This window comes from Lontra canadensis, unplaced genomic scaffold (assembly GCF_010015895.1).
Source record: "Lontra canadensis isolate GAN:19392208 unplaced genomic scaffold, GSC_riverotter_1.0 scaffold200, whole genome shotgun sequence".
Lineage (NCBI taxonomy): Eukaryota > Metazoa > Chordata > Mammalia > Carnivora > Mustelidae > Lontra > Lontra canadensis.
The window spans coordinates 630,500-774,678 of record NW_022631194.1 but is presented as its reverse complement, the minus strand read 5'-3'; the positions used below and the strand labels follow the sequence as shown (position 1 = coordinate 774,678).

The following is a 144,179-nucleotide window of genomic DNA, read 5'->3' as shown; positions in this document are numbered from 1 at the left end:
ATTTGTCTTTCATGGTGTGGGCAGTAATAAAGATACTAAGATGCTAAAGATTGAAAACACAGAATCTGGTCTCCAGGTACACACTGATGCTCTTTACCACTAAGAATGCTGGGCGGTGGGGCACCTGGTGGCTCAGTTGAGCATCTGCCTTTAGCTCAAGTCATGATCCTAGGGTCCTGGGATGGAGCCCCATATTAAGCTCCCTGCTCAGTGGGGAGCCTGCTTCTCTCTCCCTTTGCCCCTTCCCCTGCTTGTGCTCTCTCTCTCTCAAGTAAATAAATAAAATCTTAAAAAAGAAAAAAAAAAAAAAAAGGAATGGTGGGCTGTGCTGAACATCTAAGTGAAAATATGTCTTGAGGATTTTCTCTGGCTAGTAATCTCACTCATTCAACTGGAATTTCTGGTCTAAAGAGCTCTAAATGGCCAATATTCCACTAGAGTCAGGCATGGCAGGATTCTTGCCTTTTCTTGAAGAGGAGAAAAAAGCGGAAGAAGAAGGTGACCATAAACTGGGGTCAAGAGCGTGCACCTCATCATTTCACACAAGGCATGCTCCTAAATTCTTTCTGTACAATGTTCATTGTTTTCCCTTCTCATTTTTATTTTTTTTATTTTTTTTAAGATTTTATTTACTTACTTTACAGAGATCACAAGTAGGCAGACAGGCAGGCAGAGAGAGAGGAGAAAGCAGGCTTCCCACTGAGCAGAGAGCCCAATACGGGGCTTGATCCCAGGACCCTGGGATCATGACCTGAGCCAAAGGCAGAGGCTTTAATCCACTGAGCCACCCAGGTGCCCCTCATTTTTATTTTTTAAACTTTTTTTCCTCATGCTATCAACAAATATTTATTAAGCCCCTTTGATGTTCAAAGGTGAAAAGTCTCATCCTTCTCCTTGAGGGACTTTCAGTCTAGAAGAGGAAACAAACAAACAAAAAAACTGAACAGCAAGGCAGCAAATAATTACGATATGTGGCCATTCCTTTATTTGCTCCAGGCTTGTGCAGCCATCCACATCCCCGTTATCTCCACAAAGCAAAACCCCTCCTCTTCTCCTTCTGCCAAGATTCTACAGTCTTTGCCTAGTATCTTGCAGAGAAGGACACTTAGTGTATACATTTGTGATAATGAAGATATAGACCTTTATGTAAGGACAACAGATCCATCTATGGGTTGCAAGCTCTCTGCACAGGGGTGGTATCTAACTGTCCACTTCGCACAACACGAGGTTACTGGAAAGGAAGGGCAGTAACATTCCCCTGCTGCCACCTGGTGCTTTATTTACACTAAGTTAGGATCCCAGCAGTGGATAAGGCAACTGAAAATCATCTACCATGCTCAACCCTAATATGAAATCCCTGTCCTCCCCCCTAACACATGTGCAGGCACACGTGAATACACACTCACCATGCCCACATACACACGTCCCCTCATTGTTTCCAACTCTGCCAGCCCAGAGCAGGCTTTCTGGAAAAGTGTGTTCAGTTAAGACTGGCATGGGGAAAGGTGCCATGACTGGAAAATGTTTTTCCTCTGGATGACAAAAGCGCATGCTGGGATGAAGAACCCAACTCTGTAGAGTTGGGAGTTAGTGAAGTAAGCGGTGTCCACCAGCTTGTCGGTTAGTTCCTCACCAAATATTTTTGAACACCAATTTTGTGACAGGCACAAGGAAAGGCTCTGGGGAATCACTGGTGAGCAAGATGAGTACATTTTCTGACCTAAAGGGGCTTACAGTAGAGTGTGGAGAGTCCTGTAAACTCTTTTTTTTTTTTTTAAGATTTTGTTTATTTATTTGAGAGAGAGCGAGAGAGCACAAGCAGGGGAAGGGACAAAGGGAGAGGGAGAAGCAGGCTCCCCACCGAGCAGGGAGCCCCATGTGGGGCTCAATCCCAGGGATCATGACCTGAGCTGAAGGCAGACACTTAACCGACTGAGCCACCCAGATGCTATGAGTCCTGTTAACACTTAACAAATAAATAAAATCATACCAGGCATGTGTAAGGGCTAGAAAGAACACTAAATACGGAGATGTGACTGAGGGGCTGCCTCAGTGAAGTGGCCAGGGATGTCTGCTCAGAGGAGGTCACATTTGAGATGAAGAGGTGACGCTGATGATGGGGGGAGGGGCATACCAAGATCTGGGGGAAGAGACTCTGAGGCAGAGAGGCCCACACAGGCCCTGAGAAGAGAAAGACTGTGATATCTTAAGGACAGAGGAAGGCCTGGGTGGCCAAAGCAACATGAGATGAGTGATGGACATGTGGAGGAAGGGGAGGCTGGCGAGAGTGGCAGGGTTGGATGGGCAGACGCTTGGGAAACAGCAAAATAAGGCCTCTAGATTGGATTCTATGTGCAAAGGCAAAACTGCTAGATGGATTTAAGCAAGGGGTGCTCTGCTCTGCTTTTAGGAATGATTGTGGTGGAGGATGGATTCCAGGAAAAGTGTGGAAGTCTGAGACTTCCAGGAAAAGTGTGGAACTCTAAATGGTTGTGGCTGTAACCTAGGTAGAGAGAGGATGATGTGCTCTAGCAGCCAGTGGAGATAGGAGAAGTGTCAGCTTTGAGATATATTTTAGAGGTAGAGCCAAAGAGTTTATTGAAAGTCTAGATGATGGGGTGTCAGTGAAAGAAAGGGCTTTCAGAGTGCACGGGTAGAGGGTGGTACCATTGACTAAGGTGAAGAAGGCTGAGATGTGAGAATATATTTGAGAGTGGGGAATCAATAGTTCTGTTGGACCATGCTACATTTGAAACATCTGTTAGACTTCCAAATGGGATAGATAGGTGGGGTTAAGTCTGGATCTCAGGGAAAAGGTGCAATGAAGAAGTGGGCATCTTCCCCATGCAGATGGTACATGTGGCCATGTTTGCTACCCGTACTCTGCTTATAGCTTCAAATAATATCTTTACCCAACATCCGCTATCGCAGCTCTCAGAAGAGCATGTTTCCCTTGGCAAGAATAGCAAAGGGAAAGATCGGATGGGATGGTAAAAATCAGCCATTCTAAAGAAGCAGCCACTCCAGGAATATGCATAAGATGTCAGACTTTGCAAAGGTTCTACCTCCGAACCTCTGATTTTCTTGGTGAGGAGTTCTGTGTGCAGAGAGGTGAAATGACCAGTGATGTCACATAGTTGGTGCACACACAGCAGAGCCAAACTTTGAACCTACGTGTGCTGGCAACCAGCACTCCCTCTGACGCCAAGAGGGCCTGATGGTACAGAGCTGGTGGGATACAAACAAGGGCGGGTATATGTACATCCCACAAATGGATTTAAAATGAAATTTTTAATCTGTATGTGGGATTTTCATTCTTTATCATTCAAGATTGAGTGAGAGTTCCAGATCTAGCATAGAACAAACAGGACCAAAAGTTTTAAAAATAGCAAGCTCTAGAAACCAGTCTCTTCATCTCTGTCTCTAGGGCCTTTCTGAGCCCCATCATCTGTCTTGGTCATCAGCAAAGGCCTTGGGACACAGAGCTCCCAGACGCCTTGGAAGTCCACATCTGCCCTTTGTGAATATGGCAACGGGAAGGCAAGGCGCCACTCGGTGTCCCACAAAGCACCACTAGAGGGCTGCAGAGACTAGCTGTGACAGGTACAGCAGGCCGGCCACCAAGACCAAGACGGGAGAACCAGCACTCCCTCCTTTGAGGCGAGGGAGGAAATTGGAGCCTCAGAAAGGTGAAGGTCATGGGCTGGAGAGTGACAATCACAAGTCTATCACAGGTCCTCTGGTTCAAAATTTGGTGTGAAGGTTTTAGAGCCAAGAATCCCAGGTTTTGCTGTGTCCCATTTTGTGTCGTTGGTCCAATGGCCCAGCTTGTCTGAACATCAGTGTCCTGGTCTGTACAATGGGCACTAGTGTTTCTGCCATGCCGTGTATCATGTTACGTCGGTAAGCTGGCAGGCGGACAGGCCTGCCACTTAGGAAACATTTGCCAAATGCCCAGGCCTTCCTCTCTTCCTGACGAGGCACTGGGTCCTCTCTGAGCTAGCTCATCCTCACAAAGCAGCTTTAAGTCATCACCCCCAAAGGATCCCATCTGGTTGTTTTCCCATCTGGAAACAGTACTATAGAGCACTTAAAGAAACATAACAAAGAAAACCGTAGAATGTATATGTGTTATGTATCTTTTTAATTTAACAAGGTGGCTGGGAAAGAGTGTGTCTTCCTTTTCGGTGTCTTAGGATTTGGATCCCAGGATCTTTTCACCCACCCCCAATCAGTGGGTATGTGTGGAGCTCCTTCAACAGACAAAGGAGTGTGGGGGATTTAGAACACCAGGGAGCCCTGTCCCCAATGGCAACCACCATTCTGCTCCAGACATTGCTTGTATCACATTGCTTATTTACCTTAGCTCGTTTCTTCTCCCAGCCATCCTCCAGATCAGGTTTTCTTGGCTTGATTTTAGAGATGAGGACCAGAAAGGTTAATTCACTTGCCCAAGTCCAACCAGCAAATAAGTGGCAACGCTGGAGTGTAAGCTCAGCTCTGCCTATGCTTTCACTGTACCCCTTTTCTTGAAAGTGCTTGCAAAAAATGGGAATGTGGGAAGGGCCATGAAAAAAAGGCTCCCCAGATTTCTGAAGGGAGTGGCTGTTCCTGACTGAGGAGTCTGGAAGGAATTCTGGAGGAAAGCTCAAAGTGGACAGGCCTAGAGGTGGGGAAAAGGAAGAAGGACTTCCCACACACCTATTTGTAGTAAATTGATGTCTTGCAACATAGTGTAGGGGCACCTGGGTGGCTCAGTCAGTTAAGCATTTGCCTTCGGCTCAGGTCTTGATCCTGGGGTCCTAGGATCGAGCCCTGTGTCGGGTTCCTTGCTCAGCGGGGAGCCTGCTCCTCACTCTGTTCCCTGTGCTTGTGCTCTCTCTCTCTCTCTCTCTCTCTCTGACAAATAAATTAAAAAAAAGAAACATGGTGTAGTTGGTGTATGAGAGAAAGACTCATGCGCACACACATACAGGCACACATGCATGCACTCACTCTTGGGCAGATGGAATACTCTAAAAGAATCTTCCTGGAAGAAAGTAGGGGTCAAAAGCTGAAATGAAGAAATCTCTTTAAGTTGGAGTCGTAACACTCATGCGCTTTCAGGACCAGCTCACCCAGGAAATTAATTTCACGTTGAGTTGTTCTATTAAAAACCCTGACTGAACTGTCTCCACAAGGTAAACAGCGGGAAAGCCTCCGGGAACTTCCTAAAGCATGTAACATAGCCAGAGGCTGACCTGACCTAATTGGCAGAAGGAGATCAGAGGCCAGGGAAACCCAGTTCTCTTCCACCTACCACAAGCCTGGCCAGCTGCCACTTAGGGATGCCAGCCCAGTGGCCAAACAGCAGCTGCAAGGCTCCCCCTCATCCCCTGCCCCTACTCCAGCCTTCAGAGGCTCTGCCCACCAGCATGTCAGTCACTGTGAGCACCTTCCTAACATGAAAGTCCAGACGCTCTTGCAAAGCAATTCTAGAAATAAGCAGGCACCTGAGTGTAAGCCAACACAGGAAACATCCTTCCTTCCGGTACAAAGCATACTCCTCCAAAGGGCAGGGAGAGGAAGTCATAATTAGAATCATTCATTCATCCAGCAGAAGTGAGCCCCTGGCTAGGAGCCAAACATAGTTCTTAGTCCCAGCTGCACAGGAGAATCACCTGGGATCTTTTAAAAATACCAACATCAGGGCTCCACCCAAAACCAATTAAATGAGCCTATCTGGGAGCGGAGCCCAAGCCCCGGTATTCTTTAAAAGCTCTCTGGATGATTCTTATGTGGTTGAGAACCACTGCATTACATATCATGTACAACAAAAACCAAAATCACTGGTCAGGCTGCGAGGAGCTTGCAGGTCCACCGAGGCCTAAAGTTTGCAATGGGTTTTTTTCCTGCAGGTGACCTTGACTGATCTTCGCAACCAGCCTGAGTTAAAAAGAAAACCACAGGCCCAAAATGGCATCGCTTGGGCCAGGCCAAGTCACCAAACCCCAGGTTTAATACTTAACCTAATTCCAGTTCCAACCTTCCCCCAGAAATGTAAGTGTTAGCCTGTCAGTCAGGAATTTTCTGATAAACACCAATGAGATAATTTGTCACAGAGGTCCTCTCCATCTCCTGAAGGAACATGAGGTAATCCGCCTAATAAGACCCCCTACTTTTCCCCCTAAGGGAATGTGATCTTTCCTGGAACAATTGTTTCTTTTCTTTTGCTTATAACTTTCTTTCCCCACTGTCCTTCCTATAAAAGTCTTCCCCATGTCCTACATCTCCTTGAAGCACCCCTGTACTGGGTTAAACAGGACGCTGCCCCATTAATGAATTGGTTAATGAAGCCAATTAGATCTTCAGATTTACTCAGTTAGGTTTTGTTTTTTCATGCCTAGGAGAGTGCTGGTATCACGCATTTTGTAGATGATGTAGCTGAGGCTAAGAGGGAGCCTCTGTGCCCAAGGTCACGCAGCAGGTAAGCAGCAGAATGGGCACAGGAACTGGCTTTTCTGATTTCAGGACTCTTGCTCGATGTCACTGAGCCATGCACAGAGGAACTGGACTTGAGAAGAGGCTCAGTGCACATTGTAACTACACCATGGCAGGGGTCAAGGGCCAAGGAAACACATGGGTGCGAGTATTATTAGAGGGACCTACTCGTCATAGAAAAAAAAGTCCAGTACCAGTTGCTGTCCATCAGTGTTCCTATAACTGAGTCTATGTTGATCAACTGCTTGTTTTTGTTTTAAAGATTTTATTTATTTATTTGACAGAGATCACAAGTAGCCGGAGAGGCAGGCAGAGAGAGAGGGGGAAGCAGGTGCCCCAGTGAGCAGAGAGCCTGATACGGGGCTCGATTCCAGGACCCTGGGATCATGACCTGAGCCGAAGGCAAAGGCTTAACCCATTGAGCCACCCAGGCGCCCCAAATCAACTGCTTATTTATTTCACCATTTTCATTAAGGACTTTTCTAGGTAATAGAGCCTGTGGCCAGAATAGTAAGTAGACACTTAAAAGATCGCCTTGCCAGGCCCAACAATTGGCCTTGGGATAGGTTGACAACCCCTAAGAAGAATAAAATTTATTGCACAAATTCTTAGGTTATGAACAGTAATACTAGCAAGTTTGCTGACTTGCTGGCCATGAACTAATGGTCAATAGATGTTTGAGGGGCAGCCTGCATTAATAGAAAGAAGAGGGAGACAGGTGCACCCCGTGGCTAGACTTTGAAATCGAATTCCCTCTCTGGGTGGCAGTTTCAGCCTTATAAGAACTTTGCTTCTTTGGGTGACACGCACATAGTTTTGCCTACTCAGGAGTGGGCTCTAACATTTCCATCGTGGCCTCAGAAATATTGAGTCATTTGGGAAGCAGAAATTGCTACTCTTCATAACCAGATTTACTAGCCCTGTGCAATTTGGCCTGGACTTATCTCTCATCTGCTCTTCCCACTACTTCTTCACTCCTGGGGTCTGTCACCATTAAAAGGCAATCCTCTCATTTTGCAAATGAGGAGACTGGGATCACAAGAGACACCTGGCCAGAGCCAAATGAAGAGTGGTAAAGCTAGGACCAGCCTTAGCTTCAGCCCTTGCTTCCGTCCTGCTTTAGGACGGAAGCAACAGGACTGACCAGCATTTGCGTGTGTAGATCTCAAAAGCCTAACTAGAGAAACTCAGTTACCAGTCTCATTTGTGTAAAATACAGTACTCTACCAGGCTCATTTTATTTATTTATTTATTTATTTTAAATGCCTTTTTTTTTTTTTAAAGTAATCTCTATACCCAGTATGGAGCACAAACTCACAACCCTGAGATCAAGAGTTGTGTGCTCTCCCAACTGAGCCAGCCAGGCACCCGCTCCACTGGGCTCATGTTAGTGGCCTTTATGCATGGGTTCAACTTTAGGCAACATCACGGTGTAAGCAGAGCTCATCTTATAACCCCTCACCTCTTTCAGGTCAAGAATAAAAAAGCAAGACATGCTAATATGCATTGCTAACACCTCAGTATAGACAAAACCCATATCTGTTTTTTAAAAAAGGATTCACCTTGTATGTAAACCATACTTTAGTGATAGATGAAAGAAAGAAAGAAAGAGGAAAGAAGGGAAGTAGGAAGGAAAGAAGGAACGAAGGAAGGGAGGAAGGTAGGGACGGAGGGAGGAAGGGAAGGAGAAGACAGACCCATTTAGGAGAAGAATAAGAAAAAAAAGCCTTTAACAGCAGCACTCTTGGTCTTTGATATCTGTACTCAGACCTTCTTGGCTCCTTCAGTAACAATAAAAGTATCAATAATCAACATACCATTTACTGAGCACCCACTTTGTTCCAGGTGGTGTAAAATATGTTTTTATATATATTTAATGCTTTATCCTCATGTAAAGCAGGTCTTATTTTTTCTATAAGCAGATGAGGAAATTCAGACTCAGAGTGGACAATAGCTTGCACAAGTTCACACAGTGAATAAGTACCTGAGCCGGGATCAAGTGTGCCTGCTCAAAAGACAGGAACTTTGTACCACATACATAAATGACAGGCACTTCTCCTCCTCTTGCTCTTACATGAACAAGTTTCCAGAAACTGTGGACGTGGCAGGGGCTGCACACAGATTCCAGGATGCACAAGGGAGAAAAGCACCAGCCCCTAAGGGCTGAGCATCTTGTAGTTGCCTTCTAATTCCCCCCTACCCCCAACACTCCTATCCCTACCATTCATCTCCTCGTTAGTCATAGACCCTGAAGGGTGTGAGGGAAACACACAGTTTGAGCACAGCCTGGCCCAACCCTGGAATGGAGCCTGATGCCTGTGACATTCATCAACTGGTTAATTTCAGAAAGGCATCCATTTGCACCAGCTGCTTAAAAACCTCTCTGCCCTCAGGAGACACTCAGCCAATCACAAAGCAAAAGCAGGGAGTTTTTCTGGTAACCATGTTCAACCTGGTGTCTGTCTGCTGCTTGTTTGGTTGTATAATTTCACTGAAGCTCAGGAGAGTGGAGAGTACAGTTAAAATGAATGATCTTATTTCCTGTAAATTATTATTCTTATGCTTATGGCTCACATTTTCCTTAATGCACATGGGCCCTATTAACCTATGAGGATGATGATGATGATGGTCATGATAAAAATGATGGCTATTGCTCTTTATTTGCTGAGAGATGCCTGGCTGTTCCCGACAGATTCTCTCCAGGTGGCTGCATCTCATGTTGTATGTTTGGAGAGAGAGGAGAGGGAAAGTCCCCACGGGGCTGGGGTCTGTGCCTAAACTCAGTTCAGGTTCAAGCCTCAAGTGAGAAATTCCTTTTAGAAGAGATTGATCAATCATTCACCTAGAGAAGGACATATTCCCCACCAATTCCCAGAATTCATTCTCAGGTCCAACCAAGAGACCAGATGGTTGTGGTCACAGATTTGGAATAAGGGCATGGGATGTCCTCAAGGGTGAGGGTGGGGATTGTTGAAGGCCAGCCCTTTCTCTACAGCAAATACTTATCAAGGTCCTTCATTGTACCAGGCACTGGACCTGAATGACCTCAGACTCTGCAAAAGCCCTAAGAGAAGGGTACCAGTTATCAACCCCATTGTGCTGGTGGTAAGGTAGAAGCTTGAGAGGTCAGGTTACTCATTCAAGTCCAAGTGCATCTATCAACAAAGCTGACACTCAGCCACCTGCTCTGTCCTCTGTCTTAGGTTAGGGCTGCTTAAAGACCTGGCAGCATCTGTTCACTATGGGACCACCTTCTCCCCTGTATCGTCCCAGAGACTTCTGATTGACTTTCGCTTACACATTCCTTTTTATGGTTTCTATGTAAGCCAGCTATATGGCTGCATTTGACAGTTTATATTTTTGTTCCAAACTCAATGATAGAGGGGCACCTGGTGGCTCAGTTGGCTAAGTGACCTACTCTTGATTTCAGCTCAGGTCTTGATCTCAGAACTGTGGGACTGAGAACCCCAATGGGGTCCGTGCTCAACAGGAATTCTGCTTGAGACTCTCTCCCTCTCCTTCCACCTCTGTCTGGCCCTCCCCCTGCTGGTGCACACACTCTCTCTCTCAAATAAATAAATCTTCAAAATGCATAAATAAACTCAATGATAGATAAGAAAAAGAATTTTTAAGTCAGGCCAGAAAAAAATACGTATAATACACACATATTAGAAAGAAGTTGACGGTCATAGTAGGGAAGGAATAACATAAATGTGCAGATGCTGCATTCATTCACTTATTCAACAATAAATCTGTGCAGAGTACCTACTGTGTGCCAGCTACTGAGTGCTTAGATGAACAGGACTAGTCTATGCCCTCAAGCTTCCCACAGTATAGCAGGGGTGGGAATGGGAAACACTAATGATCCAACGTTCAGGATATTTGGAAGCAAAGGAAAATGCGTGACCTGACCTTTCCAAAGCCTCTGGTTTGGGAAGGGGGCCTGAGAAGGCTTCACAGTGTTTTTTAAGTTATATGCAACATCTTCATTTAACATATTAATAACAACATAAGATCAGTTGAAGAAGTTCATATTTTAAGTCCATGTTTGGACAAAAATGTCTTAATACGGAAAATATAGATGATCCTCAAACAGTGCAGGGATTGGGGGCACCAATGCACTGTGCAGTCAAAAATCCACACATAACTTTGGATCTCCCAAAACTCTCCTACTAATAGCCAACTACTAATACTACTAATGGCCAACAGTAGTTGGCCAGAAGTCTTATGGATGACAGTTAACACATATTTTGTATATTACATGTATTATATACTGTATTCTTACAATGAAGTAAGTTAGAAAAAAAGAAAATGTTAATGAGAAATCAAGGAAGACAAAATACATTTACAGTGCTGTACTGAAAAAGTCCACATACTGGAGTGTCTCAGTGACCTGAGTGACTTAGGCGGTTAAGAATCCAACTCCTGATTTTGGCTCAAGTCATGATCTCAGGGTCTTGAGACTGAGCCCTGCATCAGGCTCAAATGGAAATGGGGCCTGCTTAAGATTCTCCCTCTCCCTCTCCCTCGGCCCCTCCCTCCCCTTCTTGAAAAAAATAAATAATAATTAAAAAAATAAAATTAGAAGAAAAAAACCGGCATTTAAGTGGACCTGCACAGTTCAAACCCATACTGTTCCAGGATCAACTGTATTTGGAAATGTTAGCTTAGAATTGACTAATAAAATATGCTGAAGTAGAATTTTAAAAAAATAATAAACTAACATGTATGAATTCAGGCACTAAACTAAGCTCTTTATATGTATTTACTCATTTAGTCCTCACTAGAACCCTAAGTGGTAAACATGAATACTATTCCCATTCTACAGACTTAAAAACTGAATCACAGATTGATACAGAAGGCCAAGTGATAATGATTATCTATGATGTACCTGGGTACTAAGGTTAGAGCAAGAATTCAAGAGGAGAAACCAAGGGGTACCCAGGTCGCTCAGCCGGTTAAGCATCTGCCTTTGGCTAGATCATGATCCTAGGGTCCTGGGATCAAGTCCTGCATCGGCTTCCCTGCTCAGAGGGGAGCCCGCTTCTCTTTCTTCCTCTGCCTGCTGCTCCCTCCACTTGTGCTTGCTCTGTCTGTCAAATAAATAAAAATCTTAAAAAAAGAAAGAGGAGACATCAGGTTTGAATTAGGACAAGACTGTGCCACATATTAGTTCTGTAGATGTAAGTGTTCACGGATAAAGTGAATGGGTTGGCAGATCATTTCTGAGATGCTTTCAGTGTCAAACCCTGAAAATCCTTCTTAACTGTGTTTCCAGTGGCATAAAATAAAGAAGGGCAAGAGATGAGAAGAGGAAAGGGGAGTTAGGCTATCAGGGCTTTGGAAGATGCCTCCAGATCGTCACAGAACCTGCACCCAGGAGGTAATCTAGAACAAAATGGATATATGAAGGAAAGAACTTGTAGAGGAAAAACCAAAAGCTGAGTTGGAGATGGAGAAAGATTCGTGTATGCAGAATAACAGAAAAGACAGTAAGAGCCTAGTTCATGGTGAATCGCCAGCCAGAGAGCTTAGGAGGAGCACGACAAGCAGACAGGGGTAGCAACACTTCACCAGAGGGTTGCAGGGGTGTGGTTCTGGCATCAGACTACCTCAAGTTCAAATCCAGGCTCTGCTACTCTATAGTGGGACCTTGGGCCTGTCCCCCAGCCTCTTCTGTGCCTCTGTTTTCCTCATCCACAATTTGAGGATAACAATAATACCCTCCTCATAGAGATGCTGACTGATAAGCTGAGATGACTCTTGTGAGGCCCTGGGACGTGGCTAAGGGTTCTAGGAGTTTAGCTGTTGTTGTTAATCCAAAATCAGCGGTCTTCTCATCATATCCAGCCTGATTATTCCTTGACAGAAGCTGTGGCGGTGGCAAGAGGCCGATGTGAACCATCATTAAGAAGAACCCTGACCAACACTAAAGAACTGAGGCTAGTTTTATGGAGAAGTGAAGGTCAAGTCAAGAGTCATTCCATATACCCGTAAGTGCAAATAGGGGCTCCCTCAAAAATGCTAACAAATTTTACTTCTTCATCTCATTTCAGGACAGATCCAGAGCGAATGACCTTGCTTCCCATAGGAGGGAAGGAGAATTCTAAACAAGGAGGGATATCCGTTTCCTAATTTTTGGAGCTTTATTTAAATTAAAAAAAAAAATTCATTTGAGAGAGAGAGAGAGAGCATGAGCAGAGGGGGAAAATAGAAGGAGGGGAGAAACAGGTTCCCCTGCTGAGTACAGAGCCCGTCTCGGGGCTCCAACTAAGGAGTGTGAGACCACGACCTGAGCCGAAGGCAGATGCTTAACAAATTGAGCCACCCAGGTATTCCTACTTTTTGGAGCTTTAAAATATAAATACATAAATTCTTATCCTGCTGAAGTGGGGGCTAAGCCATGGCCCAGGGGTGACTGGTAGATAATCCCTTCCAAGTCTCAGGCCTAAGAACTGAGCATTGAACCCATTCTTGCAGCTGCTTTGGTTCTATTCTCCCCATTCAATCGTCACTTGAACTGAACACCTACTGTGTGCCAAGCACCCTTCGAAGTCCTACATCTCATTCGTATTCCAGGCCTCTTCTCCCTGCTAGGCCTTTCTGAAGCACAATTCCTATCCACTTCCCATTCTTGTCCACTCTCCAGGAGCTCATTTCTGACACACAAACACTCAAATCAGCCATAAAGATGCTGCGCTTCCACCGTGCCTGTGCCTGAGGACGGGCGGGTGGAGGCGGCAAGAGCCGGGTCCAGACCCTGAGCTCCCCCTCGGGGTCTGGGTCTCCATATTCACCCCCAACAGCGAGGACCCCAGAAATCTTAAGTGCAACGCACTAACTTCTCTCAATTTCTCGGGTGCTGAGTAATGGGCGTAAATTAAAGAGAAGAATCGTACAAATAGACCACTTTAACAAATGATCATATTCACACATAGGAAACACAACAGCAAATCAGAACAAGGGGGAAATGCAGTGAGCTAATGAGACCAGAAGGCTGTTTCAGTTTTCTGGGCTCTGCTCACTGGTGTTTTGAAAGGGCGAAGCAACTCAGTTGCAGGAATGTCCTGGGGGAGAAAATTCCACCAGGACCGGCTATTATCAAGCTGTCACCAAGGAGGTGGGAAAAGGCTGCCAAAGAGAGTCTGATTCGTAGATTGCTCTCCGAAGGAGCCAATGCTGGGTCTGATCAGAGATCATCCTCTTAATGCTGCCTGATTTTTTGAGAAAGAAATGCCCAGGGTTACACGGCATCTTTGCAAACTCCCCTGCCAGCCAGACCCAGTCTGGGCTTGTGGTTGGGCAGGGAAGAGAAGTGTAATCTGACACCACCACCTGCTGGCTGGCTGGAGGGCTGGCTGGAGGGCAGAAAGGAAGGAAGGCGGGTGTTCTAGAATCTTTGTGGAGGCTTTGCTTCCTCCCCCTCCCTTCCCCATCCTCACACAGAATTGCTTATTCCTCTGGCGAAACCCTGATTCTCAATGCCATATCTCTCCATGGGTAAAAGAGGGATTATGACATCTGTTACCCACTTTTCCAGTGTCTTGCAAGGTTTCATATTCTAATATTTATAAAGCATCTTGAAGTTCAGCAAAATGTGACCATTTGTAAGCACCTTGAACTGTCATTGACAAATGATATTTAGTGAGCATAGACTCTGGACCAGAATGTGTGCTGGATATTATGTGTCATCTCACTCAGGCCTCACAATGGCTTGATAAGGAAGGTATTGCTATCCCTGCTTTTCTGGCAAAGGCAAAAAAAAGCCCCCCAAAATTATGTAGCTTGTCTATGTTTATACAGGTGAAAAGAGTGAGGATTGAGTTTGACCCTGAAGTTTTCCCAAAATGTGGCTCAGTCTTTCCCATGTACTTTGGATTGTGTCTCCTTGGACTTTCTGTTCATTTATCCAATGAATGCCACCATGTGCCAGACCTTCTTCATTTTATGTTTTTGTCTCCTCTGTATCTCTGTATCTATATGTCTGTTTTTCTGTGTCTTCTTCTGTCCCTTCCTCTGGTCACACACACACACACACACACACACACACACAATCACGTACCCTAAGCCAAGTAGAGGGTAGCCGGATTATGCGGTGCCCAGTAGATCTGGGCCCTGCCCCGCAGAGACAGTTTCCTTGTCTTCCTTCCCCCAACCCCATTCTCATCCCACAATTCCCAGATGTCAGTACTGTCCCCTGCTAAGAAGGCCAGTTCGGTGACATGAAGCCAGCAGGTTGGAATTCTACCTCCCCAGGTGAGCCTTCCTTGGCGAGGTCTGAAGAAGTTGGTCCATTCATTGTATGCTACAACTCATTTGATGATAAACCATATATTGCTTTGTGGCAACCCTCCTATTGCTGCTTTAACCACTGTTTGGGCCTTGAAGCTTCCACATGGTTGTGTCTTGATCCTAAAAGCAGGACTCACATCTCATGTCTATTTCTTCAACATCCCCACGTGCTTGACATATGACAGGCATTCAGTAAATATTTGTTCACTTTATATCCCATTTCCTCCCCTTGCTGGGAACAAGTCTGCCCAATTACTTCTCTTCCCACCCTCTGCGCCTTGCAGGATGCACCCCCCCACCCCCATCCTTTCCAGGATTTTCATTCCTTCCCCTCCTCAGTTAACATGGCATGGAGTCCCATTTACTTGCTAAAGCACTTGTTTGGATCCCACAGGTGGAAAACAAACCAAATTCGGAGTCTGGAGATCTAAGTTTCGGTTATCATAGGAAAACAGAGTTGTCATGCTCGCCGCATGACCTTGACTAAGCCACCAGTCTCTTCTGAGCACCCATATCTCCCCAGTCATTTTCTCCAGGCCTCTCCCCTGCTTGGACCATGGAGTGGGACATCCCTTGCCAAAGTCATCAATGTCCTACCAGCAGCTTAAGCCAACAGACCCTCATTGGCCTTTTATTTTGACCTCTCAGCACATTTGGTCTGACTGACCAGTTTTTCGTAAACACTTCCTTCAACTTTCATGACGTCACCTTTGTCTGTTACCCTCTGGCTTCTCTGGCTCCTGCTTCCTCTCATTATTATCATTCCTACTCTTATTAAACATAATTAACATAATAGCTTGCAGTAATTGAGGCTTACTCTGTGCCAGAATTTTGCTAAATTTTCTCCATACTATTCTGCAAGGTGAATACTATTATTGTCCCATTACAGAGGAAGAGACAAAAGCTCACAGGGGTGATAACAACTTACCCAGAGACAGACGGCCTGAGGTGTCTGATTCCAAAGATGATTCTTGCAACAGAGACAATGCTGTTCCATCTCGTTTGTAGGTTCTCTTCTCTTTCCTTTTAGACCTCCTTGGAGCTCTGGCATGGGCCTGTTTCTCCTCTCTCCATCTACTTGCCCCAGACAATCTCACCCACTTGACCTTAGTAACCGTCCACATAGAAATACTACTCCACAGCTAACTTCAGCCTGTGCTCCTCTCCTGAGCTTCAGACACTTTTCTCCAACTTCCCACCTTTGGGACAGTGACACATGTTTCAAACGTGACGTGTTACCTTTCCCTCAAAGCCTGCTCTTACTCCCAGACTCCCTCGCCTGGTAAAATCACATGATTAGCCACCAACTGGCCAAGTCAGAAAACTTAGTATCTTCTGTTCTCCATCTTGTTCAACTTCCTTATTCACCTTCCTTACTTTCCAAGGCCCTTTAAGACTTGGTTCCTGCCTCTCTTTCCAGCTGTGTTTCTTCTTTAAAAATATATATATATTATTTTTAAGTCATCTCTACACCCAGCAGGTGGCTCAAACTCACAACCCCGAGATCAAGAGTCACACACCCCACCAACTGGGCCAGCCAGGCGCCCCCCGGCCATATTTCTTCTGATTCATCCCCAGACATTCTTCACCTACCTGTGATGACCCCACTGCAGTCCTGACAATGAGCCAATTACTTCATCGCGATTACTTTCCAACTGTTGATGTAGTCCCGTCTGTTGCAGTATCTCAAGGATCCGGCATAGTGCCTTGTACATCAAAGGCTCTCAAAATAATACTGAATGAATGAAGGAACTGTAAAATAGAGTTAATTATAACTACTTCTCTGTTAGACTGGGTAATTGTGAAAATTACATGGAATAGTATTTGCAATTGTACTTTATAAGCTGTAAAATTGTAGAATCCTTGCAACAGTAAAAAATTATGCACAGTTGATCGCCCCTACTTTTCCAGATTTGGAAAAGTAGGGGCGATGGACCCACCATCTCCGCAATAGTCAAGAGATCCTGAAGTATCCAAGTCCCTTTGGGGACTCCGGCGGAGATTTGCTTCACGCCCTCTCACGTGGAGGTTCCTCTGCGATCCAGGACCTGCTGGGGGTTGCATTGCGCATCATCTCTGCCAGATCCATCCCTAACTTGGCTCCACTGACAGAGGCTGCCAAAGCCTTATACTCACCCCTCCACACCACAGCTTGACTCCAGCCCAATCCAGTTTGGTTCTTTAGGCCGATTCTCTGTACCCTAAGGAGACTTGGTGACCACCTGGGTGCTGAGGGTGAGCATCTCCTTTCCCAAACACCCTGGCTGTCCCCTCTTGCTTTTGCTCTTTCCAGAAACTTTGGGGGAGGGGATAACCTGACCAAAGGTTCTCCTGGCCACAGAGAAGATGATCTGGAGAGGAATAAAATGCTAATAGCGTTTCAAAGCACACTCTTGATTGCTGGATTCAGGGGAGAGAAGTGTCAGAAATTGGAGGAAAGGAGAGAGGAGGAATAGATGTGAGGGTGAGGAGTTCCTGGGTGGGCAGGAGAGGGACTCAGTCCTCCCTGTCGTCCTCTGTACCCTGACAACAGCCCATTTCAGCAAAGTATGTGTCCTCTCTGGCTGGCTGCAAACAGAGGTGGGAGTCCCATTCTCATTTAGTGTTACTCTGCTCCAGACAGACCTCTGATCTCTTATGACTTCATTTACAGATAGAGTTACTCAGTATCATTCCTAAACTTAAAGAGGCCAAAATCAAGGGTAATCTCAAGTGACTTTGTTTTATGTGTTTTTAAGATTTTGTTTATTTATGTGTCAGAGAGAGAGAGAGAGCATGGGCAGGGGAGTGGCAGGCAGAGCAGGCAGAGGGAAAAGCAGACTCCCCACTAAGAAAGGAACCCAATGTCGACTCAATCCAAGGACCCTGTGATCATGACCTGAGCTGAAGGCAGAAACTTAACTGTCTAAGCCATCCAGGTGTCCCTCAGATGATTTTGTTTTACTCCTCACCAGGAATTTTGGAAAGGTCAATCACTATATCGTCTGGTGGTTTCAAATTACAGAAACAACCATGATAGGCGCCTTCGTATCGGGTGGGGGTATAGACTTGCCCTCTCTTCCATCCCAGCACCTGCTCCTTAGACTAACCTCCTTTGCAATTGCTTGGAAACTGCCCTGGACGTTCCCTCACCTGAGGTTACCCATATAAATATGCGTTCATGTGATCTGCCCTGGACCATCCATACCAGGAATGGACAAGCTCTTAATTCCATAGAAGACACTTCATTTGGAAATCTGGAACCCTCTAAACACTGTGTGTATGCTAAATTTTTTTCTTTTCTTTTTTCTTTTTTTTTTTTCCTTCTGGAACTGACCTCTGTAAAAGCCAAACAGGGTGCTGACTGGATGTTCCAGGTGAATGTTCCTTCCCTGTATTCACCTGCACTCAGGGTACCTTCCCTCCCAGCCCCTCTGTCTCGCTGTGCAGAGCTTCTTGCCACCACACAGTACCGGCCTGGGCCCAGAAGCACCACAGTTTGTATAACACTTAGGGTGCTAAGCCTACCTGCACATTTCCCTGTTTTCACTGTGCAATTTGGGGAAGTGACAGAACTGTCATAATGTGTATATGTAAGTCTCTGAGTTTTAAATTCAACAGAGAAGAAAAGGAGGGGGCCCATGAGGATGAAAAGGGTAGCAGACATATTTTATCACTTTTCAAGATATTAGTTCTGGAGCCTCATTTTTTTCACCCTCCAAAAAAAAACCTCCCTGCATAACAACTAGATAGAATGATGAGCAGTGACACCTTGGAAGGCAGCCAGTCTAACACTAACAGTATTAGAGAGATAATATAATTTTAGAACTGGAGGGGCCTCGGACCCGATTTAGTCCAATGCCCTCAGGTTGAGATAAGGACAGCGAGGCCCAGGGAGGTTTGTGACTTGCTCAAGGTCACATAGGGAGTTTGGTCTAGAAACAGCTCTCTGGACAGGCAAGGCCAGTCCATCCAGACTCAGGCAAGGTGAGTAGCAACAGCAGGGTCTATGCAGAGGGCTAGAGGGAGGCAGTGGGAAAGGAAGTGGGGGAGCAGGGTGCTGGAAGAAGAGAAGCCAGGAAGGGTCTCAGGGAAAGATGTTTTAGAAGCACCATTTCAATTGAATGGTCAAGCCCAAGACATCTGGGCATGAGAGGAACCAGATGGGCATGGAATAGGCAGCAATCAGGCACAGGGAAATTCAGTGGGAGTCAAAGCCACCGGAAGAAGCCTTCCGAGTCAAAGAGGCTGATTTGCAAACAGCACAGGACTCTGCATACCGCAGCTGCAGCTGCAAACCCAAGGACAGAATTTAGATTTATTGAGTGTGGCTAGGACTTTTGGTCAGCATCAGTCACCTCAGCCCTGTGAATCACAGCCAAATCTAGATGAGTTGTATTATTGACCACGATAATAGTAGGATGAATGGCGGCTGTGATTGCCTGTGCCGCAATCAACCTTTAAGATGGCTAGAAATTTTGATCCGGCCGGCACTTGGCCCAGATAACATGTCCGGAGACCCAGCAATCGCCGTGAGCTGAAGCGGCTTCAGAGGCAAAGGCCACTGTGCACCGCCCTGTGATGGAGGGGCCTGCTTGGTCATGGGTCAGAGCCCAGGTTAACACAGACCTTGGTTAGGGAGGTGTATGTCGGGGGTTGGGGGGAGAGGGGAAAGAACAGCAAACACTGGAGAATGGGAAGAAGTAGATGGTCTGTTTTCATCTCATGGATTCAGAAGCCATCAGGAGGCAGTTTCCAAATACTGGTGCTACCGGTGCTCAAATGGCAGATGTCTACACAACTTCATTACCACTATATTCAGAGGATTTTTGTCACAAGTCTCAGCTAAGTCACTTAACTTTGCTATGTGTCAGGCTAAATCAACACAATGCCGGAAAACATCTGGATTAAAATGAAATGCCTCTGTCAGTTGTCTGGGTGTTTTGTCTACCTGACATCAAACAGCTGGATTCCTGTAAACATTTGGATGACGCACTGAATTCTTCATTCTTCATTCAGATCACAAAATCATAAACTCTCCAGCTTGGCAGGAACGTAAAGGTCGCCTAATCCCTGATATTTGGCATTCCCTCCAATGACCTGTTTTGTATTATTGTGCAAATCAAACACTAAGATAGGGGTATGTGTTTTGTCTAATTATACATATTGTATCTTATTTAAACACATGTTTATTTTAACATTTTGTTCTCCTTAGCTGTTTAATTGAATTGTAAATGAATCATTTACAGAGTAAACTAGATTATTATATGTATGAAAATACAATGAAATCCTGTAATTAGCCCAGACTTGATTTAAAAAAAAAAAAAAAAGCTGCAGGTGCATAAATGTGCACGAACCTTGATGCCACACTCAGCACGGAGCCAAGAGGTTGTGTGCATTACCTTCCCTCCTGAAGCTACCTGCTTAGCTGGGTAGAGAGAGGGGTTTGCAAAGAAGTTCACTTCACCTCTTTTTCACTCCCTTACTTATGGCTGCCATTTAATGAGCTCGAACCAGGTGTCTGTTCCTAGACCAAGACTGAAGCAGAGTTAGGGCAAAGGACTGTGAATTTCATTAACTCCACAGATCTGTTTTAGCATCTGAATTTTCTTCATCCAGCTGGTCAAGACTGCAAGCCACCCCATCCCCCCTCTGCATTCAGAGAATTCCTTTAAAAACATTCACCCAAGTTCACCTGAGTAGCTCAGCCAGTTAAGCAATGACTCTTGGTTTCAGCTCAGGTCGTGGTCTCGGGTTCTGGGATCCTGGGATAGAGCCTGTCATTGGGCTCTGTGCTCGGCGGCAGGGGGTGGGGGAGTCTGCTTGAGAGTCTCTCCCTCTGCTTCTGCCCTTCTCCCATCCCCCCATAAGCACATGCTTTCACTCTCTCAATAAATAAACAAATAAATCTTAAAAAAATAAAAAACCAAAACAGTCATCCATCCATCAACAGAGGTGAGCTAAGGAAGATTTCTCACCCATAGGTTCAGCTTCTGGTCTCAAGTATGTATTTTATTTCCCTGACAGTCTGCATGGAGCTTTTCATTTCTCACAAGTGTTCTTTGAGACATTGACTCATTTATCCTGGTAGGCTCCATAAAAATGGGTACAATCTAATTAAAATATAGCAGTAAATGGGAAACACATTCCAAAACTAAATAATGTGTGCCCTGAGTTGAAATGATGGTCTGGGAAGAAAAACAAAGTCAGAAGGTCTAGGAAATGGGAGAAAGGGTAAAATGAGATGGTGAGTCAATGAGGCAGGGAGGCAGAGGAAGACTGTTCCGGATGGCAGGAGATGTAGATAAGGAGGTTCTTATATTTGCAGTGATGGAAGCTTATTATGGGATGGAGGGAAGGTGGGAGTATATCAATCAGTCAGCCAGCCAGCAGCGTGTGTGGGTACCCACTGTGCACAGAGCATTCTTGGTGCAAATAACGGTGGGGAGTTAGCCAGGCTGTAAAAGACCTTCCCTGATGAGCTTAAAAACTAGTGGTGGAAACCACCCCAGCAAACAACACTTCTGTGAACTTAAGAGAAAGCAGAACCATATTGAATAATGAAGATAGCTACGATCTAAGCAGGCAGCAATACAACCACACGCCCAAAAAATAACTCAAGTAATCTAGATATGATAGGTTTAATACATATGTATGTCAGAGTTAACATTTATTGAGTACTTACTATGCAGCCAATATTGTATTAAGCACTTTATACACATCTTCTATACGGGAAATGTGGACTAGCCTGGGAAATCTAAACGTCAAGTAATATGCCTGTTCATTTTGGTATGAAATGAAATAAATGAAAGGATATAGGGAAGAGGTGTAGGAGCACACTTCGGCATTCCAGAATTTGACATAACTCGCAGTGACCATCAGTGAACTGCCCTTAAAGTACCTGACATGGATTAATGTGTAATGGGCTCGGATAAGAATAACTTACGCTGGGCAACGGTTCTCTCTAAGCTGTGGGGAGAAAACTTCACTGCCCACCATTTGTGTCTCATACAACATCATTATTCTATATATTTCATTGAGTTTATAGTTATTCTTCTACTGCATTTTATGGGGGAGAGTCTAAACTATTGTTTCAACTGTGAGTGTGAAGACTTGCAAAGCTCCGTGACGTACACTTCACAAAGGCAAAGACAGATGTGGAAGGCCCCTGTTGAGCATGGGTAAATTCTCCAGTGTCTCTCTGTGGTCTAGCTCTAGTGGAGTCACAAGTTCTATGAGAGCTACTGCTGTGACAGCTTTGCCCTTCTTAAGTCTCCTGGAGAGTAACGTCTCAGGATAACTCCCGGTTTGAAAATGGAGAACTGTAAAATCTATTTTGGATTGGCCAATCTTTTCTTCAAAGGATACCTGGCCTTGACCTCCTGTTCCCTACTGTGCTGAGGGACAAAGCCCCAGGCTGCTCCTTGAATGAGGGTGGCCATATTCTCTACCACATGAGCCTGCTCTCTGCTCTCCGACTGAATGCATAGTCGACTCCTGATAGAAAGGCAGTAGATCCAGACTTTGTCAAGCAAGCTCAACGGAAGTGACATTTAAATAGGGCAATAAGGTTCTTGTAGGAATCTGAACTAAACTCCAAAAAAGAATCAGTCAGTACTATGAGAAGCATCGAGAAGACGAATGTGGAAGAGCAGCTGGAGAGGACAGCCAGGTCATGTTTGTGGTGAACAATATAAGGATGAAGGACCAACTCTGGGATCAGATCCCCCCAGTGCCCATAGAACTTTTCACTCACTGAGAGGCCGCTGTTGCCAGATGGCCCTGGGACATGTCTCTCTCCTATTGCCATAGGTATGCCCCAGTAAGACCCCTGATGGAAGTAGGCCTAGGGGGTGTCTGTTTCTGGAAAAAAAATATCCCAGGACTGCCTACTAATTGACGATCATCTCACTGGTGCTACTCAAAGTACAGTTCAAGGGCTGGTGGACTCCACGACTGTTCCAGTGTGTGGGAACCAAGCTCAGAAAGTGAGAGTAAGTGTTTGAAACTTTAATAGGAATTTGACTTTGCCCCAACATCCAATTTTATGGCTGTTGAATCTAATAAAATTTGGGCTTGCATTTTCTAAATCTGGGGGGTGACTTTCACTGAAATTTCCTAGTAATTTATTTTTATTGTGTTTTACAAAATTATCAGCAAATGAAGGGCTGTAAATTGTAAAAAATCAAAAACAAAAACAAACCTGCAAAACTCAAAAACAAGTCCTCTGCAATACTTTGAGGAGCACCGATCTAGTCCCTTGTTTTCAAGTTGTAAATCCTTGATCTGTGAGTAGATACCAACAGTAACAAATAGTAGAATAGAAAAAGTCAGGACAGGAGGAGTCAAGATGGCGGAGAAGTAGCAGGCTGAGACTACTTCAGGTTGCGGGAGATCAGCTAGATAGCTTATCTAAAGATTGCAAACACCTACAAATCCAACGGGAGATCGAAGAGAAGAAGAACAGCAATTCTAGAAACAGAAAATCAACCACTTTCTGAAAGGTAGGACTGGCGGAGAAGTGAATCCAAAGTGACGGGAAGATAGACCGCAGGGGGAGGGGCCGGCTCCCGGCAAGCGGCGGAGCAGCGGAGCACAAAATCAGGACTTTTAAAAGTCTGTTCCACTGAGGGACATCGCTCCAGAGGCTTAACCGGGGTGAAGCCCACGCGGGGTCAGTGTGGCCTCAGGTCCCGCAGGGTCACAGAAGGATCGGGGGTGTCTGAGTGTCGCAGAGCTTACAGGTATTAGAACGGGGAAGCCGGCTACAGAGACAGAGCCAAGGAGTGAGCTCTAAGTTCGGGGTTACCTTGAACCAGTCGCAGGCTCGGTCAGCTCGGAGGGCGGCCGGAGGCCAGGGTGACGGGAGCAATTGGGCGCTGTTCTCTGAGGATGCACTGAGGAGTGGGGCCCCGGGCTCTCGGCTCCTCCGGGCCAGAGACTGGGAGGCCGCCATCTTCATTCCCGTCCTCCAGAACTCTAGGGAAAGCGCTCAGGGAACAAAAGCTCCCGAAAGCGAACCCAAGCGGATTACTCAGCCCGGCCCCTGGTAAGGGCGGTGCAACTCTGCCTGGGGCAAAGACACTTGAGAATCACTACAACAGTCCCCTCCCCCAGAAGATCAACCAGAAACCCAACCAGGACCAAGTTCACCTATCAAGGAGTGCAGTTTCAATACCAAGGAGAGCAGCGGAATTCCAGAGGAGGAGAAAGCAAAGCGCGGAACTCCTGGCTTTCTCCCCACGATTCTTTAGCCTTGCAGTTAATTTAATTTTTTTTTCTTTCTCAATTTTTTTTCTCTTCTTCTGCTAAATTTTTTTAACTTTTACCCTTTTCTTTTTAAACGTTTTTTAACTAGTTTATCTAATATATATATATATTTTTTCCTTTTTATATTTTTTCATTATTGGTTTTCTTTTTTTATTTGTTTCTTTTTTCTTTTTTCTTTTTTTTTTTCTTTCTGAACCTCTTTTTATCCTCTCCCCCCCCCCTTACGATTTGGGATCTCTTCTGATTTGCTAAAGCATATTTTCCTGGGGTTGTTGCCACCTTTTTAGTATTTTACTTGTTCCTTCATATACTCTTATCTGGACAAAATGACAAGGCGGAAAAATTCACCACAAAAAAAAGAACAAGAGGCAGTACCAAAGGCTAGGGACCTAATCAATACAGACATTGGTAATATGTCAGATCTAGAGTTCAGAATGACGATTCTCAAGGTTCTAGCCAGGCTCAAAAAAGGCACGGAAGATATTAGAGAAACCCTCTCGGGAGATATAAAAGCCCTTTCTGGAGAAATAAAAGAACTAAAATCTTATCAAGTTGAAATCAAAAAAACTATTAATGAGGTGCAATCAAAAATGGAGGCTCTCACTGCTAGGATAAATGAGGCAGAAGAAAGAATTAGCGATATAGAAGACCAAATGACAGAGAATAAAGAAGCTGAGCAAAAGAGGGACAAACAGCTACTGGACCACGAGGGTAGAATTCGAGAGATAAGTGACACCATAAGACGAAACAACATTAGAATAATTGGGATTCCAGAAGAAGAAGAAAGAGAGAGGGGAGCAGAAGGTATATTGGAGAGAATTATTGGAGAGAATTTCCCCAATATGGCAAAGGGAACAAGCATCAAAATCCAGGAGGTTCAGAGAACCCCCCTCAAAATCAATAAGAATAGGTCCATACCCCGTCACCTAATAGTCAAATTTACAAGCCTTGGTGACAAAGAGAAAATCCTGAAAGCAGCCTGGGAAAAGAAGTCTGTAACATACAATGGTAAAAATATTAGATTGGCAGCAGACTTATCCACAGAGACCTGGCAGGCCAGAAAGAGCTGGCATGATATATTCAGAGTACTAAACGAGAAAAACATGCAGCCAAGAATACTATATCCAGCTAGGTTATCATTGAAAATAGAAGAAGAGATTAAAAGCTTCCAGGAAAAACAAAAACTGAAAGAATTTGCAAACACCAAGCCAGCTCTATAGGAAATATTGAAAGGGGTCCTCTAAGCAAAGAGAGAGCCTAAAAGTAGTAGATCAGAAAGGAACAGAAACAATATACAATAACAGTCACCTTACAGGCAATACAATGGCACTAAATTCATATCTCTCAATAGTTACCCTGAATGTTAATGGGCTAAATGCCCCAATCAAAAGACACAGGGTATCAGAATGGCTAAAAAAACAAAACCCATCTATATGTTGCCTACAAGAAACTCATTTTAAACCCGAAGACACCTTCAGATTTAAAGTGAGGGGGTGGAAAACAATTTACCATGCTAATGGACATCAGAAGAAAGCAGGAGTGGCAATCCTTATATCAGATCAATTAGATTTTAAGCCAAAGACTATAATAAGAGATGAGGAAGGACACTATATCATACTCAAAGGATCTGTCCAACAAGAAGATCTAACAATTGTAAATATCTATGCCCCTAACGTGGGAGCAGCCAACTATATAAACCAATTAATAACAAAATCAAAGAAACACGTTGACAAAAATACAATAATAGTAGGGGACTTTAACACTCCCCTCACTGAAATGGACAGATCATCCAAGCAAAAGATCAACAAGGAAATAAAGGCCTTAAATGACACACTGGACCAGATGGATATCACAGATATATTCAGAACATTTCATCCCAAAGCAACAGAATACACATTCTTCTCTAGTGCACATGGAACATTCTCCAGAATAGATCACATCCTCGGTCCTAAATCAGGTCTCAACCGGTATCAAAAGATTGGGATCATTCCCTGCATATTTTCAGACCACAATGCTCTGAAGCTAGAACTCAATCACAAGAGGAAATTTGGAAAGAACCCAAATACATGGAGACTAAACAGCATCCTTCTAAAGAATGAATGGGTCAACCAGGAAATTAAAGAAGAATTGAAAAAATTCATGGAAACAAATGATAATGAAAATACAACGGTTCAAAATCTGTGGGACACAACAAAGGCAGTCCTGAGAGGAAAATATATAGCAGTACAAGCCTTTCTCAAGAAACAAGAAAGGTCTCAGGTACACAACCTAACCCTATACATAAAGGAGCTGGAGAAAGAACAAGAAAGAAACCCTAAACCCAGCAGGAGAAGAGAAATTATAAAGATTAGAGCAGAAATCAATGAAATAGAAACCAAAAAAACAATAGAACAAATCAACGAAACTAGGAGTGGGTTCTTTGAAAGAATTAATAAGATTGATAAACCCCTGGCCAGACTTATTAAAAAGAAAAGAGAAAGGACCCAAATAAATAAAATCATGAATGAAAGAGGAGAGATCACAACTAACACCAAAGAAATACAGACAATTATAAGAACATATTATGAGCAACTCTATGCCAACAAATTTGACAATCTGGAAGAAATGGATGCATTCCTAGAGACATATAAACTACCACAACTGAACCAGGAAGAAATAGAAAGCCTGAACAGACCCATAACCAGTAAGGAGATTGAAACAGTCATCAAAAATCTCCAAATAAAAAAAAGCCCAAGGCCAGACGGCTTCCCGGGGGAATTCTACCAAATATTTAAAGAAGAACTAATTCCTATTCTCCTGAAACTGTTCCAAAAAATAGAAATGGAAGGAAAACTTCCAAACTCATTTTATGAGGCCAGCATCACCTTGATCCCAAAACCAGACAAGGATCCCATCAAAAAAGAGAACTACAGACCAATATCCTTGATGAACACAGATGCAAAAATTCTCACCAAAATACTAGCCAATAGGATTCAACAGTACATTAAAAGGATTATTCACCACGACCAAGTGGGATTTATTCCAGGGCTGCAAGGTTGGTTCAACATCCACAAATCAATCAATGTGATACAACACATTAATAAAAGAAAGAACAAGAACCATATGATACTCTCCATAGATGCTGAAAAAGCATTTGACAAAGTACAGCATCCCTTCCTGATCAAAACTCTTCAAAGTGTAGGGATAGAGGGCACATACCTCAGTATGATCAAAGCCATCTATGAAAAACCCATCGCAAATATCATTCTCAATGGAGAAAAACTGAAAGCTTTTCCTCTAAGGTCAGGAACATGGCAGGGATGTCCGTTATCACCACTGCTATTTAACATAGTACTAGAAGTCCTAGCCTCAGCAATCAGACAACAAAAAGAAATTAAAGGCATCCAATTCGGCAAAGAAGAAGTCAAACTATCACTCTTCGCAGATGATATGATACTATATGTGGAAAACCTGAAAGACTCCACTCCAAAACTGCTAGAACTTGTACAGGAATTCAGTAAAGTGTCAGGATATAAAATCAATGCACAGAAATCAGTCGCATTTCTCTACACCAACAACAAGACAGAAGAAAGAGAAATTAAGGAGTCAATCCCATTTACAATTGCACCCAAAACTATAAGATACCTAAGAATAAACCTAACCAAAGAGACTAAGAATCTATACCCAGAAAACTATAAAGTACTCATGAAAGAAATTGAGGAAGACACAAAGAAATGGAAAAATGTTCCATGCTCCTGGATTGGAAGAATAAATATTGTGAAAATGTCTATGCTACCTAAAGCAATCTACACATTTAATGCAATTCCTATCAAAGTACCATCCATTTTTTTCAAAGAAATGGAACAAATAATCCTAAAATTTATATGGAACCAGAAAAGACCGTGAATAGCCAAAGGAATATTGAAAAAGAAAGCCAAAGTTGGTGGCATCACAATTCCAGACTTAAGCTCTATTACAAAGCTGTCATCATCAAGACAGCATGGTACTGGCACAAAAACAGACACATAGATCAATGGAACAGAATAGAGAGCCCAGAAATAGACCCTCAACTCTATGGTCAACTAATCTTCGACAAAGCAGGAAAGAATGTCCAATGGAAAAAAAGCCTCTTCAATAAATGGTGTTGGGAAAATTGGATAGCCACATGCAGAAAAATGAAATTGGATCATTTCCTTACACCACACACGAAAATAGACTCAAAATGGATGAAGGACCTCAATGTGAGAAAGGAATCCATCAAAATCCTTGAGGAGAACACAGGCAGCAAACTTTTCGACCTCAGCCGCAGCAACATCTTCCTAGGAACATCGCCAAAGGCAAGGGAAGCAAGGGCAAAAATGAACTATTGGGATTTTATCAAGATCAAAAGCTTTTGCACAGCAAAGGAAACAGTTCACAAAACCAAAAGACAACTGACAGAATGGGAGAAGATATTTGCAAACGACATATCAGATAAAGGGCTAGTGTCCAGAATCTATAAAGAACTTACCAAACTCAACACCCAAAGAACAAATAATCCCATCAAGAAATGGGCAGAAGACATGAACAGACATTTCTGCAAAGAAGACATCCAGATGGCCAACAGACACATGAAAAAGTGCTCCATATCACTCGGCATCAGGGAAATACAAATCAAAACCACAATGAGATACCGCCTCACACCAGTCAGAATGGCTAAAATTAACAAGTCCGGAAATGACAGATGCTGGCGAGGATGCGGAGAAAGGGGAACCCTCCTACACTGTTGGTGGGAATGCAAGCTGGTGCAACCACTCTGGAAAACAGCATGGAGGTTCCTCAAGATGTTGAAAATAGAACTACCCTATGACCCAGCAATTGCACTGCTGGGTATTTACCCTAAAGATACAAACGTAGTGATCCGAAGGGGCACATGCACCCGAATGTTTATAGCAGCAATGTCTACAATAGCCAAACTATGGAAAGAACCTAGATGTCCATCAACAGACGAATGGATAAAGAAGATGTGGTATATATACACAATGGAATACTATGCAGCCATCAAAAGAAATGAAATCTTGCCATTTGCGACGACGTGGATGGAACTAGAGGGTATCATGCTTAGTGAAATAAGTCAATCGGAGAAAGACAACTATCATATGATCTCCCTGATATGAGGGAGAGGAGATGCAACATGGGGGGTTAAGGGGGTAGGAGAAGAGTAAATGAAGCTAGATGGGATTGGGAGGGAGATAAACCATAAGTGACTCTTAATCTCACAAAACAAACTGAGGGTTGCTGGGGGGAGTGGGGTTGGGAATGGGGGGTGGGGTTATGGACATTGGGGAGGGTATGTGCTATGGTGAGTGCTGTGAAGTGTGTAAACCTGGCGATTCACAGACCTGTACCCCTGGGGGGAAAAATATATGTTTATAAAAAATAAAATTTAAAAATTAATTAATTAATTAATTAATTTAAAAAAAGAAAATAAAAAGTCAGGACACATTGATGCCATAAGGATAAGTATGGTTTTGTGAAGCTTTTTTTTTTTTTTAATTTTTTTTTTTTACAGAGAGAGATCACAAGTAGACAGAGAAGCAGGCAGAGAGAGAGAGGGAAGCAAGCTCCCTGCTGAGCAGAGAGCCCGATGTGGGACTCGATTCCAGGACCCTGAGATCATGACCTGAGCTGAAGGCAGCGGCTTAACCCACTGAGCCACCCAGGCACCCGAAGCTTTTGTTTTTTTGAGTGTAAGTGTGCAAACACTCATATGTATTTGTGTTGTGTGTATATATATACACACAGCAGGGCAAGGAACATGGGATCCCCATGTTTGTTTGTAAAATGTGCCTCTGCAAGGTGCCTGGGGAGCTCAGTTAGTTGAGTGTCTGCCTCCAGCTCAGGTCATGATCTCAGGGTCCATGGATCCAACCCTGCCTCACGCCTGAGAGCCGGGTGTTGGGCTTCCCGCTCACGGAGGAAGTCTGCTTCTTCATCTCCCTCTGCCCCTCCCCCTCCCTATGCTCTCTACCTCATTCTTTCGTTCCCTCTCTTTTTCTTAAATAAATAAAATATTTTTTTAAATGTGCTTCTGCTCTTATCATAGGTATAGGAAAAACATGCACATTACTGGAAAACTAGGTTATTATCTGTGGAATACACTTTGCATTATCTGATTTTGATTCTGTGGGATCTACTTTACACCTCTATAAATTGTATATAACAGATAACATTGCGAACTAATTCCTGTCTATGGATATGCAAATTCTTCAGGTAGAGGGTCAGATGACTCCCACACCCCCACGGAAGAAGCCAGTTTTGCCCCTTTTTGCACATTCATTTCAGTATTCTTGAACTAGAAACAGGTCTGTTCTCTTTAGATTCTCTTTGAACCAGTTGTAGCATGTGTCTAGTTCCCTCACTGATTGAATTAAATAAACTCTCTAAGGGGGCACCTGGCTATCTCAGGGGGTAGAGCGTGTGACTCTTGATCTCAGGGTCATGATTTTGAGCCACATGTTGGATGTAGAGATAACTTTAAAAGAAGAAGCCGTAAGGGGCACCCGAGTGGTGCAGTTGGTTGGCGTCGGATTCATGGTTTCCGCTCAGGTAGTGATCTCAGGGTCCTGAGATGGAGCCCCTTGTTGGGCTCCACACTCAGTACAGAGCCTGCTTGAGACCTCTCTCCCTCCCTCTCTGCCCCTCTGCCCTGCGTGCTCTCTGTCTCTCTCTCCCTCAAATAAATAAATAAATCTAAAAAGAAAATTGAAATAAAAATCAGTAAAAGAAAATGTCTGAGGAAGGCATGCACATTCTAAATCTGCATGAGAGTCACAAGACTACCTTTTCTTGAGAATGATCATCTACCAGAGATCATGGTAAAGCTTTTGTGCCCCTATCGGGCTGTGCCTGGGTCCCCAGCAAGGCTGAGGGGCTTCTGCCTGGGTTCACTTGCTTCAGCTGCCATTACAGGAACCAAAAGAGTTTTTTGTTTTTTGTTTTCCTTAAGATTTTATTTATTTATTTTAGAGAGAGAGCATGAGGAGGGGAGGAGACAGAGGGACAGAGAAGCAGACTCCCCACTGAGCTGGGAGCCTGATGCAGGGCTGGATCCCATCTGGGATCCAGCCCTGAGCCAAAGACAGACGCTTAACCAACTGAGCCGCACAAGCGCCCTCGAAAGTGGTTTTCATCATGAAAGATCTTTGTGAAAGACCAGGAACTGTCAATGATTTTGATGGCTGCCCCCATAATGTCCCTCCCATGCCTTATTCCTGTGATATTTTAAAATACACATCCCTTTTACCATAGTTCAGAAAATGTCAAGATACAATTGAATGTAGACTAGGGAAATTAAAAGTATAAGGCCCCAGAGAGAGCAAGAAGGAACACCAGCCTGAGAATCAAACATCTAGATGCCAGCCCAGCTTGATCCCTAATTAGCTACATGAAATTAAGCAAGTTACTTAACCTCTCTGGACCTCAGATTCTTTATCTGTGCTTTGATGTAACTGAATAACTTGGGGTTTTGGGGGGGGTGGGAGGAGTGGAGTAACCACAGTTTTTTCAAAAGAAAGCTTGCACACAGTCCCAATTTGCAAAACAATGACAGACACTCTCTCCAGTTGGGTGTCTGCTTGGTTTCAGCTTTCCACATTATGGCCAGCGCCAATTGCAGGGGCCCGTCAGGACCCCAAGGATTCCATAATAGCATGGCCTCAGAGACATGGAACTCAACTGCACTAAAGTTCTTCCTAATGCTGTGATGTTACAGTTGGCTATTTTGTCTCTGAGTTCAACATATTTAAAAAACCCTTTCCAAGTCGTTCCACCCTTTCCTTCCTACCCCCACCCATTTGGCAATCTCCAGTTTTATTCTGACCTTTGGAGTGGTGCTCCCCTCCTCAGTTCCTGCAACCCCTGGGATCCACCCCAGAGCTCTAGTTCAAAACATAGCCATTGTATTCTAAAAATCTGTTTAATTATCTGCTTCCCGCACCAGCCCCTGAGTTCTCTGAGAGGACAAGCCAGGTCTCCACACCTCCATTCTGGGCTGCCTCTGTTCTCAGGATATACCCCTGGGTTCTCTCCTGCACCCCACCAGTGACCTCTCACCCAGAGCTCACTTTGAAACCTCAGGTTCATGAGTGTGGCTACTTGCCAGCCAATTCCACTCTGGGTTCCTCATAGGCTATGTTCAAAAGCAACACCTCCAGAACTGGACAGAGCTTCCGTTCAGCATCCTCACCCCGTCCTAAAGTCCCATCATGATGAAGAGTGCTGCAATTGACCTGCCCCCTAACACAGAAATCCTAGACACCGCTCTTTATTCATTGCCACATCCAACCAGTTACGTGTCCTTCCAATTCCATTTCCTCCAACTCCTGGCCCCATCTGCCTCTCTCCATTCCCACTGATGTTGCTCTAGTATCCACGACCACAGGATAATAACAGATAATTCTGATAGAGATTTTGGGGTGCCAAGTGTTGTATGTATGTATGTATGCATGTATATAAATAAGTGAATTAATTAAGTAAGTAAATCCTCTTCATACCTTAGCTCCTTCAATGTTCTTGCCTACTTGGTAGGTAAGTGCTGTTAGCAGACTCATTGCAACTGGTTAAGGAAATTGAAGCCCAGAGAGAATAAATAACTTGCCAGAGTTGGGAAGTGCTGGAGCTGGAACTTGAACCTGTTTTTCTTTAATGCTATTGACAGTTCCATGAAAACTGAAATATGGACTGGTGTTGTGTCCCTACCACCAGCCTTGCCCTTTTAAGTCCTTTCTTCCATTCTTATAGCCCAGGACATTTTTGAAAATAGAAGTCTTATCATGTATTCTCCACTTAAAACCCTTCATTGTTTTCACTCTGCCCTGGATGCATACAAACTTGTTACCAGGTCACTGGGCCCTTCACAACCTGGACCACTTTAACCTCTCTGATCTCTTTTCTTGTTGCTGTCACCCTTGGTTTCAGTCACATTTAGTCACTTGTAATTTTGAGCACAAACCTCATGGTGTCTCCCATCTGTACCTCTCTACCTCCTTATTCTTGTGTCTGGCAAATCCTTGGCCCCACCTTTTTCCCCAGCCCGCCCCTAGACACACTCTAGTGCTCATCTCAGAAGTGTTCACTGCCAAGAAGCTCTCTGTGACCCACTCTTGTTCCCAGAGCCCCATGGACTTCCTGATGCTATTGCTGTTACTTCTACATTGGAAGTACCTGTTTCTTTGTCAGTATCTGCCACCAAAACAAGCTCCCAGAAGGCGGAGACTGCTTCTGATTTATACAGTGTCATACTTTGCTATAAGTTGGGTTCCTTTGAAGGAGGTGAAGATTCTTGGCAGGTGATTTATTGAGGGAGTACTTTCTAGTGAAACCCTTAGGAACCAGGGAAACTGAATAGGGCAAAGAGAAATCAGCCATGGGTTCCACTGATGTCCAGCCTCAGGTTGGTCCTAGAGGGAGCTCTGGGTCTTGATGACAGTATGGACTGTCCCACCTCCAGTGAGCAAGGGGGCTAAGCTTTTATTCCCACCTCCAACAATTGGCCGTTGGTTTCAGGCAGCCCCCCTCCCAGAGTGAGGGTGGAGGGAGAGAGAGAGAGAGAGAGAGAGAGAGAGTGTGTGTGTGTGTGTGTGTGTGTGTGTGTGTGTGTGTTGGGGACATAACTTGGGGACCGTGCTTCCCCACTACAGGTGGGGAAAAGGGTGCATCTCTGAGTTTTTAGCAGCTAGCAGGTGGGTACACCCTCCAGATAAGAGGATTTATTACATACCTCAGCAGGTGGAATGTAGCCTGCCACCTTACACTCAATAAATATCAGAGGAATAAATACAGAACTTTGTATTCATCTATTTCTCATTTATTTCTGGCCTAATGATTTTTCTAGTGAATTAAATCCCCTAATCTTTCCAACCTTGGTTTTATTTAAAGCTCTCCAGTTTTTTTCAACCTTGCCTGAACTCTAAGAATTTAAAGGGTTCCCAAACTCGAGTAGCTCTAGTTTCTCCATGTGTTTTCTTTCTTTTTTTTCCTCCATGTGTTTTCTTAAGTACTAGCAAAATATGTGCATGACTACTAATATTTCTACAACTTAATTAGTTGTTAAAGGTCTGACTGGTTGTCATGGGGGCAATTGTGGGGAAATTTGATTCTTGGACTTTTTTTTTTTTTTTTTTTAAGATTTACTTATTTCTTTGAGAGAGAAAGTGAGCCGGGGGGTTGGAGGAGAAGGAGCAAAGGGAAAGCAAGAGCAAAACTCAAGTGGACTCCACACTGAGCGCAGAGTCCAATGCAGGGCTTGGTCCACAGCCCATGAGATTATGACCTGAGCTGAAATAAAGAGTTGGCCACTTAACCAATTGTGCCACCCAGGAGCCCTGACAAATTTGATTTTTAGACCATTTGTCTAGAATGATTTGCTCCGGAACATCTACATATGTCCTGCTTGGGGGTCTACCCAAATATATCTCTCAATTCTCCACAGTGTGTTTATGTGTTATTGGGGGTAGGGGCCCCTCCTAGCAGTTAGCTGCTGCCTGTTCAGATGGCCTAAGATCAACAGCCACCTCCCTGGCTGGGAACGCAAAGAGGCCCCTGTGGAGGGAAGGAGAGTTATTCCAACAAGAAGTTTCCTTTCAGTTCAAGAGGGCCAGGGCCCTGATTTTGTTCCTCAAAGACATTTGTCTATGGGGGAATTCAGCCCTGTCAGGCTCAGCCAAAAGTTAAGAACCTTCAAGGTAGAGACTGGGTCTTGTTCATCTTTACATAACACCAGTAATATTTCACACTTAACTATTTAAATGTTCTTTCACATGTAGCATCTCATTTGATCCTCACAAACATCACAGAAAATGAAGAATTATTGGTACCATTTTACCCGTGAGGAAACTAGGACATCTGACCTAATGACTGACCTAAGATCACAAAGCTATTAAGTGGCAAAGCCATGATTCAAACCCAGGGTTTCTGATATGAAATGTAATGGTCTTTTTAGGGCACCCCCCAAGTAATGTGAGGCCAGCATGCCACATGCCCTCATTAGCTGTTTCTTGGGTTGAATTACCTATGGCTTCTATTATTCATGTCCAGTGCTCCCTTTTAGTCTAGGTAGCAAGGTATACATGATGGGCTAGTCTGTGTTAATTAAAGCATTGCACCAGTGAGGTTAATGTCAATGGTTCAATTCTCAAAAGATCAGTTACTTCTGTCCCAAGACAGTAGCAATCTTAGGGGTGCCTGGGTGGCTCAGTTAGTTAAGCATCTGCTTTTGGCTCAGGCTGTGATCCCAGGGCCCTGAAATCAAGCCTCACATCAGGCTCCCTGCCCAGTGGGGAATCTACTTCTCCCTCTCCCTCTGCCCTCTCCACCTGCACATGTTCTCTCTCACTCTCACTCTCTACCTCAAATAAATAAAACCTTTAAAATAAATAAATAAACATATGAACAAATAAATCAATAAATAAAACCTTTAAAAAATAAATAAAACCTTTAAATAAATAAATAAAATGATAAATAAAAAAATAAGGAAAGAGAATCACTGGAGTTCCCCATAGAAGCCTCTGGGTCAATATTCAATGACTCGAGTGGATCTGGCCCCAAAATGTTTATGAAGGAAGGGGTGAGCCAGGCTAAAGTGGGAGCAATGGCACAGGAAGAAATGACCAGCTGGGACATCCAGTCCAGCACACATCAGGCCTTCAAAGAGGGGGTCACAAGTACATTTTCTGCTCAAGATAACTTGAAGACTTTGGGAGGTAAGAAAGTAACATGCTTCCACTGGCTAAATTTTAAATCCAGAACCCTAAATAAAATCTTCACCCAAGTTCATATCTTCCATTCCTACAACTTAGCCTATGGTGGCAAGAAAGAGCAAATGCTTTCCAACAAATATTTGAAAACTGCAGAACCTTATTGCTAATAACATTTATAACCATTTGATTTAATGAACACAATTGACAGGCCTGTTTTACGTCCCCCACTCTACCAGGCCCTATGAGTGGGGATGCATGAAGTCTCTGCCCTTACAGTATCATCCAAGGAGTAAAACCATTGTAGTGTGTAGTGTGTAGTGTGTAGCACAAATCAAGCAAAAAATAAGTGGTGATTGGATAATGTGCTCTAGGAGATTAAAGGGGAAAGTTGGCTGTGACAAGACTCCTTTGGGAAATCTTCATGGCAGAGGACTGAACTTTGAAGGATAATTATGATCTGATTCTGAAGGCAGAGGGGAGTGGAAAGAGAATTCCTTCTGAATCCAATGCCCCACCTACATTCTCAGCCTGCTTTGTTATTTCAGCCATCACTGCATCCACCAGCTGCCAGGCAAGCAAAATCTGACAGCACCACACCTTCTGGTGCATTGAGCAGACCTCAGTTTCCCTTCCTGGCTTCCCTGCCCTTCCTGCCTGCAGGAATGTGCTCCACTGATCTGATACACGTGCAAACCTGGAAGTGTGTGTGGAAGTTGACACCCCAGGAACAGCACTTGATCAACAGAGAGTGGAAACTGCTGGACTGATACTTCCCTCTTCTACCCTGCAGGCTGCTGAGTCTGAGATGCTTTAGACAAGCATTCCTCAGAGGGTCCTAACTAAGACTGAACTCTGGTTGCCCACAGTGATGATCAGATCCATAAAGTATGCACGGATTGGTATTTCTTTCTTTCCTGTTTCAATCTTCACAAGATCCCTAAGCCACCAGTCCTATTCCTTAGAATCACTTCCCCAAATTTACCACCTGTTCATGTGCTTGAAAAGAATCTGGACTAAGCTTAAAAATGAGCTTGTTGCTTTTTCTCCACATCCCTGAAAAGTAGCTGTTCCAGACCCAGGAGAAAGTCATGTGACATGACACAGGGAGAGAGGTGCCGAATCCCTTTACCAAACCTCCTAGGCCCCTGACCTACCTCCTCTTTTGGATTTGTCTTATGGGATTTCAAGAGCCACGGGGTCTTCAGAGAGCTCCCCAATGCCTGAGCAATGGAGAACCCCACATCTGTGTGGTACAGGAGTACTTCACTGAGGGTGAAGCAGCCAAGCCCTGTGCCCTCCCTTCCCCTGGGTTGTCTCTGAAAGCTGAAAGGTGTTCTTGTATTCCCAGGCCCAGAATTGTGGAGGGAGAGAGCTGAACCTCAGCCTGGCTTTAGCACCCTTTGTGGGACTCCTGTATATACCTTTGTCCCTAGGTCCCCAGGTCTCTGCACTTCCCAGGACCACCAGTCCATCCCCAGATTGGCACTTGCTCAGGCTACAGACAGTGAGGCTCCCTAGACCACTCAGCTCCACAGTGTCCTCACCGGAAAGTGTGCTAGGAAGGGCCATCAGACTGGCTTACTCTGATCTTGGAAACAGGACTGACCCTCTCTGAATGTAGACCATGTTGAGTTTTGTGCCTCACAAGTGAAGCATGATAATAAGAACTCGGACAGGACTTCACAGGGATATGAGTTTTAGAAAAAGATCTAGACCGAATGCTGAGAGGAGCAGGGTGATTTAACTCAGTGAGAAGGAAGGATATATAAGGTGCCAATGGTCCCAATGACTCAAGGAGACTGACCCAGACCAGAGTAGTGGGACATCGCTGGAGAGATTGAGGTTGAACAGAACTTCTCCCTTGTAAGGACCCCAAAGGTCTTGAATTAGGTGGGGAAAGTGGGGGTGGGAAGACTGTCAGGGAGAATAAAGAGGGAAGGATTACCAACTAGGGTTTCTGGTAAGATTACCAAGAGTTAAGCTCATTTAAGGGTGAATAAAGCAATGCCCAGTTGGTGGTGGTCAGGAGCTTGTTCTCCTCAGCAATCTCTCTGGCCCTGTTTGATGCCATCAGCCTAAATTTTACCCATGTGCACTTGAAGGAGCAGGAGAGTAACATGGAAAGGAAAGGAGAGAGGACAGTGGGAAATGCCTGCTTCTGTGTCACCAGTCATCCTTATGAGGTTTTCCAAGGCCTTTGACATGGAACCTCTTCGGGAAAGCAGTATGGCCTCCGGTTAAGGATACTGGCCTTGGAGTCAAACCTGACAGTCCCAGTGCTGCTTCATACAGGCCAGTCAGCCCTCACTCCATATGTACTTCCTATCCACAGTGTCCTCATCCAGAATGGAAACCCCATGAGGACCGGGACAGGGTCTTATTCATGGTGACATCCTGGAACTGTGTAGGGCACCTGCTAATACATATTTGCTATTGGCTGAATGAATAAAGAAGCCTATGGAATGGGAATAATGTGAACACTGCTCCATAGGCAATAAAACATCACAATAAAGAATATGGATGCTAGAGCCAGGCTCCTTTCATCTGAATCCAGATTCAGCCACTTCCCCCACTGTAACACGTCAGTGAAGGTTACTGAATCTCTCTATGCTTCTCTATGCCTCAGTTTCCTTGTCTGTAAAATGGAGATAATAACTGAATCTACCTCAACTGATTGTGCTGCTGCTTAAAATAAGTTAATATATGTGAAATGTGTAAAATAGTGTCTGATTATGTATTTGTTAGTTATTGTCATTGTTACGAGGGTTAATTGATAATATGCAAAAAATTGCTCTGACATTTTGTGTTTTTTAACTCTATGTACTCTTGAATGTTTCAACTCTCTGACAATGAAATGTAACCAGATATTGCTATTAAAAATTTTTTATTATAAAAAATTTTAAGGCAGAGAGTTTGTCATCCACCACATTGCAAGCTCTCCCTACATGTTAGCTCTTAAGATTGTTGCTATTTGCTCTTGTTATAAGAAAATAATTCTGGGAAGAGGAGCAAGGTGGTGGAGGAGTAGGAGACCTAAATATCATCAGGTCCCAGGAGTTCACCTAGATAGCTATCAAACCATTCTGAACACCTACAAACTCAACAAGAGATCAAAGAGAAGAAGAGCAGCAATTCTAGGAACAGAAAAGTGACTACTTTCTGGAAGGTAGGACATGTGGAGAAGTGAATTCAAGTTGATATATGGAAAGAGAGACCATGGTGGGGAGGGACCAGCTCACAGCAAGCAGTAGAGCAGCAGAGTACAAAATCAGAACTTTTAAAAGTCTGCTCCACTGAGGGATGTTGCTCCAGAGGCTAAGTGGAGAGTGGAGCCCTCATGGGGACAGTGTGGTCTCAGGACATGTAGGGTCACAGAAAGACAAGGGGTGTCTGAGTGTGGCAGAGCTCCCAGGTGTCAGAGTGGGGAAGCCAGCTACAGAGCCAGAGCTGAGGAGTGAGCTCTCAGCTCGAGGTTACCTTAAACCATTATCCAAGGCACAGTCAGGTCACTACTCTTTGAGCAGGGACCCCACAGGTGGAAGATCCATGAAAGATCCATGGAGACTCACCTTCCTTCTCTGGGAAGAGCAGAGCGAGAGCCTGCTGCAAGAATCAGCTGGGTTTGGACACTCCAAATGGGGTTGTGCATCAGACATAGAAATGCTCAGGCCCAGGCTGGATGAGCACAGAGTGCAGTCAGAGACCAGGGAAACAGGAAGGGTTGACTGCTTTTCTCTGAGGGCACACTGAGGAGTGGGACCTTGAGTTCTTGGCTCCTATGGGGCCAGAGATTAGGAGGCCGCCATTTTCATTCCCATCCTCCAAAGCTGTATAGAAAGCGTTCAGGGAACAAAAGCTCCAGAGTACGAACCTGAGCAGATTACTTAGCCTGGTGCCTGGCAAGGGCCATGCAATTCCTCCTTGGGCAAAACCATTTGAGAATCATGGCAACAAGCCCCTCCTCCAGAAGATCAGCAAGAACATTCAGCCAAGACCAACTTCATTGATCAATGAGAACTGTGGAACTCCAGAGCTAGGGAAAAGCAACACAGATTTCATCTCTTTTTTCCCATGATCCTTTAGTCTTTTAAAGTAAATTTTTTTTCTTATTTTATTTTTTAAAATTTTTCCTCTTTCCTATTTTAACATTTTTTAACTATTTTATCTTATAATACCTTTTTAAAAATTGGTATTAATTTTCATTGTTATTGTCATATTTTATTCCTTCATTGTACTTAACCTTATTTTCTGTATACATATAGGTTTGTTTTTTTTTTTTATTTAAAATATTGGGATACAATTTCTTGTAATAGATCAAAATATACCTTAAATCTAGTGCATGGCTTTATTCTAGTCTATAGCCTGATCCCATTCTTTCCTTTTTTTTTTTCTGTTTTTTCAACCAACTTCTTATCTTATCAATTCCTTTTTAGAATCTTTTAAAATTTTCATCTTTACAGTCATATTCCATCCCTTCATCATGTTTACCCTTATTTTTGTATAGATATAGGTTTTCTTTCTTTAAGATTTTGGGAGATAGTTTCTTCTAACAGACCAAAATACACCCAAAATCAAGTGTGTGGCTCTGTTCTATTCGCCATTCAAATATATATGTATTTTTTTTTCTTTTCTTCCTCCATTCTTCCCACAGTTTCATGTCTCTTCTGATTTGGCTAGTGTATATTTTTCTGGGGTCATTGCTACCCTTTTAGTATTTTGTTCTCTCATTCAACTAGTCTTATCGGGATAAAATGACAAGGCAGAAAAACTTGCCACAACAAAAAGAACAAGAGGTAGTACCGACGGCTAGGGACTTAATCAATATGGACGTTAGTAAGATGTCAGAACTAGAGTTCAGAATGATGATTATCAAGGTGCTAGCTGGGCTCAAAAAAAGCATGGAAGATACTAGAGAATCCTTTTCTGGAGAAATAAAATCCCTTTCTGGAGAAATAAAAGAACTAAAATCTGACTAAGTTGAAAAACAAAAAGCTATTAATTAGGTATAATAAAAAAATGGAGACTCTTACTGCTAGGATAAAGGAGGTAGAAGAGAGAATTTGTGATAAAGAAGACCAGATGATGGAGAATAAAGAAGCTGAGCAAAAGAGAGACAAACAACTACTGGACCACGAGCGGAGAATTCAAGAGATATGTGATACCATAAGACAAAACAATATTAGGATAATTGGGATCCCAGAAGAAGAAGAAAGAGAGATGGGGGCAGAAGGTATATTGAAGCAAATTATAGCAAGAGTTTCCCTAATTTGGTGAAGGGAACAAGCATCAAGATCCAGGAGGCACAGAGAAAAATCCCTCAAAATCATAAAAATAGGTCAACACTCTGGCATCTAATAGTAAAATTTACAAGTCTCAGTGACAAAGAGAAAATCCTGAAAGCAGCTTGGGACAAGAGGTCTGTAATATACAACTGTAGAAGTATTAGATTGGTAGCAGACCTATCCACCGAGACCTGCCAGACCAAAAAGGACTGGGATGATATATTCAGAGCACTAAATGAGAAAAACATGCAGCCAAGAATACTATATCCAGCTAGACTGTCACTGACAATAGAAGGAGAGATAAGCTTCCAGGACAAACAAAAACTGAAAGAATTTGCAAACACCAAACCAGCCCTACAGGAAATATTGAAAGGGGTCCTCTAAGGAAAGAGAGACCCTAAAAGTAGTAGATCAGAAAGGAACAGAGACAATATACAGTAACAGTCACCTTACAGGCAATGCAATGGCACTAAATTCATATCTTTCAGTAGTTACCCTGAATGTAAATGGGCTAAATGCCCCAATCAAAAGACACAAGGTATCAGAATGGATTAAAAAAAAAAAAAAAAAAACCAAGACACATCAATATGCTGTCTGCCAGAAACTGAATTTACAATTGCACCCAAAACCATAAGATACCTAGGAATAGACCTAACCAAAGAGACAAAGAATCTGTACCCAGAAAACTCTAAAGTACTCATGAAAGAAATTGAGGAAGACACAAAGAAATGGAAAAACATTCCATGCTCATGGATTGGAAGAACAAATATTGTGAAAATATCTATGCCACCTAAAGCAATCTACACATTTAATGCTATCCCCATCAAAAATACCATCAATTTTTTTCAAAGAAAAGGAACAAATAATCCTAAAATTTATATGGAACCAGAAAAGACCCCAAATAGCCAGAACAATGCTGAAAAAGAAAACCAAAGTTGGTGGCATCACAGCGCCAGACTTTAGGCTCTATTACAAAGCTGTAATCACCAAGACAGTATGGTACTGACACAAAAACAGACACATAGACCAATGGAACAGAATAGAGAGTCCAGAAATGGACCCTCAACTCTATGGTCAACTAATCTTCAACAAAGCAGGAAAGAATGTCCAATGGAGAAAAGACAATCTCTTCAACAAATGGTGTTGGGAAAATTGGACAGCCACATGTAGAAGAATGAAACTGGACCATTTCCTTACACCACACATAAAAAAAGACTCAAAATGGAAGGAAGACCTCATGTGAGACAGAAATCCACCAAAATCCTTGAGAAGAACACAGGTAGCAGCCTCTTTGACCTCAGCTGCAGCAATTTCTTCTTAGAAACATCACCAAAGGCAAGGGAAGCAAGGGTAAAAACGGACTATTGGGACTTCATCAAGATCAAAAGCTTTTGCACAGCAAAAGTAAACAGTCAACAAAACCAAAAGACAACTGACAGAATGGGAGAAGATATTTGCAAATGACATATCAGATAAAGGGCTAGTATCCAAAATCTATAAAGAACTTATCAAACTCAACACCCAAAGAACAAATAATCCAATCAAGCAATGGACAGAAGACATAAACAGACATTTCTGCAAAGAAGACATCCAAATGGCCAACAGACACATGAAAAAGTGCTCATCATTACTCGGCATGAGGGAAATACAAATCCAAACCACAGTGAGATACCACATCACATCAGTCAGAATGGCTAAAATTAACCAGTCAGGAAATGACAGGTGTTGGTGAGGATCCAGAGAAAGGGGAGCCCTCCTACACTGTTGGTGGGAATGCAAGCTATTACAGCCACTCTGGAAAACAATATGGAGGTTCCTCAAAAAGTTGAAAATAGAGCTACTCTATGACCCAGAAATTGCACTACTGGGAATTTATCCTAAGGATACAAATGTAGGGATCCAAAGGGACACATGTACCTGAATGTTTATAGCAGCAATGGCCCCAATAGCTAAACTATGGAAAGAGCCTAGCTGTCCATCAACAGATGAATGGATAAAGAAGATGTGAGATATATATATATATATATATATATATATATATATATTCCAGCCATCAGAAAATGAAATCTTGCCATTTGCAACAAGGTGGATGGAACTAGAGGGTATTATGCCAAGTGAAATAAGTCAATCAGAGAAAGACAATTATCATATGATCTCTCTGATATGAGGAATTTGATAGGCAGGGTTGGGCAGTCATAGAGGGTAGGGAGGGAAAAAAATGAAACAAGATGGGATCGGGAGGGAGACAAACCATGAAAGACTCTTAATCTCACAAAACAAACAGAGTTGCTGAGGGGGTGACAGGGGAGGGATCAGGTGGCTGGGTTATGGACATTGGGGAGGGTATGTGCTATGGTGAGTGCTGTGAAATGTGTAAACCTGATGATTCATAGACCTGTACCCATGGGGCTAATAATACATTATATGTTAATTTAAAAAAAAGAGAGAAAATCATTCTGTTCTTACTGAATCTACAGGCCAGTGATAAGGCCACAGTTTCATCCTCGGGACCAGTTTGGAATAGGAGCAGGCAATGGTAGTCATTAATGGAGGAAAGATCCCCAGGAAAACTGCTGTTGGCATTGAATAAGATGGAGTAGTGGGAACTGAGCTGGTTGTAATGTTTAGCCGCAGGCTAGAGAAACAGACTTGAACAAGAGCAGAACAGGAGAAAAACAGTGATGCAAAGAAGCACAGACACCGAGTAGAACTTGTTGTAATTCACCAGACCAATTTCTCCTTCTGTACAGTTTGTGATTCCGTTACTAGTCAAAGAGGCTGGTTCCATTCCTCAAGAAGTATTTACGAAATTCGTACTATTTTTTTTTCCAGCAATGTGATCAGGGTTGAGAGAAATAGAAAAGCAGTATAAGGCAGACTTTGCTCTTGGGCTCACAATCTCTTACAGAAAGAATACAGTAGACAAAAATCTAAGATCACATATGAATACATCCCTAGGTGGACAAAACAGGTACCTGCTACAATATGTTAAGACCCAAGAGACACTGATTCATTTGTTCATTCTTGCAAATACTTATTTGTTGACTCATTGTTTGATAGACATTTACTAAGCAGCCACTGTGCTGAAGAAGATCATAAAGGATAGGGAGCTCAGGAAACTACATGCCTGCCTTCAAGGAGCCTCTACTTTAAAACTGGTGTCAGTCTGTATGAGAACCACTCTGAGACAGGGCAGAACAGGATCATGCTTTACAGGCGTCCTCAGTGTTAACATTAGCAGATGGATCTGAGTAGTTCTGAGTGGCTTTCTGAGGGTGGTGGAATCTGATTTGATTTGAAGCCTCGGTATAGTATAAATGTATGGGGGTAGGGGACGGGAGGCCAAGGAGGAAACTCGCAGAAGTGGAAATGAACATGGTTTGCATTTTGTTTATTCATTGATTCATTGAACAGACTTTGTTTTTTAGAAATATCCGTTGTGTGACTTAAAGAGGAATAAGAAATCATCCCTTCTCTCAATGGGTAGTCTAATGGGGGAGGCAGACGCTATTTTTTTTTTTTTTTTTAAAGAAGATTACAGTGTAGTAAGTGTAACAACCGAGGTATAAGTGAAGTAGTAGGCAGAAGGCTGTAATGAGGTGGGGGCTCGGTGGGTGACAAGGGAGTCAGTGTACCACAGGCACAAAGGATAGCAAGTGCAAAGCCTCCTTAGGAAGCACACTGCCTAAGCCAGTATATAAGGGCAGATGAAGAATGATGGGAAATCGGTTAGTTAGGCAGGTAGAGATCATATCATGAGGGCACTTACCTCATGCTACGGAATTTGGGCTTTGTACAGAGGAAAGGGAATCAGTAAATTTTTCAGGGGAAATGACCTACCCAACTGCATTTTGGAAAGATAATGATAACAGTGTCTTATATTATTTGGGTAGGGCTAGCTGTGTTTTACAAGCCTCAACCTCCCAATAACCTTTATCACCTCCAGAGAAATATACAGACTTGTCCACGTTCACTCCAGGAGTAAGGAGTAGAAGAAGCTTTTCTGTCCACTCCTATACACTGCTACTTCTCTGACTGCAGTGTGGGAGGGATGGGAAGGGAAGAGGCAGAGCTATAGTCAGAACTCAAGATAATAAGACCAGAACTAAAGCAGTGGGGTGGGAGTATAGAGAAAAAGACAGAGTCAAAATTATTTAAGAAGTAGGCTCTCCTGGGCATCGTGAGTGGCGAGAAAAGGGGAAAAGGGCTAGAAGGACCCCCAGGTCTCTGCTTCCACAAATGTGTTTCTTGTGGCACCAGCTCTGGAGGGGAACTATAGCAAGTAAGGGAGGCAGGTATGGTGGTAACGGGTGAGGCAGCTGTGGGACACCCAGTGAAGACCCCAGTGGGTGAGGTATAGACCCAGCAGCAATCAGGAGCCAGGCAAGGCTGGAGCAAGAGACAAGCAGTTTGTGAGTCTGGCCAAATGGGCAGGGATGAGTAGACTGTAGAGAGCCCCGATGACAGGATAACATATGGATTTGAGTTTGAAGGCAGTAAGGAGTCACTGAGGCCCTTTGGTTAGGGAAACAACATGGTCAGTAACAGCTTTTTAAATGTCAAGCCTTGAACGAAAATACCCAAGAACCAAAAGATAACTTATTTCTAGCCTCCATTCCACTCCTTGGTGGGGAGCTCCATGCTCAGAGTGGACACCTAGAGCCCTGGGCCTCAGCAAGCACTGGGGAAGGAGCTGGCGCTCGGGCAGAGTCACCCTCCACGTGGCGCTCCTGAGACGTCATGGTTCCCAGGTCTGCAGGCAGGCTCCCTGAAGCTCCTGGCCTTGTGCAGCTCATAAGGCCTGCAAGGGCCTCCCGGTCTCTCCTGGTAAAAGGCCAGAAGAGTCCCAGCTCCTCTCTCCGTTTGTCTTGTTCCTGGGATGACCTGGTGACTGGAAGGTCTGATGTATAAGTAGAGAAGATGAAAGGAAATGTTGAGTAATGAGATGGAGTGGCCAATACTAATATCTTGCGATAATAACCTGCCACATAATAAAAATCCTATTTTAGGAAAACCAGTTCACAACACTGGGCAGGGTCTAGTGGAGTGAGGAGAGGCCAGAGGAAACAGGGAGAGCACCTGAGAGACCCCTGTGGTCATGAGCTATTGCGTGGGCCATATGTCGTTACTCTTGAACAAGACAGGTGTGAGCCGCATGGGTCCGCTTATATGTGATGTGGACAGTACAGAACTAAAATGTATTTTCTTTTCAGTATGATGTTCTAAATAACGTTGTCTTTCCTTTAGCTTCCTTTATCGTAAGAACACAGCGCATAATACATGTAACAAATGAAATATGTATTAATCAACCGTCTGTGGTATCAGGGCTTTCCGGCCAACTGTAGGCTTTTGGAGAAGTCAAAAGTTTTACTTGGATTTTTAACTACGGAGACGCTCGGTGACCCTAACTCCCATGTTGTTCAAGGCTCAACTGTGATTTAGACTGGGCTTGCCCCTCTCATTGGATCCTCACAGGGACTCTGTCGGTTGATCTTAGGATCCACATTTTATAGATAAGGCCAAGAAGAGACGTTAAACAGTTTGGACAAAACCACCTTGCTAGCTTAAAACCTTGGTCTTGCGTTGAAAACCTTTAAGAGAAGGAGCATCCCTTGTGCATTCACACACACACCACCCCCCACCAACGCACATCCCACGGCACCAACTTCCCTCTCTGGGAGTATGATGCCTAAACATCAGAGCCTAAAGGTGCCCGTGGAGGTTCTGTCTTGAGAGAACATCCCACTGGGAAACAAGGCAGCAAGCCTGAAAGCATTCCTCTGGGCTTTGGAAGGGACTTCCCACAGAGAGCTGCTTCCAGCCGCTTTCGCACTGCCTTCCGCATCGCAGGGCCTCCGTGTAACTTCCCTGTTGGGGCCCCTCGTACAGCCGGCGCCGACACCCGGCTTCTGATCCACGCTGAACGAGTCCCGAGTACACGCTCTCAGAATCGAAGAGGCAGGTGTGGCCCCCCTGACGCTTTGAATAGGAACTTGTTCAAATCATGTAGCCTCTCTAGGCACAGTTTTTCAAAGGAGTGGTTTATAATGTCTCATAGGCAGCAGGAGTGAGGGGGTGGATTGGGAGAGGAAGGAGGAAGTACTGATGGGGCAGGCAGGGAAAGAGACACCTTCCTGGATCAGAGCAGCAAAGATCAAAGGAGAAGGGGTGATCCTCACTTCTGGAGATGAGAGGCTGGGAGAGAATGCCTGAGTAGGTAAAGGAGAGAAAGAAATGAGATGTGGCAGGTGGAGCCCTCTCTAGAGAGAACCAGAAGAGGTTTCTATTTCCCCAAAGGAGTCTGGTATTCAGGGCTCGCTTGCCCCGCCCTCCGCAGCCACCTCCACTCCCTCCCAGCAACTGCTTCTGGTCCCCAGCCTCTTTGGCCTTCATCCCTCCCGCAGCACCCTCTCCTCCTTTCCATCTATGGTTTATGCATTCTTACCCCTATACATCTACTCACCACGGCTGCCCTTCCTGGATGACTCTCTGTCATCGATCAGAATCAAATGTAAATGCTGAGTGGTAAGTTTGACTTGGACCTCTAGCCAGGATTCCACATTACCTACCCCATGCTTCTCTGACTCTAGCTCACATCAGAATTGCCTGGCAGGGGTGTGGGGGTGGGGGGAGACTTTTTTAAAACAGAGTGCTGGGATCCCCAGTTCCAAATTCAGCAGGGCTAGGATGGGACCTGAGAATTTATGTTGCTAGTCACAAATTCCTAAGTGATGCTGATGCTGTGGTCTGAGGACCACTAATCTAGATCATTCATGTAGCCTTAATCATGCACTGCCCTGAACGGATACCTTAATCGAGTGTGTATATCCCGCCTCCCAGACGAAACTGAATGGTTCAAAGGCAGTGGTAAGTACTTGACTGTAACATACCTCCCACCCCACCTCCACCCCCGTAGTACCTAGCTGGCATATTCTGAGCAGGTACCCAGACCCACTATAATTTATTAATTGGTGGGAGAGGTTAGTATTGATTTTAGATAACATTATGAAATAGGTTGTCCACAGGAGCCTCCCATGTTCCTCTCCTCCTTTCCTTGACCAATTTCTGTGCCACTCACTCTTCCTCCTCGGCGCTGAACCAGACCTCCCAAACCATATGACTGTTTTACAAATCTGGAGTTCTACCATGTGTCCCTCAGAGTCTATCAGCAATTCTTAGAAGCAGTCGGGCTGAGGAGAAAAATGAGGCAAGGCATTAGCCAGGAAGAGTATTGAAGCCCAGGAGGCCTTTTTAAATTTTATTTTATTTTATTTTAATTTATTTTACTTTGATCTTATCTTAAGATGAGGGGAACTTGAACTAACATAAATACTGATGGAAGAAACAGTGGAGGTGCAGGATGATGGTATAGAAAGAATATGATGGACAGAGAGGGGAAGGGAACCCAAAGTAGGAGAAGGATTGGCACAGACAAGGACTCCTCTCTCATTAGAGATGGAAAAAGGAAGGAAGGGGTTTAGATGCGGGAATAATGAGGCTTTGGACTCTAGGTGACTCTTCACTCTCCCATCTTAGGATTCTATGAAATTAAATCATCGCAAAGTCAGTGGCTTTCTGTGACACCTTTCCTTGACCAAACTTTATTTACTTTTTTAAGATCTTTTTTTTTTAAGATTTTATTTATTTATTTGACAGACAGAGATCACAAGTAGGCAGAGAGGCCGTCAGAGAGAGGGGGAAGCAGGCTCCCCGCCGAGCAGAGAGCCCCATGCTGGGCTCGATCCCAGGACCCTGGGATCATGACCTGAGTCGAAGGCAGAGGCTTTAACCCACTGAGCCACCCAGGTGCCCCTAAGATCTTATTTTTAAGTAATCTCTATACTGAATGGAGGGCTTGACCTCACAACCTCAAGTTCAAGAGATACACACTCCACTGACTGAGTCAGCCAGGCCTTCCCACTTCTCCTTGGCCAAACTTTAACTCAGAGAAATGAATCTTTCATGAGAGACTCTCAGGCCATGGGAGGACTGCCAGTGGGGCAGTGGGCCCTTCCAGTGGTCTGGAACACCTATTGTCCTGTCCATAAGATGGAACTGGAAAAGCAGGACAAATATGTCCAATGTGACAACATAAGGTCAGATTAAGGTTGCAGCACCAAGTGCATGTTGGAACCAGATTTAGATCTCTCTTCCACCTGACCCCAGGAGCCATCTGCTCCACCCATCTACACTCATTCATTCTCTGACCACCTACAATGGCAAGGAAGTGGGAGAAATATTAAGACAACTTTTCATAGCCCTAAGCATGGAGACTTGGGATGCCATCTCCATTCCAGATCCACTCAGCCCCAGCACACCTCTGGGAAAAAACTGTTGGTGAAAAGAGTAATATCAGCAATAATAACAAGTTAGCAAATGCCTCCTCAACTTAATTAGCATGCCGATTGCCGATTGCCTGGTACATTGTAGGAAGAGGCCAATAAATGTAAATTGCCACCATCTTCTTCCTCCTTCCTCCTCCTCACCACCACCACTATCATCGTCCTCACTGTATGTCCAGGAACCATGTTATGTACTTATGTATTTATTTATTTTTAAAGTATATGTTTTTCCTAATTACAAAAGTAATAGATGGACAGTGTTAAAAAGTTCTAACAAGAAATGCATAACATAAGAAGTGCACATGTGCTGTGCTGGGAAGAGGGAAAGCACTGGGCTCATACCACCTTTGTTTACATTAGGGTTCTACTGATGCTAGCTGTGTGGTCCTGGACAGGTTGTTTGGGTCTTCTGTGCCTCAGTTTCCTGGTTTGTTAAGTGAGGGCAATCATAGTTCTTATGTCATAGAGTTCTTAGGAAGTTTTTTTTTTTTTTAATTTTTTTTAGAGAGAGAGAGTGTATGTGTGAGTGGAGGTGGGAGAGGCAAAGGGAGAGACAGAGAATCCGCAAGCAGATTTCCTGCTGAGCTGGAGCCCAACTTGGGCCTTGATCCCACAACCCTGAGATTATGACCTGAGCCAAAATCAAGGGTTGTGTGCTTAGCCGAGTGAGCCACCCAAGCATCCCAGGAAATTTAAATAAGATGATATATACATAAAGCACTGGGCACTATGTTTGGCACATAGTAAGCAGTCAATATAAGGTGGTTGTTATTGATGTTACTATTGTTGCTGTTCTGTAAAACTTTACAGAGTAAAATAACCAATATCGTAACTAATACTGATAGCTCTTTACATATTTTTAAGGTTTCCTTTCTCTCTCTCTCTCTCTATGATACGGGGTCCAAAATATGTATACTATTTCACATCTTTGTTCACATGACAGATATTCTAGATGATTCTCAAAACACTCCTACAAAGTACATATTGATAATACCATTATAAATGGATATTTGATATACACTCTCTGAAAGTGGCATCGTCACATCCCAAATGTTCAAAGGAAACCTCTGGAGCCTGGAATATAAGGTAGAGGTCAGCAATCTTTTCTTGCAAAGAAAGCCAAATAGAAATAGTCTGGACTTTGCAGACCATACGGTTCTGTTGCAACTACTTAACTTCATGGTTACAGTACGAAAGCAACTGTAGACCATATATGAAGGAATAAGGGTGACGGTGTCCCTATAAAACTTTATTAGTGGAGACCAAAATTTGAACTTCATATAATTTTCGCATGCCATGAAATATTCTTAAAGACTTTTTATTTTTTATTTGACAGAGATCACAAGCAGGCAGAGTGGCAGGCAGAGAGAGAGGAGGAAGCAGGCTCCCCGCTGAGCAGAGAGCCCAATGCGGACTCCATCCCAGAACCCTGGGATCATGACCTGAGCCGAAGGCAGAGGCTTTAACCCACTGAGCCACCCAGGCACCCCAAATATTCTTTTTCTTCTGATTTTTTCCAACCATTATTTTATTTTGTTTTATCTTAAAGATTTTATTTATGTAATTGTTTTAGAGAGAGAGAGAACAGGAGTCAGTGGGTGGGGGTGGACACAGGGAGAGGGAGAGAGAATCTCAAGCAGACTCTGCGCTGAGTGTGGAGCCCAACACAGGGCTTGATCTCACAATCCTGAGGTCATGACCTGAGCCGAAACCAAGAAGAGTTGGATGCTTCATAGACTGTGCTATCCAAGCGTCCCCAAACATTATTTTAAAATGTAAAAACCTTTGTTGGATTGCAGGTTGTACCATACAAAAATGCAACAGGTCGAATATGGCCTGTGGGTCATAGGGGGCACACTCTCTTGCCTTTCTGGAGCGCATTTGAAAATCGGAGAGCCAATGAAGTGTAGAAGTCATACCTTAACGTGCCCTTCCTGCCTTCTCAGTAGGAAGCACCTTTTCCTCTGATCAAAACGCCTTATCCCACCAAATCTGTTAAAATCCTTCTCGAGGTTTAGATCACACACTGCATCCTCTGTGAAACCTTCCCAAAATTCTTCTGAAGACATAAATGCTTGTTTCCTCCCCAGATTCTCTTCACACTTCTTTTATAGTACTGCATATGTACTTTTCACCTACCAGCACCCCTACTAGGCCTCAAACTCCTTGTGAGTTCAATTTATCTGATGTGCATCCGGAACGAGTTCCCTGCTTGGCATTTATGAGGGTTGGACTGAGTTAGAGCTTCATCCTCTCTATTGGGGGCAAGAAAGAGAAACACGTTAGAGCTAGTCTAGTGGGGAGGGAGTGAAGTTGGGGGGTAACTTAGAATCAGGAACACCTTAAGGAACTGAAGTCAGGAAGCCTCCACCAGAGCTGCAGCTGTGGTTTGGAAAGCAGACAACCAAGGACTCTCGCTCTCTCTCTCTCTTCCTCTCTTTCACTCCTTCAGGCCATGTGGACTCTCATCTGCTACTTCTCCAAGTAGGTTGATTTCATTACTTTTTTTTTTTTAACCTCAGGAGTTCTCTCAATGCTAGGGCTAAGAGAGATCAACTCGCTTCTGTTAAGTCCTAATTAAATTTCTGGGAGAGAGAATGTTACCGGCCAGGGGAGTTGGTTGCACGGTATAAACACAAGTGTCAGAGCTTCTCTGAGCAGGTGGCTCGGCAGTTATTCTCCGTGAATGGAAGGAATGTGTTGGGCAGGTACCTCAAATGCATGCACTACCTGGGTGCCTGGTTGGCCCTTTCAACTGAGTGTGTGACTCTTGATCTCAGGGTCATGAGTTCAAGCCCCACGTTGGGCCTACTTAAAAAAAAATGCCTGTGATCCCTGCTGACTTCCTTTATCTCAGGATGGCTGGTGCTGTGGTTACTTTTAAGCATCTCTCTCTTTTCCTCTATCTAGATGGCGCACTGCTTTAGAACAGAGACAGTCATACTGGTTTTGGTGGCACAAGTCCAAGCATAGTGTTTTGCACACAACAGGTAATAAGAAATGCTTATTGAATGGAATTGAAAATACCACCTTCTATTCAGTCTTCACCACATCTTTCATCTTTATGAAAGGTACACATTCCATTGCTAGGCAAAAGACATGTGGCATAAAAGATAAATTTCCTTTTCCTGGCTTCAGTGTTTTTTTATTATTATTATTAAATTGTCTTTAGCTCAGATAATTGCATTATTTCCATTCCAGGTTTCCAGAGGTCAAACAACCTCAGGTCCAGACGTACTACGAATGCAACTGTAATAGTTTCAGAGCAATTATCTCTTTCCAGCTTTGCAGGGCGGAACAACTCAAACTCTGGAGCCAGGCTAGTAAGAAATCCTTTTATATGTCCCCCTCTCAGAGTCAGCCCAAAGGGAACTCACGGCCACTTGGAGCGGAGCATTATGTAGCTGTAGCTGGTGGCCCAGGGAGCTGCTGCCTGGGCTGCCTTCTAAGCAGGCCTGGAGCAGCTGAGTGACCCAGATCATACCTGAATCCCTCTGCCCTGAACCAAGGCGAGGGAAGCCCAGCACCCGAGGGCAGTCAGGGGAGGCAGTCCTTTCCTGGCTGTCTGTGTAACTGCTAGAGAGTTTCCCTCCAGTGTGATTACAGCTCCTCTGATCTGCTCCCTTGGGGAAGAAGTTGGCTCATTGTTTACCAAAACCGTTGCTCCCACTGGTAGTTCTGCTGCCTCTTTCTGTTCTGATGAGCTGCAAGCTTCGTAGAGAAGCAGACCTCAGGGATGGGGCATTACAGATAAAGCCCTGGCCAAAGTCCGCTGTTCCAGTTTGTGCCTTCCTTGCCTGGGCTAACCTCAATTCCTCAGAACTTTCCCAGGGCCATCTAAGCTCCCTTCCACAACCTGCTTAGAGGAGAGGGAGAAGGGACGAACTGGCTTTTCTGTCCCACTGACATGTCAATTGTGTTATTACACATACACTTTGTTCCTAACGGACGTTCTACAACCTGCAGAGTTGGGATGCTTACTAATGCCAATCTGGGCCCATCTTTCCCCCAGAGGACTGTGCATGAGGGCACCCGCGTAGGTGCCTGGTCTCCCCTTGACGAGCACAGGACTTCAAGTTATCATCAGTTCATCCACTTAAATGACAATCATAAACATGAATCAAACACACAGGAACTGACTATCCTTCATCATTTAATTAGGGTCTGCTGAAAGCATTCAGAGGTCCTTTGTAACATTTAGAGCTTTTCCAGAAATTTGCCTGGGAAAAAAAATAAGATGAAATAAATGTGCTTTGAAAATAGTGTGATAGTGTGTTTAAAAAAAATGGTGTGTTAGGACCTTGGGGCATTGACTCTGGTGGCCGCTTCCAGAATGGTTATCCTCTCAACCACCCCACATGGAGCCCATCCTTCTGATTCATTGTCGTTTAGATTGAAGGAAGAAGCTGTAGTCACTCCTTCCGTGGGAGAGGGGATTTCTGTTCCTTGCTATGTGATGATCTGTTTCCACCTGCCACCTCTCACCGGAGCTTGGGAATGTGAATCTCATGTTAATATATATATATTCAAACTTAAGTTGGGCTCCCTGGAATATTTTTGGCCTGTAAAATGGAAGTTCTCGATTTTCTGCATGTCTCTTAAAGTCTGGGGAGACTGACTGCGGATTACCTGCCTGCTTTGTTCTTTCTCCCATACTGAACCTTTTGGCCACTTAATGCTCTTCTTTGACCTGAAGCTCAGCTGAGAAGAGACGATGAAATTTCGACTAATAATTTTTAAGCTCCAGAACACGAGTCTGCCGTAATGCTTTTCTGAGATGCTTGTACTCCGGATTACTTTGAGGGATCTTTTCAAACAGTATTTTTAAATAATAACCTCATCTCTCCAAGATGTTCTGTATGGAAAATATATTCATTGAGTGTTTATGTTTACAGACTACAATTCACATGGGAAGCTAATAAAGGTAAAGCAAATGATGATGCAATTAGTACGTACTTTCAATTACCCGTGGTTCAGAAAAATCAATGGCAAGATAGACAATATAGAGCAGTAAAGAGCAGGGGTTTTGGGTGAAAAAGAACCACATTCGGACGTCTTGTATTTACAAGCTGCATGACCTTGGGCAAAGCTCTTAATCTCACCAAGCCTGTGAAATGAAAACAAATATCACATCTAATGTTTGTTGATTACTTTCCGTGTGGGCACTGCGCTAATTATGTCATGTGCATTCATCATCTCATTTCATCCTCGAAATAATCCCATGAGGAAGGCACTATTAATATCCTCGTTTTGCAAAGGAAGAAACTGAGACTCAGAAAGGTGGAGCAATTTGTCCAAAATCACAGAGTGATTGTAACTCACTGTAACTCAAGACCAGGCCTATCTGGCTATAGAGACCAAGTACATAAGCACACTGTATTGTGTTGCTGTAGCAGGGACTTGTGACAATTAAATGAGATACTGGATATAAACAGAATGCCTGACACAGAGTAGTGCTCTTATCATCACAAATTTTTACCTATCACTGGCTAAAATTTGTATAGCCCTCTCCTCTTTATAAAGCCCATTGACATGGGAACTCATCACTTCATGATACTGTGGGAAGTATCATAAAATCGTGGCTCAGAAAGGTTAAAAGTCTTGACCACGATCATTCAGCTTGTAAGTACATCACATTGGGACTCATGTCTTTTCATTCCAGAACCCAGTAACTTCACCCTGTCTTTTAATCATGGGGGCGGAGGGAGGTAGCTATATTTTTATGTAATGTGATATATTTAATTTATTATTAGGAGAAGTGGCTATTTTCAGATCAGGTAAGTTCTAATCTTGCCTGCTTCTAAATTGCTGCTTTATCTTGCTAAATCTTGAAACTTGGTTCCTGATTTTCTGCTTGATTCTCTCCTTCATGTCAGATAATTCACCTTCCAGAAATGTGGAGGAGAGAGAAACCTCTTTTGTCTGACTCCCACATTTTCCCCCACAATTAAATATGTACAGGTAGATAGATATCAAAGTATGAATGGGCTGGGTTTTTAGCGTTAATTTGTAAGTTGGGTGTTCAGTTGGCTGAGCATCTTTCCCTCATGAAAACCATGTTTTAAATGGAACTAAGCCCCATATTGACCCCATAGGAAGTTACTGTGAGCACTTGCCAGATGCAGGGAAAGGGGAAGGTGGAGGAAGATGAAGCCAGGGTCCTTCTTCCTTTATTTTTAAATTTTTATTATTTTTTTAAGATTTTATTTTTAAGTTATCTCTATACCCAACATGGGGCTCAAACTTACATCCTTGAGATCAAGAGTTGTGTGCTCCCCCAATGCAGCCAGCCAGGTGCCTTTATTATGTCCCCACCTTCTAATAGTTTATGACATCTCCTGGTGCCTGCTTATCTTCTCTTGCTCTAAGCAACCCCCACATCAGACCTGCCTGACACCAAGACTCTTCTCAATTCTAAAACTATCTACTCGCTTCCCCTTTCCACTTCACTCTCTAACCTAAATGGCCATTTGATATGAATTAGATATTCGGAGGAAAGTAGTCTAACGAAATAATTCACACTAACGTGTGAGCGGCTAATTTTCTTTATCCTCTCTAGGGCGTTTTCTTTTTAAAAAGATTGTTAATATAGCAAGTGACGTTGTCATTGTTGGGAATTCCAGCAGTGAAACAAAATAAAGTGAAAAATAGCTATTACGTAGAAGGTATTTTGGAAGAGGCATGCCATAATTTAGGTAGACCAGTCCAACAAGGGTCTTTCTTGCTCCATCCCTTCGTTTCACGACCCTCTCCGGCACACATATGCATGAGCCCAAACACACATCTCATCAACTCCCTTGGCTTTTTGTCTTTTCCTCATCAACTGGACACTTACCAGGATGACAGTGTTTTAGGACTGGAGAAGGTGCTAGATCTCATGGCATCAGCTCATTTTATAAATGGAGAAACAAAGCTTGGCCGGAAGAGCCTGGTTCCCATCCCTATGAGTGGTAAAATAGCACTAGAACCCAGGTCTACCCAAGAATTCAGGGTATTTTCTTCCATACCCTGCAGTTAGCATTCAGAAGTCTTGTAAAATAAGCTGAGAACCACTCGAGCAGTAATCTTGTTCACTTATCTACTTGGATTTCCTTTTCTTCACTCTTTGGACTTGGCAGGCGGAAGCCATCAGTGCTGGAGGCAAGAGAGTCCGACCTGGTGTTCCTACCAACATGTTCTGACCCAGAGGCTGAGGATGCGCTGTCCTTGCCCAGGTGGGGCTGCAGAGGAATTAGAGAACTGGGTCTGTTTGTGGGCCTGGCACAGGCTTTCTTCTCCAATAGCTCCTCATGGAGATGCCACATGAAGACACTAGCATTGTTGTTGCCCCTCTCTGCTCTCTCTCACCAAGAATTTAGGTTTTCACTCTAAAGGTTAGAAGGGCTCTTCACTTCCTTGGGCTACCTCACAGAGCACAGCACAGCCGAGGGGTGGAGGGCATGGGCTCTGGAGAGGCAGGCTGCCTGGAGCTACAGCTCAGTCACGCTTTCTGCCTCAGTGAGCTTGGCACTTCACCAAACCTCCTCTGTGTCTCAGCTTCTCCATCTAGAAAATGGGAGCAATAACTGCTTGTACCTTATGGGGTTGTTTAAGAGAGGAAAAAGCTTCATCAATGTCACCTGCTGTCATCATCGTCAGCAGCAGCAGCAGCCACACCTTACAGGTGTTTTTAGTTTGCTTTTATTATTTTTTTTTTTAGGAAGGGAAGACTTCTTGGCCTACGCTGCCTTTCCCCATTGCCCAGCAAATCTCCAAATCGCATGGTCATTAAAGGTTAAGTTGACCCTTCGTGCAATTCTTGCCTAAAGGCCTCATTGTGAATAGTGAGTCATCATCGCTTAGAAGTGGACGGTGAGTCAGTAGTCTATTAAGGGGAGGTCAGAAGGTCCCCTGGCTCAAAGCGAGAAACCCAAACCCAACCTTGGGTACAGAAAGAAACAATGCGTTTGTATGGCTGAGTGGGGTGCTGTGGAGAACCTGAGCTAGGCGGTCAGAGGACATGAGGTGGTGGGTAAATACTGGGACTTTGGAATCACACAGGTCTGAGTATGATCTGAGCTCCATGGCTACATTGCTGTGTGACCTCGGGGAAGTTATTGAACCTCTCTGTGCCTCATTTTTTAGCATCTGGACATGGAGACGGTCTTAAGAGAAATGACTTCATGGTATAAATGTTTGGGAATGTGCTAAAAATTAAGTAAATACTCAATCAAAAGTAGTTAATATTCTCACAATCAGCATGAATGAAAGTCAGGGTAGACAGTTGTAGGGATCAGCCATAATGGAGAAGCAAACTAAGGGGTAAAGTCAGCAGGAACAAGGATGTGTCTTTGATACAGTTACTTTTAGGTAGTGACAAGCCATTTAGCTAGTATTAAGTGTAAAAAGTCATAATTTATTCCTTATTGCACCCCTACGAAGGAGTGAGTGATGCGTGTTCACGTAATTTGCATTTTGTAGAAGATTCTGAGAAACAGACTATAAGCCACCTTCCTGTAAGAATACAGATCTGGTTTAGCTCCCGTTAGGAGCTCAGCTTCCCTCCAGCTCCTGCAGGTAGAGGGGCAACTTCCTGGCCTAGGCTGGGGAGACCTTGTCAGGTCTGTGACCCCACAACATGCTAAAAATATGAATGTCACATCATCATCCTGTCGTTCTTCTTGATCTCAATTGGCCCTCCTGATTTCATGCCATCTGCAAATTTGCACATCCTTTGTGCTCCTTTTCGCTCACATTTTCTGCCTTCCTTTGCCATCTCATTTTCCCCCTCGCATGTTTCAATCTCTGGGCTTCCATTTTTCTTCTTCCTTTTTAAATGCAGTGCTCCCCCCTTCCCTCCTTTACACCCCCACCTTCCTCCTCCCTCTACACCAATCAAATTCCTGCCTCGCTTCATGCCATATTCATTATCCTACCTCATTCCCCCTCATTCCTAGAAAACAGCTCCGCGAGACTCACCCACCCTTCCCCCTGCGACTCGCAGTGCCCACCCTCCATAAATTCCAGCCGCCTGGCAATCAGTAACTTCAGCATCACACTTCACAGCTCTCAGAGTTTACACTACTTGTTACTACTCTCCTTGCTACTGCTCTCTAGGGTTTCTGGAAAAAAAAATCCACTTTAAAAATATCCTGGGTACAAGTTGAACCCACAGTTAAAGTTTACTCGCACATTTACACATTTCACGGTTTTATTTTAACTAGTAGCTCAGGTTTTTGCTCAATTATGCAGGGAAGAAAGACCGGATCCTTCGGGAACCAGTTTTTCTCTACTATAGAAAAGAAAGGCACCTCAACATTCAACAGAAGCCCCCGAGCTGGGTCCACCTACTCTCTTATCTCCCCACTCCCCCAACCTCAAGCTGATGGGACCTTGCTGTTTGGTTTGTGGTGGTTTATTTCACTCTTGCTGAGCTCAGGTTGCCTCCCAGTGTGTGTCTGTGTGCACACGTGTGTGGCCACTGCTGTTTTTCCAAAGGGCTCACCTCTCTTCTGCCATTTTTACCAGGACACAGGAGGCTCTCCCGCTCCCTCTCTCTTTCTCTCCCTGCCCCCAACTCAGCCTAGGCTTTTTCCTGTCTCTTAACTCCACCAGTGCAGCAACTAGCTGAGCTGCTTGTGTGAGAGGGAGAGAGAGAGAGAGAGGAGAGTGAGAGAGAGAGACAGAGAGAGAGAGAGAGAGAGTGTGTGTGTGTGTGTGTGTGTGTGTGTCTGCGTGCGCAGCTAGGCCAAGCCTGCAAGCCTGCCTGTCACTGGAGAGTTTTAGTTTGCATTCAGAAGAAAGGAGGAGGGGAGACAAGGGGGGAGGAGGAAAAGGTGGAGGGGGAGGAGTGGGGGGGCACCGAGAAGGGAGGGAGAATGTCTTGTTTGTGGCTTGTCAGCAATTGCTTGAGACAAGCTTCCATGTGTGAAAGCTACTTGGCATGAATGCCTGGGCTGTACCAAGTGTCACCGCAGCAAGAGGGGGAGTCAGAAGAAAAACAGATCAGACCAGAGCAGACAATAGGCCCCTAAAGTGTTCCCCCTAAGTTGCTTTGATGTTGTCCTAGTGTCTTGATACCAGGAGGCCAGGGATTGCAGGAAAAGGGTCTTTTTTGTCTTCATTCACTTTCCCCCCTCAGTTTCTGAAATGATTCTCCAGAATTTCTCCTCATAAAAAAGGTAAGAGCCCTAACAATTCCTTCTTCTGTGGCAGGCTCGTTCGCCCGTGCCTGGAAGTGGGGGGTCTCATTCCTGCGCTGCTCAGGAGGAGCGCTGGGGTCCTGCCATTGGAGCTCTCGCCTTGCCCCTGGAAGTCTTAGAAGGCGCGCAGGGCTGAGGATGGCCCCTCTTTCTAGGGAACCCCAGTAACACGATCTGTGCCTCTGGGTTGGTGGGGGAGAAGGGGTAGATGGAGAAGGGTGGGAGGAGGGTGTGAGGGTGGAGGTGTGAGGGGGGAAAAAAAAATGAGAGAGAGGAAGAGAGAGAAGCCTGAAAGAGGGGGAGAGGAGGGCAGAGCCCTCTTTCAGAGCAGCCCCAGCCTGAAGCCCAGGGAGGCCTTGCAAGCTTGGAGCTGTGGTTCTCAGGCTGAGTGAGGGCTGCTGGGGCTCTGCCGAGTGCCCAGAGATTGCATCGAGCTTTGTGTGTGTGAGTGTGTGTGTGTGTGTGTGTGTGTGTGTGTGTGTGTGTGTACTTCCCCCACACTGCCCTGGCGCTCCTCGTGAAGGGGAGGTACCCCAAACCTTATCACCGGAGCCCAGACTCCCGAGGCAGAGCGGCAAGGCAGGCGAGATGGGAGAGCAAGAGAACTCTGCGGCAAGACAATCCAGAAACTTTTCCAGTCTCAGGGATTTCTCTGGTGGTAGTCACTGTAAAGGAGTTGTGTGAGGGGGACTGGGAGGGGGCGGGAGGGGGGTGCCTCAGTTTCCCCCATCTATACAATCCAGATAGCTGAGTCCCGGGGATGCTGCATATCTGCCTGGGATTTGGTAAAACAGAACAGAGCTTTATGTCTGAAAGGCATGGAGACATCTTCAAGCTAGATTTACCGTGGAATCACCAAGTAGAAGTGTTATCATTATTCTTGGTCATCATCATCATCATCATCATCAAACCATCATTAAAGACACCCTGAGACAAAAAACAAAACAAAACAAGACAAAACCGGGGAACACAGATCAAGTGTCTGAGCATTTCTAAGGAAACAAAAAGCCTTTTTCCACCTGTTGGCTTCTGTCCTTTTCTCTTGTGTCTTTTCGTTAGATTTATTGGCTGATTTGTACAGAGAATGGGGTGGGAGGGGTTGGGTTTCCCCTTTCCTCCTCCCTTGTACATATTTTGTTTAAAAGAAGGTCAGTGTAAGATGCTCGAGAGAGAAAATGTGCCTCCTGTTATAGTAGTTTATTCAAGACCTTGTGTTTCCTGGTGCTGGCAAGCCTTCCAGACACATCTGTAAACTCTACCTTGGAGGTTAAAGATTTTTATTGTGGCTTTTAGAGATTAAATGAGATTTATTTACAATTGCTGTTTATCAGAGAGTAAATATCTTACTGTGTGTGTGAGGGTAAGAATGTGAAGGCTGTTTACTCACTGGTGGTTTTGTGGATAAAACCTTTTGCTTTTTTAAGTGTCATCTTGAGAGATGGGAATAGAAGGCTGAAATCAGTGCCTAATACTCATCTTTAAATTTTTTTTGAGGAAAAAAAAATGTCTGCTTATTTTCTTGAACCATGGATTTCCTTTCTTCTCTTCTTATACAGCAGTTGCTTCAAGGATCTCAGTTGTGGCTCTCTCTGAATTCCCTGGGGGAATTTCACTCTCTTACCTAATTTGAGGTTTTCTGTGACTCTTTCTAGTTTTCCAAAAAAAATCTGCAAAAGTCTAGGAGGCTATGCCTCCTTCCATTCTAACTGCAAGTGTTTATCAGACTGACTCCCTGTGATAGAGATTGAATCAAAGGGCCAGCCCTGGTTGAGAATATTTATTTTCTTCCCTTGGAAGCCTGGAGAACCCGACTTTGGAGTGTGAGAAAGGATGAAGGAAAGATATTAATTGGCCTGGATCTGGCAAGAAGCACCCTCCACACACACATAAAATGTTTTGTTGGAATAGAACTGAACTTTGTATTTTAAAACTTAATTTTTCCCCCACTTTGTAAGCAGAAGATCTTACCATGGTTTGTCTTTGGCAATATTTCAGGTTCTGGATATCTTCCTAAAATGTTAGAATTTCAGAACTGCAAGGGACAAAAAAGGTTATCCATCAAGTTTTAAATGAGGACACCGAAGCCCTGGAAAGATCAGCAGTGACCTTAGGGGCTCAGTGCAGCCAGGTAGCATCTGGACCATACCCTGGGGTTCAGAATGCCCAGAAGGCTGTCAAGTCAGCACCCTCACTGGCCTCCATACTCGATCTTGTACAGCCCAGCACTTGGGTCTGCCAGAAAGGCAGCTTTTGGAATCTGTTTGCTGTGCTGGACGATAGCAATGCATTTAGCCCTGCTCAGGGCACATGGAGCAAACATGGCGACTGCGTGTCACGGTGTGAGTTTGCGTGAATTCATTCATGTGCTCACTTGTTGATTCAAGTAATACTCTAGGGGCACTATGTACCGGGCACCTTGCTGGGTGCTGAGGACATAGGAAAGAATAAAGCAGATGCACCCTTGCTCTCAGGGAGCATGTAATCTTGGTGGTGTAATCAACATTAACCACAGGGTTAAATTAGTAATTATGATAATGATAACTTATACTGAACAGCATGCAGATACTCTAATAGGGCAGAACATAGAGTTATATAAGTAACTGTCCTAAATTTGTAACTAGACATAAGCTAGCTGTCCTTTTTCCTTGCCTGAGGTCTTGCCCCAGCCAATTCTCATTCCACTGGAGGCATTCCTACTAGTACAGCGTATAGTGGGCCTGTTGTTTCCAAAGACAGTAAAAAGCACCCCCCCCAACTTCTTCACACAATGCAACAGAGACCCAAGTAGTATCTATTAACCCTTTACACTTGTATTAGTAAATAACGCCACACTCCTCGTAAGAGTCATCTCGGTGATTCACATTAGCTCTAGTCTCTGCACGCCATGAAACTCTGATGGGCATTGCAAAAGACCTGTGGTTAGTGAAGCTCTTGTCTCATTTCACTTACTCTTTAGTTTCCCCAGTTGATATGAAACACTTACCTGCAGGAAGCTCCACTGTTATCACTGTCATCTTGAAATTCCAAAGACAATAGTGTAATGAAATGGCTTTTCCCATTCCTCCTAACAAGGGCACATATCTTTAAAGGTGAAAAAAGTCTACAGCCTCTTCATCTTACCGTAGTCCCATTTCGTTTGGGTTGTTAAAATCTCACTGGTTGAATCTCCCAGAGTAGGAGCATGCCCAACTCCATTTTGGTCTTGCGTGGAGAGAAGGGATGGTGGCAATGCCAGTTGTATCCATGCAGGCCGACTTGGGGTCTCTCTTGTAGCACCATTTTCTACATTGTGTGTTTCTCTAGTACTCAGAGGAGTGTTGTCTTCAGTGGTGTCAATCTATCTTTTTTTTTTTTTTTCTTAGACTAATTTAGTAGTTTAAAAGGAAGGCAGATATGCCCACCCACACAGAAATCATAGGTTTGGTGCCTGTACTTTGGGAACCTACAGAGGTTGTGTGGTTAAGTCGTGTGATGAGCAAAATGAGAGTCATTTCTATGCGAGAGTCATTTCTATGCCCCTGACTTTGTTTCACAGTGAAGTACGGGCCTACATTGTAGCTACATTGTAGCCACAGCCCTACCCAGAGCTTGCTGCTATCATCTGCATTTGGCACCTGTGGCCACTGCCTTCTCCTGTGAGCTGTATGACTTCATTTGCAAGTATTTGATCACTTCCGACACACTCTGCCCGCTCCCCAATGTGTTACTCACTGGGGCGCTGCCTCTGGGGGAGGCAATCTGAGTAATCTGAAGAAAGGAGTGAGCCAAGTGGGGAGCTGAGATGTGGTGAAAACAAGGATCTGGTTGAGGAAGAAATTTAACAGAACTGGGGAGATAGACAGCAGTGATCAGGTCATTCTTAACTCTAGGGGAGTAAAAATGGAGATTGATCACATTTTAAAAGGTGCATCGTGTGGGTTCTGAGTGTAAATAAAAATATGAGAGCCCCTAGTCCTGCCGGAGGTTTAAAAACCAACACAACATCCGGGACATTCCCCACACTTCTTGGTTACAAATATTGCTTTTGCCTGTAGCTAGGGTGAAGGGAAGTGTGTGTGTGTGTATGTGTGTGTGTGTGTTTCCCAAGAGACACAAATATAAGATGTAAAATGGAAATTTTCTCCATTTCTTTTAAGCCTTGACATTTTAATGCACTTTAAAATATCTGCTCAGTCCTCTCTTATAATAGCCCTGTGAATTAAGTAATACCGTTATCCTTCTGTTATATTTAAGTAAGGTTATGTGACTCACCCAAGGACTCACAGGAAAATAAGGGACAGGATGGCTTGCTGATTAAATCTCCTGGTTAGGCCAAATCTCTACAAGAGATGAAAAGCAAAGAGGTGAGGCAGTCACCATTGATATCCCAGCCAAATTTACTCCTTTCTTTAAAGACTTAAGATTTAGAGTGTTGCTCAAAAAAGAAGGGTCCCCCGTTCTAACTGAATCATTACATGTTGTTTACAAGTGCATTGGACAAGTTTCTGGATTTGGTTTTGCCATTCTATGACCTAGGACTCCCCACTCTGCTGCTCCAGACCCCTTTTAAGAATGGGGCTGGGCTATATCACTTCTGTTTCCTTCCTGTGATTCCATATTTCTCTAATTATGCAAATAGAAAATTCTATGGATCTGGTCTCTCGGTCACCTTTTACAAAGCCCAGTTCTAGACCCGTGGCTCCCAAGGGGGAAATGTTGTGAGTTTTGTGGGTATAATGGGATTCATTCCTATATATCCAACTATGTTGAAGTGAAAAGCACAATAGGCAAAAGTGGGGTTTTAATTTATGGATTTGAAGAGAATTGGCCAGTCAGCATGCAAGCACATGTGCGAAGAGACTAAAGAAACATTTTCAAAAGAATAGGCTGTTTTGAATGCATATCTTCCTGTATAATAAGTATGAATTGAAAATGGATGGGCCCTGGGTACATCTCTTAGCTTCACTGTTCTTACTGCTTTCTCATAGAAATTGTGCTCTTCCTTTTTGTGCTGTGCTTACATATTGTTTTGAGGGTGCAAGGGACCAGATGAAGTGACCGTAGTGAGGATAATACATGCTATGTGTTAAACACTGTGCTTTGGGGGATGACAGGGCTACTGACAATCTTTATGATATGCAACTCCTGAAGGATATTGCTGAAGACTTGCTGATATGATGTGTGCTATATATAAATGTTATATACCTTCAGGTTGTGAGTGATAAACGGCTTCTGAGACGTGGCCAAGAGTGAGACAGACAGGTTGGACAGTGAAGGATGTTTTTATTAATCATGTTTCATATGAGTAATTCCAAGCATTATTCACTTGAAATTGGTTAAATCTTTGGAAAGATATAATTTAAAAATTTCACGTGCTAGCTCTTAATGTAATTTTCAGAATCCAGAGTAAGATCTTCTACCATGTTTTACAAATATCATCTTGCTTGTAGCAAGGGAGACTAGTTCAAGGCTACTTTGAGGATTAGTAAACCACTGACTCTCTTTGAATTGGTCTTATTTCTGTCGGCAAAAAAAAAAAAGAATGTAATATATGATTATTTTATAACTGGAGGAAGGAATTTGGAAGACCATATATAACAATTTTTTTTTGATTTATACTATTCCTTTATTCTCGGTTCCTTAAAATTCCTATCTTTGGATATCTTGCTTAACTTCATAAAATCCCAAGGAGTAACTACTTAAGAGCAATATGTTATTGTCTTTATAGTTGGGAAAACATGAACGGGTTTATGAAATGATATACCAGCAAGCTTTTTTTGAACAGAAGAACATACTCTATAGAAATATGTGAAATGTGGTTATTGATGAGTACCAAACGTACAGGAAAAGAAAAGCATGTTTTATATATCATTGTTGCTAATCTAACTTTTAATGATCTAAGTAATTATCAAAAATATTTTTATGTTGTGTGCTAACTATACTGGAATTAAAATTAAAGTGAAAAAACTTTAAAAAAGTATTTTTATATTATTCACTTAAAGATTCAAAATGCCTCTAATTAAAAGCTTTGGAGAGCTTTAGTAATTTCCATGAAAATCATAATCATTCTTTTCCTTGAAAAATAAAGACACAAACTAAAAATTAACAGTAATGGCAGTTGAAAGAAGCCAAGCCATCATTTTTGCTCAGAAGAGAAACTTGGGAAATTTGAGGTCCTTCATTTTGTCTAATACTAGATACACTGGATTTTCTGTTATCCCTGTGGCTTGTGTAGTTAGTGTCTGGTTGAGGAGAAAAATTTTACTCAAGGTGTGTGAATAAGGAAATTTTGAATGTGGGTCAAAGGCATACTTCCCTTTTCTAAAGATGCTTGGACTGATAGTTTATTGTATAGAAGTCCAGGATATACCAGGGTGTTTAAGTCAACCATAGTTTTTTTTTTTTTTAATTTTTAAAAAATTTATCTGACAGAGATCACAAGTAGGCAGAGTTAGGCAGAGAGAGAGGAGGAAGAAGGCTCCCCGCTGAGCAGAGAGCCGATTTGGGGTTCAATCCCAGAACCCCAGGATCATGACCTGAGCCAAAGGCAGAGGCTTTAACCCACTGAGCCACCCAGGTGCCCCCATAGTCTTTTTTTTTTTAATAAAGATTTTATTTTTGTTTCTTTATTTGACAAACACAGAGAAAGAGAAAGAGAGATCACAAGGAGGCAGAGCGGCAGGCAGAAGGAGAGTGAGAAGCAGGCTCTTGGCTGAGCAGAGAGCCCAATGCAGGGCTCGATCTCAGGACCTGAGCCAAAGGCAGACACTTAACCAACTGAGCCACCCAGGTGCCCCTAAGTCAACCATAGTTGACTATGGATAGAATGCAGGTTTTTAGTATCTGTGCTAATGGCCAGGTTTCTACCTTTGCCTGGACATCTTTTCCAAGCCAGCTCCTGCTGCTCCTTCAAGACTTAAACTGGGCATTTCTTCTGGGAATCTTCTTAGACCCTATCTCTGTTCCACCACTTCTGAGCTGGGCAAATGCTTATGTGTCCCTTACCACGCGGTGCTGCCTATAGGCCACCTCCTGCTCTGGGCTGTAGCTCCTTCAAGGTTTGGGACTGTCTTTAGTTTTTGTACCACCACTGCCCAGCACAGGATGAGGCACAGCAGCTGGTCAATAATTGCCAATCAGAGAATGAACAGTTCACATTGAAATGTAGCTTATTAAGAAATTTGACTAAAGGGACGCCTGGGTGGCTCAGTTGGTTAAGCAGCTGCCTTCGGCTCAGGTCACGATCCCAGCGTCCTGGGATCGAGTCCCGCATCGGGCTCCTTGCTCAGCAGGGAGCCTGCTTCTCCCTCTGCCTCTGCCTGCCATTCTGTCTGCCTGTGCTTGCTCTCTCTCTCTCTGACAAATAAATAAAATCTTTAAAAAAAAAGAAAAAAAAAAGAAATTTGACTAAATACAAAAAAAGAATGACAGGTAAAAATCTGAAATTATACAACCTCATGTTCCACGTTAAAAAAAGGAAATTTTCCATATTAAGATATTCACCCTTCTCCTCCTTTGCAAAGAATGAATTTTACATTCATAACAAAGTATTTTGAATATCCCTGAGTCTCTCCTTGTATTATGCTCGACTTTTCTCCCCTAAAACTCGTAAGCCATGTTTCTCCTTCTTGGGCCTTGTGGTTCCCGTATCTGAGAGTTTATTCTTTATGTTCGAGGATCATGGGTGATAAATGAGTGGTGAAGTTTGAGTTGATATTTAGGTAGTGGCTGAATAGGAGAAGTTTCTTCCATCTCAGAAACAGGGAAAATAGATCTTTGAGGAAGTCTGGACAGTTGCAAGGTAGGAAGGTGAAGCCTGACTTCCAGGAATCTGCAGCTGCGACCCATCTGATACAAAGGGGACAATGCGATTTAATCTTCATTTCATAAAAAAAGGTTTTAAATGCTGAACCCTCCAGAAAAGGCCTTCTGGTTGCAAAGAACCAACTTGTGGTTTCCTCGAGGAAAGCAGCATTCACTGTGAGGATGCTCAGAGATGGAACCTGAAATTAGAGCTGTAAGTCTTTCAGGTCCTGAGGTAGCTCTAGGAGCAACCTCTTTGCCTATCTCAAACTCATTCTCTCACTGTGTGTTCTCTCACCTTGAGTTCCTATTGAGTTCCTATTGCTGCATGCTGGTTTGGTCTTTTAGCTCTACTCTGGGTAACCTCTATCCATCTCGTAGCTTTTGCTTATACCTGGTGTCGCTCCTTTGACTTGCCAAGCCTACCGTGTCCAGACCCCTACCCTCTCCACCCTCCTCCCTTTGCTTCTTCTTCATGTCTTCTTTCATTTGTAATTTTCCCTGATAATTCCTTCATTCTCTCAGATTTTTCTAATTCAGATATCCAAGAAAGAATCCAGTAACCCAACTCATCTGTTCATTGCCCTTCTTCTAGGTCCCTAACCAGTCTTGCCCAAGGGGCAGATGTGCATCTCTAGCCTGGGGGCTGTGGGGTGGGAAGTTGCTACTTGGTATAAAACTGGGGTGCCTTTTAGTAGGAACTATGGAAGAGTCATCTTCCCTTTCATGTAGTTGGTGACAAATGTATTTGACATATCTAATGTAAGTCCATTATGGAAATATAAGAAATTAAGGATAACCAGGATATTAAAAAGTAAAATGTTGTAGGGTTGACAGTTAGTACAACAGAGATAAGAAGACTGTGGGAACAAATAGCAAATTTATAACCAGGAAAAAAATTAGGAGAGGGGAAAATTGTTAGATTTAGTTCTTAGATGAGTGACATCATTTCATGCATTTATGAAAAAGCAGGAGTGTGTGAATAGTGAACGTGACAATATATTTTCTCATGTCCCAGAGGCTGATTTAAAAAGCAAGCATAATCCCAAAACTGAAGACCAGAATGGGTATAAATAGGAATACTAAACTTCTTAGGGAGTGTCTGCCTAGTCTTCCTGCCTGTATTTTCTTTTTCTGCTTCCTATTCTGTTCTTGATCCCTCTTACTTTAGCATTTGGAACAATCTGTCATGAACTAGTGATATGCCCTTGGGCTAGTTATTTATTCTCTCTGAAACTCAGTTTACTCACTTTTAAAATAGGGATAATGGCTTATTATAAGAATTAAATTAGATGGCATAATATATTTAAAGTGACTGGTACACATCACCTAGGATGTAATAGGTGCTCAGTTAATTGTAGCAATCATCCTAGCACACAGTGAGGAAGGAAACATTGATTGAACAATGTGTGGGGTAAGACTTTGTTTGTTATATCATTTATTTCATTTAAGAATCCTGCAAGGACTTGTATTACTATGTCTACTTTACGAACAAGGCTACAGTGTTAGTATTTAATTGAGTATTTGCTATGTGCTAAACACTGAGTGTTGTCTTATTCAAGCGAAGCTAGCTGCTATTTAGGTTTTCATCTCATAGTTGAGGAAACTGAGGTCTAGAGAGTTTAACTTGCCCAGAGCCATACAACTAGTAAGTGACAATCAGAACTTGTATGTCTGTGTGAACTTAGGTCCAGTTGACTCCAAAGTTTTCCAGTCACGTGATGGATGAATGTGCATGTGACTGAATCAAGATTCAGACCTTGTGTGGGACAGTGTTTTTGCAGTTCACCTATCAGAGGCGGGCACTGACTGAATGACAGGTAGTGGTTGGCACACACAGGCTTATGATCAGACAGACAAGGGCAAGTTTTGGAAAAGGTACAAAGCAAAAAAATTTTAATAATTGAAATATGTCAAAATGGGTCTCTCAGACCTGATGAAATGATTTAATGAGCATGTGTTGAATGTCTACTTTTGTCAGGCAATGAGAAAGGAACTTGGCATTGTGGGAATGCAAGGCAAGTAAGGTTGAATTCCTACCTTTAAGGTGCTTTCATTCTGGTGGAAAGAGATAGATGCTCACACAACTAATAAAGCGTACAGCAATGGAGCAAAGAAGTGGGGTAGTCAAGAAAGAGAAGAGTCAATTTGCTGGTGAAGGGAGTGGTGGTAAAAGGACCTGGGGAAAGCATACAGGAGATTACATTTGCAATGGTCTTCGAGGAGACAAATACAGAAGAACAAGAATCCTTCTGTAGTTTCCTTCTTCTTCAGACCAATGGTTTTATTAAGGGGGGTATGAAGTAGCTAATTATTGTGGTAATAGATAGTTAAGAGTGTTTCCAAAGATTAGGTTCTTTGACCAAACGTAGACAAATACCTACTCTTATTAATCATAAGTATATATTTGCATTTCCTGGTCTGCACTTACGTGTGTCTCTACTGAAGGAGCCAGAAAATGGAATCCTGTTTTCTGCGCATTCTAGATTCTAGGTTCTAGGATCTATAATTGCCTAGCAACCCAACAAGAACCTACAAGTCCCTCAAGTGGCCCAATGGTACACAAGCATCAGCTTTTGGCTGTATGGTGTGGTGTTAAGTAAGTAGAACTAAAGTACTGGCAAGTGGGTCATTTATCCGTTTAAGATCTGGATTGGGGATTTTAGTCCATGGTTGGGAGTTCCCAGTTTTCTTACAGACAATACCAGGTCTTCTGAAAAAAAGAATTGTTTGAGACCATCCTTAATTTAAAACATTCTGCCTTGTCTTCCTAAGTATATTCATGATTGGTAATCTGTGTGTTCTGATTGTTATTTAAGTTTTTAATTAAATTGAGTTTCCACGGCCTCATCCTGTTTCAAGAGGCCTGTAGACATCTGCAGATTTTGTCCACTTGAATGAGAACGCACATACTCATCTTTGCGGCGTGCAGTAGAAACCTAGCCAAGATCCCTTGTTTTGGTTTTGTTCTTTGCTTATGTCCACTTTTTTTCCAAACTGTTTTGATGGACCTTATGCTCAACCTCCCTTCAAGGTCTGGCTCAAATGTCACTTTCCTCACAAAGCCTTTCTTAATTCCTAGAGCCTGAGGAGTCTCTCCATCCCCATAGTGGCTGTGTTATGTGGTTCTTTTCTTGGCATGATTGTATTAGCTATACATGTTCACTATCACAAATCCCTTAATAGGTGATAAACAAAAGGGCAGAGCTTTTGGTTTCATTCACCTGTGGATCCCTCTAAACCCCCAGTGTGGCCTCTGCCCTACAAGTGGTTGGTGCTCAGAGATGTTCACTGAACTGAACTGAATTGAATTCTGGGTTTCATTGGACTGGCTTTGCTTATGGTAACATTGATGTCTGAGCTCTCATTCTATTTAGGAAAAGAAAGGTTGCTTTAAAAAAAAAACACTTTTAGTTGATTTTAGGATGAAAGAAACCATGTAGTATAAATAGTAATTGTAATTATTATTAATAAGCATCATTAAAAGAGCATGAACTGATAGAATTACCCTCATGCTTGCTTTTGCTGGCAGAGTGGGTAGGCCTGATAAACTAACTGGTCTTTTCCATCTGTAATATCTATGATTCTTTGAAATTTTATGTAGACAAGTGCAAGCTAATGTACACTAGAAGGAACAATTGAAACAGCTCATACTCACTGATGGGCTCTGAATTACTCTACTTGTAAGTGCTCAGGAAAAAGATCTCGGATTCATTGTGGATTGCTCAATGGAGACATCTGCTTGCTGTGCAGCGGCAGCCAGAAGAATGAATGAGATATAATAGGCTGTATTAACTTTGAGAATGGGATAAAGAATGATGCAGAAAATAATATAGTGCACATAATTTGGCATTGACTATTTCTGTAATTACAATAAAACATTTTAATGATATACATTGATGTTATGACTTCACCTTAGAATCAGAATTCGGCAGTGGGTCCTTTCATTTCAAAGAAAACAAAGCAGAAATACAAAGGATCTAGAGAAAAACAACAGACTGTCTCCAAGACATGCAAGGGATTTGCCTATAATGAGAAACTGAAAAGACAAGGACATTTTAATTTGGATAAAGGGGGAAAATGACATTGTATAAATTTATTTAAAATTAATGAAAGTTTCTGAAAATTGCTAAAGCTAGCTTCAGATTATCCTTGGTAATGGAGGTCAGAGACAGGCAGGATAATTGAAATCCCTGATAATCTCCAACCCTCATTTTAGCTATTAGTGGCAGCATCCTGTCCTATGAAAAGTTTTAACAAATGAACAAATACAAGACATTGAAGCTGAGGATTTGTGAACCAAATGACCCACGAGAAAGGCAGCCAGGGGTGTTGGGAAGCTCAGAGAATTTGGAATTAGGTGACCAGGTTCTAGTCCCTCTTCTCTGTCCAACCTTGAGTGATATGCTTGACGTCTATGAGACCCAGTCCCCTCATGTGTAAGATGGAGATAGTAGTAGTAATATTTATTTTATGGGTTTGTTGAGAGAACCAAATGGGCTCATTGGATTTGGTAGGTGAGCTGTGATGTTTGATATTGAGTGCTGGTTGTTAAGAGTACCTGCTTTCCCATTTGGCTTGCTGGTCTCAAGGGCGTGCATGGCTCCTGGCACCTGGGAGTTTACATCACACCTTCCCTTTTCTTGAACTTTCTATGGCTTTTGTCCATGACAGGAGATTTTAAAAGAGGCAAGCCACATTTTCTTCATCTCCAAGATCATCCACAGACCATCCTACTCCCTTGCTCCTAGAAAGCCTGAAGATAATTTTGCCGTGTTTTTATTAATGCATGATCATTTAAAGGCTACCTTCCATAATTTTCACAACAGCCCTTTGAGGTATAGACTGCAGTTGTCTTCATCTTCTAGAAGAGAACACTGAGGCACAGACAACTTGCTTAAGGACACGTGGTTAAATAGAGTCAGACCTGCATTTTCATGCCTCTGGATTGACTGATAAAGTCTAGAAAACTGGCTTATATGACTATACTGATCCCTTCCCTGAGGAGTGACTGGCCTTTCCTTAATTTCCTAGAGACTCCTACTCTACCCTTTGGCACACAATTCAGGACTCATCTCCTCCATGGAGCCCATCTTAAGCCCTCTCTTCCCCTAGAAGAAGTCATCTTGCCTGCCTTAGTACCCTGTATTGTGGCTTTTAACATTCTTTATGTTAAAGTAGAAATCCTTATACCCTATGCAATTAATAGTTCATGATTCAGTTGAACAAGTTAGTTAAAGCAGGGATCATACAAAATGATGGAATCGTTCCTTAAGCTTTTATATCAACTTAAAACATATCTCAAGTTTTTGAGGTAAGCCCAAGGCCTCACTTGTCTTTTGAGTTTCAAGCCTCCCATTAGAGCTCTGCGTCTTATTTCTCATATAAGCCACACCTACGAGGCTTTCACAATCATTTTGTCTTGGTTTCTTTAAAGCGGAGCAAGATCTTAAAGACATTCTGTGAGGCAATCGGATTTTTCCAGATTTTTAATGGTGTTTTACAGGCGGCTCTCCCACATATGTATAGACAGCAAGTGTTTTTAGTAACACACCTTAATGTGCCTTCCCCAAACGTTCTCCTTAGATCTTGTCGACACAACTTGTCTCTTCTTTATTCACATTCCTTACTTTAAGTAAGCTTAATTAAATTGTGTAATAACAATGATTATTGTTTGGGGGAACAATCAATGAGTTCTGGGAACAAACATGCTGACTTCCAGTGAGCAGACAACTCGGCTGTGGGAATAGCAGAGTGCAGGCGTCCTCGAGGAGCCTCCCACTGGCTATGGTCACCCTGCATCGTGGGCCTTATGTCTTTACATTTACAGAGAGAATGGAGGCCATAGAATAATCCATTGTGTCGGTCACTTAAGAGAGCTTCTGCTCAGTATGGCTTCTGTTTCATGTTTGGCCTAGAAGATGAATGCCTTGAAGGTCTAGCATTTATCTTTCCAGTTAGTCCCAGAATCTAGCACAGTGATGGGTATATAGTGAGCCCTCAATAAATGTCAACTAATTGGCCAACTAGCCATGCCCACAAAAATAAAACTTAACTTTGCCCCTAAACACCTGCTGCTGGGAGTCCTAAATAGCGATCAACTGTCCAGAAGTTAGTTTAGGGAGAGAGAGAAGAGCTAGCAAGTGAATTTCTAATATTAATGTAAGGTAAGATAATGTGTACCATTAAATAGTTAAACATAAGGCAGCTCTAAAGAATTGGATTTTGTGTAATAGGTAATTAACCTGGGTAACTCAATAACACAAAATAACATTGAGACAGGGATGCTTGATAACATTTTATAAAAGACAAGATAGGTCTTTAGTGGAGAAAAATCCACACTTAAAACCACCACAGTATCTGACTACAAAAAGCCTCTCTGGTGGTCAGGTGCAGGGCCAGACAGGTCATGAAAAAATTTCCCTTACTGACATATTGTAGCATGGGTTTTTTTTTTTTTTAAATATGTTTCTTGTGACAATGTAAAGCATCTTGAATTGAGCACCACAAGAGGAAAGAAGACAGATCTGAAGGATATTAAAGTTGACAAAGACATTCTGTGGTAGGTGATTGGTTTGGAAGATGGCGGTAGACCACTGGTGATGGCAAAGGTGTACTTTTTCCTGAAAGAAAGTAGGCAAAACATTTAGCCTTCTACTCAATAAATGTTGGAACCAAAATAGACTCAGTAAGCAAAGTTGGAAAATTATAGAAAGTTTACATGACCACAGGAAATGGGATGATAAAGAATATATATATTATATATGTAATATAATATATAACATATATATATTTCTAATATATAACATATTATATATATCTTAGAAGATATGCGTGTATATATATGTGTGTGTGTACATACATACATATATATGAAAACTATTTGTATAAATTATAGAGAGAGAATGTGTGTGTGTAGAATAGAAATAATGCTCAGTAGGATGCCATGTGAACCTTCTCATTAATTTTCCATTGTGAGAATCTGTAGATCAGTTCCAATTATTAATTCTTGAGGACCTCCCTGTTTCTCAAGAGGCTGTGAAGCCGTTGTCTAGCAAAAGAAGAAGGGAATTAACAGGGCCTTGAGCATTCCTTGTGTGCCAGTCATTATACTAAGTTTTTAATATATGTTATCATATTCCTTTGAATATAAGTTGCCCTTGATTTTTGTTAAGACCCGTATTACTTCATTTGCCCCTATGAAAGAAAGAAAAAATAACACTCCCAATTAAACTACACCTCACTACCAATGGTAAAATGCATCTTGATTTCTGAGCTATTAAAATGTGGGTAGGGGCGCCTGGGTGGCTCAGTGGGTTAAAGCCTCTGCCTTTGGCTCAGGTCATGATCTCAGGGTCCTGGGATCGAGCCCCACATCGGGCCCTCTGCTCAGCAGGGAGCCTGCTTCTCTCTCTCTCTCTCTCTGCCTGCCTCTCTGCCTACTTGTGGTCTCTGTCTGTCAAATAAATAAATAAAATCTTAAAAAAAAATGTGGGTAAAAAAATACCAATCTTATCAATGTGATATGGTATCTCATTTAATCCTCCTAACAACCCTTGAAGTAAGTATTATTAATACTGCCAGATGAAGAAAGTGAGACTCGGAGAAGTCAAGTAATTTGCCTGAAGACAAATAGCTGGTAAGTGTCAGAGCTGGAATTTGGCCCAAATTAGCATCTCCAAATCCAGTTCCCTTCTCATAGTCTTGTGCTGCGGATTGAAATCAGTGCTTGCCCCATAACTCAGATTTTAAAAATTTTTTTTAAGATTTTATTTATTTGAGGGCGCCTGGGTGGCTCAGTCAGCTAAGCATCTGCCTTCATTCAGCTCAGGTCATGATCGCAGGGTCCTGGGATGGAGTCCCACATGGACTCCCTGCTAGGCAGGAAGCCGGCTTCTCCTTTTGCCCCTCCTCCTGCTCATGCTCTCTCTCTCTCTCTCTCTCTCTCAAATAAATGAAATCTTTTTTTTTTTTTAAAGACTTATTATTTATTTGAGAGAGAGAGCACAGGAAAGGGGAGAGGCAAGAGGGAGAGGGAGAAGCAGACTCCCTGCTGAGCTGGGACACCCCCCCAACTCCAGGCTCAATTCCAGGACCTGGAGATCACAATCTGAGCGTAAGGCAGACGCCCAACCATCTGAGCTGAGCTACCCAGGTGCCCTGTGATTTTTTTTTTTTAAATAAAAATAGAAACACTGTATTTTAAAAGCATTTACCTTTTCACCTAGCTCCTGAAGATGTTTCTTTGGGGGAAAACTGTGAGGGACACTGGGGTCAATGATGGCCATGGATTTCTAAGGATAGAAGGAAAATTTGAGTTCCTCTGGCCAGTCTCACATTGGGTGCTTGGACCTCTGATGATAACACTCCCCCAAGGAGCCACACGGTTTCTGAGAATCAGCAGCAGGAAAATCACTTGGTCACTCTGTCACTCAGGCAGCTTCTTTCAGTGCACCTGTTGTGAGCGCTGCTTTCATCTACTCCCTAGTCCTGGTTCTGTCTGTGGAAATATAGAGTTGACCTCACTGTCTTAACCCCTTGTGGCCCTTCCCATATTTGAAACAGCTATGAGGATCCCTCTAAGTCTCCTTTTCTCCAAGTTGAACATTCCAAGTTCTTTCTAGGACACAGTCTGGAAATTTTTCTCTTTGGTCGCTCTACAGTTTCTCTGTGTTCCTTTTACAGAGAGGCATTAGAATTGATCAATTTGCTACACAGGAACAGAGAACGATTACCTCCCTTGCTTTAGGTACCATACTTCTCTTGGTACAACATGCAAGTACATCTGATTTTTCCAGCACCTCATCAAAGAAATGTAAGCTCTCCTTGCTTCATGATTTCTCCTTCCTTGCTCTCCTCTCCTCTGCCTCTTTTTTTTTTTTTTTTTAAACACATGCTGCTGTGTAGGCAACCCGGACTTCAGTGATTTATATGTTGGACTTAAGTTGCTCTGCTTTGATCACTTTGAAAGTTAGTTTTCTTAGAATTGACATTTTGAGGATTTTTTTACTTTGGCTTTCTCTTTGTTTGCATTTAATGGTCATGACTCCTGATTTTGTAACATCCATAAACGAAACCATTTTTTTAAAGATTTTATTTATTTATTTGACAGACAGAGATCACAAGTAGGCAGAGAGGCAGGCAGAGAGAGAGGGAAGCAGGCTCCCTGCTGAGCAGAGAGCCCGATGTGGGGCTCAATCCCAGGACCCTGGGATCATGACCTGAGCCGAAGGCAGAGGCTTTAACCCACTGAGCCACCCAGGTGCCTCTAAACAAAACCATTTAAAAATGTTTTCTATGTACAGATTGAGTAGGACAGGGACAGGGACAGAGCTCTTTGGGAAGCCTTGGGTAATGCTGAGTTACCAATCCACCACATTTTTCCATCTTGCCCCCCATATGTCTCTACCTTGTCTAGAAGAATATCAGATGCTTCACATACGCCATCCCACATAGCATGGATGGATAATATGGCTCCTCTTTTACAGCTGGGTAAACTGAGCCTCACTGGGGGGTAGCTTGCCTGGGATTGCATGTTTGCTAAAGGTGGAACTGTGATTTGCACACAGGTTTTCCCATCCCATCCACTCTGCGTGGCTGTACCCATTGTGAATTACTTTGCTGGGATCCAGAGATGCAAATATTACCTCATTTTCCTGAGTTATGGGAGAGCACTTCTGATCTTAAAGAGCCAAATATCATAACAGAAATGCATTTTCTCCCTCCTTCTCCTGGAGTACCACAGCCACGAACATGGATACCTCACTCCTCTCTCGGGATAGGATTTACACCCTCACCTTCTTGTGGACCTCTCTTAGAATAGATGTAAAAACAGTGTTTGAAAAAGATTTCCTGGACCTTCTGGGCAATTTGAGTGATTGAGTCCTGAAGGTGAGGAACTAGGAGCAAAGAAAACAGATTTTAAGATGCTGGTAGAAAGCTGTTTACCTAAACTCTTGGTAATAAAGACACACACACACACACACACCCCCACCCACCCACCCACCCCCAGAGTTAGAAAGCCTTGCTTTTCACTCCCTTCCTTAGGACATGCTACAAGGGCTTCATATTTCAGAATAAATTACTACTATGAGGTTTAAAAAGGAAAGAAAAGCAACATAAACGATACAAGGAACTACCCTTGCTTCTGAAACCACACCTGGTATCAGCTTGTTGGTAGGCCAGAAGGTGTGCTGGCATGGACGGGATCCACTAGCGGCAGCAGCCCAGGGTGAGGTAAGCCACCTGAGGAAGGATCAACTGCCACGTTTGTCTCTCTCTCAGATTTTTGGTGTATCCCTTAATCTTCCAGGAGGAGTCTTGTTAACTAGTAAGAAATAAGGAATACAGATACCATTGCTTCATGAGAGTTCCATGATTCTCAGCCATAATTAGTAACAGATGGTTTGCAATGAAACAATGTACTAACAATATGTATAACTTAAAAAACAACAAGGACGGGCTTGTGGGTGGCTCAGTTGGTTAAGCGTCTGCCTTTGGCTCAGGTCATGATCCCAGGGGCCTAAGATGGAGTTCAACATCCGGCTCCCTGCTCAGCGGAGAGTCTGCTTCTCCCCTCTTCTTTCCCTCTGCCTCTCCCCCTGCTTGTGTGCGTGCACTCTCTCTCTCTCTCAAATAAAATCTTAAAAAAAAAAAAAATCAGGGACATCCAGTTATCCCCTTTCGTAAAGAGACTCAAGGTCAGTGCATCAAACAAAAGATAGTAGTGAAGAAAGAGTACCTTCTTCCTTCACCAGCAAATATACCCATTTTCTACTTAAATAGAGGCCTTTTCTCTGTAAGGAAGTTCCTTCAGTACCTTTCCTCCAAAGCAGAGTCACTTAAGATAAATGAACTCACAACACAATTGATTGAGGTAAACCCCAACACACTAATTCAGTCTTTCTAGAATGCTAATACTACAGTGAAGAATTAGGGAATTAGATGAAACTTTTATCTTTTTTTCTGCAAAGGAACAGCTCAACTCAAAATTAATTGCTAAGGGAAATGGTTCTACATTATTTCCCATAAGCCTACCTTAGGGACTGAAGGACTGTGGGAAGTGGGGAGCCCCAGACATGGAATCTATGTCCTAGGGCACTGTTAACACAGTGCATAATTTTCAGCAACTCCCAAGTGGCTTTTTTCTGACATCCATTCCATGTAAAACAATGGAAACCTATTTCCATGCTTATTTGTGTTTCCCGGGAGCCTTTAGATGCCATAGTGAAGATGAAAGGGATAGACCCTTTTTCTTATTCTCTCTTATGATTATTCATAATTTTCTAAAATCATTTCATAGAGCAATGCTGCCTAAAGAGGAATTTTAGGTCTATTTTTCTATTGACTCATTTGTTCATTCATTCATTCAACAAATATTTATTAACCACCTCCTACATGCTATGTTCTCTGCTCAGGATTAACAAGCATAAAAAATGAGTAAGCTTCAGTCATCACGCTCGAGAAACTAATCATTTAGTAGAGGAGTAAGACACGTATGCAGATAGCTGTATATAAGAACAATATAATACATACTTTAAAAAGGTTCAGACAAAATCCTGTGGGAGGTTCACATCTAGTCAGAAGGAACGGGGAAAGCGTCATGAAGATGATATCATTCGACTCCAGGGATAGAGCAGTATAGGATCTCAACAGATGCAACTGGAGGAAACATCCGTTCAGACCCAGGAAACCATGTAAATAAAAGTAAGGCATGTTCCGAGAAGAGCAAGGAGACCAGTTTAGCCAAAACATAGGCACAGATCAGAATCTATGTTGGAAGATCTCGAACACGGGGTTCAAGAATTACCATTTAGTTTCCTGGGCAGTGGGGAGCCATTGAAAGTTCCCAATCAGAGAAGTGATGTAAGCAGATCTTTAATTGGGGAAGATTTTTTTGCTGTGGTATGTGGGGTGGGTTGCAGAAGGGAGAGATAAAGAGTTTGGAAGACCAGTGAGAGCCCTACTGAGGTATTTTTGGTGCCAAGGGCTGAGGACTGGACCTGGGGTGATGGCAGTGGAAATGCAGAGAGGAGCTGAGCTTCAGAAACATTAGGGACAGTTTGGCAACAGATTGAAGTGGGGCGAGGAGAGACTCACACATGACAGATAGCTGGCAAATGGCGAGGTTCCTAAGAGAATCTGGGTGCGTGCGTTTGCGCTGATGTGTGTGGGCAAAGGGATGGTGGGATTAGGAGTAATCTTTTTAAAAGGCAAATCAGATCTCATTGCTCCCCTGCTGAATAATATCCAAATGGCCTTCCACTGCATTTAGAATAAAATCCAACCTCCTTTACCATGGCCCAGTGTAAACGCCACATGAGCTGGCTCCTGATGGACTCCAACCTTCTCTCTTAGCACTCTCCTCAGCGTCAGCATTAATCCTGTTGGCCACCTTGCAGTCCCTCAGAGGCACCTTGTTCGTTTCTGCCTCAGGGCCTTTGCGTTTACTGTGCCCTCTGCCCACAACACTGCCCTCAGATCCTCACCTGACTGGCCCTCTCTTGTCGGTCAGGTTTCAGCTTAAATGTCATCTCCTCAGAGAGGTCTTTCCTACCCAATCAATTGCCTTTTGCCTACAGCCACACTTTATCACATCATCCTGCTTTTTATTCTTCACAGCACTTACCATAATCTGAAATGATCTTATTTATTTGTTTCTTTTGTGTGTGTCTCTTCCCCCCTACCAAAAGCAAGCTCTAAGAGTATGACTTGTTCAGAGCTGTGGTCTGTTAGAACCATGCCTGGCACATACGAGGGGCTTCATGAGTTGTTGCCAAGTGAATGAATGGATGAATGTGAATCCATTTTGGGTGGGGGGAATGTTGGCTTTTTATGCGGGTGTCCCACTCAGATAGACATGGGCAGCAAGGACTTGGGTATGTGGGGTTACAGGGCAAGAGAGGGCCATGTGTGACATTTGTCTTACAGGAGATGAAAAGTCAGGACAGATCAGCTCCTGGACCATTTTGAGCAAAGGCATCTCTTCACTGCTTCTGCCTCAGTCACCAATCCCAAATTTAAAGTCTCCAGCTCAACCTACATTGTCCCAGTGAGTGTGTTTTGTCCTCCAGAGATGGTCTACTCGGTAGACTTTAGCCAGAATGCCACCTCATCTGAAATAGTTTTTGAGATTCCTGTCTCAGAATTGCTCACAGAGGCTGCAGCCCCTTAATAATATTGTAAAATATTAATAACTACTATTCATGAAGCACTTGTGCCAAGCACTATACTAAGTATTTTCAGAAACTGTCTCACTAAATCCACCTCAAAACCTTGTACAGCAAGTAAAAAGATTTCCCAGTTTGTGTTGAGGAAACTGAGACCCGGAAATAGTAAATACCATGAGCAATGTTCAATCTGAGGTTCAGATGGAGTCTGAGTGACTCCAGAGTCTGCATGCCTAACTGCTGATCGGTGTCTTCTGTGGTGAGGTATGTGCGGAGGGAGAGTGCTCTGGAAGCAAGGGAAGGGGGTGCGAATCTTTCTCTTTCTTGAACATGAATGTGGCTTTTGGAAACAGCAGAAGCTGCAGAACACGATCCTGGTTATACTACTCAATAGGTGTGTGATCTCGTGGGTAACTTTCTCAGTAATAAAATGCTGCTGAGAAGGCTCCTCCTAGAATTGTTCTGTCAACTATCATCTATAAAATGCCTGGCACATAGTAGGACTTCATTTTGCACTCCTTTCTTTCATTTATAAGAGACACAACTAACTCTTGATGCTTTCAGGGTTGGATTATCTAGTTGGTGGAAGATCGAGTCCCTTGCTTTTCCTCAACATTCTTATTCTTATCCTGTTTATATCATTTGTTTCCACTTCTGTGGTGAAGTTAGGCAAGAGGAAGGATTGGAGGTTGTACTGTCTGAGAAACGAACTGGAGGAAATGTAGTCTGAAGTGGTTGTTTCAGATTTCTACTTCATTTTTGTTTTAAGCCTGTGATCTTGGGCAAGCATCCCGGTCTCAATTTCCTCATCTGTAAAACGAGATATTACTTGTCTTTTACATCACAGAGTTGTTGTGAGGATGAAATTATAGCCTGAAAGAACTTTGGAGAACATAAAGTTGTATACAGTTGTCAGATACTGTTATCATTGCCATCATTACAAAATGAGAGTCCATCCTTCTTCTTCTTCTTTTTTTTAAGATTTTGTTTATTTATTTGACACAGAAACACAGCAAGAGAGGAACACAAGCAGGAGGAGTAGGAGAGGGAGAAGCAGGCTTCCTGCTGAGCAGGGATCTTGATTTGGGGCTCAATCCCAGGACCCTGGGATTATGACCTGAGCCAAAGGCAGACGCCTATCCAACTGAGCCTCCCAGGCACCCCTGAGTCCACCCTTTTTTTGAGAGGGTCTAAAACAATAATTGTGCTCTGTTTATAGTTCTTCAATTGAAACAATTCCCAAACTAATCCCTTAATCTTTTATCTTTATACTTAAAGTTCTAGCTTAAAATGAAGTCAATATCTGTCCTATCCAATATGGTAGTTAATATCTTCGTGCAGTCATTCACATTCAAATTAATTAAAATTAAATGAAATTAAAATTTAAAATTTAAAATTTAAAATTCAGTTCTTCAAGGGCACCTGGGTCATGATCCCAGGTCTGCTTCTCTTTCTGCCCCTGCCCCTGTCCCTGCTTGTGTTCTCTTGAGCTCTCTGACTCTCTCTAAATAAGTAAGTAAAATCTTTAAACTAAATAAATAAAAATAAAATAAAATTCTGTTTTTCAATTACACTGGCCTCATTTCAAGTACTCAGTAGTTACATGTAGCTAATGGCCACCATATGGGACAGTGCAAATAGAGAATGTTTCCATCTTTGCTGGAAGTTCTGTTGCATGGCACCATTCCTGATTTTCCTGAGTTCCACTTTTCCATGCTTCCTCTTGCTCTGTAGCCATGATAACACCACGCTAGTCATTCTTCAGATGAGAAAATTAAAACCTAATGCACTTGCCAATGCCTATATGCTAGAATATCAAGAATCGTAAGAATGTTTGCCATCATCGGTTCCAACTTCCTAAATTTTATACATGAGAACGTTTAAGCCCAAAGAGGTGAGACCACTGGCTTGAGCCCATACAACTCTTCAGTGGATTTCCACTGCTCTTTTCGCAGTGTAACTGTGGACACATGAGTAATAGAGTAGGCTGATACCCCTTTTGCAAGGCTGCTAATACCATCCATCTCAGAAGAAAATACGACTGAGACAGAATTTACAAGTAGCTTGCTGTTGTCATTTGGCATCTTTCTCCTGCCTGGCCAAGGGCTGCTTGGTGAGCACCCCCTGTCCTAGGGAAGGTGTGCTGAAAACTGGAGAACACACCCTTCCATCCTGCCTCTAAGTTCCAAGCGTCCTAGAAAATGGCTGCTTTGAGAACCAGAGCATTCCATGATTCATAATTTGAATAAATTCCCCAGGCCAGCTCACTTTCCGTGAGTTGGCTTCACTTCATCTTTGCACTTATTTAAATCATGAAATATTGATCTTTAAGTAAACTGCTAGGGAATTTAGAATGGAGATTGTTATACTCCAGGGTTATGTGCAGTATGGATGTTAAATGCCAAATAGCACTTGGTGCATAGTAGGTGACCAACAGATTTTTAATTCTGTCCCTCCAGCTCCGCCCATTTCCACCCCCACCCCCTCAACCGCTGCCAGCCCTTTCCTAGACAACCAAAACAACACTTGCAATTCCCAAGTTGCTGGAACCCCAAACAACAGTTTTTGTGTTGTTGTTGTTTTTTAAATCTTATCCCTTTAATTAATCTTCAGTGAGAGCCTACAATCAAGGGCCCAGTGTATCAACAGTTTGTAAAGGTCTGGGGAGGGAAGCACATATTTTTTAAATTTATCATCAAGACAAAGGATTTTGGTTTCAAGATTTGGTTGCAGACCAAATGGTTGGTTTCAAGCATTTCTAGAGACAACAGGGCACATTTGAAGCAGGAAGTGTGCCAGAAATTTTGCAATTTTGCACTATGTGGTTGCTTTGTCCTTCCATATATGCATGTGAATTAAGCATTATCATCAGTAAGTTTAGGAAGAGAAGTCTACTCTAGCCTGCTTTTCACAGTCATAGATAGCTTATTTCCAAAGTATTCTAACTGAGTTGACATTTCACACATACTTGGTATATGCCTGAGGGAAATCTAGGAGGGAAAAAACAAAATGGAACCCATTCATTTACTTTCCAGTCAAGCAAAAGCAAAGAGAAAATACTTCATTTTAAAAAACCAGATACGCTCAACAATTAATGGTACAAAAATCAATATTTTCTTAAAGCATCAAACTTGGAGTGTAATCGACCCTTGGTGGGGAATAAAGCCTAACTCTGAGGAAAATATGGGTGGAAATAATGAGACCATAAAAAGTGAAAGCAAGTAGTGTTCCTGCATAACGAAGCCTAAATCTGTCCTAGGACCCCCACCCCCACCCCAATCTCAGGAGCCAATCTCTCCTTCCTCCTAATGCAGACATCCCTTTATCTACGCTGAAGGTGGCATTGCTAGTGACCCAGCAGATCTCACTGCCTTTCCACTCTGCTACTGGCAGTCTATTTCAAATTGTGTTACATTTCAGCTCTAATAATTGCACTTGCAAATTGCAGGCAAACTACTCAGCACCTCACTTGCACACACAAATGCTAGCCAACCCCTTACATGCACTGTGACAAAGCAAGCGGCATCCCCTTAAGAACGGGAGCCCTTGCATGTGAAGCATCAGATGTGCCAACACTCCCAATGCATTGTCCTTTTAGATGTCTAAGCTGCCCTCTCATCCCAAGAAAGTTCTAGTCATGTTGCTTTTCTCCATTTAGGCTCTGTCACAGGACTGAAGGGTTTTAGGGCCAAACCGTGGTAGAACAATCTCATAAGAGATGTAATTCCACAGCTTTGAGAGGCTTTAAAACCTGACAGAGAAAATTCTTTGTACTAAATGCCCCATTGACCCACACCACACAGAATGCTGGGCCTTGTGGCATTGCAAAGTTTGACTCATGAGGAGCCACAAGATATCTTCTAACAGTGTTTAAATCCCTTCTCTCATGAAATTTCATACTTGAGCATTGCTGAACCAGAAAGATTGTTGGGGAAAAAAAAAACAAACAAAACCAAACAAGTTTCTTAGTCATTTCACTTGGATCCAAACAGAACAAATACTAATAGTTTGCTATTTCTTATATCCCTAGCTACCTGAGGGGGAGGATTGTACTTCTTTTTCAAGTATAGAAAGGGATCAGATGAAAAAGGAGGGCAAAGTCAGGCAAGTTGTTAGCAATCGTCTCTTACCTTCTCTCCTCTTTCCCACAGATCTTCCTAAAAGACATGATAAATGAAATAATTAGACCTGAGCTCATCTTTGGAGAAAGGCCTCCTTCTGTCTAAGCCCAAAGCAGAGGGCAGTCCAAGAGAAGAGGCATTTCTTTATTTGTATTGTGGTGCGTGTGTTTACATTTTCCCCATGGCTTTCTTTTTTTTATTTTTAATTTTTTCTCCTTCCTTCCTTCCTTCTTTCCTTCCTTCCTTCCTTCCTTCCTTCCTTCCTTCCTTTGTCTCTCTCTCTTTCTCTTACTTTTCCTTGTTTCCTTCCTTCCTTCCTTCCTCCCAAAAAGATTTTATTTATCCATTTGACAGAGAGAGAGAGCACAAGCAGGGGTAGCAGGAGGCAGAGGGAGAGGGAGAGGCAGACTCCCCACTAAATTGGAAGCCCGATAGGGAGCTCCATCCCAGGACCCCAGGATCATGACCAGAGCCGAAGGTAGACGCGTGAGCTGGGTGGCCTGGGAGCCACCCAGACACCCCTCTTTATTTACTTTTAAGTAATCTCTACACTCCTCGTGGGGCTTGAACTCACAAAACCCAAGATGAAGAGTGTCATGGTCTACTGATTGAGCCAGCCAGGTGCCGCACCTACCCCGTGGCTTTCTTCTTCAACTGTCCTTCTCCCTCACCTCTCATCATTCATTTACTTATCCAGTCATTTCCTGAGTACCCACCACTGTGTCAGGTGCTAAGGATCCCCCTCCTAGAAGTCATAAAATAAATGCCTTCATTACAGTCTGGTAGAAAGTGACAAAAATTATTAATAGGAGCCTAGAGGAGGGAAGGTGACCACTGGGAAGCTGGGGGAAGCAAGGGAATGAGAAAATTCTCAGATGGAGTTAAAGGTCTAAAAGAGTCTTCTGGGCGAATAATCAGGGAAGAGAGGCAAGCTGAGGAAGGGCACCTGGTAGGAGGGAACAGAAAGTGCAAAATCATGAAGCCCTTTGAGAACCAAGTCTTCTTAGTGAATAATTATTTTCTTGAAAAGGATTCTTTTTGGAGAAAGTGGAAGGGCATGAGCAAGGGTGTAGTGGAAGAAAGGTCTGTCCCATGACAAGGAATTTGAACTTCACCCTGTAAGATCATTCTGATGGTACTTCGGAATAGGGCAAGACTGGGGACAGAGATATTAAACAGTAGACTGTTGCAGGGAAGCAGGAAAGAGGTGGTGAGGGCTCCTGGCAGGGAGAATGAGGAGAAAGGGGCTTATTTAAGACTTTGGAGATGGAGTCTACAGGCTATTGTGGGAGCGAGGAGTGGAAAGAGTCTAGGATGACACTGGTGTCCATTTAGGAGCTTGGGTATTAAAGGTGCCACTTTATGAACAAAAAGAAAAAATGGAACTTAGAAAAGGAGGATCAGCCAGAGGAAATGAGCTCTGTTTCTCCTGAATCTAAAGACTATGGGATATCCTGATGGCAATATCTAATGGAGCTTGTGGTGGAAAAAGTCTGGCTAGAGCTCAGCTCATTTCAGCAAACATTTATCGCGTGCTTTCTGTGTGCCAGCTATGGTGTGTTCCTCAGGATGCCTGGGTTAGAGATGTTGGTCTGAGAGCCATCTGTTTGTAAGTGACAATCGAAGTTACAGACAATCACCCAGGAAGAGCACATTGAATAAAAAGATAGGTCTTGGGATGAAACTCTGGGGATCTCTGATTCTTAAGGAAAAGGAAGAGGAAACGCTGGGAAAAAGGAGTGAGTGAGAGAAGCAGAGAGGTGCTGTCACAGATGCCACAGTGAGGGAGGGAACCCGAAGGGCACCAAGGAGTCCGAAGTGCAAATCCCGAAGTCAGGCCAGGTGCAGGCTGGCAGATGCTTTCTTCTTTTGACAATTTGAAGCCCTTTATGACCTAGGTGGGAGCAGTATCTCCATAGTGGGACAGGTTCCAGGAGATTGGCATCATCATCTTTGGGCACGGGTTGTATACAAATTCTTACAGATCTATACTCTCCACGTTTTGCTCCTCTTCATCATCCTATCCCTTTGCCCCTCCTTGCTCCTTCCTGCAACATTACTGGCCAATTTCTGTCCTGAATTCATTTTCAACTACCCATAGACACCTCAACCTTGATTTTCCACCTTGAGTAAAACAGAAGACATTCACTTTCATCTAAAAAGCTGGAATCTCCTCCCATATCCCTTTTCCTAGTTAAATAGTACCACCTTTCATCCAGTGCCTTCAGCTAAAAGCCTTGGACTCATTGAATTCTTTCCCTCCCTCACCTTCTACATGAGGATCTATCGACTCCACCTCAAAAAAAGTCTCCAAATTCAGCATTTTCTTTCTCCACCTGGCACCGTGTATGTACTTCTTTTAGGACTTACTTCATTCCATCATGATTTTGTGGACGTTCATGTTCACTCCTTTAAATCCTGAGATCCTTCAGAGCAAGGTTGATGTGACCCCACCCCTACCACAGTGCCTGGCACCTGGGAGATGCTCAGCACATATGAGCATCACCAAATGAATGAACGAACACGATATTTCCATATGTGACATTTGCCTTCCTGTCTAGAAGCTTATGGAACCGTTTCTGTGCCTGCAGTTCTGACCTGCTCTCTGCTCTGCCTGTCAACCTACCTCCTTCACTTTAGCTCTGGTTGGGTGACATGTGACTTTTGTTTGAGGATGATCAGATGCATTAAGCCAACCAGTTAGGAATTTGCCCCTCCCCACTCCAACAGAGGGAACCATTTCTCAGATAAGAAAAATAATAAATAATCCAGGCTTCGGGGGCAGAGATGTGGGCAGTCATCACAGTAACTACTGTTTCATGAGCCATTGTCTGGTTCAGAATAGGAACCAGTAAGTGCCAACTGAACAAATGAATAAGTCAAAAGCTTGAATGCAGAGGAGAAATTGAATCAGACCTCTAACTTTATATTTTTTTGAAGGTTGATTGATTGATTTTTAGAGAGAGAGAGAGAATGGTGGGGAGGGGCAGAGGAAGAGGGAGAGAGTCTCAAGCAGACTCCCCACAGAGCAGGGAACCCAACATGGGACTCGATCTCATAATCCTGCAATCATGACCTGAGCTGAAATCAAGTCAGTCAGTTGCTTAACTGCCTGAACCACCCAGGTGCCCCACACTTCCAACTTTAAAGAAGAACACCTTTCATACCTCCAGGAAAGATAAGCTTTAAGGAAGACCTGTGTTAAATTTGGACATTATGGTGAGATTCTTGCTAGGGACATTCTAGCCCTTTAGCCCCCTAAATGTGCCATCATGTTATTTTATTTTATTTTAATTTTATGACTTTATTTATTCATCAGAGAGAAAGAGAATACAGTAGCAGGGGGAGCAGCAGGCAGAGGGAAGAGGAGAAGTGGCTTCCTGCCGAGCAAGGAGTCGGAGTGGAACTTGATCCCAGGACCCTGAGATCATGACCTGAGCCAAAGGCAGTCTCTTAATGGACTGAGCCACCCAGGTGCCCTCATCATATTTTTTTAACAGATACTTGACATGATGGTGGATAATAGTTTCAGGACAGGCATATTCCTTAAAGTGAACTGGGTGGGCATACACAGTCCTAAAGAAATTGGCCCCATCTGGAGCTTATCCTGGCCAGATGAAGTACAGGGACAGACAGGACATGGCCTCCCTGACAACTCTGCCTCAGGTGACTTCCTGGTACCCCTGTCCTTTGCAGGAGTCAGTCTTGGATTTTTCAGAGTCTCATCTTCACTGGGCTACTTCTGATGGCCATAAATGGGAGGCCTTGTTTTCTGGCAACTTCATTGACTTTTTCCCCCTAAAGCAACCAATGTAAAATGGTTTTGGTTTTTTTTTTCACCTCAGAGAAGGAAAGCTGGTATGTTTTCTCAGGCAAATATCCCAGCATGCTGTCTCCAGAGGAGCACAGTTGTGTGAACTTGGGCACATCATGTAACCTTCCTGTGCCAACATTTTCTCATCTGTCACATGAAGGGATGGGTTGACATACCCACATTGTCCCTTAGAACTGCTATGCTGTGATTTGGGGGTTCAGAATATTTCCCTCACCACCCTCACCTCTCTGGCTGGCATGCATGTCCTGGTAGCCCAGGAAGCTGAGTTATCTCAGCTCTATTAAGGAAACAAAAGTGATATATTGAAACTCTGTATTAACATAAAAGACAAAATGAGAATCAGGAGAATGGCACAATGATCCTTCTTATAAAATCTTTCTTCATTTTGTGAAAATTTATTTATTCATTAATATATGCATTCATTTTTCATCCTCTTAATCACTTAAGCATTTTCTTTTTATTGTTTTTTTTTTTTTTAATGTAAGCGCCACATCCAACGTGAGGCTCAAACTCATGACCTGAGATCAACAGTCACACGCTCTATCAACTCAGCCTGCCAGGTGCCCCATTCACCTGTTTTTAAGGTCTGTGCTTAGAGGCAGGTTCCTGCTCTGTTTCAGGATTCCTCAGAAGTGTGCTCTTGTCCTATGTCACACTGGGGTTCCCTGGTATCAAGGGCCTTTCCCTGAGTCTCTCACTTGTCAGGTCTCCCCATGCTCTTAGCCAATTGAATCGCAAGGAACCAATCCTTGTGATCCGTAGCAAACGAGGAAGGAATCCTTACCTCCTGTAGTTCTTCATCTGTGTAAATCCATCTCCAGCAAAGTAAGGGATGGAGGCCGGGAATACCACGTGTGTGTTATTTGCTGCTTAGGTCCAAAGCTCTCGAGCCATCCTGCCCGGTGAGCAGCCAGAACCAATCCCTGGCAGAGACAGACTGGTACTCAGTCTCAGGGAAGCTGCCTGCGCATCTCCCATCCACCACGCCGTACGCACGGGGCCCACCCAGGGGCCCCTGGGTCACAGACATTCTGAAGCCTATCCCACCACCAGTAGATACAATTAGTGGGGAGAGTAATAACTCACTTTGTATGACATTTGCAGGGTGTAATCTGTTGCGGCGCTCATTATTTCTTCTGGTCCTTACCACCCTGGGGGCAACAGGATTGCTCTTATTATCCCCAGTTTACATAGGAAAAAAGTGAGGTCTGAGACCTGAGATCCATTATTCCTTCTTTGTCCTTGTGCTTTCTGATCAGCCATCACTGACGTTTCCACCCTGCAGGCGAGGGGCCAACTTGACACCGTCCCCAGGCGGAGTATTTCCAGCAGGCAAGGGTTGGTTCAGGATTTGTTGGTCTCCTAAGTGTTAGCTGCAGACAGAGACCCTCTTTTCCATCAAAGGCAGGCCTCCAGGTTGGAGCTCAGTGATCTGGGCACAGGGGTAGGGTTTACCACCGGCCCCCCTGCCCCAGGGGACATTGAGGTCCCTTGTTCCTTCTTAATGGGCAAAAAGCACCCTTTTCCATGCATCCTACTCCCGTTTTCCTCCACAGAAAGACCCCGGAGTGATGGGAATCAGACCCAGGGACTGCCTTGCCCACAGGTTAATGTGTGGGAACCTTCTAGAAAGAGGAGTGGAAGAACAGCCCAAACTGCTGTAGGTTATCTTCTGAGGACGTGCCACAGAGGGAATGCTCCAAAGGCAGAGACCTTGACATGTCTAAAGAGGCGTATAAGCTTCCTTAGTTTTGCCCCCAAGCACCTGCACTGGAACCCAGGGCTTTATTCGTTGGCTCCCCATACATTTATTGAACATCTACTCTATGTTAGGCCCAGTTCTGAAGACTAGAGATGAAACCATACAAGACAATTCTGTCCTCCTAGAGTTTACACTCCAATGGACATGGGTCAGAGGCCAGGTTGAGATCAGACTTTTGTTGCAAAGGCTCGTAAGGGTCAGGGGACTGATTTGTTTCCATCCCAGCTTTTTCTAGCATCCATTGAAATCACTTCCCGGATAAGCTGCCACTCAGGTGGCTCAGGAAATTCTTGACTTGAGCTGACCATAGGTGACTAGCTCATATTGCATTCTGATCCTATTAACACCTCTCTAGAAGGAAAAGTCCACAGGTTGAAGATTTCGGTCCTCTGTAATACTTCAGAACAGAGGTTTGAGCTTTGTTTATTGGTTTTTGTTTTCCCCTGATACAGCATTCCAGCAAAGAATAACTGTGTGTATGTGTGCCCACATATTTGTGGAGTCTTTTATTAGACTCTGAAGATAAGAGAGAACAGGAGAATCCCTAGAATTTTTTTCTCAGATGAAAGAAAAATAGTAAAACCCAGGTGCTAGAGCCCAGAGAAGGTAGTGTAAGGATTTTCCGCAAATAGGTGGAAATTAGTTCTGTTGTTGTGGAAAGAGTTACAATACGTAATTCTGATAGGGACAAATGTTTGTCACAATATAGGAATTCTAAGGCAGGTAGTCTAATGAATATAAATTTGTCAGGGTGTTTGTGTTACAGGGGCATCTTATTTCCCCTAGGATGGAGCATGGATTAGACATGAAATAGGGGGTGCCTGACTGGCTCATTTGGCAGAACATGCAACTCTTGGTCTCAGGGTCATGAGTTCAAGCCCTGCCTTGGGCGTGGGGCCTACTTAAAAAAAAAAAAAAGAAGAAGAAGATTGACTCTTTGTAGGGGCACCTGGCTGGCTCAATCGATAGAGCATGCGACTCTTGATCCCCCAGGGTTGTAAGTTCAAGCCCCAAATTGGGTGTGGAGATTACTTAAAAAAATAAAATCTTGGGGCGCCTGGGTGGCTCAGTGGGTTAAAGCCTCTGCCTTCGGCTCAGGTCATGATCTCAGGGTTCTGGGATCAAGCCCCACATCGGGCTCGCTGCTCAGCGGGGACCCTGCTTCCTCCTCTCTCTCCGCCTGCCTCTCTGCCTACTTGTGTCAAATAAATAAATAAAATCTTTGAAAAGAATAATAAAATCTTAAAAAAAATTAAAAAGACTCCTTAGTTGAGGGTTGCTGGCTAAGAACAAGGTTGAGAGACTCACCCCATAGGACAGAAACAGCGATTCTTAGCCAGAAGGGTCCTTGGAGATGTCAAATGCGAGGGGAGAATAAGGCAATTCAGCGTAACATATATTAAGAGGGTAGGCTATGGAATGAGTCCTGGGTTCAATTTCTGACCTTGTCCTTTAATAGCAGTGAGAGTTTTGTTGTTTTGTTGTTTGTTTCTGTTTTCGAATATTATTTATTTAGGTCTCAGTTTCCTCATCTCTAAAATGGGGGAGTACTACTTAAGGGCTAAGTCCGAAAATTCATGTAACCTGGCTCACTACATACAGTGAATGTCATTTTCCAGGAAGAAGAAGGGACTCACTCAAGTCACACAGCTAATTAGAGACAAATTGGAAAATAACTGGGATCCTTAACTTTCTGTCATGTGCTTTTTCCCACTACCAACAAGGGGGCACAAAAGAGAAGCAGGGCAATTGAAATGTAGGCTTAGTTCAGAAGTATTATGGTGCCTTGAAGGAAAAAAAAAAAAAAATCCCTATTACTTATTGAGGGCAGCTGTGTGCCAAGTATCAGCCTGCATTCCACATGTGTTATCTTACTAATCTTCACAGACACTACATGGTATTATTATCCCTATGCTAGTGACGGGGCACTGAAGCTTAGGTGAACTAGATAATCTACCCAAACCCAGATCTGTCTGACTGACCTCGAAACCCGTACCTTACTCTGAACTATGAATACTGTGGTAAGAATATTGGGAGGCACGAAACATAAAGTCAAGGCAAGTGGGCTTTGCAAGGCTGCGCACGGATCCCCCCCTCTACCGCTGTCCCTGCTTTTGGGGGCTGCCCTTCGTGAGACTGTGCTCGTCATTTGTGGAAGGACAGTGGATTTGAGTGGACGCTGCTTTTATATTATTCGTTTGACTGTAGGAGAACCTGTGAGGAACAAATGAAGATCCTACTGCCATCTGGGACCGGAATTCCAGGGGAACTAGCTAGCTGTGCACCTTAATGGCAGGGGATGGCGTTTTATTTCCAGTGTGAAATGCCAAATAGTCCAGGAATGATAAAATCACCCTCGTTTTTCTTATGAACTCCTAGAAGTCATCTTTGTTGGTATAAATGAGATCATTTAGCCTAATTAGTTCCAAGCTTAATTAGCAGTAATTATCCCAACATGGGAGTAATATCCAAGCAGGAAGTGCCGAGTCCTCGATTAGATAGATCTCTAATTGGTGTTACAATATTGTAATTAAAGCGTGTTTGTACGCCTCTGCCGCAGCACGCGATTTGTTTCATGTCTGATTAAACAGGGAGACCCAGCAGCCTTTGAGGGGGTTGGGACTTTAGATCTGACTCACAGAACATGTTAACCCCGTGACAAAAAATATGGGGGGTGAGGGCGCTGCCCTCATGGTCCTGGTGATTATATGCCGTGAGCCTTCCTGCCCAGACGCTGTGCGCGGGGTCTACTCACCCCCGCCCTTGCCAGGCAACGTGTGCGGGAGAATGTGAGCATTTAGCGGAAGGGCCGTTGTGTAAGTTTTATACTTTTGAGGGCTGCCTCATCTGTAACCCAGAGGAGACTCTCCGAAAAAAACAAACAATAACAGCTATCATTTATTGAGCATTTACTATGGGCTAGATAGGGCGCTAAATGCTTTAAATATCAAAACATTAAATCTTCCGAGAAAACCTCTGAGATAACTATGGTTGCCCATGTTTTACATAAAAAAAAAAAAAACCTGAAGGGGAGGGAGTTGCTTCAGCCAGATAACTCTAAGGCCACCCCCTCAGGTCTCACTTTGAAGCGTCAATCACCCCTCCAGAAGGCCACCTCTGTCCCCAGACCAGGTTCGCTCCCCCACAGAGCTCCTCTGTGGTTTTCCCTCACTCACCGTATTGTAGTTTATGCTCCATCTGCTTCTGCTCCGTGCCCAGTGCTCAAAACCTAGCAAAGAGCCAACAGTAGACAGACGTGTGACAAACGAGCTAAATACATTGTCAGAAAGTAAGTTGGGTGATTTGAACTCAGCTCTGTGTGCTGCTATATATAGTATGTGTTTTTCACTTCAACACGCTTCTTTTTCTCGTGTTTAAAATTCTGAAGTTAAGTTTCTAGTAGTACACATACAATGAATATGTGTTTTGGTGAGGGATCAGAGAATAGATTTTCTTTTTTCTTTTTTTTTTAAGATTTTACTTATTTATTTTGGTGGGGGGAGCAGCAGAGGGAGAGGGAGAAGCAGGCTCCCTGCTGAGCTAGGAACTGGTGGTGAGCTTGATCTCAGGACCCCAAGATTATGAACTGAGCTGAAGTCAGACACTTAACTGACCGAGCCACCCAGGTGCCCTGAGAATAGATTTCCCTTCCTCTCATTTCAAAATGCTGTATTATAATTTTGTGATAGATCCCTTAACCATTCACCATATTTACCTATTTAATGCTTCAATTTATGTTACAATGTAGAGATTTTTGTCCATACTCAAATAATCGATAATTTGATCTAGTAAGTACAAGAGAATTTGAGTAAACCAGATAGAATTTATGTGCATTTATATATCACTGGATCCTGCCAATTTTTTAAAAATGTGACTAGCATTCTCAGAATCTGTATTTCAGTGATTCCCAACCACGGTTTTGGCACACTCCAAGAATGTCCAGTTATTTCAAACAGTGACACAAAATTCTCAGAAATTATTTAATTGCAGTATAATTAACATACAGTGGTACATTAGTTTCAGTATAGTGATTCAACAATTCTGTACATTACTCCGTGCTCTTCATTACAAACTTACTTCTTAATCCCCATCATCTATTTCACGCATTGCCCACCCATAACCCCTCTGGTAACCATGAGTTTGTTCTCCGTAGTTAAGTCTGCTTTTTTATTTGTCTCTTTTCTTTATTGATTTGTTTTGGTTCTTAAATTCCACGTATGAGTAAATCATATGATATTTGTCTTTCTCTGACTTACTTTTCTCACTTAGCCTCATATCATCTAGATCCATCCATGTCATTGCAAATGGCAAGAGTTTATTCTTTTTTATGACTGGGTAATATTCCATTGTTTACCACATCTTCTTTATCCATTCATCTATCGATGGACACTTGGGTTGTTGCTTCCATATCCTGACTATGGTAAATAACACTGCAATAGACATATATCTTTTTGAATTAGTGTTTTCATATTCTTTGGGTGAATACCCAGTGGTGGAATTACTGGATCATATGGTAATTCTATTTTTTTTATTTCTGAGGAATCTCCGTATCATTTTCTACTGTGACTTCACCAGTCTCCATTCCCACCAACAGTGCATGAGTGTTCCTTTTTCTCCACCTCCTCATCAACACTTGTTGTTTCTTGTGTGTTTGTGTGTGTGTGTTGTTATTTTAGCCATTTTGACAGGTGTGAGTTGATATCTCATTTGATTTGCATTTCTCAAAATTCTCAGGAATTTAAAAAAAAATTAACTTTGCCACTGGGGTGTCTGGCTGGCTCAGTTGTGACAGCATGCAACTATTGATCTCTCAGGGTCATGAGTTCAAGCCCCATGTTGTGGGCACAGAGTTTACTAAAAATAAATAAATAAAATAGATCCTAACATGCAACTTTTGAAAAAAATGAACTCTGCCGGATATTTTTTTTTAAAGATTTTTATTTATTTATTTGACAGAGCGAGATCACAAGTAGGCAGAGAGGCAGGCAGAGAGAGAGAGGAGGAAGCAGGCTCCCCGCCAAGCAGAGAGCCCGAGCGGAACTCGATCCCAGGACCCTTAGATCATGACCTGAGCCAAAGGCAGAGGCTTAACCTACTGAGCCACCCAGGCGCCCTCTGCCGGATATTTTAAAGAAAATGTGACGCATGATGCATTGTGGAGGAATAAGAAGCAGGTTGGTTCAGAATGGAGCCAACAAGTTGGAAATCAACTGCTATTTATCTTTTGTCACTGCTGAAGCATATTTAGGGATTAAGAAGCTCAGCAAGAATATTTATTTATTTTTTAAACTTCTGGTTTCTTCTTTTTTGAAAGAGAGAGTAGGAGCAGGGTGGGGGGGTGGGGATAGGGGCAGAGGGAGAGGGAGAGAATCTCATGCAGGCTTCCTGCTGAGTGTGCAGCCCACTGCCAGGCTCGATCCCAGAACCCTGAGATCATGATGTGTGCTGAAATCAAGAGTCAGTGGCTTAACCCAGGCACCCCCCCAAATATTTGTTTATTCATTTAAAAATTTTTAAACATATTTTTTTTGCAAATAAGTAGATGATACACGAAGTATAAAATTCACAAAGTGTGTAAATCCCGTTCCTCAGCCATTTCAGAGGCAACCAGTTTTGCATATACATTTCTGGAGATATTCTGTGCATATGCAAATAAATATATTTTGAAAGACATTATTTCTTGACCAAGTACCATAGCCCACACTGAATCATATCAGTGAATCAGCTCACTTCCCAGCCTAGGCAAAGACAGGAAGTGAGAATGAGACATTCAATACATAGAAACCCAAAGTGCAAAGCTCTGTGAGTCTATTTTTTTAACAAAGCTATTACTAAACATTGTGGGGATATACGGAAATTTGAATGGTACTAAAGGTACTGGTACTAATGGATGAAAAATGCTGCTTGACTTATGACAACAATGACGTCATCAAGTGTGAGTCCTGAATCTTTCTGGCTTTTTCTGTTCTGACCAACTCTTAGAATGATGTTTCCACAGGGCTATTTAGTAGCAGCATAATTAGGCAGAGGTGATGGGTTCCAGTCACTGTGAGGAACTTAACTTACTGCTGGTCTCTGTCACTAAAGGAGTTAGATGACAAAGTAAGAATGAATTCCTGCAAATCTAGTACCACCAAAAGAGAAAAGTCTCTTTATATAAAGGACATCATTACATTATTTTGTGTGGACAGGCCTTGGTATATGTATATCTTGGATGACTATTTTAGTACCAGAATAATCCACAAAGCTTCCTGCAGTATTGCACTAATATTTGAGAATTTTTTTTTGGCTCTGGAATTGCCAGAAATGATCTAACCATGATATTAAAATAACTGGATTTGCATTTATGGAAGTAACAGATAAACCAGGTTAAAATTATCTCAATATGAGTATCTTATGATACCCAAAGAGTGCACTAGCCAAGGTCATCATCAGCTTACTACAGTTTGTATTTAGAATCTATTGAGCCTTACACATGCTAGACTTTGAGGAAACCTGGTTTCCTGGGAACTGATGGTCTTAGGTTATTTATCATCTCATTTTGTTTATCAAAATCTTGCCTAGAGTCCCCATGGCTTTTCTTTTCACCAAGGGCTCAAATGGAGATGGACTCTGATGCTTCTTTTATGGCTGTGGAAGGCTCTCTTGACTCTGAGTAGACTATGTTCTTTTCTAAAACATGCCTTTGGCGAACAAAAGGACCAGTGTGGTGGAATGTTCTGGAAGCATCATCTAGGACCACACTAACCTTTTTCTTTATTTTAAATATTCTGCTCTATTATGCCTACAAATGCACTTGTATTTTGTGTCCCAATTTTTGGCTTAGAAATTATAACCACTTGAGCTGGAACAAAGTGGCTCTAGTTTGAGCCCGACCCTTTTTGCCTTCCTTAGTGGAAAGGTAAGTTTTTGCTTTGTTTTTCCGGATCTTGATCTTTTCATTTGTGATGAGATGTTGGACCAGTCTCCAAGGCACTTTTTGTCTTTGGGATTTAACCATTATGAGCTTTGGAACAGTGCTTCCAAAGTTTTTTGCGCACGCACGTGTGTATGTGTGTGTATGTGTGTGTTTAATGTTTAATGTTCTCATGATATCAAGCTCTTAGTGAATCTGGCTATAAACAATATGACAGATTAAGACAGTATAAGGACAAATTCAAAATATTTTGGGGGGTAGAAGTTAATGGATTGTTTCCCTTTTACCCAGATAAATTCTAGAAAACCTTCCTTCTCGGTGATGCTTCAGACTATTTTGAATTCTGCCTTTCAGAGTATATCCCCTCTTCGTTCCTGGACAGTTTTTCTCTGCCTTCACAATATTTCCAAGAGTCTGCCTCTCTCCTCCTGCTAGCTAGTCACTGTGTGACTTCCTTTAGTTGTTCCCCTTCTGCCATTAATAAAGTTGATAGTACTGCTACCTTTCAGGACACAGACCATGTGATAGTCATCTTATTAGGCTTCCTCCTCTCTGTGTCAAGTGCTTTGTACATATTAGGCATTCAGAAATGGTTGTTGGTAGAACTGAGTTTCTGACAATTCCTACCCAGTCACCTCGTTCAGAACTTCCTCCAAAGAAACCTTTCTGGACTAACTCAATTCAGACTTTGCATTCCCTTTATTTGCATGCCATAACACTTTTCTGGACATGGGGCTTGTGTCATGTTAACTTTTGTACAGTTATTTGTTCTAGCTCTTCCTTTTGAGCTGTAAGTGAAGTCTGAGAGAAAGGCCCTCAGTCTTGGAGCTGGAAAAGCTGGGTTCTGTCTCTGCGAATTTACTAGTTGTGTGACCAAAGACAGTCACTCAGCCTCCCCAGGTCCCAGTGTTGCTGTTGTTGTTTAACCTAAAAGAGGGAGGGAGGGAAAGAGTGAGGATGGATCTAATGATTCTCACCGTAGAATCCTGATTTTTGGCATCCTGGTTCCCTAAGAAGATGATAAACTTCTCAAGGGCAAAGAATTTCCTTTTTCTACAATTTGGGATAGCTAACACTGCTTGAAATAGATGGTACTTAGTAAATTCTTCCTTAGAAAATAACTGTTATTCTACCCCTTTGGGCAAGAAAGTTAAAGCTGAGAGTGCCCCTCTCGCATCACAGCCTGTGACCTGAAGTGGCTCTTGGATCCACTCTAGGAAATGCTATTCTGGACTCGGACATTAGCAGCTAAGACCAGCACACCTTGTTAGTCCGGAAGCTGAGGGGTATACCTAACAGCTTTGCCTTTTTAAGTAAATGTGTTTATGGTTTGTGCTGCTTTCCTCAGTAAGATCATTTCCTTACAAGTAATGAGAGCTGTGTGTGATATGGTTGAAATCCTGTCCCTCGGCTGAGATGGAGAACTCACGTGATGCTGAGTGGGGCCCATTATCCCAACGGCACTCACAGGAATGCTAAGTCTGGCAAATATTAACTCAGGAACCACAGCAGCAGTGAGGAGACAGCTGTCTGCCCACCTTCCTGAACCTACCACTTTGGGGGGATTTTCTGATTTTCCTCTCCTTGGCTTGAGCATTGCATTTATTTCCCCTTTCATTCATTCTTTCTCCTCTCAAACAAAAAAAGAAAAAAGAAAAAAAGAAAAGAAAAAGGAGGGGAAAAAAAACAAAAGAAAGGCTAAATCAAAACAAGAACATTGCATTTCCTCCATTTGTCTCCAACTGGAAACCCTGATGTTCTCATTCATTTTGGAGCAGGAAGCTTTTCCCCTTTTACCTAAATGATGTACAGTATACTCACTCATCTTCTCTGCCTCCAACACAAGCCTGGGCATTGGAAAAACTCCGGAGCCTTCCACAGGTCTCCGGAAACAGACTCCCGTGCAGGCCCAATTGAATGGGTGAGTTGTGTTAGCAGCTCAAAACCAGCTTTGTGTGCCGGAGACGCTTTCCTCGGAGGAAGAGAAGCATAGGACAGTTATCCATATGGCAGAGAAGGGAGTGACGTATTAGGTGGGAGAAAGCTAACACGCATCTGAATGGATGTAAAGAAACGACTTATAGCGAAAAGGGAGGAGTTGTGGTTTAGGTTAAAACCACAAAGGAAGTGAAGGACCTTACCACCTTCCTCTTTGTGGGTAGAAAATTCTCCTTTGGCTCATCTCAGGGGCTCTGTGAGACTGAGTCTTCCTACAGGAATATGTCTATTGCTCTTTGCTCTTCTAAGAAAGCACCGTGTGCAGTGGTTTGTGGTCTTAGAGAGTTTAGACACAATTTTTAAAGCATAAACATGCCATCAAGTAGCCCCATTGCCAAACCTGTTGTCCCAGACATGCTTCCCTTATCTTAAATAGAAAAGCAAAGAATTAAAGATCTCTGGGAAATGAAGGGAAGAAAAAATATGTACATAGTTATGTTCTCTTCCTAGCAACCATTTATTGAGGACTATGTGGTATTTTCCTTATATTATCCCTGAACTTCCAAAAGTTCTGAGAGATAGGTTTTATTACCTCCTTTTAAAGGTGAGAAAGCTGAGGTCAAGAAAAATCAATGCATGCTATGATCTTGAACCCTGAACTCTGGTATGTTCGATGGTAACACCTGTGCTCTACCCTGCCTCTTCTTCAAATCCGGTTTCAGTATTTTAGCCACTGATACTGAAAACTTAGAAGTAAGATTTGAAACCTGCCTCTGCCCCTTATTACCTAATGACCCTGGGCAAATTATTTGACCCATCCAGGGCTTATGGGTATGTCTTGACTGGTGTGACAATTGCTCAATGTTGGGAAAAGTCCTCCTTATTGACTTCTTTTTAGAAGTAACTGACGCAGCAAATATAAAGGTGTAGCATGTCAACTAGCATACAGTAAACTCTCCAGAGGATAGCCATGCACTAATTGTCAATTGTTTGGTTCTAGACCAAACTGTGAAACTATTAAAGTGTGCTTGAGGGAAACTTCCATCTCCTTAAGCTGCTCTAACTCCCCTCTCTCTAGCAAAAGATGCATGCAGGTGGAAATGGCTAAGTAACACTTGGAAGAGAGAAACCATACCTCTTCCACACGAAAACAAAAGAAGCAAGCCTTGGTTGTAGAATTCTTACTCCATCCTTCTAAAGCTTGAGACAAGAGCTGTTTTGTGGTCTATTGTTTGGGGGAAGGTGGAGGTGTTGAGGGATAGGAACAAGAAGCCATCTGTGTCCCCGTCTCCAGTCCCACTGGTGCACAAGGACCCAAGGCAGCCTTTTCATCTCCTGCTTCTTTTTCTGGCTGTGTTCAGTGTAGGGGCAGTTGTGGATTCCAGGTCTCAGCTGCTTTTGATCAGAACCTTTTCCCCCCTCCTGTGGTGATTTCGCATGAATTTTAGACCCTGGCGACTTTGGGTTGCCTGGGTCTGGTTTTCATTGCAGATTTTGTCAAGATTTTACATTTAAGTTGCATTTGAAAGAATTTTCTTTTTTTCTTCTCTCACTATTTTGTGTGAACTTAAGCTTCCAGACTTTTCCTCCAGATTATTTTATTTTAAATATAATATTAGGGTGCTTTCTTTTTCTGAAGACTTTATTTTTAAATAATCTCTGCACCCAACACGGGGCTTGAACTCACAACCTGGAAATCAAGAGTCACGTGCTCCACAGACCAAGCCAGGCAGGCACCCCAGCGTATTTTCTTAATTACAAAAGTCATAACTATTCACTGTATAGAATTAAAACAAAAGAATAAAGAAAAATGTAATCACCCACAAATCCAGCATCCATGACTCTATTCACATTTTAATTCATTTCCTTCATTCTTTCCTCTATATGTATACATGTTTCTATATAAATTGTATTACAAATATTTTTGCAAAAATAGGATATATACATTTTATATTCTGTTTTTTTTTCACGTACCTTTTATGTGAGCTTTTTTCGAGTGTCATACGTGTTTTTTTCAAAAGATTTATGGCTGCCTAATATTTCACTGTATGAAAGTACCAGAAGTACTTAACCATCCCCATTCTGCTCGATGTTGAAATGCTTCTTTGTCTGAATTTCTGAGTTTCCACATTTCCTTTTTCCAAATAAATAATTCCTAGAAAGGGAATTATTAGGACAATCAGGGAAAAGAGTATATACTTTTAATTTTTTATTTAAAAAAAGTATGTGTACCTGATTATTGTAAGACTGACGAATCCGTGTAAGGCCTTTTCAAAGCCTCTTGATATATAGTATCAAATTGATTTCATAAATGTTGCTCTAGGACAAGGCAAACCCATCCCATGAACTGTTTTTGTACAGACCATGAGCTAGCAATGATATTTAAACATTTAAGGGGCTGGGAAAAAAATCAAAAGAACAATATCTTATGACATGTTAAAATTATATAGAATTCACATATAAGTTTGCATGAAGAATATGTTTTTGGGACCCAGTCATGTTCTTTCAGTTACAGATTGTCGGTGGCTGTTTTCACTCTATAGGTGCAGAGCTGAATAGTTGCAACAGAGATTTCGTGGCTCACAAACCCGAAAATATTTACTGTCTGCCCTTTACGGAAATAGTTGGCGAAAACAGTTTGCCGAGTCCTTCCTATGTAATCGTACACATTGCTAACGGGATTTTCTTACTCTTTGTTAATCTGAACAAGTCAACAAATATTTGCACCGTGAGCCGGGCCAACACAAAAAATACAATTGATTTACTGCTTCTTCCATTTCTAGTTAGAATGAATGTTTTCATGAATTCAAGTGATTTTTTTTTCCTATTAATTTTCTGCGTGTGTGTTAAATGGTAAATTTTGAAATGTTAAAAATTGTAATGTCAAATTTCAACTCGGGTATTTTTTTCATACTGCTTTGTATGAACTCTTTCTATAGTAATACAATTATTTTCAGTCATAGTTGTTTAAAATCCTATTTGTTGGAAATACTTTGCTTCCATTAGGTTGCTGGCCTTCTAATTTTATGACTTTTCTTTTTACATACAGAACTTTACATTTTTATTTCATCAAATTTATCAAATTATTTATTTCTTTTTCCTTTGATTTTATTCTAAGAACATCTTTCCCTGTCCCCAAAGTCAGATAAATATTCATCTATATTTTCTCATCATTTTCTTTTAAATTGATTCACTTTCATATTTATCTCTTTAAAACCTCTGGAATTTATTATGCGATGTGAGATAAGGATCTTAATTTTTTTTCCAAACAGTAGAATAATTATGTCAATGGCATTTCTTGAGTAATCCTCCCTATCCCTACTTATCTGTGATGTCACCTTTACTAAATTCTTCTGTATCCTGGGATGTGTTCCTGGCCCACCTTCCAGTTCTCTCTGTGTGTGTGTGTGTGTGTGTGTGTGGTCGTTGTTGATTTGTAACTGACCTCCACTTTGTTGTTCTTGCTTAGGTCTGCACAGTACACAGCTTCTAGTTGGATTTGGGCATTATATTTTTTTCTTCCTCTGGTGTATTACTCCTTTACAATGGTAAATTTCAGTAGCATCACCCTGTCTCATGGTCAATTTGTCAGCAATGCAGTATGAGCTTATCTCCTAAAAGTACACAAATGGTAAGGAACCTTCCTACCAAACAAGAGGTAAAGGCCAAGGCCAGCCCTCACACATATGTGACCCGTGAACCATAGCACTCATTCATAACCACTCCAGGTGACAAGGGCTTTAGCTTTTGTGACCTAGGAGGTTGGAGGTTTTCTGGCTGAATAGTATCAACTGGCATAAAAAGAGCAAATCTCTAGAAGGGGTTCCCAGAAGAGCTGTTACATGAGGCACAGCCCCTAACCTTCTGTTAACAGCTCACCCCAACCCGACCTTGGTTCACAGTGGAGTTATTTCATTTACCAGGTGTGAAAATTGGATTTTACCACAGAGGAGGGGCATTATTACCTATCGGGTCTGCTCTTTAGGGGAGCAGAGACTGGTATGGGATTTACTAAGAGATGGTAAGTTCCATTAGAGATGTGTTCCTTTAACATGGATTTGCAATCTTTGTCATTTGAGGAGCGCTGTTTTTTGTTTTTTGTTTTTTTTTTTTACTTTTACTTTTTCTGTCTGACAGCCTTCTTTCCCTTGTAGATGGCACACATCCTACCTAGGATCTGAATATTTTATACGGCACCATTCTGCCAAGACAGGGACCTCAGGGGTGTGACAAAGAGTGTAGCTTAGGGGGATGGTGGGGACTGCCTGCAGTTTGGATGCTGATATTAGTCACACATGGATACTTAGAATGGAAGGTGGGATGATAATTTTTGTGTTGACTAACTGCAGTCTGGCCCAGGCCCTCCGTTTGATGGAGGTATTAGGGACACTCAGACTCTCTAATGAGGAAATTCTTGAAAATTGAGAGTTTAGATTTACTTACCTCTTGTTAGAAGCTGTAGACAGCCTCAGAATTAGTATCTTGTTGGCCACATCTGTTTCTGAAAAAAGACACCTTGTTTACTATCATGGCGGAGGAGGAGGTGGCTGAATTTATTATTGTTTAGCATTTCTAGCACACTTTGTTCTTGCTGAGTGCCTTAAACTTATTTATGTATGTATATTGGTTGCTCTCCAGCACTCCCATGAGATGAGTGGGTGATAAGTTTTATTATCACCTGCTTTTCCAAAGAGGAAACCGGAGCTCCTGAGAAGGGAAGGGACTGGCCTAGGTTTACAGCTCACAGCTCCTGTCACCTTGTTAGGGGTCCCTCAACAAAATGGTGATAAAGGCAGGCCCTGCAGCCCTCCTTTGCCCCCTCCCAGTCCCCATAGCCACCCATGTCTCCTCCTGGATCCCACTACCCACTGTGTGTACTCCCTCAATGTAAAAATCAACAGTATTCTTGGCCTCTGACTGTGCCAATGCTTTACATCTAACCACACAGCCTTTCTCACAAAGGTGCCTTACTCCCCTGCTTTTCTTGTGATGGTCCTGCTGGTTTTCTCCTTGCCTAGCTCGGATCCCCGGAGTCAAGTGTGACTCAGCCCCTCCACCCACCTCAGTTGCCCAGTGAGCCATGTAAATTCTGTCACCAAACGTCTTTGCATCTGTCCTCTTCCCTCTGCCACTGCCATTGCATGATTCAGGCCCTCCTGACTCCCTACCGGACCCCTCTAATAGCCCTTTACGGGGTCCTCACACTTTCCTTCCTAAACTCTTCTGCCCCTTAAATCTTCCCTAAGCACTCTGGGCTCGACAAATACCATTCCCCCTCTGAGTCCATTCTCAGCAGCTCCCTACCACCTTCCAGCCGAAGTGCAGATTCTTCGCCAGCACTCAAAGCCCACCTTCCTTTTTGGCCTCTTCTCCATACTCAGCCCCTAAACCAATTTCTTGTGCCTCAAGATCACCTCGGGCCTTTGGTAAACAGGCTCCAGCCCTAGAGGTTCTGACCTGGAGGGTGGGCTCTGGGGCGAGAAACCTGCGCGGTAACTCGGCCGCCCCACTCCCCCGCGCTCCGAACCCCCTGCAGCCAGGTGTGCGCTGTCCGGCCCTCTCCCCCAGGTGTACCGCTCGCCACCCCCCGCCCCGAACCCTGGGGCCTGGCCGCGCGGTTCTCACCAAGCCGCGTGCTTTCAGACCCTGCTGGCTCTCCAGTTTCCGTGGCCAGAAACACTCCCCGCCTGCCCCATCTCCACCTGTTGAAATTTTTCTAATGCTTTAATGGCCCAGCTCAAATATGAAGGCCTTACTTCATGAAGACCTTCCTGATTGTTCCAAAGAGATGGGGTATAAATTCCTCCGCGTTAAATTTAAGATCCTTTCTCAGTACAGCTCGGTTTTACAATTCCAGGCCCACCTCTTGCCTGGATCCTTCACTGTCCCTAAACTCTCACTTTAAATGCATCCCCAGAAAAGGCCCTCTGCGCGTACCTCGTCGAGGAATGCGGTGCCCCTCCCCCCACCCTTCCCCCATCCTCTCTCTCTCTTTTTTTAAACTTATCCTACTAGGCTCAGCTCATGTGTCACTTCCTCCGTGCCACATTCATCACGATCAAGTCTTTCTAGGTTCTCCCCTGCCCCCACCCACACTAAGTCACTCCCTCCTCCGTGCTTCGAAGTCCCTTTTTACCTCACAGCGCTCCGCCGCCGTAGCTGACTTCGTGCTTTACCCATTGAACAACCCTGGGCAGTGAACTTGGCCAACGTTGTATTCCGAGGTCCGTACTCAGTCCATCCTGGAATGTGGGCTTGAAGGAGTCTCTTTCCTCGGAGCCATCCCTTCCTCAGGACGCGCCTTGCTCTTTGCAATACTCCCTACCATTTCTCTTCTGTCTTTTCTGCACTTGCTTTATTCCTTCTATTAGATCGCAGGCACCCTTGAGAGGAGAAACCTTGGAGGATTTCCCTCTCTATCCCCCAGCCTTGTTCCTTAGCCGTGGCAGGAGCTCAATAAATGTTTGTTTAATTGAATTGTAGGGTGTTGTGCTCAACTAGCTGCGGAACAGCCCTATTTAAGGGGTTAACAAATAACACTTGGAGAAGTTCCTCTCCTTTGGGGATATTTGCATTTTAATGGGAATCTTTAAAACCCGAAGGAAATGATCTCTGATGGGATTGCCTGCTTTGTAGGGAGGCTCATTTTTGGTGGTGCTGGATGGGGACTGGGGTAAGTTTTTCCAGTCCTGGAATTCAACTTTTTTGTGACATGGACGCACCTTGGTTAGCCTGGTGAAGCCCATGGATGGAATTATGACTTTAAACACATAGGATAAAATATTGAGCGTTACAAAAAGAGTTATAATGAATATGATCAAAATATCAAAAGCTTTAGGGCACCTCGGTGGCTCAGTGGATTAAGCCTCCACTCAGGTCATGGTCTCTGGGTTCTGGAGTCAAGGCCCGCATCGGGCTCTCTGCTCAGCGGGGAGTCTGCCCCCACCCCACCCCACCCCGCCTGCCTCTCTGCATACTTGTGACCTCTCTCTCTCTGTCAAATAAATAAATTAAATCTTTTTTTTTAAAGCTTTAAATCTGTGGTATACTAATATATGCGCTTCTTTATTAGAACCTTAATAAAAAGGTCTAGTGGCAGATTTAATAGGTACCGTAATTGCATCATCAGCAATGAGTATAAGCGATATTTGGAATATCTGCCACAACCTTAAGGTGATATAAAAATATCTGTGATTCTGTCAGTGAAAAAGTCATGGATGGCTCATACCGCCCATGTTTATATTCTAAGGCAGTGGTAAATTGGAGTTAGAAGTTAGTGAAAGTAAATGTATATTTTTTTCCTCAATCCAAAATCCAGCCTTGGTCTCCAGATGAACCTGGGATTAAGAGACCCTGCTTAATTAGCTGTCCCTCACCGTGTGATGTTGGTGATGGGTAGTCCTGAAGCCAGGGTCAGTGTTTTCCACCTTGGGTGGCTTCTTCTATACCCTGCTGCCTCTATCCTGACCTCCCAGATTCTTCCTCTGCACCCCCCCCACCTTTATTTCACAACCAAGGACAGTAGTCTAAATTTGTTTCATTTTCACTGGAGATGAGAAAGGAAAAACAAAAAAAGGATTGTCAGGCCTTGGGGGAAGGAGGGGATCTTCAGTCCCTAGCCTGGGAGGATCCTCCTCCCCAGAGTTCTAAGCCTGGGGTGGGGGCTGGAGGAAGAGGGGTCGCTCGCTGCCTTCTGCAGTGGGAAAGCAGGTGCAGAGTTTACAGGAGAATGTGTGCTGGCTCCTTCTAAATTCAGAAGTCGATGTGGATGCCAAAGAGCCGGATTCCAGCGCTGGTGCAGGCCCACCCTCCTTGGTGGTCAGCGACTAAGTGAAATATCACAGCTCTCGAAACACCGCACTCCCTAATGCTGATGTTATTTCTAATTTGGGTGAACGTGTTTATGCAGTTCTCTTTTTAGCATCAAAACGCGGAATATATTCAGTCCATTCCTACTTATCCTTGTGTATTTTTGTCACTTAGAGGCAATTTTCCCCCACGTAGACTGACCCTGTTGGTTGCTAAGCCGTGGGGCACGTACCTCTGTGCTCAGTGGGTGCAAGCTTGGAGAATATAAGGACATTTTCATATTAGGAGGACTTGTTGCTACCAGGTGAACACCTCATCGGCCAAGGCAGACTGGCGTCCCTGCCCCGATGGTAGTGACAGCAAAGGTTTTGTCCTTGATGTCTTCCTTTTCTCTTGTGTGCCTTTTTCTTTGGTGAACCCATTCATTTGTATTGCTTCAGCTCTTACCTCCGCATCTTCAGCCTGCCCTCTCCCCTGGCAGGACCTCTCCGCTTCAGGGTCCAGCGGTCGATTCTAAAACCTATGATTCTAAAACCGTTCTTTGTTGTTTCACGAGCCAGCTTCGCTTTTCTTTTTTTTTCTTTGTTAAAAGATTTTATTTATTTATTTGAGAGATAGAGAGAGCATGAGAGCAGGGAGGGCCAGAGGGAGAAGCAGACTTGCTCCTGAGCAGGGAGCCCCCGATGTGGTACTCGATCCTGGAATCCCAGGATCGTGACCTGAGCCGAAGCCAGTCACTTAACCAACTGAGCCACCCAGGAGCCCCAGCTTTACTTTTCTTAAAAAAGAAAAAAAAAAAAGCTTTATTGAGATATAATTTACATACTGTATTTACATACCCATTTTAAGTGCAAGATTCAATGATTTTTTTTTGTAAATTCAGTGTTGTGCAATCACCACCCAAGTCCAGTTTTCAAACATTTGCTTCACCCCACAAAGATACCCATTTGCTGTTGCTCCCTCTTCCCGAACCCCCTAATCTGCTTTCTGTCTCTCTGGATTTGTCTTTTCCGGACATTGTGTGTACATGAAATGATGGCATACGTGGTCTTGTGCATCTTGGCTTCTTTCACTTCACGTAGTGATTTTGAGGTGCGTACATGCTACAGTGGGTATCAGTCCTTCATTCCTATTTCTGAGGAACACCCCACATTTCATTTATCCATCAGCAGTTGATAGACATTTGGATTATTCTCACTCGTTGGCCTCGAGGAATAATGCTGTGATAGAACATTCGCATACAAGTCTGTGTGGGCCTGTTTTTACTTCTCTCAGATAGACAACCAGGAATGGAATTGCTGGGTCATATGGTAAACTTATGCTTAACTTTTTAGGAAACTACTCAGCTGTTCTCGAAGGCAGCTGTACCATTTTACATTTCCACCAGCGGCCCTCGAGGTCATCTGTCTTCTCTATCACAGCCGTCCTGAGTTGGCATGTGGTATGTCTCACTGTGGACCAGCGTCGTTTTTGAACCGCTCTTGGTTCTGATCACAATGCCCCACCACCACTTCCACCCATTTTAGGCTAGAAACCAAACTGAAGCTTTTCTTCCTTCCTCTTCTGGTCACATGCTTCAGAAGTGAGCCACTATAGCCTTCCTCAGATGGCGCCTGGTTGTGCTGCGTCTTCAGTCTCCCTCATATTAGTCCATCTGGGGCTGCCTCACCTTGCCGCTAAACTTCTGTAGCCTTCCAGCTCCTCTCTCTGCCTGCTCTAGTTCTGTGGAAGTGGGGGACCTGTGTTCTCGTCCAGGGATCACACTCATTGTCATAGGACCTTGAGTGAGTGCTTGCAACTTATCTGAGCCCAGCCTCCTCCATTAAGTCATTTTACCTCTGTGAGCCCCACTGTCTTCATGTGCAAGTTAAGAATGATAACAGGAAAAAAAAAAAAGGAATGATAACAGAGCCTATCTTATAGGATTGCTGTAAGTCAACCATACAATCCGTGTAAAGCCCTCAGCACAGAGCCAGGTATAGGGGGAACACTCGGTGCTGCCCAAGATTATTATTTTAATGATTATTCTGACTGTTGTTATTATTATTCATCATGATGGATGAGGGAGATCTCTTCCAAACTTATCCCAGGGTTATCGTAAGGATCCGATGCGGCTGTGAATCCGAAAGTGCTTTGTAGAATGCCGCAGATTGCACTGGTGTTATTTTTACCCAGTTTTTCCCTTGCTCAAGGAGAGAGGCAGCATGGAATAGCAACAGGAACGCGGGCTTTGCTGTCAGCCCAGTGTTCAAATCTGGGCTGGGCTATTTAACAGCTGTGGGGTTTGGCCAAGTCATTCAACCTCTCCATTTTGATTTTATCATCTGTAAAATGGGTATAACTCTAAATCACACTCTGGATTACCCTGTGAAGAAGGTATACCTGTTCCGTAAGCAGCTTTTGGTAAACTGGGTTTTGTTTCTGTTTTTGTTTTTTAACTTTATGGTATATCATTCTTACATGCTTTCTTTAAATTATATTCTGTGTAATGAATTCCTACCCTATTTATTCAATTGTATTTGCTGCTGCATCCCACCACCTGCACTAAGAGAGGCTGTACTCTGGAGAGCTAAGAGCTTTCACCCCAGAATGACTTGGCCTTTAATCTTAGCTCCCATTTAGCTACATGATTTTAGGACTTATCTCTCAAAGTATCTGGCCCCTCAACTGTAAAATGGGAACCATAGTTCATACTTTGTGGGGCCATTGTGGGTCCCAAATGAGACGATATGAACATAGTCCTTAGAATATTGCTTGGCACATGCATATACCAAATACTCAGTAAAGGGCAGCTGTCAAGATGGCTTGTTTTCATCATTACTATTATCATTTTCTGCCCACACATGCTGTTCTCCTTTCAATCTCTTGCTTGCCTCCTTGCCTCTCCCTCCTGGGTCACTGTCCCCTCCTGGAACTATTCAAATCCCATCCTTTAAGGCCCGGTTCAACTTCCGATGCTGCAAATGATTGCTCAAGATTCTACTCATTGCTTTTTTTTTTTTTTTAACCCCTAGAAGTCCAGAGTTTGTTTCATGTCTGTTATACTTGCAATACAATTTAGGAATTAATTGTTATTAAACTTTTTGTGTTTTCTCTATTGGACTAGCTGTAAGATTCATGACGAAGACTATTTTTGTTCGCCTTTTTAAACAAGATTTATTTATTTACTTGAGAGAAAGAGAAACTTGCAAGCACAAGTGGGGGGAGAGGCAGAGGGAGAAAGTCTCAAGCAGACTCCCCACTGTGCACAGAGCCTAGAGCCCAAGATGCGATGCTCACCTTAGGACCCTGAGATCATGACCTGAGCCTGAATCAAGAGTTGGATGGTTAAGCTTAACCAACTGAGCCACTCAGGCGCCCCTGTTTTCTCACCTTCTAATGAAATTTTCACTCAACTGAACTTGCCACTAAGACACATATTAAGCGCTTATTAATTTTTTATTACAAATAATAACTAAGAAATTAAACATGTAAAAGTCATTATGAAATCTTAAGACCAGGGGTTTCTTGATCACCTGCGTAGTCTCCTTCATTGAAATGATTCAGCATTTATCCCAAGTGAAATTATTTATCCTGAAACACAGCACAGAGTAAAGAAAGGAGCAGTGGATGGAGAGTCCCCTAAATCAAGGTCAGCACTGTTTGTTAAGTTAGTAAAGCGTGTCTTTACTGACACAAATGACCTTGTTTTTGTATTTCTCATTACTTCTTGGCATCTCTCTCTAGTCCATCCCTTCTTCCAATCCCAGAGGACCTATTGCCCTCAGAAAACCCTCTGAGCATCTCCTGGCTTCAGTTTCTGGGGAAGGTTCTCCATGCTTTAGAATTAGCCCTTCCTTTCTTCCCCCACAATATTCCCTCAGTACAGTTAACAGTTAAGGAGAATAGAGATCTGGCCAGACAAATTATTAAAATAAAACAGGGTTAACCCTTTGTTGTGTTACCCTTCCCAAAGTCTTTTGGGGAAGTGACATCTTGAATCCAAAGGTATGAATTTCTAATGGCAGAATTTAAAGGAATGTGTTAGGAGAATGGAAGACATACCAGTGAGTAAGATTTAAGCATGGGAATAAGTGAAGTATTGAGGAGGTAACCTCAGAGCTCCTAAAATCTCCCCCTAAGGCCAATTCCATTATGAGAAAATATGTGAATAACCAACATTTATTGGGCACTTACTGTGCAAGGCCCTAGTCCTACATGTCTGCATGTAGTCGCTCATTTATTCCTCACACTACCCTGTGAGGAAAATATTATCATTGCTCCACTTTATGAAAGAGAAGACTAAACCCTAGAGAATTTCAATAATCTTTCTAAGATCACACAGCCATCTGATGGTAGAGCTGGGATTCAAATCCAGGCGAGCCTGATCCAGGGCCCCTCCACCTGGAAGTGGTTCTGTTGAATCTTGAGTCTCCCTGTACAAGCATTCTAGGAAATCAGAAGAACCAACTTCATGAGAAAAACCAAGATGTCATCATCATTGTCATCATCATCATGGCGACAGACAAGGTGTTGTGCCGTTGTGCACAGGGCACTGCGTAGAACACTGAGAAGACAAGGAGTCATCTGGCCCCACTACGGGCCTGATTAACCTGACCCCTGACCCCTTCAGGTTGCCTCAAATGCCTCCACTTCCATGAAGCAGTTTCTGCTCATGTCCCCCAGCCCCCATGTATAATGTATCTCCTCTGATGGCCATTTTACTTTTGTCTCTGCTCTGCCACTTATTTATTTCTTTCTATCTTGTATTGTGGTTATTTATATACACTTGTCACACAGCTTAGTCTTTGCACATTGCTGAGTCCTTTGCCTGACTCCTACGCATTCTTTCAGATTCCCCTCAGGTCTTGTTGCATTCCCTGACTCTCGTGTCTGAATTAGATGCCTCTCTTCTGTGTGCCCCAAACACCTGGTATTTATCCATTTCATAGCATTTATTATAATTGATTACAAGTATTTACTTGTCAGTATTTTTAACTAGATTGATCCCAGGTCCCAGTATGAGAGGACTTATCTTACATTCATTTGAATCTTTGGTACCTTGCATGATGCCTGGCACTTACTGAACTAGCCCCCTACAACCCTCCCCTTTTGTTTAAATGAATGACTCCCCCGTATAAGTCTAATTAGACTTCGAGGACAAAATTTGATACGTTGAATACCCGATTCATTTTTTGTACCTCCCCCAAGATGCCCTGCACTTAGTAGATGCTCACTTAATATGGCAACTACTAAATGATTGCAAAACACAGAGAAGTGTACGATTTTGTTCTCAAGATGCAGGTCAAGACTAGGAACTACCTTAAAAGGTAGAGGATATTAAATGTTTGTGTACCCAGGCTATGTTCTAAAATGGGTGATCTAAACACTTTACTTCTATAATGAATGAGAAAGAAAAGACCATTTTTTTTCTTTTTGAAGTTACTTGGCTAGTAAATTGCCATCCAATATTCAATCAAACCCAGGTGCAGGTGATTCTCAAGCCGATATTATTCCTGTTAAGCCACACTGTTGATCTTAGGGCAGAGGGGCCCTATAATATATAATAAATGGGTCTTTTAGGAAGATCTATAGGGAAGAAGCATGGAGAATTGGCTGAAGAGGGCAGGAATGACTACTTGGAGGTTATTACAACAGACCCAAGTTGGGACCAGAAAACAATAAATTGACTTAAGGGGAAATTTGTGAATAACGGTGACTGAGAAGAGATAAATAGATGGAGATTTTGAGTCAGAATGAATGCCAAGGTTTTGAAGCTAAGTTAAAGATGATGAATTCAGAGGTGAGACTTAATTTGAAAGACGGTGAATTTGTTTTTTTGACCTGTAAAGTTGACTCTAGATGACCAAGCTGAGGAGGTAGAAATACCTACTCAGAGACCTAAGATGTGTTGGTCATCTCCAAAGGGGCAACGGCTGAAGTTAGAAGAGTGAGAGAGATGTTGTAGGGAGACTTGAAGAGAGGAAAGATGAAAGAACAAAAGGCTTTAAGGAACATTCACAATTAGAAGACAAAAAGAGGAATTTAAATCAATGAAGAGGACAGACATCTAGATATATATCTGAAGGAAATGAAATCACTATCTCAAGAGACATCTGCACCCCCATATTCATCGCAGCATTATTTACAATAGCCAAGACATGGAAACGATCTAGGTCTGTCCATCACAGATGAATGGATTGAAAAAAATGTGGTGTATATGCCCAGTGGCATATTCTTCGGCTGTAAAAGAGAAGGAAATCCTGCCATTTGCAATAACACATATGAAACTTGAGGATATTATGCTCACTGAAATAAGTCAGAGAAAGACAAATACTGTATGATTTCATTTATAAGCAGAATGTAAAAAACCCCAAACTTACAAGAACAGAAGAGATCGGTGGTTACCAGAGACAGGGAGTAGAGGGTGGGGCAAAATGGGTGAAGGTGTTCAAAAGGTAGCAGCTTTCAGTTATAAGATAAACAGATTCAGGGATGTAATGTACAACATGGTGACTATAGTCAACAATACTGCATTACATATTTAAAGTTGCCAAGAGAGGAGATCTTTAAGGTTCTCACACACAAAAAAAATTTGTAACTGTGTGCATGGAGGAATGTTAACTGAACTTAATAGGGTGATCATTTCACAATATATACATATCAAATCATTATATTGTATACCATAACTTATACAATGTTGTGGGTCAAAAATATCTCAATAAAACTGGGTGTGGGGGGGGCACAAAACCAGAATATCATTTTATCTTGGAGTTCAAACTATAAGAAAGGAGAGGTTATTCATTGGATGTTTTGGGTGATTAAGTTTGACCATGCTGAAGAGAGAATTCTGGTAGAATGGTTGGTTGGGTTAATTACCCAGGAGGAAAAGGAATTATGAGAATATAGGTTACCCTTTGGATAAATTGAGAATGAAAAGAAAGAGGGATAAAGAGTATTGGAGTACGAAAGATCTTACTGAGATACTAAAGTGAGGGGTAAGTAAATGGAAGACAGATAACCGAGCAAGAAGCCTCGTTAGTGGTGGGGTGAGATGACAAGGTAGGTCTTACAATGTAGGAGAGGTAGCAGATAAAATTTGGAATACTTGTTGTGGGAAATGATATAGGAGGTTATAAAGATACATGAAGGAGTTGTCAAGTAAATAGTAACAAAGTTCAGTTGAAGTTTCATCGCCCGAAGTTTGGTCGGGACCCACTTTTTTTGGTTTTGTGGGTTTTCTTGTTTTCTAGTAATGTCTGGCAGTGCAGGGGTGGAAACAAAAATGTGGGTATACCTCAGCATTAGGACTTTCCACTACTGGAATGATGGGTGGCCAAGGATTCCAAAAAGGCATTGTGGCAAATGAGAGCAACCTGGATGCAAACCATGGTGGTAGAGTCAAGCGGCAGCAGTTGTGTAGCAGCTACAGAGAAGCTGGGGAGAGGATGACTGTGGGAAGTGGGAGGGATCCAGGATGGAAGGTAGAACCCAGGAAAAGTAAAATAGGTGTATCTGAAGGTCAACATTCTGAGAGAAATGTCTGGGAGAAGAAAATGAAATGAAGTAGTAGAAATATTTACCCAGAATTGTTGTTGGGAAAGAGGTGAAGAATAAAATGAAATAGTAAATTAGTGGAATTTAAAGAGCAAAAGGGATGTGGGACAATAATGACAGATGTGAAGAACTGGCATGAAGATGAAGAGATTTGGGGAGGAGTTCTTGGAGCACATGGAGTACCCCGATTGTTTCTGGTTCAGCCATGATGGGCTGTGTGAAATTGGAAACTCGGGGAAGAGGATCAGCACTGATTTATCAATCATTTAGGGCTCAGAAAATAGCAGGCTGGAAGTCACAAAGTTTGACTTTAAGAAGGCAGACAGTGAGGGCAGGAGACACAACCATACAGGTTTGAGGTGATGGCACCTTTTTAAGAAATCTGAGTGTCCCATCGCAGATCTGTCTGCGCATTCACAGAGAGGGTGCCTCTAATTCCCAGACTGTGGACAGCAGATTTGTGGTGACATAGGAGACCCACACTCACATCAAAGTGCCAATGGTCCTAGGAGGAGCTGCTGGGAAGGAAGGGGGTGGGAATATTGATTTCTTCCTCACAAAAGAGACACTTAGCTCTAAATTTTCCCAGTAGGGATGAATCTCTAAGACTCCCCATTGACTTAAATGAACTCAAGAAAGCTGGGATACGGAGATTTGTTTCTTTTTCATGGGCAACCTAACAAAGACATTGTTTCGGGCTCTTTTTTTATAGCATTGGGGAGGAGCACTGTGAAAGTCAAGACACCATTCCCTCCTAACCCTTCATTTTCAGTCACAAATGACTCTCTTAGTGGTATTCCTTGGGTTGCCCGTTTGGGTCTGGAAAATGAGGTAGATGAATTGGTAAAGAACAGTATAAGAAGTAGGAAATTGTGGACAAACCAAGGGCTTTGACAAAGGCAAGAATTTGGTAGGGCCTCTTACAGCCCTAGCACCAGCTGGCTGAGTGGGCTCAACCTTTCTGAGTCTTACTTTCATCATCCCGAGGGTAGAACTTCATGTTCTCTTCTACAATGATAAATATTAGTGGGAATGAACAACCCGCAGGAGTTAGAACAGTGCTGAAGAGTGTTGGACTTAAATTCTACTCCCTAAAAATGGGCATAGTCTTGGCAAGTCATTAAATGACTGTATCTTAGAATTCTCCTCCATAAAATAGGATGGGGTTCCTTCCAACCTCAAAATTTCGGGGTAAGTTTATCAAGAGCTGAGGGAACAGAAACATTTTGAAAGCAGAATTTACAGGTAGAGAAGATTGGAGGAAAACTGAAATAAAAGATACTGTGACTAGTTGGAGAACTAAGAAGCCAAATTTATGCCATCCATGTTTGCATCACAGTGAGTGCTTCTCGTCAGTATGAGAAGCAAGTTTCAAAATGGAAAAAAAAAAAAAATCAAACCCAGGTCTCTTTCACGTCAAAAGCCGTTATTTTTAACAATGATACCATTTGGATTAAAAATGATTTCTCTTAGAATTTCTAGAGTAGCAGAAACAGTTTGAAGCATTTATTTATAGGATGCTTTTAAAAATGATTTCATCATTATCCATTAGTATTTATGTATAGACAGCCTGCAAGATCTTTATATAGCCAAATAGAATTCTTTCTCAAGTGAGATGGCAATGAATGGAAATTAGAAAATTCAGAAGACAAAAATTCTAGTAAAATAAACTATGATAGAATAAATACTACTTTAAAACGCAGTTCTATCCCACGTGCAAATGTAGCTAAGTTAACATTGCTATGGAGACTCTAACCTGTAGATTTCATGACTTGTAACACACGTTAGATTTCATGACTTGTAACACACGTTCTTCTTAATATTATTCCTCCTTCACCCTGGAGTTGCACATTTAGTATTCATTTACATTTTTCTTCTGGTTCAGTAAATAATCTTGACTTTTGACACATAGAGTGGAGGGTGTAATGCCTAGTAAAATGGTTAAGACTTTTTTGTACGTGTATTGTTAGAATGAGCTTGTCTTTGAGCCTTGTAAGTAGAAGTGACCTGGGCTGGAACACTTCCACTCAGGAGCTTATTTTAGTGGTTTTCACTTATAGGTCCACTCTGTAAATCCCTTTTTTCCATCTACTTCTGCAATCCCAAATGATTCTTGGGTATTCCTGGGTTTAGCTGTCTTTCCCTACATGTGTATCTTACTTTTTCCTCCTGTCTTATTTTACAGAGGTTCTCACCTATTGCCAAAACATGACAAAAAAGTATTTAAAGTTTTTTTAAATCTTTTTTTTTTTTTTTAAGATTTTATTTATTTGACAGAGAGAGAGAGAGAGAACATAAGCAGGGGGGGCAGTAGGGACAGAGGGAGAGAGAAAAAACAGGCTTCCCTTTGAGCAGGGAGCCCACCTTGGGGCTCATCCCAGGAGCCTGGGATCATGACCTGAGCTGAAGGCAGATGCTTAACCGACTAAGCCACCCAGGCACCCCCAACAAAAAAGGATTTTAATTATTTCCCATTTGGAATCCTTCAATTGATCTTAGATTTATATTGTTTATATGTACAATCATGTTTTTTCTTTATTTATATCCTCAGTCATAATGGGAGACAAAGGGAAAACATCTGGCTGTGAAAAAACAGTTTTTCGTAGGATCTAGGCTGGAGAGACATGGTATAGAAACTTACATGGTCACCCAAGAATTTTAAGTGGTTTGGAAAGCTTTATCATTCAGGGTTCTCCTGCAACATCCTTCACAACCAGCACCATTAGTTAAAAGATTGCCCCAAGGAAGGTTTCCTATTTTATAAACAGGAAAATTGACACAGAATTAAGTATTCTGGTTAAAACTATGGGTAAAAGCAAGGAAAATTTATTTACTTCTCTTGGCCATGTTGCCTCTATCTTTAGGCAGAATACGCAGTACGTTATAACATAGGCAGTCTTGACTGAACTGATTCAGAAAGGCTGTGGGGCCAGTGCTCGTAGTTGCAGAAACAACTAAGATCAAGACTCTACAAAGCGCATATACATAGATGAAACAACAGTGTGTTCTGGGGAGGACTGTGAGTAGACAGGTCTGTATAATAACAGCTGGTCACGGCAGCAACAAGGGCCACAAAGATAAAACAGGAGTAGCCAGAATCTGAGCTTTATTCAGCAACGTGTGTCGTCATTTTTCTTCTGAGAAAAAGTGCAGCCTAATGGGTTACCTTCTCACTTCACAGGGGACGGTGCCGGGATGCCTGGGCTTCGAGCTCTGCAAAGCACAGGCCTCCCGAAAAATCAGGGGAACGATACTTCGATTAAAAAAAGCGGTCGTGAAGCCGTTCGAGGATCTGAGCAGAAGGTCCTCTAGGGCACTAGGCAGTGATGCGCGAGCGGGGCTGGGCTGGGCCCGACGTGGAAGGAGAGACCCTGCAACAGCCACCGCGTTCGCCCGACCCTGGCAAGAATCGGCTTTGGAGAGGGTGGAGAAGAGTGCAACCCCGAGAGGGGCCTGCTTCCTTGGGAGGGGAGAAAGCCGGCAACCGCCAGCACCGTGCACTGATTGACGGGTGAAGACCGGGGACCGGAGAAGGGATGGGGCAGGGTGGTGGCATCCTGGAGGCGTGAGAGGGGTTGCCTTGAAGACGGAGGAGTAGGCTGGGACCAGCGCAGCAGGAAAGTGTGAGGGAAAGACCCCTTCCTTTGGCAGCTTCCAATTCGTTTCTGTCAAAGATGGCCAAATTTCCACGCTGCCCTGCCCCCCTTCGCGCTTTCTGCTGGTCCCCTCGGGTTGCTCCCCAGTGCTGCGGCAGGCGGTGGGGAGGTCCGGGTGAGTGTGCACGCCGGGAGGACGGTGCGGGAAAGAAGAAAAGCTCCTTGGCCGCACCTCCCACCCCCCGGCCCTTTGGGAGGCTTTTTTAGTTGAGAAAGAGGACTCTGCCTCTTTAAGGTGGGGAGTAGGCGTCACCTCTGGCCGGGTGACGAACTGGGGCGGGGACCGTATGGGCGTGTCCATGCAAAGCAGGAGGTGGTGCTGGCGGTGGGCGGTTCCATAGTAAAATGTTAGAAGGAGGGGCGGGGTCAAGGAGGCGCGGCCACTTGGTGGGCGGGGCGCCGGAGGCGGTACTTCTCCGGGAAGGCCTGGGAAGGGGAGGAGGAAGCGGCCGGGTTAGTACCATTGAGCGTGTTCCGGGAGGGGGACAAATGACATTCCCTTGGAGGGGGGCGGGCCCTTCCCGGCGGCGGGCCTTGAGCCGAGGCGGGGAGGGGCAGTCCCCATTCCCCCGCCGGGCGGCACGCCGGGGCCGGGGGAGGGGGCACTTCACCGCTCGCGTCCGAGGCGGGGCCGGCGGTACCTTTCGTGGCGCGGTGCGGCTGGGGGAGGGCCGAGGGGAGGGGGAAGGGGCGGGACCGGGAGGGGGGAGCCGGAAAGGGGGAGGCGCCGGCGGACAATGGAGCCTATGTGTGCCTGCGGGAGTGGGACGGCGCCGCCGCCGCCGCTGCCGCCGCCGGGGGGAGACGCTGCGCCGCCGCTGCCGCTGGCCCCGGCCCCGGCCCCGGCCCCGGCCCCGGCCCCCCGGGGCTGAAAGCCGCCCCGGACCGAAGCCCCCTCCCCTACTCCGCTCCTCCTCTCCCCTCCTCCACTCCCGCCTCGGGGGTAAGTGGCACCTCGGGGGGAGGGGGAGGGGAGGACCGGAGCCGGGGGGTTGGGGGGCCGGGTTCGCGTCCGCGTGTTTTGAGCGGGTTTGGGGGCAGGGGTAACCACCGCCGCGGAGAGCCGTGGGAGTTGGCGGGGAGGGAGAAAAGGGGCGGGGGTCGAGGTTGCGGATGTAGTGAGTTGAGTCTGGAAACCTGTGGGGGAGGAAGGGGGGGCGTCTTTTGCCCACCGCTCTGTGAGCGAGGGGAAGAGACCTCGGCATCTCTCGATTTTTTTAGCGGTTGTGTCCCAAGCAGCGCTGGGAGAGGCTAAGTGAGGAGATGGGATGGTCCCAGGGTCCTGGGATAAAGGGGCTTTGGAGAGGCGAGATGGAGAGCTAAATAAGGGAATTCAGGTTGAGTTTGGTGGGGTCTGTAAGACCCCGGAGGTGGATAGAGAGGTAAAGGGGACTTTGCAGGCCACTGACTTGTTGAAGGATGAAGGGAAGTGAAAGCTAAAAAGCATGTATGAGTAGTAAAGGGCTCTAGTAGGTGAGGTGGTGATGTGTAGGTCACTGAGTCATTGTGGGGGTCGTGGACACCAGTGATTTCCAAAGTGGAACCCTGGCCATTGACCTTTGAAAGTTGCAAAGGCTATTAAGATGTCACTGGTTAGTGTTGGGTGAGCCTGGTGAAATGGAGATATCCTAAGGAACACAACAGCAGGGTTGGTTATTATGTTCAGAGGGAAGGGCCAGAGGCCTGTAATATTGTCGCTGGGGGCCTTACAAGGTTCCCAGGCCTGAAGGAGGAGGCCTCAAATCTGTCCTCCAGGGGCCTTGGTCTGTGCTAGAGAGGAGGGACTTAGAGTTTAAATTGCAGTCCAGTTGGGGTCCGAAAAAGTTAGTAGACAAGGCAAAGAAATGGACATAAAGTATCTATCACTTGGCGGAGAGACTCTAAGATGGGGTGGAATTGGTGTGAAGTTAGGCTTTGAGGCAGACTGGCAGTGACTGCAATGGGAAAGTGATTTCGTGGCTGTGTAAAGAGAGTCCATTTGGGTCAGTGATGTGTAGTGGTTTACTAGCATTTGAAATATACAAGATTTAAGTGTTCATTCTTAGACCAGAGATTTGGATTCTTGTGCACAGAGCACAAAATAATGAATTGGAAGTAGCAGGTAGGAAGGATGAATAGTAAAATAGTTGAGAGATGGGGGTTGGGAGGGCAAAAGGATATGGGTGGATAACAGTCATGTGTGGGTTAAGAACCTTTGACTTCGTGGAGATTCTGCAACATGATTGCTCTATTGATTTTGTTTTTTTGTCTTGAGACGAGTGATTTGGGAAATTTAGCAAGGAATTAATGTTACTGTGAATAATGTTTTGGTCCTAAGTACAAATTTAAGAAAGACATCCTTATTAACTATTGAAAAAAGACTCAAACTGTTGAAGACAGAGATGAGTTAATAAAAGGAGAAGTTAGTTAGATGATGCAAGGATGCTTTGAAGAATGAGGATTCCACTAATTGGTTGTTTAAATAAGAAGAGAAAATTTAAGGCAGAATTGGGGCAGGGGTAACATTTCACAGTTTTAGGACCGAGGATCTAATGGTATTGAACCATTATAATATTATTTTGTAATAACAGTGTTGAAAGGTGATAATAGTTCTCAAGATCTGGTAGGTAGATAAGGAGCTCATTGACTAAAAGATGAAGAAACAATTCCACACTGTTCTCTTCTTAGAAGGCAACTTGTATGTAACGTAGCTTTTGAGCTCAGGATCCCTGACTTGGATTTTTAGATGACTAGCATTGGTGAAAAAGTACTTATATACACTGGAATTTATTCTATGAGATATTTGCTTTTGTGAATCAAAAGAAGATGCTTTCTGGCTTATAGGGGTTTAAAAAAAAAAAAAAAAAGAGGAAGAGGTGTCCCAAGCATTATAATCAACTAAATATTTGCTCATGATGATTTGGTATAATGGGTAGAGCCTTGAACTTGGAATCAGGAAACTGGCTCTCCCATTGACTTATAGGACTTTGAACCAATCTTTTGTATTTATCATCCAGTTTTCCCGTTTATGAAGTGGTGAGACCACTGCCCTAACCACTCATAACCCTTAACAAGTGAATGCCTATCTGCAAAGTGCTTTGAACGTGTCTGAGAATGAGACATGATGTAGCCCAACTTTTTTCTCGCTTCTAAAAGATTACTCTGTCTCAAGAACAGACCAGATTCAGCCTTTGTAACAATTATGGCAGTATAGTTGATCAAGGAGTGAAAAGGAGTACCTTATACATCCATCTTGTTCTAGCATTTGGGTTTTGGTTTTCTACTAATATTGAAAGGTGATACCTCTTCCCCATTTAGTAGGAAGTTAGTCTTAGTGATGACAATTGTGGAATGTAAGAAAAAGTCCCCATGGAAGAGTAGGAATATACGTGCTGTGAATGAATGCTCACCTAGGCAGATGCCCATCCTAAATTTTAGTGACCTTGGACATGTTACTTGGCTTCGTGGTGCCTTAATTTTCTTCCAGCTATGAAGTAATGTTGGTAGAATAACTTACTTGTCTGTCTGCCCTGGTGATTATGATGTTAGAATCTGTAGGAACTTTATTTGTTTTAGAACAACTTTATTTGTTCTTAACCTCCTATTTCCTACATACCCCTTTGGCAACCTAATGAAGTGTAAGACCTCTTTCAAGACTTGGGTTTTTAAAATGCATAAAATGGAACACAATAGTCTTATAAGTGACATGGTAACAGTTAACAAAATATTAAACAATTATGATACGGTAATTTATATGCTTCTTTCTAACCTATTAAATAACAGAGCATAGCTGTAGTTCTCACCATACTGTAATTTTGAAGTAGGGATGAGTATAAACATTTTTTTGGGATATCAGCAACAAGTATAATGCCACGTGGAAGTGTCCTGTGGTGTGTCTTGCTGACAGTCACAGGATTGCTAATACTACCTACCACTGATTGTTCCCTCCCTTCACAACTGAAGGCAGTGCAAACTTTTGCTAGAGGTGAATGAGTGCGAGTGAAGATGGACGTTTTCCCCAGTAAGTTCACAGCTACCACAAAGTCTCTCCGTAGACCCCATGCAAGCCAGTGGATCCCACATCAAGAACTCCTGCTCTAGACCAACAGATTTTTGAAAGTTAAAGTATCTTCTGGCCACTTGCATTTTAGGCTTTTGCAATATTTTTTCAGCATCTCCATCATGCTGAACACAAGGACATAAAGAAGATAGGAAGTAAAAGTTCATTTTGCCACCTGTTGGTGACTCTTCTTGGTCGTGGAGAAAGTTCAAAGCAATGATTAGCAGGAGGCTTTTGTGTCTAGTGGTTTTGCTTTTCTAATAAACAACCCTGGCTTCAATGGGATGGATTTGGGCTGTACTGCTCCATCTTGCATTTTGAGTTTTAGTGGTTTTGCCTTCCTTCCCCATTTTTGACCTAATTATTTTCTCACTGTTCCTTCCAAATACTGTTTTGGCCACAGAGCACTGGGGAATGGGTGGTTTTCTTTGTAATCGGTGAATTGGGGTATGAACTTCTCTATTCTTCTCACCCCCGTAGGACTGAATGTGGGGCTAGCTGGTGTCACTCCACTTTGACCTAAAAATTCCCTTCAGTTTGGGAGGCAGAGCTCATTCTTGGAAAGTTCTTCTGTGTCCCAATGTAGAAGAGAGAGCAGATTGGACATCTTGAAAGGTGAGGAACCTGATGATGAACATACGACTTCTGTGATTCACCTGAGTATTTGGGATTTTTTGTTTGTTTCTATAGGGTCTCTTGTAAGTTAAAACTACATTTGTTCGTTATTTTAGCAGTTCCCAGGGCAAAGGTCATGAAGTTAAATGCAAGTCGAAAGTGTAAGCATAGTTACCTTCCGTTTTTCCATGACCTTCTGCACTAGCTCACCTCATAGGAAAGGCAGGTGGTAGGAAGTTAAACAGGTATTTTAGCATGTCTTCATTGATTTGTGTAAATGCAAGGCAAGGGTAGCAAAACTCAAGCTCCACACTCATTATAATCCCTGAATCACCCAGCATTTATTGAGTTTCTTTCAGGTGTTGGGTGCTAAGATGACGACCCTTTCCTCAGGGGCCTCTCTGTCTACACATAACAGAGATACAGTTTTTCAAGTGTTAACAATAGCACTGTTGACTACAGTGCTATAGGGCCCCAGAGGACATTCCTAGGGACAGTCGGAAATCAAGGAGAATTTCACAAAGAAGGGACATTTGTGCTGAAATTTTACTTTGGGTGGCCATTATTCTAAATGATAGAAATTCATTTTTGAACCGTTAACTTTTATCAAGACTCTTTAGTTTGATACAAGTTACTTGCCTGCTTCAGGTTTGTTAGCTTGAAGGACAATAGAGGCATTCCAACCCCTCGAGGATGAAAACATGCATTAGTATTTTGTATGGACCAGGGTTTTCTGTGCATGCATATATGCGTTGTATAGATTTTTCCTCCACATGTTGGGGAATGATCGTTCTTCCCATTGTGTACTTTTGCTGAGAGGAAGCTGTTAGAACTTGGCATGCCAGAAGTTAAGAATGAGCTCAGAATGGAATCCTGCGGCCTTTTAGTTCCACATTCTAAGTTTGATACTCTGCCTTTTATGGAGTAGTGGTCATAGCATAGAAAATGAACTTCATTAAACATGACACAGTTGTAATAAACTTGACTTCTTAGAGCAGGAAAGTGAGAAAGGATCATCGGAAGAATGAAATTGGAATCGTAGAGGTGATTCTGAGCTTGGTCAGATTAATCTGTGAATTTATTTACTACTTTGTGGCAACCTTATAGAGTGTCCTTTGAAAGATTCCGAAATAATTTGGCCTTAGGACAATCTGGAACTTGGTTCTTCCTTGCAATTTCAGAACTATAAAATCTGGGCAAAGGAGGAGGCTCACGGTTATAATTCTGTTTTACGAGGACAAATGTTAAAAATTGTCCTGCTTGACCAGTAGCTTATTGTTTTCTTACTCATCTAGCCCCGTTCAGTATAGCATTTTGCACACAGTAGGCACTTAGTCACAGGAAATCACCTGGCCAGGTTGTTCAGCCCCACATTCTCACAAAAGTATGTGAAAATGCCTTTCCTTGCTGAGTGCTTGTTGTACAGAGTGAGGGTTCAGAGGAGGGAGGGCTGCAACTGAGTTCACTCCGTGAATTCAAGAGCATATCTGCAGGTTTGTCTCTTGCTCCTTCCCCGTCAGCTCCAGTTCCCTGCACTAACAAAGAATGGGCAGAAGCAAAAATGTGAGGTGTTTTTTTTATTTTTTATCCCTACTCAATGCCCAGAAATCTAGAAAGTAGAAACATTGATTTTATTTGCCCTTAGTATTTCCCAGTCTCTGAAAATAAAATGTGCATTTGGGGAGGAGGGAAAGTCTCAGGGGCCTTGAGATGTCTACAGATTGGCTAATAAACTCTTTAAAAATTGGAAGCTGATTCCCTTTACATGGGAGACGACAACTGCCTCTTAATCGCGCATTCTAGAATACATAGGAAATCTGCTCTTAAGATATTCAGTAGCAAGATGTATAGTTGATTTTCTTTTAAAGCCATTTAGAGATTTTTCTTCTTTATCCTCATCCAGGTGAGGGGACCTTTGAGAAGGGGGTTCCTGGACTCCTCCACCTCCTCACCTCCAGGATGAGCACTGCAGTATCGTGACCCTTGGGGTTTTGGTGAGTAGTCTGATGATGGATTGTAGCACTAGAGAGCTTCGCTGGCTTAGAAAGATGAGCTTGGGGAAAAGCTTCAAGAGATATTTTTTATTTTTTATTCAAGAGATATTTTTTGAGCGAGTACCACGTGCCAGGTGCTATAGGAAGTGCTGGGAATATAGGTATGGACAGATCACTCTTGGTCCCTGCCTTCCCTTTCTGAAGATGAAATTCTGAAGCCAGGATTTCATTCATTTGGCAAAAATATTCAGACTCAAGATGGAGGCTTGAGGTGAGGGAGAGGCTTGTCGGGAATGATGCCCGTTTTTGTGGCATGAGCAGCTGGGTACCATTTACCACGGTGTGGAAGACGGAAGGACAAACACTTGGGGAGGCAGGCTATCTGGAGATGAATTGCTGGCCCATCTTGTTGAGTCTGACATCTAGGGAGATGCCCAGGTGGCATTTGTGGGTTCAGGACCACAGGGCAGAAGCTGATCTGGGGACGGGAAACTGGGAGTGGTTGGCATGGAGAAAGCTTACCGAACAAGAGGAGGAGAGACCCCAGGATGGAGTCCCGAGGACCTCAGAGTTATAGACATCTCATAGAGAAAGGGCCAGCACAGGGAGCACACACAGAGTGACTGGAGAGGCGGGAGGAGATCTAGGGAAGTGGGGCACCATGGAAACCAAAAGAGGAGAGTTTCAAGAAGGAAGCGATCAGCTGGCAGTCTACAAGATGGAGTAAGATGAGGTTAGAGCAGTGGCCAGGGGTGACCTGAACCAAAATAGCGGTTTCTGTGATCCGGATAGGGGTAGAGGGGGGAAGTTGGTTTAAAAATGGCGAAAGGGTGAACAGCAAGTAAGGAAGTAAAGACTGTGTGCTTGTCAACCCTGGAGAGACTTGGCTCTGGAAGGGAATAGTAGCATGCTAAAGCTGGGCTTTGTTTTCCTGTAATTTTTTTGTTTTTTTTTTTCTCAATGCTGGAAGAGACTATTCCATGTCCAAGCAGTGGTTGGAAATATGCTGGAGATGGCAGGGAAGGCAAAAAGAGAGAGAGAGAGAGCTCTCAAAAAGCTAGAAGGGATGGGGCCTACACCACCCATGGTGGGACTGACCTCTGGGGAAAATGGGGCTGTTTTGTCTGTTTCAATAATAGAGAAGAAGGAGAGGGCTAGGTACTAGGAAAATGGGTTTGCAGATTTGGTGCTGAGCATGCCACGTCCGACTTGGTGACTTCTTTTCTTGTTAAGCCTGGGCAAGCCATGCACTGACAGAAGGGAGGGCGGGAAGGAAGGGGACAGTTGGAGATAACAAGATATGAAATGACAGTGGGCAGGATAAGCAAGTGAGCTAGAGAATGGTAGTCATCCCAGCAGTAGTTCACCCACACGCTGGTGCTGTGCTGCTGAGCATTTGATTCTGCACACTGGCTCCCCTTGTCCCCGGAGTCCCTATCTTGACAGGCACTGGAGTGATAAAGAGCACAGCCGGGGTGCGCGGCCCTGTGCCAGCTCTCCCACACACTGGGGTCTGGCTAACTCAGAGATGACCCACCTTGCTTGGGCAGACGGCTTAACATTTCAGAGGCTCAGTTTCCTTATCTCTGAGATAGGGAGAATAGGGGCACCTGCCTCCTGGTGCTGTGGTCAGTGAGCTTAGTACGAAGGGACTTAAAAGAGTGCCTGACCCCTAGTTAGGAAGAATTTTATATAGCATCTAAGAAGGAAAGGGAGTTGAATAAATAGATATTAAAGTTAGGAGATTTCTTTGTAGCAGAGGACAAAATCTGTGTTTCTCTAATGAAGGCCTCTTCAGTGGAAGAGCTTTTCCAGTTCTTAAAGTAAAACGGTTGAGCCTACCCTGTAAATGTAGGAGCCTGAGAGCCTAATTTGAGTCTTTGGAACTATATCGTAAGACACCAGGCGGATTTTTTTTTTTTTTTTGCTCGGCTTAGGCCAAGGCTAGGGTAACTTCCTCCAACAACTCCCTAGATCAAGGGTTGAAACCCTAGATTTTGTTGCCCATCTCTCGGTGAGTCCACATGCTTGTTTCAACCTTCTGCGCAGTCTCCACCCATAAAGTCATGGTAAGGAGATGGCCTTGAGGAAGAGCAGGGTCGGGGCAAACCTGGGAGAGGACCCGCCTTCCGCTCATGTGCGCTCTGGCCACTCATTTGTACAGGCCTGTTGATCAAGCTTGAGCAACTCGCGAGAACAAGAGACTGGTTGTAGGAGTACTTTGAAATTAAAGAGTTGTATGCTCACAGTATCATTAGAAATGATCGTTGCTATTGGCTCATTAGAAATGCCTGGCAGACTGAGGCAATTCGATAGTTATAATATGTTCAGAGTTCCTTTGGAAAAAGAGTGCAACACAAATGCCAGGTGTTTCTGTTCTGGGAGAAGCTGGGTAAATCATGGAGGGTCCAACCACATCTTAGTACATCACGCTGACGATCATAGACAAGCCAAAGAACTTTAAAACAAGATTCCTGTCTTCAAAGAACAAAGTCTATGTAGGGAGATGAAACATACACATAGGACTATTCAGTATGACATGTGATTGAGTACTAGAATGTGTGATGCAGACAGAAAGTACCAGAAGTTACAGAAGGGGACTATCTAGGTGGTGATTGCTTTTCTGTTCCTGAGGTAAATGTTTTCTGATGGCTTTGTCCATGCAAGATTCATTTGCTACTTCTGTTTTTCCAGTGATTCCTGATGTTTAGTGAGAGGTTATGAAATGGTTTATGATCACATATGTCAAACTTGACAACCATGATCAATTTTATAGTTTAAACTGAAAAAGAAAAAGGAAAAAGCTGAAGGGTGGGGGGATAAAAATACAACCTTAAGTGTAATCGAGACAAAAATTGTGTTTTAGGATGTTTTCTCCTAAGGTCGGCATAGGAACATTTCATAACATTTTATTCTAGTTCTTTTTCCTGACTTCTTCACTTAAAAAGAAAAAAATGTAATCTGGCGCACTGACAACTTCCGTAAATTCCTGTTGCAAACTTCCAAATGAAGAAAGAGACATTTAGCACTTGACAGTGATTGTACTCGGTGCCAAAACCTGGGCTAGAGCTCCCAGAACTTAGTCCAGTTCTGGAGTCTCTCAAAGGGTATGTAAGCTGAACCTGAACCTGAGTTCCTGCTAACTCCCTTTGGTCCTTCAGCCAAGAATCCTACATCTTGTCTCCTCCTTTGGTCCCATACCTCAGCGGCAAAATAGCAGAAGGTGGGGAGGGAGCTGAGGGGGACAGTGGTTACCAGAAAGCCATGTTGGACCTACCCTGGAAGGAGAAGGGACTGAAAGCATATCTAGTCTAGGCTTCCTTAAGTAAAGGGCTTTCTCATTTGTTCTCTGGCTAGGTTTGGGAATATTTTCTTGACCTTTATGCTTCAAATTAGCCTTGCAAATTGGCTCAGAAAACATCTTAGCTTTCGGAGATGTTCTTTTACTTTCAGCATTATGGATCATTCCCATGCTTCCCCATGCCTAGGGTCCCCCTCATTAAACAGTGAGAATGCAAGACACATCCTTGGCATAACTTAATAGAAAGATCATGGAAGTCAGGGGGCAGAACTGATTGTACTTGGTGTTGGCTCAACAGCTGATTTCAGAAGTAACTCCTCCAGTGTCCCACCCCAAGGCCCTGAGAATAGAAACATAGATTCATTTGTTTCGTGGTTTGAATTAGGATGGGTTTGTTACATTTCAGTGCCATTGTTGGCCATCTGAGGTGAAGGACCAGATAGTAGCTTTGGATTTGGAGTACCCTATAGTTTCAAGGCATGGTTTTGAGAAAAGAAAAACCCAGGTGTTTGATGGGTTTGTATTTGGAAGTAGAGAGATGGAAGGGAGAATATGTGGCTGAAGACAAAATGTTTCCCTCACCTGCTTACAAACACTGGGTCTACGCTACAAGGCAGGAGGCTCGTGTGCCTGGCAGAAAGTCTTGTCACTCTCCCGGGGCCTTAGTGTCAGAGCACAGACACCACTGCTCCTTGAACCCTGCTGGAAGCCAAGGAGCAACCCAGCGGCTGCACTGTCCAGCTGGCTAGTGCCTTACCTTCGATCCTGTTGTAATGGTGTTTTATGTCTTTTGTGTTTTTGATCCCAATTCTTTTTGGGTGGCCTTTTCCCGTAGTGTGCCCTGGAGATGCGAGATTTCCCTTTGGCAGCAGGAGGCACACCCCCAGAGAATGCTGGAGCTGCAAGGGGAAAGGACCCACTTCCACAGCAGAGAAAAACAAAGAGGAAAAAGGCATACAGGTGGCCAGCGCTAAGGGACGCCCCCAGCAAGCAGCGGGCCACCGCCACTGCCCTCAGCAGCTCTTTCTGCTGCTGCCCGAGAGGAACTCGGTGAGCCCATCCCTGTCTGTGACTGCAAGCTCAGGATTTCAATCAATGCATTCCAGTAACCCTAAAGTGAGGAACTCTCCGTCAGGAAACACACAGAGGTAAGGGCTGCGGCCTGCCCAGCTGCCCCTGGGGGGGTGTCGGAGGTGGACCTTGAACACTCATTGAGGAATGGGGAAAGGAAGAAATGGGGAAAGGAAGAGAAAACAGGCGAGTCAACAGGCTACAGTGCAGTCAGACTTTCGGACAGCGCTTTGCCCGTTGTTCCCTGACTGCGCCCCTTTGCCATCCCTCCCCCCTCACCAAAGCACAAGGGAAGGGACCTTAGAATCCACCCGGTATGGTGGGTGTACTAACCCTGGCATGTGAGGAAACCGAGGCTTGGGATGGTGAGGAGGCCTAAGGTCCTAGGATGTACCCACTGGCCCCCAGTCCCCCACTGTGAAGCTTTCTCCTGCATTCCACAGTACTGAAATTGATTTTTTTTTAAAAAGATTTTATTTATTTATTTGACACAGAGAGAGAGATCACAAGTAGGCAAAGAGGCAGACAGAGAGAGAGAGAGGGATGCAGGCCCCCTGCTGAGCAGAGAGCCCAATGCGGGGCTCGATCCCAGGACCCCGGTACCATGACCTGAGCCGAAGGCAGAGGCCTAACCCACCGAGCCACCCAGGCACCCCTGAAATTGACGTTTTTTAAAGAACTTTTTCCTCCTCCCTTGGGGCACCCGTGAGCGCATGTGCCCTGGTGTGTGGTACTGCTTGTTGGAGGGATTCGTATCTGGGAGGGTTTCCCTAACCTGCCACTCACCAGCAGGTTTCCTCTCCTGCTCTCTGGGCCCTGCTGTATTTTCCAGCAGGGAAGCTAGGCTCTCGTTACAGCTGTTCCTTGTGGTCAGCCAGGGGGTGGATAGTATTTTGATCTTAACGATGCCTGTTTGTTTACTCTGAGCTAGTCTTAGTGTGAGAGTCACTTCTCTATGTACATAGAAACCATTGTCCTTTATTGACAGAAGCCCTAGGGATGGGTCCCCATGTGACTCTAGGGTTCCCGCGACCTGGCAAGCCACTCTGCCTGAGCTTCCTCTGGGTTAGTTAGTGCCTAGCGCTGAGAAGAGAGCGGGGTTGGAGGGAGCGGGAAAGGAACTGAGGTGAAAGGTAGGGTGGGTACTCAGTCCTCTGTGTCTCCTTGACCTACTCTAAAAATTGCTTCTCCCTGATTTGGGCTGACCGGCTGCATCCGGCATCTGATCTCCCTTTATTATTTGTCTCTTTTAGTAGCCCTAAGTCAAAGCAGGAGGTGATGGTCCGTCCCCCTACAGTGATGTCCCCATCTGGAAACCCCCAGCTGGATTCCAAATTCTCCAATCAGGGTAAACAGGGGGGCTCAGCCAGCCAATCCCAGCCATCCCCCTGTGACTCCAAGAGTGGGGGCCATACACCTAAAGCACTCCCTGGCCCAGGTGGGAGCATGGGGCTGAAGAATGGGGCTGGAAATGGTGCCAAGGGCAAGGGGAAAAGGGAGCGAAGTATTTCCGCCGACTCCTTTGATCAGAGAGATCCTGGGACTCCAAACGATGACTCTGACATTAAAGGTATGTCTATAAGATCTTTGAGACTCAGAGGGAAGTAGGCGTTCCCGAGGGAAGGCCCCTGACGTTGGTGGGTGCCGGAGAGCCTAAGAGCAGCCAAGTGGGGAGAGTAGGTATCAGATTCAGGAGCTCACCTCACAGCTTATTAAGATGGGACTGTTCCTTCTCGTTTTCCTACTAACTAAAGAGCAGTCGGGAACCACCCTGTCGAGGAGTCCTTGCTCTTGAGGATGCACATGATTCGGGGATTATGGGCGGATGTTCCATGGTCCTCACCATGTTCTTAAGGGTATTTCTGGCCTCCCTGTTATTTCTTCTTCACCATCAAGCCCCAGTTTGTGTCCGCCAGGGGCCCACACTGGAGCAGTTCTCCGGGCCTCTCCTCCTCTTCTCTGTCAGATTCGCCCTCTAAGACTTGGGGTCTGTACTCTTTGGCCACCACTCTGCCAGAGCTGTAGTGACAAGAGGAAGTGCTGGCACCCGTGGGGTTTGTCACTGCTGATTCCCGTGTGGCTGCACTGGGTGGCTACATGTGCTAGAAACAGGGGAGGCAGCAAAACCCGGCCAGCTGGGAAGAAGGTGGGGCCAGCGGCTATGACTTCTGTTGTTTTTCCTCCTACTATAAAACCAAAAATCTTAACTATAGGCCAGAGCATGAAGTTGCATTCCGGGAGTGGAAGTGCGACACCCTCCCCCACCAGTCCAAATTAGAAACGGAAATCTGGGCGATTGCTCCCTGTCTTTCCTCTCTTCCCCCGGTATTAGTGGGAGGCCTGTGGGAGTGCCTGCACGTGCTGGGCGTGGGGGGCGTGGTCAGCACTGTTTGGTTGCTGGCTGTAAGAATCTGAGGGTACCCGCATAGCGGCTCATTAAACAATTACAATAAATGTGATAAATGCTGAAATCAGGGGATCTGGGGGCTGTGGGTTCAACTCACAGGGGCATCCAGTCCAAGAGGTTCCAAAAAGGTTTCCAGGAAGGAGGGACCTTTGCGCTAATGTCTGAAGGGTGCGTAATAGAGAAGGAAGGAGGTGGTGAGGTTGGGGGTGGTGGGGGAGAGTGCTTTGTAATTGGTCATTTCAGGAGAAGCGTTCTGGAATTTTTATGAGGTGGAGAGGTTTCCTCTTAGCAGGGTACTTCCTCTTTGACATTCTCAAGGTGGGTTTGTGTTGTGGTGCTGTGAATGCTGGCAGAAGTTTTCTTCTTTCTATGACACGAGTCTTTTCATTCTTTTTAGAATGTAATTCTGCTGACCACATCAAGTCCCAGGATTCCCAGCACACGCCACACTCGATGACCCCATCCAATGCTGCAGCCCCCAGGTCGTCCACCCCCTCCCATGGCCAGACTACTGCCCCGGAGCCCACACCTGCTCAGAAGACTCCCGCCAAAGTGGTGTATGTGTTTTCTACTGAGATGGCCAATAAGTAAGTTAATAGCTGTGTCTCGCTGTTGACGTGGCTTGTGCGTTTGGACACTGAAGTTCTTATTCCCACTGAAGAGTAATCCTTGTTTTCCCCTCACTGGTGATATTCTCACTTAGAGTTAATAGTACAGAAATGGGTAAAAGAAAATAAAATATGAAACCTCCCTACCCTCTCTCCCCAGAGGCGACCATTGATGATACTTCTTTGGCTTTCCTGCCAGAAAGTTTTTATGCTTATAATATACATAGAGATCTTTTTTTAAACATAAAAGAGATTGATTACACAATATACACTTTCCTATAGTTTAGTATTCTTTTTTAAATAACACAAGTAATACGTGTCTATCTCAGAATAATTAGAAAATATAACTAAAGAGAAGAATATGTCTGGAATTCATAGCGGTAAGTACTGTGAATGTTTGGGTACCTATGTTTCTGGTGGGTGGATCAGTAGATTTCTTAGCCACTTACTTAATTTATAGAAAACATGAATTACCCTACATACATACAGAGTGAGTTTCCACAGCCTTAAATTATCATTAGGTGTTGTGAGATTTCACGTTTGCCTTTCATGGTTGGGGTTTGGAACCAAGATTCTATAAAACACCTACCACAGTGTATTGTTTTGAAGGAGAAAATCTTGGTGTTTTTTTCTAGTGTCTCTTTGAGATTTGCTAATGGCTCTCATTAGATTTCAGAAGTCTGGTGGTAAATGATAGACACGAATAATGAAAACCTGTGTTTCTTGATTCTTACTCAATACTTCTGGTGGCTCTCCACACAGACCCGCCCTCCTTCTCCTCTCACAAGTTCAATCAGGGGTTAAAGTGCTTTGGCATTACAGGTGGTGGAACAGAAGCACCTCCTAGTGTGTGCCTCTCTTTCGTCTCTGCAGAGCTGCAGAAGCTGTGTTGAAGGGCCAGGTTGAAACTATCGTCTCTTTCCACATCCAGAACATCTCTAACAGCAAGACAGAGCGAAGCACAGCCCCTCTGGTAGGCCATTTTGAAAGTGGAGTGTGGTTTAAAGGCACTCTGGTAGCCGTAAAGGTGGGAGCTGGGGAATGCTTTTGACAGGGAGATAGTCTTGACGGTTTAAGCTGTGCTTCAGGCATCTCCTGCACCCCTGCTCGAGACATTGCGTGGTTTCAGGCAGATGACACTGTACTGGCCTTTCCTTTTGCGGGCTGGTATACTGATGGGTTACTAGGAAAGACAGACCTCGAATCAAAAAGGAGGTATATGGAGCACTTCAATTTCTTTTCTCCTGCCATTTCTGGGAAAATCTGAACTCAGACCTTGTGCACAGGGCAGGGTTTTTTGTTTGTTTGTTTTCTTTTTTTTAAAGATTTTATTTGTTTATTTGACAGAGATCACAAGTAGGCAAAGAGGGCGGGGTGGGGGGAAAGCAGGCTTCCTGGTGAGCAGAGAGCCCGATGTGGGGCTTGATCCCAGGACCCTGAGATCATGACCTGAGCCCAAGGCAGAGGCTTAACCCACTGAGCCACCCAGGCGCCCCCAGAGGGCAGGTGTTTAAAAACTAACAAATGCTCTTGAGTTGGTTGCAGAACAGAAAAGGAATAAGTAAAGCCCCAGTACTGGGGTCCATGCTGATAACACCACAATTAGAGTCTCAGTGACTTTCAGAATGATTCTTTCTTACTTCAAAGTGAGAGGACCATTGAGTGCTTTCAATTGCTTGATATTTCCAAAATTATAAGAAATGTTAGTTAGTCTGTCATTCTGTCTCTTCTCTGGAACTTAATTACCTGCCATAAACCACGTTAGAAAAGGCACGCAATGGTTGTTTGAATACACAGAGCATTCCACGTGGAACCAAAAGCTGTTTCTGTGACTAGCATTGTCAAGGCATCCCCATCCCAATGTTATGGGGACATTAAGAGGTTCAAGACACAGTCCCTGCTTTCAGGAAACAGGTACTCTAGTACTTAGTACTAGAAATCTAGTACTCAGCAGGGTCTTCAACATGGGAAAAGTCAGGTGGCAATAAATGAGTCAAATGACAGTTCAAGATAAAATAGGTGACCTTTCTGTCTGTGTTGTGTATCAGTGGAGTCCCTCTTCATTGACACAGCAGAGCTTGGCTTTCCTAGACTTAGAGAAAGCATTTCACGTTCCTCCTACATCTGTGCTATTCAAGAAGGGTAGAAGATGGATGAACAAAACATTTAAAATGTATGTATATTTTAATTTATACTTAAACATTTTATACATATGTATATGTAATATTTAAAATTTAAATTATCCTGGAATGCACAGGGACTAGTGTAGCGCAAACCAATATTTGATTGACTTAGTGACAGATCTTAACTATAGTTCTCACCTCTACCTTCTCCGGTACTGAACTGAGTCAGAAAAGGAATTAAGGATATAATTGGGAATAATCAAATCACCGCCACTCCCAGTCTAGAATCAAAAGGGTGGCACTAAACTGCAGCTTCTCTCCTGGTCACATGACACGAAGTCCGGGCCTGTCCCCAGCAAACAAACAAAAGCTGGCCAACAAATGCAAACTTAAAATGGCACCGGAAGGAAAGTTAAGTTGACACCGACACTGCAGCGAGGGAGTCAGGGACGCAGGAGACCCAAGAGCATGTGGAGTCATACGTGCTCAGCCAGCCTTCCCCGCCACTGTCTCTGTGTGCAGACATCGGGGCATGGGTACCTGCACGGGAAACATTTATATACATACCCACAGAGTGTGCACACTCGAAGACAGGCTTTGTGTTTATGCAACACAGACTGTTCGATGCAGAGATACACATAACGATTCGTGTACAAATTTGCACACAGGGAAACATTCCAGAGAGCAAGTGGGGAGGTAAGGAGGAGCCTTAGGGGTTCGGAAGTACAGACTGGATTAAGTGAACAAGTTGAAACAAATGAGCATCAAAGAAGGGGCCGGGTGGCTCACCATAGGCTGGTGAAAGAGCCCTGCCATGGGGGTCTGTTCTTCCTCAGGACCCTCCCTTCAGCACCGTCAGCGGTGCCAAGGTTCAGCCCCAGCACACGTACGTCCCTTTTCCTGACACCAGCAGCACCCATGTCACTGGCCGCAGGGGAGGTGCTTTCACCCAAGACCTAGTGTAGTGTCAGTACTTAATAAATAATAACGAGGCTCTCCTCCACCCTAGAGGAGGGCAGTAGGCTGCCTATTGGAAAGAACAGATCAAAAGACACCATGAGCTAGATAGCCTCAGATTTCGCCACAGATGCTTCCTGCCTGCGGATTCTCTTACTACAGTTAATGTACGAATTCTTATCGAATATGGAATCAGTGATCACAAACCGAAAACAGAAACCAGAGCTGTCAGGCCCCCTGGAAACTCCAGGAGAGGAGTCCTTTGGCAGTAGCCATGCCAGAGGGGACGCTGAAACAGAGAGGCCCTCCCTGCTTCCTCTGGCTGGTGGCGTACAGAGCCGGGAATGACAAGTACTTTCTCTTTCCATTGAGAACAGCAGACCTCTTGATTGACAATGAGAAGCCTACAGACCCAGTTGTACTTTCGGGGAAAAGTAAAAGGTGTTAGGTACAGCCTCCCACATACCAAGAAACTAATCTCTCTTTGAATCAGAAACACACAGTAGACATGTGATCTCAAACCTGTTCCTCGAAATAGATACTCAGATGTATTCACTTTGGCAGAGTGGCTCTCTTCTGGCATGTTTATAAAGTTATTGAAACCTAATCCTTAGCAAGGGAAAGAAGATGCCATTTGACAGGAAAGTGGAAGAAAAAAAATCAGAACGTCCCCATGTCCAGAGTGGGGTTGGCCATGGGCACTTTCTATGGCAAATGTCAGAGTAGATTTACGGGCCTGGGACAGATCCTTATAACGTGTCTTGCTTTTTTAATTGCCTTTCTGTACAATTTACCAATGATTTTTAAAATCTCGTTTGTCTTCAGAACACACAGTTATCTGCCATTCGGAATGATCCGAAACCCCTCCCACAACAGCCCCCAGCTCCAGCCAACCAGGACCAGAATTCTTCCCAGAACACCAGACTGCAGCCGACTCCACCCATCCCGGCACCAGCACCGAAGCCTGCTGCACCCCCGCGTCCCCTGGACCGGGATAGTCCTGGTGTAGACAACAAACTGATTCCTTCCGTAGGCAGTCCTGCCAGTTCCACTCCACTGCCCCCAGACGGTAGCGGGCCAAACTCGACACCCAATAACCGAGCAGTGACCCCTGTCTCCCAGGGGAGCAATAGCTCTTCAGCAGATCCCAAAGCCCCTCCACCTCCACCGGTGTCCAGTGGAGAGCCCCCTACACTGGGAGAGAACCCTGATGGACTGTCTCAGGAGCAGCTAGAGCACCGGGAGCGTTCCTTACAAACACTCCGAGACATCCAACGTATGCTTTTCCCTGACGAGAAAGAATTCACAGGAGGACAAAGCGGGGGACCCCAGCAGAACCCTGGGGTACTAGATGGACCTCAGAAGAAACCAGAAGGGCCGATACAGGCCATGATGGCTCAATCCCAAAGCCTAGGGAAGGGCCCTGGGCCCCGGACAGATGTGGGAGCTCCATTTGGCCCTCAAGGACATAGAGATGTGCCCTTCTCTCCAGATGAAATGGTTCCACCTCCCATGAACTCCCAGTCTGGGCCCATGGGACCTGAGCATCTGGACCACATGACCCCCGAGCAGATAGCATGGCTGAAACTGCAGCAGGAGTTCTACGAGGAGAAGAGGAGGAAGCAGGAGCAGGTGGTGGTGCAGCAGTGCTCCCTCCAGGACATGATGGTCCATCAGCATGGGCCTCGGGGTGTGGTCCGGGGGCCTCCCCCTCCGTACCAGATGGCGCCCAGCGAAGGATGGGGGCCTGGTGGGGCCGAGCCCTTCGCTGATGGGCTCAACATGCCCCACTCTCTGCCCCCGAGGGGCATGGCTCCCCACCCCAACATGCCGGGGAGCCAGATGCGCCTGCCCGGATTTGCAGGAATGATCAACTCAGAAATGGAGGGGCCGAATGTCCCCAACCCAGCCTCTAGACCAGGTCTTTCTGGAGTCAGTTGGCCAGACGATGTGCCAAAAATCGCAGATGGTCGGAACTTCCCACCTGGCCAGGGTGTCTTTAGTGGCCCGGGCCGAGGGGAACGCTTCCCAAACCCCCAAGGGTTGTCTGAAGAGATGTTCCAACAGCAGCTGGCGGAGAAGCAGCTGGCTCTACCCCCGGGGATGAGCATGGAGGCCATTAGGCCCAGCATGGATATGAACAGGATGATCCCAGGTGCCCAGCGACACATGGAGCCTGGGAATAATCCCATTTTCCCTCGAATACCCGTCGAGGGCCCTCTGAGTCCCTCCAGGGGCGACTTTCCGAAAGGAATGCCCCCCCAGATGGGCCCGGGTCGGGAACTTGAGTTTGGGATGGTTCCTAGTGGGATGAAGGGAGATGTCAGTCTAAACGTCAACATGGGATCCAACCCTCAGATGATACCTCAGAAGATGAGAGAGGCTGGGGCGGGCCCTGAGGAGATGATGAAATTACGCCCAGGGGGCGCAGACATGCTGCCGGCTCAGCAGAAGATGGTGCCCCTGCCCTTTGGTGAGCACCCCCAGCAGGAGTACGGCATGGGCCCCAGGCCATTCCTTCCCATGTCTCAGGGTCCAGGCGGCAACAGTGGCTTGCGGAATCTCAGAGAACCCATTGGGCCCGACCAAAGGACTAACAGCCGGCTCAGTCACATGCCACCACTACCTCTCAACCCTTCCAGTAACCCCGCTAGCCTCAACACAGCTCCTCCAGTCCAGCGTGGCCTGGGGCGGAAGCCCTTGGATATATCTGTGGCAGGCAGCCAGGTACATTCCCCAGGCATTAACCCTCTGAAATCTCCCACGATGCGCCAAGTCCAGTCACCAATGCTGGGCTCGCCCTCGGGGAACCTCAAGTCCCCCCAGACTCCATCGCAGCTGGCAGGCATGCTGGCGGGCCCAGCTGCTGCTGCTTCCATTAAGTCCCCCCCTGTCTTGGGGTCTGCTGCTGCTTCGCCTGTTCACCTCAAGTCTCCATCACTTCCTGCCCCGTCACCTGGATGGACCTCCTCTCCAAAACCTCCCCTTCAGAGTCCCGGGATCCCTCCAAACCATAAAGCACCCCTCACCATGGCCTCCCCAGCCATGCTGGGCAGTGTAGAGTCAGGTCAGTATGCTCGCGTCCTCCCCGTTGTGCCCTGTAGCTGGAGATTGCAAAAGCCTGATTGATGTACTTTAAGAAAAACTGCTGTCCTAGCTTGATTCTGCAGTTGGAGGTGGTGGCCCGTGCCAGGTGGATGCATTCGCGGCTGGGTGCATGATCAGTGCTCCCTCGGGGTTCCGCACAAGCGTCGGGTCCTGATAGAGACATGGGGCTCTTAGTGCAGGATACGGTTGTCAGATAGTATCGTTCCGAGGAGGAGGGAGAATTGGAAGCACGTGTCGTTTCATGGAATAATTCACAGTGAACACACGGTGAAATAAAACACCTTGTCATTGGGTAAATGTGGCTTCTATAAGTAGAAGACCCGCCCACTGGACACCCGAAGGGGCTGCCCTCACGTCCACGGGCTCTGAGTGTAACCTGAAGCAGAGTGGTTCTCGTAAGTGTGTGTTGAGCACAGAGGTGGTTACCAAAACCTTCTCCTTTGGTGGACTGCTGTTCTCACAGATCGGCGGCAATTTGTCAGTAATTTCTTCCTAGGAGAAGCTCTTGCTGGTGACGGTGGTTTTATGGCTGAGACCAGAGGTGGTCCGTGGAAGATGAGCACTGAGGTGTAAATACTAGGTCCGTGTTGTCTCGGCTGGAGGAAAACTAGACTCAGAATAAGATAGGAGAGGGATCCTGCCCAGCTTAAAGCGTCCCTTTCTCCGTTGGGTAGCGGTTCACAAAAGCAGTACCAAGGAACGGCCGCCTCAGAACCTTTTCATGCAGCCCTCTTGCTCATGGAAATTAATGGAGCACGTGTGCAGGGTGACACAATTTGCACCTGGTTTCCCATCACTGGTCTGTCTCCACGGTGGACCAGACACCTGAGTTGAATTCCGAATTGTGATGGGCAAAGGAGAGAGCTGCTTATTTCACATTCTTTTCAGGGAAATAGTTGTCCCTAAACCATGCTTTTCCCAAGCTTGAAGTTCTCTTTCTGACGCATCCTTGGTGTGTTGGTCTTCTCCTCTGCGGACCCGTCACCTCCATATTGCGCTGCGGTCGCCCCTCTGCACACACACACGGAGCTTGACCAGAAGATTGATGGTTCGTGTCCTGGGTCTAATAACACTGTCCTGTTCATTTGTCTCATTCGTGGCCTTGCTAGTTCATAACTAAATAGGCCCAACTGCCTTTGAGAGGAGTCTAATTCCTGGCCCGTTTTTGTTTTATTTTGCTTTCTTCTAGGTGGTCCCCCACCTCCTACAGCCAGCCAGTCTGCCTCTGTGAATATCCCTGGAAGTCTTCCCTCTAGTACACCTTACACCATGCCTCCAGAGCCGACCCTTTCCCAGAACCCGCTGTCTATTATGATGTCTCGAATGTCCAAGTTCGCAATGCCCAGTTCTACCCCTTTATACCACGACGCCATCAAGACTGTGGCCAGCTCCGATGACGACTCCCCTCCAGCTCGTTCTCCCAACTTGCCATCAATGAATAATATGCCAGGTAAGAAATCAGGAAGCTAGGATATGGAGCCAGTGTTAGACGGAAGAGAGACTTCTCGCATGCCTTTTCTCGACAGCTGCAGACCTCAACGGATGGAAGTGGAATGAGTTGAGAAAGAGTACCATTAGTAGAATTAGTGTCTTGGCTAGAGGAAGAAAACGAAAACAAGTTTGTATTCGTTTGATTCAGCGTGTTTGTCAGAAAGCAGGTTTGCTTAGAGTTCTTACAATTCCGTTACAGAAGTTATGATGTTTCTGTGTACCCGGATGGGTTCTTTTTTCCCTTTTGAGGGGGTGGGAGTGGGGTGGAGAATCCTCCTGGAGCAAATACTGAAAGCCGTTTCTTTTTAACATGCTGATCGGAATGTCTTTAGTTCTCAAGTGTTTTTCTGGAAGAGCAGCCTCCAACCACAAGCAGCCACAGGATTTCAGACAGGGGAAAGCCCCTGTTTCCTAGCAAGCACCATCCTCACCATACTCAGTGGTAATTCTACAGAGACACCAAATACTTAAATGCCCCAGAGACTACAAGAGAACCAGCATGCTTTCCTTTTCTGTTACAAGTTATCATTTCTTTAGCGTTTCATATACCCTAGATTTTGAAATTCTCTCTTTGCAAGGCAGTATAAAAAAGTGCCAAGTGTCAATTGGTAAAGGACTGTTTGGTTTCCTTGCTATATCTGATTTTTGGACTTGCAGGACTGATTAACCCTCTTTCTCCAAGAGGACCTTACCTAAGTCGTTCAGACGAGTTCACTTCCATATTAAATAATGTCTCCGATAAAGAAGGCTAAATTGGTTTACATATTAATTTGTAACTTTTCACACCGGTGACTTTTTTCCTTGTTTTCTACATATCCTTATGTCATACAGTTTAAGACTCAAAATATATCCTCTTGTAGAGCTGTTGGCTTATAGGCTCCAAAATGTATTTTAATCTTGTTGAAGGGCAAGGATTTCGTGTTGTATGTTTTCCCAGCAGAGTCCCTTGCGCATGTGATACGTGTGGATTTTATTGTTGTTGTTGTTAATTGAATTTCTTAGTTTTTCTAAGTTGCTCTCGGTTAAGGTGATTCTTTTGATATCTTTATTTTTCTAGGAATGGGCATTAATACACAGAATCCTCGAATTTCAGGTCCAAACCCCGTGGTTCCGATGCCAACCCTCAGCCCAATGGGAATGACCCAGCCACTTTCTCACTCCAATCAAATGCCCTCTCCGAATGCCATGGGACCCAACATACCTCCTCATGGGGTCCCAATGGGGCCCGGCTTGATGTCACACAATCCTATTATGGGGCACGGGTCCCAGGAGCCTCCGATGGTACCTCAAGGACGGATGGGTTTCCCCCAGGGCTTCCCTCCAGTACAGTCTCCTCCACAGCAGGTTCCATTCCCTCACAATGGCCCCAGTGGGGGGCAGGGCAACTTCCCAGGAGGTATGGGTTTCCCAGGAGAAGGCCCCCTCGGCCGCCCCAGCACCCTGCCTCAGAGTTCAGCAGATGCAGCACTTTGCAAGCCTGGAGGCCCCGGGGGTCCCGACTCCTTCGCTGTCCTGGGGAACAGTATGCCTTCAGTGTTTACAGACCCAGATCTGCAGGAGGTCATCCGACCTGGAGCCACCGGAATACCGGAGTTTGATCTGTCTCGCATTATTCCATCTGAGAAGCCTAGCCAGACACTGCAATATTTCCCTCGAGGGGAAGTCCCAGGCCGTAAACAGCCCCAGGGTCCCGGACCTGGGTTTTCGCACATGCAGGGGATGATGGGTGAACAAGCCCCCAGAATGGGACTAGCGTTACCTGGCATGGGAGGCCCCGGGCCAGTGGGAACTCCGGACATCCCTCTTGGTACAGCCCCATCCATGCCAGGCCACAACCCAATGAGACCACCAGCCTTTCTCCAGCAAGGCATGATGGGACCTCACCATCGGATGATGTCACCAGCACAGTCTACCATGCCCGGCCAGCCTACCCTCATGAGCAATCCAGCTGCTGCCGTGGGCATGATTCCTGGCAAGGATCGGGGGCCTGCTGGGCTCTACACCCACCCGGGGCCTGTGGGTTCTCCAGGCATGATGATGTCCATGCAGGGCATGATGGGACCCCAACAGAACATCATGATCCCTCCACAGATGAGGCCCCGGGGCATGGCCACCGACGTGGGCATGGGTGGATTTAGCCAAGGACCTGGCAACCCAGGAAACATGATGTTTTAAGCTGCTAAGATTGGATGTGCCGATCCTTGTCAAGATGAGATTCCAGGTCCTGAGAGCTGCTTTGAGGGAGTTCCAGGAGTACTGTTGGTCATGCAATAGGAGAACAGAGACCCGAGGGCTGCTTTGGGGGAGGGGGGAACTCGAGAATGTATGGATTTACCTGAAAACAAATGATTCATTTAATCAACAGGTGTGTTTTTTTTAAGATTTATTTTTTAAAAATTATTTTTGTGGACTTGGGTATCCCATGATGGCACCTACTTTTGGGAATCTGTAGCTGTGCTTTGAGAATTGCCATCGGTCATGTGTTGCACCGTTCTCTGTATGTTTACGTCCTTTGGACTGGCTTCTCCCAGGATTCTTTTCTGGTTTATGTTTTTTGCTTTGGGCTTTATTTTTTTGTGTACTGTACTATATTGTAAAAGGGATTTTAGCAGAGACTTTAGTCTTTGGGACAAGAGGAGAACAGGAATGCTGGGCTGTTTACTTTAGGTGGAGAATCCATCTTCAGACCTTTGGACTATTTTCTTTCAACTCCAGTGTATAGAAAAAAACCAAACTACGACCTCAGAGCAGAGTATTAATGAAAAGCACAAAAAAAGGAACTAAGTTCAGCGAGGGGTGGGGGGAGGGGGGAGATTTTTCTTTTTAAAAATAATGAAGCTTAGAACGTTTGTTTTTCAGTTCGAGTGCTCTCTGGCACTTGTCTGTCTCTCCCAGTCTACAAACCCACCTTCACGTTTTTCTCTCGGTTTCCCTCCCTTCTCCCTCCCCATCTCCTTGGTTAAGTGTGTTTCCTTCCCCCGTGGCATGCTCCGCCATGGATGACCCCTTCTTTCCTCCTCTTTCCCTTTGGCAGCTGCAATACTCGGTGTTACTTGGGGGAAGTAAATCTAAGGAAGAAGCCTCGCCTTCCAGGCCGAGTGTCGTCGGGGCTCCGGCTCCGGGAGGGAAAGGCTTGTGCTTGGGATGCTCGATGGTCTTCTTTCCCCTTTCTCTTCCCCAACATGCCCTTCCCTGCCCACCTTGTTTTCTGTTCTCCTTTTATTAGGAATTCCCAAGTGAAATTTATCAATGTGGGAGTGGAACAGATGCTAAAAGCTATCCAGGATTTTGTTTTCGTTTTTGTTTTTAATTTTGTGGTTCCTTCTCTTCCCTCCCCCTCCCATGCGTAAAACGTTCTGTGTAACCTCCATTAAATTTGGTACAAACCACTCACCAGAGCTGTGGTGTCAGAAAAATAAAATATATTGTTTCTTACAAAATGGAATTGCCTTTCTTTGTTCATTTGGATTCCCGTTGCTCAGTGCTGGGCACGGTAGCTGCCACATGCCCCAAGAAGCAGAGCAGCTTGGCATCGGAGTTGGTTGATGAAGAAGGTTAGGGGAAGTCGACAGAAGTGCCTGCCCAGGTGAAGTGTGTTCCCTGCGGATGAGGAACAACCACTTGGAGATCTGTCCCATGCACCTGTCCTTGCTCCGTCACCAAGGCCTAGATGTAAGCGGAAGAGCAGCCCCGGCCCCCAGTGTGGAAATTTACCTCTGGAGGTAATTAATGGTCTTTCCCAGGAATTTCTGTGAGAGCCAATTTAATGGTGTGAAGTAATTAAGGCTAAAGGTATATATTCAGTCATTTGCATAAGCCCTGAAATGTCCCCGGATCTTGCTAAGGTAAAATGTTACTACTGTACCTGCAAATCGTGGTTTCCTGCACTTTGTCTCCTTTCCACCCGCCATCCGCTCTGGGGCTCTGCTCCTTCTGGGCATGGCTTACCTCCCACCAAACTCCAGCGCTGCAGTGGTCCTTGTCTGAGGGACTAGCTGTTTGTGTTTCTGTGCACTGGGGCTTGTTCTGGTGTGGGTATTTTCTTTGAGTCCTAGGCGTTTTTAGCTGGGTGAGTGGGTGTCTGTGTGCGTGTTTGTTCACATGTGAAAGCAGAAGGTAGGAGCAGCAGGTGCCCAGTCATCTGCAGACAGACTCATACAAATTTGGCTCTGCTGGTGTTCTACAGGAGTTCTTCTTGTGACTTTCTCTAGAAGTGTGTTTGAGAGCCTCTTTCTCTTCCACTGCTGGTGGCCCTGTCGGCTCAGTAACCCAAGAGCTCCAAGCAAAAAAATGAGAGGACTGTTGCAGCCCCTCCCCCACCAGTCACCTCCCTGTGTGGATCTTTGAGGGGCCTAAAAAGTAGGTGGTAATCATCCTTTGCAGATGAGAAAGCAGAGC

The 144,179-nt window shown here is 44.1% G+C and overlaps 1 protein-coding gene and 1 long non-coding RNA gene across 8 annotated transcripts; both read left to right on the top strand.

Moving 5' to 3' along the window:
• Nucleotides 1-47,485: 47,485 nt before the first annotated feature.
• LOC116861521 lies at nt 47,486-52,702 on the top strand. Its single transcript, XR_004381504.1, has 4 exons — nt 47,486-47,545; nt 51,815-51,846; nt 52,273-52,352; nt 52,564-52,702. It is a non-coding gene; the product is annotated as an uncharacterized LOC116861521 (long non-coding RNA).
• A 6,629-nt stretch (nt 52,703-59,331) lies between these two features.
• On the top strand, nt 59,332-143,225 carry BCL9 (BCL9 transcription coactivator). Of its 7 annotated transcripts, none has more exons than XM_032848171.1 (10): nt 59,332-59,522; nt 122,587-122,721; nt 124,625-124,715; nt 128,852-129,164; nt 130,341-130,657; nt 131,892-132,081; nt 132,976-133,075; nt 136,008-138,249; nt 139,480-139,740; nt 140,839-143,225. In XM_032848171.1, exons 4-10 carry the CDS (start codon nt 129,112-129,114, stop codon nt 141,954-141,956), a joined length of 4,281 nt encoding a protein of 1,426 aa, XP_032704062.1. In that variant the 5' UTR covers nt 59,332-59,522; nt 122,587-122,721; nt 124,625-124,715; nt 128,852-129,111; the 3' UTR covers nt 141,957-143,225. The 7 variants fall into 7 exon arrangements, with proteins under 7 accessions (XP_032704062.1, XP_032704064.1, XP_032704067.1 ...); XM_032848173.1 differs by lacking the exon at nt 59,332-59,522 and adding an exon at nt 118,484-118,520; XM_032848176.1 differs by lacking the exon at nt 59,332-59,522 and adding an exon at nt 118,923-119,010 and having other exon boundaries at nt 130,341-130,435.
• The last annotated feature ends 954 nt before the right edge of the window (nt 143,226-144,179 follow it).

Bases quoted from the DNA above. Each gene is read 5' to 3' on its own strand.
- BCL9 (XM_032848171.1), top strand. From the start codon at position 129,112: ATGCATTCCAGTAACCCTAAAGTGAGGAACTCTCCGTCAGGAAACACA. The intron at 130,658-131,891 runs GTATGTCTATAA...CATTCTTTTTAG, and splicing joins CGATGACTCTGACATTAAAG to AATGTAATTCTGCTGACCAC. The intron at 138,250-139,479 runs GTCAGTATGCTC...GCTTTCTTCTAG, and splicing joins GCTGGGCAGTGTAGAGTCAG to GTGGTCCCCCACCTCCTACA.